This window comes from Lacerta agilis, chromosome 18, assembly GCF_009819535.1.
Source record: "Lacerta agilis isolate rLacAgi1 chromosome 18, rLacAgi1.pri, whole genome shotgun sequence".
Lineage (NCBI taxonomy): Eukaryota > Metazoa > Chordata > Lepidosauria > Squamata > Lacertidae > Lacerta > Lacerta agilis.
The window spans coordinates 11,356,460-11,489,325 of NC_046329.1; the positions used below are offsets into that span (position 1 = coordinate 11,356,460).

General features: G+C 52.5%; 3 protein-coding genes across 3 annotated transcripts; 1 reads left to right on the forward strand and 2 right to left on the reverse strand.

Moving 5' to 3' along the window:
* The first annotated feature begins 9,678 nt into the window (after positions 1-9,678).
* On the forward strand, positions 9,679-15,364 carry PEX11G (peroxisomal biogenesis factor 11 gamma). The gene is made up of 5 exons (XM_033136851.1): positions 9,679-9,772; positions 12,094-12,285; positions 14,468-14,646; positions 14,845-14,895; positions 15,143-15,364. The coding sequence occupies exons 1-5, from the start codon at positions 9,698-9,700 to the stop codon at positions 15,348-15,350; spliced, it is 705 nt and encodes a 234-aa protein (XP_032992742.1). The 5' UTR covers positions 9,679-9,697; the 3' UTR covers positions 15,351-15,364.
* Positions 15,365-18,243: 2,879 nt separating this feature from the next.
* ARHGEF18 (Rho/Rac guanine nucleotide exchange factor 18) lies at positions 18,244-69,965 on the reverse strand. The gene is made up of 31 exons (XM_033136518.1): positions 69,862-69,965; positions 61,762-61,901; positions 60,963-61,456; positions 57,565-57,763; positions 57,092-57,209; positions 55,942-55,999; positions 55,404-55,448; positions 55,084-55,164; positions 54,848-54,953; positions 54,152-54,299; positions 42,574-42,641; positions 41,716-41,779; positions 37,671-37,812; positions 35,390-35,502; positions 34,610-34,750; positions 33,683-33,933; positions 33,151-33,276; positions 32,464-32,581; positions 31,316-31,564; positions 29,432-29,508; positions 28,140-28,318; positions 25,442-25,533; positions 24,945-25,133; positions 24,639-24,785; positions 23,855-23,970; positions 23,641-23,694; positions 22,773-22,820; positions 21,305-21,772; positions 20,014-20,341; positions 18,753-18,872; positions 18,244-18,658 (listed from the first exon to the last, which is right to left on the reverse strand). Exons 1-31 carry the CDS (start codon positions 69,935-69,937, stop codon positions 18,528-18,530), a joined length of 4,686 nt encoding a protein of 1,561 aa, XP_032992409.1. The 5' UTR covers positions 69,938-69,965; the 3' UTR covers positions 18,244-18,527.
* An 8,078-nt stretch (positions 69,966-78,043) lies between these two features.
* On the reverse strand, positions 78,044-126,180 carry INSR (insulin receptor). Its single transcript, XM_033136501.1, has 21 exons — positions 126,131-126,180; positions 111,268-111,816; positions 95,170-95,485; positions 92,849-92,997; positions 91,726-91,870; positions 90,557-90,771; positions 89,109-89,235; positions 88,077-88,315; positions 87,812-87,979; positions 86,850-87,054; positions 85,359-85,633; positions 84,930-85,069; positions 84,231-84,390; positions 83,397-83,496; positions 82,634-82,701; positions 81,998-82,227; positions 81,620-81,730; positions 81,369-81,528; positions 80,460-80,589; positions 79,460-79,594; positions 78,044-78,592 (listed from the first exon to the last, which is right to left on the reverse strand). The coding sequence occupies exons 2-21, from the start codon at positions 111,803-111,805 to the stop codon at positions 78,238-78,240; spliced, it is 3,966 nt and encodes a 1,321-aa protein (XP_032992392.1). The 5' UTR covers positions 111,806-111,816; positions 126,131-126,180; the 3' UTR covers positions 78,044-78,237.
* Positions 126,181-132,866: the final 6,686 nt, after the last annotated feature.

The following is a 132,866-nucleotide window of genomic DNA, read 5'->3' on the forward strand; positions in this document are numbered from 1 at the left end:
AGGTCCGGCGGCATGTTTGGCCTTTGGACGGTGCGGCAGGCAAGGCTTGCCAAAAGGGGATCTGGGAACCGGAGAAGAGGAAAACAGGAAGGCGGTTGTGCTGTCGATGTCATTTTATTGGAAGAAATAACAGCAGGCTGGGTAGAATTCCAGGGGCCAAGGCACTTCTGGTGACATATATAAGCACATTATTAAACATCCTATTCCATCCCCTCCAACGTTTCTCCCCTGAAAAGAGGGACGTCCTATTCCATCCCCTGCAACGTTTCTCCCCTGAAAAGAGGGACGTCTTATTCCATCCCCTCCAACATTTCTCCCCTTAAAATAGGGACGTCCTATTCAATTCCCTCCAACATTTCTCCCGTGAAAATAGGGACGTCCTATTCCATCCCCTCCAACGTCACCCCCCCGTCTCTTGCTGTCACATGGCTAGTCACACAAACAGTGCCACAAACATGTTCAAATTTGCCCTCTCCTTCCAAGAACAGGATTAGTCCCGGCAGCTGGGAATTTGCTGGTCAGGAAATGGAACCGCAGCCTGTTTTCGGTGGGCAGGTGGGGCGACGGTCATCTTTTGTCATTCCCCAACATCCCCCTCTCTGCAGAGGGGGATTCCTCGCTTCCCCCAACAGAAGTTGGAATTTGTCAGAAAGGGACCCTCAGAGGTCCTCTAGCCCAACCCGCAGCCATACAGGAATGACAGCTAATCATCGTAACACTACCAACAAGAAAGATTTTATTATTTGGACCTTGCCCATCGGACTGGGTTGCCTTAGCCATTCTGGGTGGGTTCCGGAATATATAAAAACAGAATAAAACGCCCCACCCTAAAAACCTTCCCCATACAAACTTGGAGAAGGCTTGCTAAAATGTATAAGTCTGAATCAAATACGTGCTGGAGATGCAATGAGGTGGAGGGAACATTTTTTCCTTTGTGGTGGAGCTGTAAAAGGTTAAAATGTTATCAGGAAATAATTTATAATGGGTTGAAAAATATGTTTTCAAGCACATTTCCAGAAAAATAACAGAGTCCTTTGTGTTGGGGATAATTCAGACAGAAATTTCCAGGTGTCAAAAAAGGTTAATTTCTGTCTGCCACTACTGCGGCCCGTGTTTCGCTAGCCCCAAAATGGAAAACGAGCAAATGAACAATGGCAACTTACATTGATGGAATTATGCACAGTTTGCAGACTTATAGAATAAGAGAACAAGAAGAACATATGTTTATAGAGGAGACTGGAAAACGTCAATTTTCCACAATTATGGGAAATAATTGTGCGCAGCTGAAAACGCAGGGAGCATTAAGATAAATTCAACAGTGTAAATAAGTTTTGATGGATGCAATAAAGGAATACGGAATGGTTTAGGGTTTTTTTTGCAAAATATGCAGGGATTTGTGAGATGCAAAATGAACCATGGAAAGAGAAGAAGGGAAGTCATTGGCATTTGAAGGTTGTTTAAATGAACCCTCTAAATTGTAAAACAGAAAATTACACACACACACACACACACAAACTTCCCTATACAGGCTGCTTTCAGGTGTCTTAAAAAAATAATGAAAGCTACAGAATCATTATATGGTCAGTTGCCACAGCTGGTCAGTAATGCAGTCTCACCAGACTCTCGGACGCCAGCACCCATCTCTCCAAAAGGCACCCACGGGTGCCTTGCCTTCCCCAACTGCTTTCTACAAGCGCCCCCTGGTGGCAATGAGATCAACAAAAGGTTTCTTTTTTAAAAAAAAAATCATATTATTTTTAAAATCAATTTTCATATAACATTTACATTCAGACCTAAAGCATAACCATAAACATATAGGATTCTCTGAATCCTTGGACTTCCCCTGTCCATAGCTTCCATTGTTAATCTCTTCCCAACTGCATCCTATAATGTTCTCCGTTTATCCTAAAAAAAAAAACCCGGTACAGCACATTGATTATTGCTTTCATCTTATGGATCAACGGTCTCATTAGATCAGGCATAGGCAAACTTGGCCCTCCAGATGTTTAGGGACTACAACTCCCATCATAACAGGACCAGTGGTCAGGGATGATGGGAGTTGTCGTCCCAAAACATCTGGAGGGTCGAATTTGCTTATGACTGCGTTAGATAGTCAAAACAAAATAAAAAATAAAAAAGTTTGTTCTTGGTATGAGCTTTCGTGTGCATGCACACTTCTTCTGAGAACAAACATAGTGGGTCTCTAAGAGATTTCACTTTCTTGGGCTCCATGATCACTGCAGACGGTGACAGCAGTCACGAAATTAGAAGACGCCTGCTTCTTGGGAGAAAAGCAATGACAAACCTAGACAGCATCTTAAAAAGCAGAGACATCACCTTGCCGACAAAGGTCCATATAGTTAAAGCTATGGTTTTCCTAGTAGTAATGTACGGAAGTGAGAGCTGGACCATCAAGAAGGCTGATCGTCGAAGAATGGATGCTTTTGAATTGTGGTGCTGGAGGAGACTCTTGAGAGTCCCATGGACTGCAAGGAGATCAAACCTATCCATTCTGAAGGAAATCAGCCCTGAGTGCTCACTGGAAGGACCTGAAGTTGAGGCTCCAGTACTTTGGCCACCTCATGAGAAGAGAAGACTCCCTGGAAAAGACCCTTATGTTGGGAAAGATGGAGGGCACAAGGAGAAGGGGACGACAGAGGATGAGATGGTTGGACAGTGTTCTCGAAGCGACTAGCATGAGTTTGGCCAAACTGCGGGAGGCAGTGGAGGATAGGGGTGCCTGGCGTGCTCTGGTCCATGGGGTCACAAAGAGTCGGACACGACTGAACGACTGAACAACAACAACAACAAAGGTGCTACTGGAAGGAATTTTTTTATTTTTTATTTTGTTTTGACTATGGCAGACCAACACGGCTACCTACCTGTAACTGCGTTAGACAGTAAAATTCATATTAAATTGCTGTTTTAGGGGTTGTTTTTAAAAGCCCGGAACGGATTAATCTGTTTCGCATTCCTTTCTATGGGAAAGCGTGCCCCGGTTTCAGAGTGCTTTGGTTTTGGAATGGGATTTCCGGAACGGATTAAGTTTGGGAACCAAGGGGCCAATGTATGCCGAAATGGCAAAATTAACTGGGAAGCTCAGAAACCAATAAATTCAAAAAAAAAAGCGAAATGTTTATTATGTATATGCAAAATCATTGTAAGCACGTTAAAGCATTAGCAGTTATACCCCACGGGCGGCTTAATATTTGCAAGAGAAACACGCTCCATTGTTCTGCAAGCCTGCGTCAAACCTGCCCACGCCGCCTGACTCCTAACCCAAAGATGATATCGGGAACGGCGGCTAAATTTAGCTACTTTTGACCGGCACCGTTTTAGAAAAAAAACAACAAGGCATGCAGGCAAGAACTTTGTCTCCAAATGTTTGCACACAAAAGCAGACTGGGGAAATGTCAAGCTCAGCGCACTCTCAAAAGCCAAGGAACTACGTCTTCCCATAACTAGGCAGGGTCAAATCAGCCCATTTCATTTATTATTATTATTATTATTATTATTATTAATTGAATTTATTAGCCCTTTACCCAGGGGTCTCAGTTTATCCCCTTCCCCCCAGCCTTAACGTCGATTCTCCAGCACGTCGGTTCGCGATTTATATATTTATAGTTATCGTGAAAATTCGCTAGCATTTCCAGGAAGCAGTGGAAGTTGACATTGATTAGAAAGAACATTGGAAATAAAACTATATATATATATATATATATATATATATATATATATATATGAATGAGAAAATTCGCCAGCAGTGGAAGTTGACGTTGATTAGAAAGAACGTTGGAAATTAAATGTGTGCGCTTGAAAATTCACAATAAAACTATATATATATATGAATGAGAAAATTCGCCAGCAGGGGAAATTCACGTTGATCAGAAAGAACGGTGGGAATGAAATGTGTTTGAAAATTCTCAACGAAACATTATTTTAAAAAAAGGGAAAATGCGCCAGTGTTTTATTTGTATTCAGTTGTGCAATTCATCTCATTTATTTGTCTGCCACATGGTCCTCTCTGTTATCCTCAGGGGACTTTTGCCCCTGTGACATAAATGCTGCCCCCCCCTTCTCTCCAATTTAACCGAACGAGTGGAAAACAGGTTTGGAGTGCAAACTCCTGGAAATGGTTCCGGCCGAGTTTGGACCGGCAAACATGCCGTCCTTGGGGCAGGTGAGGCCAGAGGCAGCCTTGGGAATCCCAAAAGTGGAAAAAACAGGCGTGCAAAGTCCTCGCCCCCCCCCCCGTGTGAAAAACGAAAGCCGAGGGGCATCGGGGGGACTGCAGGCTTCCCCAAGCCGGTGCCCCCGAGATGCTTTCGGACGGCGATGCGGTGCGACAAAAGACCGAGCAAAACCCCAGTCCTCGTGGGTCTGGATAAAGGACTGATTTGATCGGAGCGGAGGGTGCCAGATGGGTGGAGTATAAACGATATATTAATTAATTAATTAATTAATTAATTAATAATTTATTATTTATTATTTATACTGAGAAGAAAGTGAGAGTTTCCAAGGCATGGAAACACGACGAAGGCGACTTAACGGATAAATAAATAGAAGGCGGGGTTATGATTATGAATGTATTGCAGAAAATGGCCATGAAATAGTAAAGGGTAAACGGACTCCTGGCGGTTAGGTCCAGTCGCGGACGACTCTGGGGTTGCGGCGCTCATCTCGCTTTACTGGCCGAGGGAGCCGGCGTCCAGCTTCCGGGTCATGTGGCCAGCAGGACTAAGCCACTTCTGGCAATCCAGAGCAGTGCATGGAAACACCGTTTACCTTCCTGCCGGAGCGGTACCTATTTATCTACTTGCACTTTGACGTGCTTTCAAACTGCTAGGTGGGCAGGAGCAGGGACCGAGCAACGGGAGCTCACCCCGTCATTGCGGGGATTCGAACCGCCGACCTTCTGATCAGCAAGCCCTAGGCTCAGTGGTTTAACCCACAGCGCCACCCGCGCCCCCCATGAAATTGTAGAAAGAGAAATTTTCCAAAAGAAAAAAAAAGGGAAGCATAAGAAATTGAGCAGAGCCCTGCGGCAGCGGAATCAGACCCACCCAGCCTGGCCCGGTCCTACAGCGGATCGGGCCCCGGTGTTGCCACCACAAACCTTGGCTGGCAGAGATGCCACGTGCCGAGAAGGGATGCCCTCCTGGCGCCGGGTTTCCCACTCCCTGTGCTGCAGCCGCACGGGCTCGTAAAACGCTCGGGACGGTGCGAGGAGCCGGGCCGGGCTGGCTTGGCGTGCGCCCATAAAACCCGTCTCCCTGGGCAGCCCCAAAATCCTGTAAAATAACAGGCCGCTGGGGCTTGGCCCAGTTCCCAGGGAAGGGCAGGTGCTGCTGGGCTTGCAGAAGGGCTCAAGTCTCCAGGCAGGGCTGGAGTTTCCTGGCCGAGGAGGGATTTGAACCCGGGTCCTGCTCTGCCGCTCTAACCACTAGGCCGCCACTGCCTCTCCCCTCCACGGCCCTTATCACTTATTTCTTGGTGTTTGGGGTGTCGGGGGAGCAGATTTGGGTAGCACCTTGGACGCCTGCCTCCGGCAACACCTGCAGGTGCCAGACTTTATAGAATCAGGAAATTGCAGATTTGGGACCCCAGCGGTCATCTAGTCCAACCCATATCGTCTGGGCAGCCCAGGACCCCCTGGCACCCTGCCCAGGCTTGCACCCCAGGGAGCTCACTTCGGTTTGGCTTCACCCCCTGAAGCGCACTCCATTGTCTGCCCGCAAGGGATCCTGACGGCTTAATTGCCCCTTTCCCTTTCCCCCTCTCTTGGGGTCCCAGCAAACGAGTGTCTTGGGGGTGGGGCAAGGAAATGTGCTCTTTGCACCCGCAGCCAAAGCCTGAAAGCTGGCCAGGTCAGGGAATCGCTTCTTGTCTCCATGCCGTGACTGGTCTGGTCTGGCGCCTGCGAGATCCCATAAATGCCCAGCCCCGAAGGAGCCGGCCAGACCAAACTGCTTCCCAAACTCGCCGGACCTGATCCTGTCTCCTCCATCAAACAAACAAAGAAACCCCTTTATTTGCATATCCACAAATAGCTTTTGACCGTATGATTGCCGCTAAGATTATAAGAGCTAAAAATTCCGCACATCGCCTACGACTGAGAAAAATTGGCTCCTGGGAACTGTGATGAAGCTAACTTAGGACCAAAGAATGCATAATAATATTTTAATATTCTGTTGGGAGCCGCCCAGAGTGGCTGGGGAAACCCAGCCAGATGGGCAGGGGATAAATTATTATTAATATTATTAATATTATTATTATTCAGAGCAGCCAAACTGGGTGTGAAAATGTAATTATTATTATTTTTTGGGTAATGTTTCGGAGTGACAATGGTAATGCCCAGCCTTATGCCACTTCCGGCTTGCTGTGACAGCGTTTCTTTATCTCCTAGGTATCTCAAAGAATCGTCGAGTTGAAAGGGACCCCGTGGGGTCATCCAGTCCAACCCACTGCAAAGCAGCTGTCTCGTGCAGGAATCGAACCCACAACCTTCGTGTTACGGAGCTGTCCAGCCACGTCCGGCTTTCCCCGTCTATTCCTAAACTGAATTTTTAATGTCTGATGCTGTACATGCTGGGGCAAACCAGTCCAACGGAAAGGGATGCAAATAATAAAATTATTGCTGTTGTAACTAGGAAAGCAAACTTGTGCACAGCGATGGGTTGTGTCAGAGTAGACCCATTGAAACAGATGGAGCCATTGAAGCTGCCTGGAGCATCTCCTTCCATTTACCGGGAAATGATATGTAATGAATCATAAAGGATGTTTAAAAGAACATTTGTTAGGGGAAAAACCCCCAGAAGCTTTCCTTTTTGGGAATTATAGGGATAGAACTACCCAAACTGTACAGAAATTTATTCATGTATGTGACTACAGGGGCAAAAATGTTACTTGCCCAAAAATGCAAAGAAGTCGTCCCAGCGAATGAAGAATGGATATTAAAAACTTACGGAATATGCAGAAATGGCGAAACTTACCGGAAGAATAAGAATAAATCAACTTTTATATATTTATATATATAAAAGAATGGGAATGGTTTGTGGAATGTTCTCAGATAAATTGCAAACAGATAAAAGCCCTGGCAGGATTATTGTGTGACAACCTGCAGTTTCATAAGAGTAACTATTTAAAAAAGACGAATAAATGAGCAAATTTAAGTTAATTTGGATGAGCAGAAGATATTGAAAATGAATTTTAAGGAACTGCCGAAAGAGAGGGAAGGAAGTGGAGCTTTGTAATGCTAAAACGATTGTAGGATCAGTGAAATGTATGAACCTGGGGGGGGGGGGAATTAATGAAGCTGCCTGGAGAACATAATACCCCTCAGTGGGTCTACTCTGAGCACAATGAGACTCGGAACCGTTTCATTGCCGAGTTATTTTTATTTCGCAAAGGAGATGGTGACGCGTTCAGAGAGCGAGTTTTCCACCTCCGTGAACCGAGAAAAGGTTTGGGGCGAGGAATGCGGCTTGGAGATAACCTGCGCCGGAAAATACCTGCCTTTGAAACCCATTCCTTTGGCCTCCTTCCAGATCCATCCTGCTTGGTATCTCTGCCAAGATGCAAAGCGACCCAGGAGGTGTTTTTTTCTCTCCTCTCTGCCTTTCCTGCCTTCCTGGTTGCAGCTATTCACTATTATTATTTATTGGAAATTTATTTACCTCCACCCTGGTCTCCGCAGAACAAAATCAAAACGCAAAACCGCAAAATATGTGTCATGGAAAGCAGTTAAAAGTCTTTTCTTTTTCTTTTTAAACAAGGGTTCATCGCAATGTCGGAGCAGCAAGCCTCGTCCCTGCAGGTGCTGTGAGGTACACTGGACCTGTCCATGGAGGCTCCATCTGGGAACTAGAGCCTGGCTCTTCCAGGCAGCGCTGGCAAAGGAAGACCCCTTGACTGGAACCCCGGAAGAAATAATAATAATAATAATAATAATAATAATAATAATAATAAGGGCTGCCTTCAGACGTCTCCTAAAAGTCAGATAGTTGTTTATTTCCTTGGGATCTGAAGGGCGGGCGGGCGCCACCACCGAGAAGGCCTGGTCTTCCGTTCCTGATATTCCTAATCAGAAGGCTTCTGGTCTTTCCCTTAAAGTCTTCCCCACACTTTCATTTCATTATATATCATCTCCTGGAAACTCTCTGCTGATTTAAACAATGTATTATGGTTCCTAAGCGGAGCCTCCATGGACAGAAGCAGCCTACCTTAGAACGGTGGAGAGCAAAGGGGGGGCGGGGAAGCCGCTACTCTTGGGTCTTCCCTTTGGAGTGCCTGGCAGGCAATGTGGGGACAGGAGGCTGGACATATATTTTCTGATAGAACTTCCAAGTCCAGGGGCAGTCTACCTCTATTTCTAGGTTCTCCTGGGTATTTGGTCGGCCACAAGGACAGGAAGGTTGCACTCCACGGGCTTCTATTAGGTTCTAATTGTTTTAAAAAATATCGCCTGGCTGCAGGCCCATCTGCTTCAGATAGGATTCTTGGCTTGTCCGGGGTTGGGCTAGATGACCACTGGGGTCCCTTCCCGTTGTAAAACTCTTTGGTTCCATGAATCCTTGATGGCCCCTTGTCGTCTGAGCATTCCGGGGATGCCAGACAGTCTTTCTGAAAAGGATCCTGGGAAAGGTGGTTCCGCGATGGATAGACTATGGTTCCCAGAATTCTTTTTTGGGGAGGGAACAATCCTGGGAATTGTAGTTTGTTCAGGGCGCCGGGAGCTGTACAGCCGTATAAGCGTCCCCATAGTGTTCAAATCGTCGCAATGAGAAGGCCGCCCGGAACCCGTAGCCTTTAGCTTTCAAACAGAAAGACACCGCAGACTAGAATAGGAAAAGCCAGGAGGGACCCCCGAGGGTCATCCAGACCAACCCCCTGAAATGCAGGGATGTTAAGAAACGCAGCGGCTGTTTAAAACTTGCGAGTGCGGAGATGGACCCCCCGCCAAAGAAAAGGGATGCCGTGCCCAGCCTCTGCTCCATTTTATCTCCCTCCTTTGCGGAGGCCGAACTTGAAAGCCTCGTTATCACCTCATTCCGCGATCTCTCCAATTCCTCTGGCTGTTTTGGAGCTCTGTTCTGGGCCCACAATGTTGTTTGGTGGCTCTCTGCCCTCCCTGTTTGCTTTCTCTCTCTCCGTCCACGCATCCTGCCAACTTTCCCCTCTCCGTGCTGCCCTCGTGGCGCTCGTCAACTGAGGACAATGCTGGAAGGAATGGACTCTGATCCCCGGAAGATTGCGCCATGCGTCTCGCTCTGACATTTGCCAAAAGAGCAAAAGAACCGGACCTGGAATCACAGAACTGAGGAGCTGGGAGGGAGGGAACCCCAGTGGTCATCTAGTCCAACCCCTTGCAAAGCAGCAATCTCGGCTCAAGCACTCCCCTCTTTTCCCTCGTTATACCTATTCTTTCTCCCTCTAATCATCCATCCATCTATCCATCCTTCCTTCCTTCCTTCCTTCCTTCCTTCCTTCCTTCCTTCCTTCCTTCCTTTCCTTTCCTTTCTTCCACCCACGCACGCACCCACCTTTCTCTCCGCCCTGCACTCTTTTGGCCCCTCCGGCTGCCCGTCCACTGCCGCGCAATGCTACCTGGGGCTTGTAGTTCCCCCTCCTCCTCCTCCCGGGCGGCGCGGATTGGACGGCTTCAGGGGGCGTGGCGGGCGAACCCGGAAGCGTTGCCATGGCGGCGGCAGCGGAGGGCCTGCTGGGCGCGCTGGTGGCGCTGCTGGAGACTCACCGGGGCAGAGACCGCGCGGTGAGCGGGGGGAGGAGGGAGGGGCCTGGCAGGGGGAGGGGCTTCGGGGGCGAGGGGCTTCGTACGGGGGGGGGGAGCCTGTCTGTTAAGAGAGGCGGGGCGGAGCTTAACGGAGGCAGGAGCCTGGTAAGGGGGCGCGGCTTAATGGCAGTGGGCGTGGCCTTGAAAGCAGACTGCCTGTCTGACAAGATGTGGGAGGGAGCTGGTGTGGGCGTGGTTTAATGGGTAGTGGGCGGGGCCTGGAGCCTGTTAATAGCAGTGGGCGGGGCTTAATGGAGATGGGAGGGGTCTGACGCAGGCATGGCTTAATAGGTAGTGGGCGGGGCTTGATAAAGGGTAAGGCTGTCTGTTAAGAAGGGGCTCAATGGAGGTGGGAGATGTCTGGTAAGGGCGTGGCTTAATGGGTGGTGGGTGTGGCCTGAGCAAGCTGTGTGAGGACCTAAAGGAGGGTGGGCGTGGCTGGAGGGAGAGGGGGCGTGGCCCCGCCAAGGAGGTAGAAGCTGCCTCAGAATAGACCCACTGAAAACAAGGGAAATCAGTTTATTTAAAGCATATTATTATTATTATTATTATTATTATTATTAGACCATTTTCTGTTTTTAAGGGAAATATCTCAACACGGTTTACAACATACTAATACATTAAACGCAGAATAAAACATTTTGCTGAACAGAGTCAAATATGAAGTATCGTTTCAGAGCAACAGGAAACTAAAATGTTATCTTAAAGTTTCCCAAAAAAAATCCTTGCAAATGAGTTCAGAAGGAGCACTCAACAGCAACAAAATTTCAAAAGGAAACATTACTGAAGGAAGTCCAATATAAAATGGACATTTAAAACAGCAAATATGTATACTGTATCTATACATACTCATATACATGTCTATATATAAAATCCTCAGTCCCCAGCCCCCTAGAAAAGGTATTATAAATTATCAAAGAGTATGCACACTCAGGATTGCAATCTACGGAGCATAGAGATAACCTGAAATTGCCGTAATGTCCGAAAGCGGGCAGAGGCATTAAAAAAAACAAACCAAACCATTTCCTCGCCCGACTTTAAATTTTGACCTCGTGCCTCGCGTGCTAAATATAAATGAATGCCATGGTTGTTAATAAATAAATGCAATTGTTCCTTTCTTATCTCGCAGCGGCCTTAAAAAAAGGAAACGCAACCGACACATTTTGTTCTATTTAAAACCGAAACAAACTGGATGGAGGAGGGGGGAACTCAAATTTCTGGCGCTCCCATGGCTTCCTCCTCCAGATTTGCAAAAGACGTTGGCTAAACATTAAGTTAGCCTTCCAGGAATGTGCGGGGCCACGAAAGGATCTCTGCAAGCTGCCTGGATCGGTAGATTTATGAAGACCAGGGTTTTCACGCAAATTTGGGTTTGTTTGAGAAGTGTTTGGAAACGAGCAGCAAAGAATGGACCTATGCGGAGTTTGTGCATTGCAGGGGGTTGGGCTGGATGACCCCCGGGTCCCTTTCGGCACCGTAGTTAAGCGATGCCAGCATTTGAAAGGTCTGGACAGGTTCATCCAGATGGGCAGGTTCTTTGGCAGGCGGCAGAAGCAGCGGAGCAAATGCTCCTTGCCTGGCACCATCAATCGGCAGGGAGTTCCAGCGGGCCACAAAGAAAAAGGTCGATTTCTTACAAAGTGCAGAACGGGACTCCAGATCGAAGCTGGTTTCTGGGAGGAAAACGGTAAAATAATTGCATCGGAGGTGATTTTGTGATAGATGAGAGGTTGATATAGGAGGCAACAGGAAAAGGGTTTGGATAAGTCCATTCAGGAAACCAAGATGTTACGTAAATATTTGCTCTGTGACATTTTGGAAATCTAATAAAAATTAATTTTATTATTATTTTTTTTAAAGGAGGAGCTGGGTTCATTCAGTGTTGGCCACACTCCGTCGCAGAAGGGGACCTCAAAGTCACCCACTCCAACCCCACCCCACCCCTTGCAATGCAGGAAACGCAGAGCACAAAAAAAACATTAGTCTCGCTTCCTTTTCCATAAGTGTAGTGGCCATTAATGGACAGCTGAATCCGAGATGGGTTTTGATCTTTTCCTCGGAGGTTCTGAAGCAGAGCTTGGACGGCCCTCTGTCCTGGATTCTTGAGTCGAGATTCCCGCATTGCAGGGGGTCAGACTGGATGACCCCCGGGGGACCCTTTCCAAATCTAGGATCGTTTAAATGTGTATTTTATTCCCAATTGTGATGCTTTCTGAAGAACAAGCCCCCGGCAACCATCGAAACAGCGTATCCGTGTTCCAAAACGCAGAGGTAACTGCGATCTCGTCTCCCCCCGCCAGGTCCGCACCCTTGGTTATGGCTGCCAGCTCACAGGGGGGGCTTTGGCTGCCAGGAGCCACCCCACGGAGTCCCCCCTCGGCCAGAGCCTCCTGGCAATATCGGCTCAGCTCAGCCACTGCCGGACGGTCCTGCGGCTCTTCGACGACCTCTCCATGCTCGCCTACAGCCGCCAGTACGGCCTGGGGCCAAAGGTGGGTGACCCTGGGGCTTGGGGGGGAGGCAGTGGGGAGGTGTTAGAGGGCCTGAATTTGAGGAAGGATGACCAGCACCTTTAGGAAAGCCCCGTCTGAAACCCAGGAGAGCTGCCAGCCAGTGCGGGCGACACTGAGCTAGCCGTGGTTTCCCTCCCCGGCAGCGGGTTGGGATGGATGACCAGTGGGGGGCCCTCCCAACTCGACACAAGCACTGCACTCGGAAGCACGGGCACCAGGAACTCACTTCGGTGTTGTGGGGAAGGAGCACAACTCAGGGGTCCAAAAAGAAAGAAAGAAAAAGATTCCCGCATTGCTGGGGGTTGGGATGGATGACCTTTGGGGTCCCTCCCAGCTCTATGATTCTGCAAGGTCAGGACCCCCTTTGGCCCTATTCAGCTGCTGATGCAGGGCTAGGATGGATAGTAAGATGATTTTCTTTAGATCCGCTTTCCAAAAATCTTATTACCGGTAGTTTCCATTATGTTCCAATCAAGGTATTAATCCCATATACGACAGCTGCAATAACACCTGTGTTAATAACTTCTATTTGAACAGCTGGCCTGTTAATAATAATGATTTTGATTATTTGTACCCCCGCCCACCTGGCTGGGTTTCAGAGGGATATTTTCGGACGGCAAAAACACGCCCGCCCTCTGCCCCCGTTGAGATCCTGCCCACGCCGGTTCCCCCCTGCTTCCTAGAAGGAGCAAAGTGACTTTCCCCATGTGATTTCAGAGCAAACACTCCTCTTTTTTTCGGTTGCGCAAACACAGGAGGTGCACGGGACTGAAGTGTGCGTCACACAAAACAGTGGCGTGGCCGAGGGGTTTGCAGCCGCGGGAAAAGGCGTGGGGTGCCCAGCGCCCTTTGATCGCCTGCGGTGCGAGGGGGCAGCTGGAGGGCCAACATTCGCCTCCCCGCCCACCCAGGAAGAGCGGCACGGGGTGGCCGGCACCCAAGGGCGAGGAACCCACAGCGGCTGTCCCATCTGGGCGATGCCACCAAAGGGAATCGCAGAAATTCCTGGAAGTGGAGAAGACTCACAGGGGCTGCTGGCCGCATGGGCTGGGCGCTCTGCCCGTGCTCAAAGGCACCAAATGCCTCTGAACTGCTGGGAGTTGCAAGAGGGGAGAGGTTGAATCCTGACAAGACAGAAGTACCGATTTGGGGGGGGGGGCAGGGGGCGAGATGGGCAGGGTATAAGTAATAAATATTATTAGATAGCCCCCCTTTTCTTACGTTTTAATGGAACCTCCCGGTCCAGAGGCAGTCTATCTGGATCCCTAGGTTCTTTGGGGTATTTGGTCACTTCAAGAGCAGAATGGGGTGTTTGGGGTGCCAGGGGAGGCCCTGCTTTTTCTGGGGCAGTTTGCCCACCTTTGGACCCCCCCTCCCTGCACTCAGCTCTCGCTTGCGGCTCCTCAAAGCTGCCGGCCCGTGACAGCAGCTCCGATCCTAGGAACGGCTTCGACTGGCCGGCTGAACCGGACCCAAAGGGAGTAGGGGCTCCCCCTGCAGGCGAAGACGAGGCCAAGAGGGGCATCCGACAGGCAAGAAGGCGGAGAGGTCAGCCTGGGAAGGGGGCCCATCGGGGAGAAAGGAAACTCTGGCCCTAAATTTCGGGAGAAGAAAAGGCTTAGGAGGACAGGCCTAGTCAAACTCTGGCCCTCCAGATGTTCGGGACTACAATTCCCATCATCCCTGACCACTGGTCCTGTTAGCTAGGGATGATGTGAATTGTAGTCCCAAACATCTGGAGGGCCAGGGTTTGCCTATGCCTTGCTTAGGAGGAGGAAACTACAGAAATCCAGACAGGAGTCCCTAAGGCAGTTGGATGTCTTCTTGTCTGCCTCCTTCCGGCAACTCCTGCAGCCAAGCGTCTTGCTCTCATAGAATCAAGAAATGGCCGAGTTGGGACCCTGGCGGTCATCTAGCCCCACCCCACCCCGCGATGCAGGAATCTCTGCTTTCCTTTGACCCCTATCAGCGAGGCCGAGAGGGGGGGTCTTGTCATCCGGAGGCGCACTCCATTGTTTCCCACAATGGGGACTAGCACCTTGCGTCGTGCAGGAGGCCCCGGTGGCATCTCCAAAGTCTGCTGCCGGCCCGTGCGGGCAGCCCTGGCCAAGGTGGACCCCGGTCTTCCTCGTGAGGACCCCAACCTCTCCCCCTTTCCCAGGAGGAGGACCCTGCCGTCCGCTGGCTCTCGGTGGCCAACAACGTGGCCGACCAGCTCTACTACCCCTGCGAACACCTGGCGTGGGCAGCAGACGCCAAGGTCATTCGGGGCGACTCGGGGAAGTGGTGGGTGCTGAGCACCCTGCTGTGGGCGACCTCCCTGCTGCTGGGAATTGCACGGTAAGGAACGCCAGGGGGGCAGGGGGGGGAAGAAGGGACCCCGGGGAGCAACAGCTCCTTGCCTCCAGCCGGATGGTGGAGCCGGAGACTCTTAACCTTGCAAGTTGTGGGTTTGAGGGGCCCCCCCATTTGGGGTTGGGCTAGATGACCCTTGGGTCCCTTCTGTAAAAGGCTCATTTCCGACCCTCCCAATTCCAGATCCCTGAGGATTTTGTGCCGGCTGAGAAGACAGCAGCAGAAGCAGACCAGGTAGCAAATATTTCGGGACCGGCCACCTATTTCTGTGGCAGGGCGAGAGGCCCCCGCCCTCCCTCCGTCCTTATTATGGGATACCACCCCCCCCAAACCCCCCACATGCTGTGTCTTCTGCTCAGACCAGGCTAACCTTAAGCCTCTGAAGTCCAGCTCTACAATTCCATGCTTTGGAGGGGCTGGTCTGGATGGCCTTTGGGGGGCCCCTTCCCAACTGACCCTCCTTCCTTCCATCTCCCTGCAGCAAGGACTCCCTTCGGAGGGCGAGGGTGCGGGCCCAGGCCGAAGCCCTGACCATCGCCGGCAACCTGGCGGACCTCTGCAATGCTGTCCACTGGCTCCCCCCGGGGGTGCTGTGGGCCGGGAGGTTCCCCCCGTGGCTTGTGGGGCTGCTGGGGACAACGTCGTCCCTCATCGGGGTGTACCAGACCTACGTGGGGGGAGCCGCGTGAGAGGAAGCGTCCTGCCAGGGCTTCAGAGACCAGACGGCACCCTCGAAATTCTTGCCAGCGCCACAGAACGGGGAGCCGGTTTCCTTGGTGGCGCTTTCTGTGTTCGGAAACCCTTTTCCCATGGGGCAGAGCCATGGGTCAAGAATACCCCCTCGCGGGCACGAAATGAGAACCCGTCTGATGCACGCCATGTAAACCGGTCGCGGGCAACCTAATAAAACGCGGAGAGGCAGAATTTTGTAAACCGAGGTTGGGGGGAGCCTCCTTTATTGCTTGCGACCCCCGCAAACGCCTCCTCCCCTTGACCCACGGATCCTGCATGGGTTGGGGGGCTGGCTTTGCAAGCCAGGCACGGGTTCTGACTCCGGATGCAGCAAAGAGGTCCTTCAGTCCTCATTCCGTCCCCCACAAAAGACCCCCACTCCCGCACCCTTAAGCTCTCTTGTTCCTGCACTCTTAATCCCTAGAACCGGGACAGGATTACGGGTTTGGGGGTCCCCCCTTCAGCCAGTGGGGATACCCTGGTATCAATAGGCAGAGAGTCCCAGAGGGTCGGCAGCCTCTTCCCAGCCCCAGACGTGGGCAAAGGCTCCTCCACCAGATTCGTGGAAATCTCGCCGTTTGGCAAATCTCTCGTTTGCGAACAAACCTCAGTCGGGTCCACGGTTTGCCTCTAGTCCCTGGGATTGTGTTGCCAAGGCCAGTTGGGCTTGGGGGGGGCACACAGGACGTCCCCAAACAGCCCCATTTATCGGGGAGCCAAAGGGGGTCGGCGTATCCTCCGAGGAGTCAGTTCGGCTGCTCCTTTTTGTTTCTTTGTGGGGCTGGGGGGGGCAGTGAGGTGGTGTTGCAGGGCCTGAATTTGAGGAAGGATGACCAGCACCTTTAGGAATGCCCCGCCTGAAACCCAGGAGAGCTGCCAGCCAGTGCGGGTGACACTGAGCTAGCCGTGGTTTTCCTCCCCGGCAGTGGGTTGGGATGGATGACCCCTGGGGGTCCCTCCCGACTCGGCACAAGAGCTGTGATCGGAAGCACGGGCACCAGGAACTTGCTTCAGTTGACTTGGGGGTCATGGCACGCGGGGGGGGGGAAGGGACAGGGCAGGATAGGTGCAAGGGCACTCGTGGGGAAATTGCAGAATAAAATTGGTATGAGGTTTCAAGCACCAAGGAAGAACTCCCCCGCCAGTCGGAGCTGTTGGGGTTGAAGGTGGTGGACTCTGTCCTGGATGCTTTCGCTGAGATTCCTGCATTGCAACGGGGCTGGTCTGGATGACCCCCTGGGGTCCCTTCCGACTCCACGATTCTAACTTTGAGCAAGTCCTGGGGGGCACAGCTTGCCGCAGGCGAAGCGGAAAGAGGGTCTCTGCAGAAACGCCGCTTGTATGCTAAAGGGCTTCTTCCCACCACGCTCTTCCTGCTGCACGATTGGTCAGCGCAGGATGCGGCCCCCGGAGAAAGCAAAGGCAGGAGCAGGGGAACGGTAAGAAGCAAGGCTGTTGAGAGGCAGGTCTCTCTGGGGACTTGGCCCCAGGGAAGGGGGGAGCTTGGTGTTCAGCTCCTTCTACTTGCGAGGCTGCCGGATCAGGCCGAAAGGGGGCTCCCCATCTGCCCCCCCCCAGCAGGACGTGAGAGCAGCAGGCTTCTCTGCCATGCTAAGGTAGACCGGCCCTTTCCAGGGAGGCTCTGCTTGGGAGTCGAAAGAACCCCAGCAGGATGGGTCTCCCTTGGAAGCTGCTGGGCTCTTTCTCCTTGGGGGGGTTTTAAACGGAGCTTTGGGGAAGGGGGGGTGGGAATTCCTCGGCAGCGATTCCTTCCTGCTCAACGTGCAAGTGGTAGCAACAAGGCAAAAGGCAATATATATCTATATTTATTCATTTATTTATGCACGGGCCACCTCTCGCACCCAAGAGTGTCTCGAGGAGGCTTACACATAGTAAACAAATAAATATCCAAAACACAGAGCAATTTTTCCCCTCCGGGGGGGGGCGGGGGAGTCAGCGGCGTCAGAGGGAAATGTTTGCATTTTGGGGACCTTTCTCCCCCTGCACCCCAGTTGGGGAGTCGCCTGTCCTCGGCCACACGTGGACTGTGCCTGCCCCCACCGCACCCCCGTGAAAGGCAGCGGGGGGGGGGGCCCTTTAAATTGCCACTGGTCCCGCCCCGAAGGGAGCTCCCCCAGGAGAGAAATCTAATAGGTAAGCAGAGCATGGACTGTTCAGCATTTGTGTGCAGTAAGAGGGCTTCCCTTTCAAGAAACGTGGTTGGAAATGCACAGTTATTATGAGAAACGGCCCTGCCGCGGTGGAAGGGAGGTCGGGAGCCTCTTGCGACGGGGGGGGGGGGGCTCGCCCTTCCGATGGCCTCCCCCCCCAGGACCGAGCGCAGAAGCCGCAATTTTTGGGAGAGCGCAGGTGTTTGGGGAGGAGCAAAGAGCCGATCACACATCGCTGCGAGGCTGCAGTCCAAAACACCCCCCCCCAAAAAAATGTTAAGATAAGCGACCATTCAGGAGGCGAGCATTTGCGGGAAGCCGGGGAAGAGTGTTGCAAAGATCCCCTTGGTGGCAGAGAGGTTCTAAGCCGGGGCAAATAAAAAAATCAAATTGGGGGGGTGGGTGGGAGAGATTCCTGCCAAGGAAGCGGATGAGCGTTTGGCGGTGAGGGGAGCGAGGGGTGCTCTCCGTTGGGTTGGACGCAGAACACGCCAGCATGCGAGAAGCCAGATTTTTTTGGGGGGGGGAAACAAGAGTCGTTTGCCACCAAGCTGGACGCCCCTGCGTGGCGCCTGGCAGATTAAGGAAGGCACCCCTTTTGCCCAAGACGATCCTGTTCCGTATCGCCGCAAAGTTTCTCCCGCCGAGGCCTGTCTTCGGAGGAAGCGGGGCCCCCCCTCCGACCCGGCACCTCTGTTGGCAAACTCTGCTCTCTGTCTCTCTCTCCGCTGGAGAAGGTGCTTAAAAAACGACCGCAATGCCACGACCACAGCAGCTTCTGCCCCAGAGAAAGCGAGGCGTGTGAAGTCGGGGTGCCCGTGTGCGGCTGAACGACTGTCCGGAGAAAGACCCCTTCTCCCCCCCCAAAAAAACAACACAATGTCCTCGCTGCTGTTTTCCGGCCTCTGTCCTGGCGAGCGAAAGGGGGCACGGTCCCTTGGAGGCCGAGCGTCCTGGTGCGCGTCAGAAAAAAATGACGTCCTCCTTGGCGAGATCGTCCGGGGTTGGCGGGAGGGCGTGGACGCTGTTGGGCTTGAAGAGGTTGGCGGCGGCGGGGGGCAGGGCTTCGGGCAGGGCGCCCTCGGCAGGCGGCTCTGCGGGGAGAAGAGGGTGAGGGAGGGTGGGCCATGGGGCGCATGGCGGGCTGGGCTGGGCGGGGCTCCCTCTCTTGCCCGCTGCCCGACTTACCTGGCAGGAAGGCCACGTTCTGGCTGTGTGGAAAGACGGGGCTCATGGAGCTGCGGCTGCGGGAGAGAGGGTCATCCTTGCCAGCCGACCGGGGAAGGAGCTGCCTCAGGTCGACCGACGCTGGAAGGAGAAAGGAGACCCTCAGAGACTCGTGGGGGCGGATCCCTGGAGCTTCCTTGGGTTCCTGCATTGCAGGGGGTTGGGGCAGGAGGGGACCCCCGGGGTCCCTGCCAACTGTGACTCCGTTAACGGAAGCCAGGCCAAATGGCTGCATTCAGGGACTGCAGAACATCGACAGGTTTTGTGGGGCTCCAGTTGGGTTCTATAACAACGGTGTCTCCATGAGACCCAGGCAGCAAAAAACCATGCAGTGGTACCTTGGTCCTCAAACGCCAAAAACCCAGAAGTAAGTGCAAACTCTTTTCGGAAGCCGAACCTGCTCCGTTTTGAGTGTTACACTGAGGTCTGTTTTTGCTATTTATTTTGCGTTTTTGCGGTTCTTTTAGTTTTGTTTTTGTGACTGTGTGGAACCCAGTCTAGCTACTGATGGATGGATGGATGGTGTGACTGCAGTACATTGTTTATCGCTTTCATTTTATGGATCGGTGGATCGTTAGATAGTAAAATCCATGTTAAATGGCTGCTTTAGGGGTTGTTTTTAAAAGCCTGGAACGGATTAATCAATTTTGCATGACTTACTATGCGGAAGCGCACCTTGGTTTTGGAACGCTTTGCTTTTGGAATGGACTTCCGGAACGGATTAAGTTTGAGAACCAAGGTAAAGGGACCCCTGACCATTAGGTCCAGTCGCGGACGACTCTGGGGTTGCGGCGCTCATCTCGCTTTACTGGCCGAGGGAGCCGGCGTCCAGCTTCCGGGTCATGTGGCCAGCAGGACTAAGCCGCTTCTGGCGAACCAGAGCAGCACACAGAAACGCCGTTTCCCTTCCCGCCGGAGTGGTACCTATTTATCTACTTGCACTTTGACGTGGTTTTGAACTGCTAGGTGGGCAGGAGCAGGAACTGAGCAACGGGAGCTCACCCTGTTGCAGGGATTCGAACCGCCGACCTTCTGATCGGCAAGCCCTAGGCTCAGTGGTTTAGATCACAGCGCCACCCGCATCCCACTGTATTATTATTCTTTCCTCATTTTGCATCTTCATTTACGCTGCGTGCTTACAATGATGCCTGTTTCTCCTGGGGCGGCAACCTCCGCCCCCAGTGGCCCCCGTGCCCCCTTCTGCGGCCCCCGCACCACTCACCCGAGCTCTCCGTCCGGTGGGAGGCCTTGGCAGAGCCCTTCCCCGCCTTCTCCTTGCTGCCCTTTGTGAAGGCCGCCAGCTTGGTGGGGATCTGCTGCTGAACGGCTGCCTGCTTCTGGATCTGGTTGGTGGCGCTCAGGAGATGCAGGGGCACCTCCGTCTTGAGGGGCAGCACCGGGCGGACCCCCTCCAGCGCGGGAGAGGCAGCGCTGTCTCGGCGGACCAACTCCGCCCGCTCCAGGTAGTCCATTGCGGAGACGCTGCCTCGCCCGCCCGGCTTGCCCTCCAGGCCTTCTCCGTTGAAGCTGGCAGAGTGGCTCAAGGGTCCCTGCGGAGAGGAGAATGAAAGGATTGGGCCGGAGGCTCCCGAACATATTTCGCCTCTCGCCGCCTTTCCAGAAAACCACTTGTCGGTGTTAAAGGTCCCCGCCTCCCCGCAGCCGTCAAAGCCCTCTCCTCTCCGGGGCTTTCTCGCCAAGCTGTCGGAGACGGCGCACAGCCAACCTCTCCTCTGCCCTTTTCATGCCTCTCCTGATTCTGGGAGGTTCAGTCCCCACGGGTGTCGGGAGCCAGCTGGCAATACATCCCACCGTTCAACTCCTTATGAGCAAGAACATCTGCACAGACCTGGCGCTCTCCGTGGGGCTCCCTTTGAAGGTGGCCTGGAAACTGCAACTAATCCAGAATGCGGCAGCTAGACTAGGGACTGGGAGAGGCTGCCGAGACCACATAACACTGGTCCTGAAAGACTTACACTGGTTCCCAGGATGTTCCTGGGCACAATTCAAAGGGTTGGTGCTGACCTTTAAAGCCCTAAACGGCCTCAGCCCAGTAGATCTGAAGGAGCATCTCCACCCCCATCGCTCAGCCCGGACACCAGGGTCCAGCTCCGAGGGCCTTCTGGCAATTCCCTCCCTGCAAGAATTGAGGTTACAGGGAACCAGGCAGAGGGCCTTCTCGGTGGTGGCGCCCGCCCTGTGGAACGCCCTCCCACCAGATGTCAAGGAAATAAACAACTATCTGACTTTTAGAAGACATATCGAAGGCAGCCCTGTTTGGGGAAGCTTTTAACGTGTGATGTTTTAAATCCTGTTTTTAACATTTTGTTGGGAGCTGCCCAGAGCGGCTGGGGAAACCCAGCCAGATGGGCGGGGTGTAAATAATAAATTATAATATATTATTATTCCCCCCCTCCCCTGCACCCAATTCCTCTGCATCCAACCGGTCTGCCGCACTTTGTGCCCCTGGCATCTCACCCGCCCGCCCGCCCGCCCAGGAGCCCGGCGCTCACCTGCCCTGCCTCTGGTGGCGAAAAGGCGGCAGCGCTGTGCTTCTTGAGCCGGCGCTGCTGCTGCTCCAAGCGCTCCCTCTCCCTCTCGACGGCCCGCTGGGCCTCGCGGAGGCGCTCCAGGTCGTGCTGGTAGGCCTCTCTCTGGCGCTCCAGCTCCTCGCGCTCCTGGCCCAGCCGCTCCCTCAGCTGGCGGGCCTCGTCCTCTCGCCCGCGCAGCCGGGCCTCGGCCGCCTCCGCCTCCTTCCTCTGCCGCTCCCGCTCCCTCTCCCAGCGCCGCTGCTCCGCCTTGAGCTGGCCCTGCAGCTTCTGGACGTGGGCCAGCTCCTCGCGCTGCTTCTCAAAGTTGCGCTGACGCTCCTGCTCCAGAAGCAGGTTGCCCCGCGTCGACTGCAGGCGGAACTGGCGCTCCCGGTCGAGCAGGGCGCTCCGCTGGACCTCCAGGTAGCTGTCTTGCTGGGCCATGACGGCCTGCAAGGGGGGAGAAAGGGGTGAGTGAGGAAGGAAGGGAGGGAGGGAGGGAGGGAAAGGGACTCGCCAAAGCAGAGCGCAAAAAAGACGGAGAGGAAAGCCAGGGACCTTGATGTCAGGGATGATGATGATGATGATGATGATGTGGGAAACCCAGCCAGACGGGCAGGTTATAAATAATACCACCCGAGTATAAGCCGACCTGAATATAAACCGAGGCACCTAATTTTCCTACAAAAACCTGGGAAAGCTTATTGACTCAAATATAAGCCGGTTCACCTTTGCCGCTGTGGAGGAGGAGGAGGAACGAGCAGCCTGAAATCAGCCCTTTGCTCCTTCCTGTTCCTCCTTTGCCAAGTTTGCATTTATGTGAGCAGTTCAGGAATGGAACAAGCTGCCTGGGGAGAGTAAAGAACCGCCGTTCTTGTACGCTTCTTAAGGAATGGTTAACTGGGGAGAGCGGGTGGTGGCACAAGCGGAGAGAAAGGGCTTCTTTCTCGCTGCCCCCACCGCCTGCCTCACTCAAGTATAAACTGAGGGCAGCTTTTTCAGCACAAAAAATGTGCTGAAAAACTAAGCTTATACTCAAGTATATACAGTAATTATTATTTCAGCTGTCTTGCTGGGCCATGACGGCCTGTCGGGGGGAGAAAGGGGTGAGTGAGGAAGGAAGGAAGGAAGGAAAGAGGGAGGGAGGGAGGGAGGGCCTTCTCGGTGGTGGCACCCGCCCTGTGGAACACCCTCCCACCAGATGTCAAAGAGAACAACAACTACCAGACTTTCAGAAGACACCTGAAGGCAGCCCTGCTTAGGGAAGCTTTTAATGTGTACCCTTCTCTGTGGGCTTCTATGCTAATGCTTGTAAAAAAAAGCCGCTGGCCGAAATCAGCTGCGGGGCCTTGTTTCTCTCCGCTAAGAGTGCTCCCTGTCGGCTGCCCCGTGACCCCGCCTGCTGCCCTAAATCTGGGGGGTGCAGAAGGAGAAGTGGGGGTCACCTTACCTGGAGGCTAAGAAGCAACTGGGAGAGAGTCTGTATCCTTTGGACGAGCTGAGGGAAGGAACAAAAGGCTGTCGATCAGCACTGGGCAATCCCCGAATTTTAACATCGCGATATATCGCCAGCTAAAGATTGCAATACACAGTGGGACCTTGGTACTCGGAGCAGCTTGACTCCTGAACAAATCGGCTCCTGAATGCCGCAAACTGGAAGTGAGTGTTGCGGTTTGCGAATGTTTTTCCACGGCTTCCGAATAAGTGAGGGAAGCTCCTCTAGCCAACCGGAAGCTGCGCCTTGGTTTTCGAATCGTTTCGGAAGTTGAACATACTCCCGGAATGGATTAAGTTTGAGAACCAAGGCACCACTGTATGATATAAGATCACGATGTCTGAAACTAGGATGGAGCTATGGGGAGGCATTGGGTGCGGCATGGTTATTCCTGTATGTATTGAGATTTTTGCCGTCACCTGCTCTCGAGATTCACTGCCCCCTGCAAGAGCTGAGCCAGCGGAGCTAACAGGGGCTGCAGGAATCGAGAGACACCTTGGCTGGCTTCACGGTTTCCCCCGCATTGTGATTTTTGCACAGCACACAAACACCTTGATCCGCGATATATTGCCAGGTCACAAATTACGAAACCGATACCACGATATGGACTGGTTTGAGGCGATCTATCTTTCAAGGGAAAAATCTCGTTGTTGGTTCAGGCCCGCCAGAGTTTCCCTCTCCTGTTTGAACACCTGCCTGCCCTCCGCCCAGACCCCAATCCGCTTTGCACATGCCCGTGCGCTTCTGCCAGAAGCGGCTAGGAAGCCCCAAGGCTGCCCCAAGGGCAGGAGGGCAGCACCCAGGATCCGGCCCACACGTTTACCTCCGACTCCGTTTCCAGGAAACCGCCGGGGCGCTCCTGCCTTATACTGTCACCCTGCGGAAACGCAGAAGGAGAAGAGGCATTTTAAAAACAAAACAAAACAGAAACCCAGCTTGTTCTATGCTCTGTTCCCAAACGCCGACCTCTTCCGGCCTCTGGTCCTCCCTACTTGTGACTTGCCAAGAGTGCCTGCCCCCCGCCTCCGCCCCCTTACCAATCGCAGCCCTTCCTCTCCTCCGGACGAGGGGGGGTCCTCCAGGTTGGCAGGGGGGGCTCGGCGGTCCCGTAGGCGCTGCTCCCCGCCGCAGACCTTCCTCTTGAAACTGCCCACTGGGGAAGAGAAGGCAGGGAGTGGGGTGAGAGGGGCCACCCCGCTTCGAATGGCGAGGCAAGGGTGCTGTCAAAGGAGCGTGCTGGTCGGTAGCTGCAGCGTTCAAAAACGGGTGGTTACTCTTCGCCGGCAAAAACACAATCTGCCCAGGAGCGCCACAGCAACTCATCTCTGGCAGCTCTCGAAATCAGTGGCCGAGTCTGGAAATCCTTGCCTTCCCACAGCTGCCTAAGTCCCCTTCTCTCTCTCCAGGACTTTCCCCCCAAGCAATCGTAGAGTATGCCTGTAGGCAGCCAACCTCTCCTCCACCCTTTTCATGCCTCTCCTGGTACCGGGAGACGAGGAGGAAGGGGAGCTTCTCGCAGCAGGAGGGGGAGACCCCTGGGACTTCATCTCTGCCTCTTGGCTTCCCTCCTCTCCTTCAGCTTCTGCCTCCAATTCTGGACTGCTCTCTGCCACCGAATCTCCCTGCTCACGAAGCTTCCACTTCTGCCACCTCCTCTCCCAGGCTTCTCCCTCCCACCACCACTTCCTGGGCTCCTTCCCCTGGGGGTTTCCCTAGCTGGTTCCTCCCACCACCCCTCTGCCTCCAACTGCTCCATAGCAATTAAGCCTTTCTCTTTCTTTCTCTCTCTCCCCCACCCCCCATTTTAACGGGGCCACTTACTTTTGGCCAGGCCGGCCGCGGCGCTGTCATACCCCCCAAAGGTCTCCGCGCGCCTCAGCAGGCTCGACCCACCGGTGGTGTCCTCGGGGCGGGCGGGGGCCGCGGACCCCCCTAGCTGGGTGAAGATCAGGCTCTGCAGACCTTCCACTGCAAACGCAAGAACTGGTTTCGGCGGGGAGGAGGAGGAGGAGGGGCGGCCTGCGCCCGGCACGGGGCCCAGCCTAGCCTTTGCCTGCCTGGCGCTCCCCAGGCGCTTGGGAGTTGCAGTCCCGAGCACCTGGGGTGTCTCGTGAGCGCGGCACCCACCTTCGGCCACCGCCCTCTTGAGGATCGCCTCCCCCTGAAGGCTCTCCGGGGAGTCTGCCCTGCCGATGAGCCGGGGCCGGGAGCCGGGAGCCGGGTCCTCGAACCCGTTCATCTCTGCCATCTCTAGGTAGATCTGCTGCTTGTCGCTCAGGCTCTGCAAGATCTGCTCGTCCTTTTGGCTCAGGCGGTCTAGAGGCGGGAGGCAGGGAGGAGGAGCTCAGGGCACTGCAGCACCCAGGGGTGGCGTGGGTGCTGGGAGATTCTGCAAGGGTCCTACTTGTGTGTAGGCCGTTTCCTGACAGTGGGGGCAGCCAACCCAAGAACAACAGGAAAACAAGAGAGCGTGGGCCAGCCTCCCCTTCCTGGTGAGACAGATTTGCAAATTCGCCCTTCTGGGTGACCTTCCTTGCAACCCTTAAGAGCTCGGACCGCAGGAATCAGGCCAGGCCTCCCCCCCACCCACCGCCGAAGGGTCATCTAGTCCAAACCCTTCCTACCTTGGAATTCCTTCAGCTTCATTGCCCTCGCCTCAGCCTGCCTCCGCTCCTCTTCGGGGTCAGCAAGAATCTCCTCCTCCTCGTCGGGACAGCTGAGTGGACAAGACAGAAGTGCCCCCAAAACCTCTTTAGGACGCCTTTGTTTCCTAAGATTCCTACATTGGCTCCCAGGACGTTTGCAAGCACAATTCAAAAGGTTGGTGGTGACCCTGGATTATATTAAGGCTGGTCTTCCATCCACTCTAGACCCGTTCCAGTTCGCATACAGAAGTAATAGATCTACTGATGATGCTATCTCTATTGCTATTCATACTGTACTGAGTCATCTAGAACAACAGGGAACCTACGCAAGGCTGTTGTTCGTGGATTATAGTTCTGCTTTTAATACAATTTTACCAGACAGGTTATTTTTTAAAATGACCAATCTGGGTATACTGTATTTTTTGCTCCATAAGACGCACTTTTTTCCTCCTAAAAAGTAAGGGGAAATACCTGTGCGTCTTATGGAGCGAATGGTGGTCCCTGGAGCTGAATTGCCCAGGAGCCAAAAGCAGATTGTGCTTTTTATTTTACAAAGAGAAAAGGGAGTGTTGAAAGGACCCGCTCAGCAGCTGATCAGAAATAGATCGGGAGAGAGATAAGAGTCCAAGCTCCCTTTCAGCCCCGCCCTCCTTTGTTGAATGTGCTGCAGAGGGAGGTTGTTTGTTTCCCCAGGACATGTGACTGGCTGATTAGATTATCTGTCTGGAAACAGTAGAAATGGCTCCTTTTCCTTAAGATTTTTCAGAAATGTGAGTTAAACCCCATAAAAATGGGGCTTTTCCTCTTTGTTTTTCCCCCTTTGCAAAAGGAGCTTTGCTTTTCCCCCTTTGCAAAAAAAGCTGCAAAACCTTTAGCTGATCCTCAAAAAAAAAACCCAAAAAACAAACAAACCAGGGCTTTTCCCTTTGCAAAAAAGCTGCAAAGCCTTTAGCTGATCCTCAAAAAAGGCCTTTTGCCTTTGCAAAAACAGCTGCAAAACTTTCAGCTGATCCTCAAAAAAGCCAGGGCTTTTCCCTTTGCAAAAAAGCTGCAAAACTTTTAGCTGATCCTCAAAAAAACAACAACAAACAAACAGGGCTTTTAGAGGATGAAAACCAGAAAAATGTTTTTTCCCTGGGTTTCCTCCTCTAAAAATGAGGTGCGCCCTATGGTCCAGTGCGTCCTTTGGAGCGAAAAATACGGTACATCAGAAGATCTGTTTGTGGGTCAGGAATTTCCTGACTGATAGGCCGCAGACAGTGAGAATGGGATCTTACTATTCTTCTACCCTAGTATTAAGCACAGGAGCTCCTCAGGGATGTGTGTTAAGCCCTTTTCTTTATTCCCTGTACACATGTGATTGCACCCCACTGTATAATTCCAACACAATCATCAAATTTGCGGATGATACAACAGTGGTGGGGCTCATTAGTGAGAATGATGAGTCTGCTTATAGGAAAGAAGTACAGGGGTTAATTCAATGGTGTAAAGAAAATAATCTCATGCTTAACACCAAAAAAACCAAAGAACTTATAATTGACTTTAGGAGAAAGAAAAGTGTATTTTTACCATTGCACATAAATGGCGAGGAGGTGGAGAGGGTTGGCAGTTTTAAATACCTGGGCACTTACATCTCCGAGGACCTCTCATGGACTGTAAATATTAATATGGCTGTGAGGAAGGTGCAGGGGAGGTTGTATTTCCTGAGAATGCTCAGGGGATTGAATCTATCTCAGCACCTACTCCTGTCCTATTATCACAGTACCATTGAGAGTGTCTTAACCTATAGTATACTATCGTGGTATGGGAGCATCTCTGTAACGGATAAAAAAGCTTTACAGAGAATAATTAAAATTGCCCAGAATGTTATTGGGCTCCAACTACCAACCCTGGACGAGATCTTCACGTCTCGCTGTTTGAAGAAGTCACACAACATCCTGAGAGATCCCACCCATCCTGCTCACAACCTTTTTGAACTGTTGCCTTCGGGCAGAAGATACAGGATAATGAAAACTCGAACCACACGCCTTCTGAATAGTTTCTATCCAAGAGCTTTGATTGCACTTAATAATGATCTCAGGGTCAGTAGTAAGTAATAGTAAGCAGTGAGTAGTAAGGAATGAGACAGGCTTTTAGGTTATGCTATGCTTTTAATAGGTTATGTTATACTCTGGATTATGTTATGTTTTAATAGATTATGTTTTAATAAGGATGAGAGTGTTGGAGAGATGTGCAAATGTGTATGGTAAATCCGGTCTTTGGGTGTTTGATTTTCGTTGTTGTGTATACTGTGTATATACGGACAATGACAATAAATAAATCTGAAAGCCCTAAACAGCCTCAAAGGCCCAGTGTACCTGAAGGAGCGTCTCCACCCCGGACACCGGGGTCCCTCTCCCGAAGGTCTTCCCTCCCTGCGAGAAGGGCCTTCTCGGTGGTGGCTCCCATCAGATGTCAAGGAAATAAACAACTATCTGACTTTTAGAAGACATCTGAGGGCAGCCCTGTTTAAGGAAGTTTTTAATGTTTGATGTTTTATTCTGTTTTTAGTCCTCTGTTGGGAGTCGTCCAGAGTGGCTGGGGAAACCCAGTCAGATGTGCGGGGTACAAATGATAAATTACTAATATTAATATTACATTCCCAGCAGGAGTCAGGGGCAGGGAGCCCCCTGCTCACCTCTCCACCGCCCGGCGGATTTGTGCCATCCAGAAATTCCTCTCCTCCTTGGAGGCGGTGTGAATCTCGTACATCTCCGGCCCCTTAAGGGAGGCGCTGATGAGAAACATGGCCTTCTCTTCGTTGGCCACTTCCCGGACGATCAGCTTCTGCAGAGAGATCACCGGCGGCTTCGCGTCCTGCGGAGCAACAACAGCAACAACGATAATTTTATTACTTCTATCCTGCCCATCTGGCAAGAGCTGCGTCACCATCCTAACACCACAAGGCAGCAAAGGCCTCTGGGAAAAGCATGCAGTGACCCCGTAAGAATATTTTGCAGGCAACCTCCGCAAACCTCCAAACGCCCTTTTACACACCTGCTGAAAATCCCTCTTTCCAAATTTTCAATGTCTAATGTTTTACAATTTTGTGTGTGTTGTATGCTGCCCAGAGTGGCTGGGGAAACCCAGCCAGATGGGAGGTGTATCAATATTATTATTATTATTATTATTATTATCATTATCATTATTATTTCTGAAGCGTCCATACAAGAGGATGCCCAGGGAGACTCCCGTGCCTCTTATGGCACTTAGAAGATTATTTCATGTCACTCTTCTAAGGAATACGTCAGACAGAAGAATACAAGAGAAGATGCAAGAAATTAGAAATCAACGTACTACAACACTGACAAAATAGGATTTGTATTTTGTACATACTGGACTTGATCATGAACCAAATAAGCTACATTTTAATATATTATGTCACGTTGTTGATTTTGACACTATTGGAAACGGTATCTAATCATTGAGAAGTAGTTTCTGGTAAATAACTTTGCAATTGTTATCATACAGCCTATTACGTTTACGTGTTTTTGCAATTAAAGGTAAAGGTAAAGAGACCCCTGACTGTTAGGTCCAGTCGCGGACGACTCTGGGGTTGCGGCGCTCATCTCGCTTTACTGGCCAAGGGAGCTGGCATCCAGCTTCCGGGTCATGTGGCCAGCATGACTAAGCCGCTTCTGGCGAACCAGAGCAGCGCATGGAAACGCCGTTGACCTTCCCGCCGGAGTGGTATCTATTTATCTACTTGCACTTTTGACGTGCTTTCGAACTGCTAGGTTGGCAGGAGCAGGGACCGAGCAACGGGAGCTCACCCCGTCATTGCGGGGATTCGAACCGCCAACCTTCCGATCGGCAAGCCCTAGGCTCCGTGGTTTAGACCACAGCGCCACCCGCGTCCCATCGAGAGGTATATATATCGGGAAGCAGGTACCATCGCCCAGCCCTGATGCCGAGCGGTGGGCCACGTACCACAGAGGCGAACGTGTACTTCTGGTCTTTCTCCTGCAGCAGCAACAGCACGTCGGTCAGCAGCACGGCCAGGATCTCTGCCAAAAGTCGACAGAAACGGGAGTGAGACCAAGACGCTTTATCAGAGATTGGGAGGAAAATCTGTGGATTGTTTGAAAAACCATCGCTCCCATATAAGTTCATTAAGCAGGGTCGACTTAAAACCAAACCGTCAAACTAATTAATAATGGCAATAAGGAAGAATATGCGGCGTTAGAAAGAATGTATGAAACAGCCAAAGGGGTGGGGGGTGGGTGGGAGTCAAAATGTTCGTGTGTGGTTTTTTTTCTAACACTGGATTTACATCATTGTTAAAACGCGTTTCAAAAAATTATTTTAAAAAGAAAGAAATGGGGGTGTGAATTGCGTCTTTAAAGAAAAAAGGGTATTTTATTCGCTCTCTGAATCCTAGCTGATGGAAACGGCAGGAGGGGAGAGAGTTGGGTTCGAATCCTGCTTTGGGGCACCCGGTGGGCTGCCATGAGGACGTGGGGGGGGGTGGGCCTGATCCGGCAGGGCTCTTCTGTTTCTGGAGGGGTTTAGCCCTGCCAGGTTTAAGGGGAGGGGGAGGAGAATTGGAGGGGGGGGGGGTAAACCACCGAAACATCTTGTGCCAGGAGGTTAACGTGACCCCCCTTGTCAAGAAGTGTGACGCAGACCAGAGAGATTAAACAGAGCAATGAACCACTTTGCTTTCTCCCCCTGTAGGAGCCTAGCCAGGGATGATTCAGAGGAGGAAGGTATTTCTTCTTTGGGGGGGGGGCAGGTTATTTGGCTCCGCTATTCCGCCTTGACTGGGCAGGCCGGCGACATAGAGAGAGCCTTTCCCACATGTGAAAGCCCAAGGGGCAAGCCCCTCCTGGCTCTACACTAGCTACTCTGGCCGGCAGCAGCAACGGCGGTGGCTCCCTGAGGTTTGGGGCTTGCGGGGGTCTTTCTTGGCGCTGCTGAGGGGATTAAGCCGGGGGGAGGGATCCTGCGGGCAGCTACGCTGCTCTGCCCCTGAGCTTCGGCCCTTCCTCCAAAGGCAAAACAAGATGCTAGTCCTCATGGCACCAAACTGGTTTAAAGACTCCTTACGCAAAGTCGGACCGTTGGACTGTCTAGGGCAGGGTGATTCCGAATCCCACATGTGGCCCCCGAAGGCCTTTTTTGTTGGATCCCAGAACCAGGAGAGGCATGAAGAGGGCGGAGGGGAGGTTGGCTGCAGGCAGGCAAAGTCTCTGATTGCTTGGGAGAAGCCCCAGAGAGAAGGGGACTTAGGCAGCTGTTGGGAGGTAGGAACCTCAGTCTCTGCAAAGTGCTCAGTTGGCCTGACACTAACCCACGTCTGTTGAGAGACTCCATAGCTCATAATGCCTAGTCTGCGGGTTCGGTCAGCGTTGCAGGGGGTCAGACTAGAGGACCCTTGGGGTCCCTTCTGACTTGAAAAAGGCCTGAGCAGCCTTGCCGGAAAAGATCGCGCTATTGCGAATAAAACAGCGTGATTTCTCACCGGCCGGCTCCCGGCACCCGGGGAGGCTGCACTGCTTGCTCGGTCGGCCTGTCACTAACCCAAGTCTATGGAGAAACTCCATAGCTCAGCTGGTGCTCCTAATGCCTAGTCTGCGGGTTTGATCAGCGTTGCAGGGGGTCAGGCTAGAGGACCCTCGGGGTCCCTTCCGACTCTAAGCAGGCCTGAGCAGCCTTGCCGGAAAAGATCACGCTCTTGCGAATAAAAGAGCATGATTTGATACCGGCTGGCTCCCGGCACCCGGGGAGGCTGCACTGCCTGCCTGCAAATCCCGTCCTCTGTCCATGAACACCCAGCAAACTTAGGGTGGGGGGGAAGTCGAAGGGACCCACCTTTGAGGCGCCCGGAGGCCGCCTTCCAGCACAGAACGCCGTCCACCAGGAGCCGCCTTTGGAGCATGTCCTCCTTGCGGAAGACCAGGCCGTTCTTGAACTTTCCCGAAGACTTCATCTCCATCTTGGTCACCATCTCGCGCAGGCGCTGCCCCTTCTCGTTCTCGTTGACCTTGGCGTCGACGGCCGTGATGACCTCCTTGATCAGCGCCAGCGCCCGCGTCAGGTCCTCGTACTCCTGGGTGCTGGCTGCGGGGAAGAAACCGGGGGAAGTTGGAGGAAGGGGTTCGCGGGCTCTGTCTATTCAGGGACTGCAAGAAGCTAAGGAGAGCCTGGCTGCGGGATCGCACCATCGGGGGCCCTTCTGGAGCGACATTCTTTTCTCAAGGTGGGCAAACAGAGGACCCCCCCCCACCGGGAAGCCCCCAAGTGGGACCTAAATGCAAGACGGGATAGAGAGGGGAATCTGTGCTTGGAAACCAGGGTGGATAAAGATAAATTATTTTTTTAAAAAATCGGATTAAAAAAAATATAAATCGGTTTTTTTTTAATTTAAATCAGATTTTTAAAATAAAATGCTTTTGGAGGAAAAATCTTTCTAAAGATTTTCTGTTTTAAGTTACGTTATAGTCCAAAGGCTATTCATCAGGAAATAAGGATTTGTTTTAAGTTTTTCATGCGTGCTAAAACTCAGTCTAAGTTTTTTTTTTTTTGTTTAACCACATAAGTTAACAAACATGGATACATATGCTATAATGTTATTGCTTTAGTTAAACAGTTTAAACTGTTATTAAGAAAATGGTTGTTTTTCTCCTTCCAACAAAATATAGCAGAAAAGTTGTCCAAATATAAACGGTTAACTTATCAAACCTCACAATAATTTCATAATTATCTGTCTTATGTAGTTCTAACAGCAGAACCAAATCAGTAATTCTTGATACAGCTGTAAAAACTACTCTGAAAATTTATTATTCCAAAAACGAAACCTTCATCTGGTTGTAAATATTAAGATTATACCAGCAAGAAATGAGTCATTCTGTAAAAAAAGTGATTTAAATCAAGTTCAGTTGAGAGGGGGAAAGGGATAAGAGCCATTGAGCCGGGAGGGTTCTCTAGAGGTCCTCTATCCCACCCCCCACGAGACGAACCTTCCGTGTTCTGAATGATGCGCTCCACCAGGACGGGGTATTTCATGATGCGCTGCGTCACCAACAGGTTGCACTCCTGGACCCCGAGCCGCCGCACGATGGAAGAGTTGCTAATTCTCTAGAGGGCAACGGAGACGAGAGATGTGGGCGGGAGGGCTCTGCCTCGCGGGAAAGCCTTTGCGGCCCCCAACCCTGCCAAATCGGACCCCCAAATCTCGCTCTCCCGAGATAGACTGCCACTGAACGCAGAGGCTTGGTTATATACACACACGGAGTGGAACCTTGGTTCTCGAACTTAATCCGTTCCGGGAGTCTGTTTGACTTCCGAAACCGTTCGAAAACCAAGGCACAGCTGCGCTGGAAGTTTGGCTTCCGAAAAACATTCGCAAACTTCCGGGTTTGCAGCATTTGGGAGCTGATTTGTTCGGGAACCAAGGTACCCCTGCAATTTCCTTTTATTCTTCTATTTATATGCTGCAGTTTTTCTTCTAAGGTTCTCCTCCTCTCCCTCCTCCCTTTTCCATCCTCACAATGACCCTGCCGAGTGGGGATTCGAACCCAGGACTCCCAAGGTCATAATCTGTTCCTCACTGTTACGCCCCACTGGCTGGCTGGGCTGGAGTCCAGGGCCACCTGGAAGGGTCCCCCACTCCCCACCCCCCCACTCTCTTTCCCTGGCCCCCTTACCTTGATCAGGTTCTGGAACTTTTTGCTCTGTTGCAGGAGCTCTTTGTAGTGGGCGACGGCCTCTCCGTGGCTGCTGCAGAAGACGCCGTACTTCTCCTTCACGAGCTCGCCCGTCTCCCCTGAGAACTGGAAACCGGGGAGGCAGAGGGGAAAGGGGGGGGGCGGTTGCATCTCAGGACCGCAATACCTCAAGGGCCGCATTTTCCCATATGAACCCACCCGGACACCCCAATCGCCTTCTCAATCCGGCCCACAGACGGTCCGGGAATCAGCGTGTTTTTACATGAGTAGAATGTGTGCTTTTATTAAAAATGCATCTCTGGGTTACTTGTGGGGCACAGGAATTCGTTTATTCCCCCCCCCTCAAAATATTGTCTGGCAACCCACAAGGTCTGAGGGACAGTGGACCGGCCCCCTGCTGAAAAAGGTTGCTGGACTAGGCCCCCTGCTCTGGCCTAGAGCAAAGCCCGGCCATCGTTTCCGGCAGCCTCTGCAGGCTGGGGTGAGGGGAGAGCCCCCCCCCCAGACCCACCTGCTGCACCAGGAGGGCCCCGATCCGCTGGACGACGTAGTTCCTCTCGCTGCCTTCCTCCAGCGCCTCCTGCCGCAGCTCCTTCAGCTGCGAGAGGAAGGCTCCGTGCAGCTCCAGCAGCTCGTCCGCGCAGGGGAAGAGGCGGAGGATGGTGGCCTGGCCAAACTGGAGCTCCTCCCGCATGGCTCGCGAGTAGACCTTCAGCATGATCTTCAGCGTCCGGACGTGGTGCATCTCGGTCTGCATCAGCTCTGGAGGGGGGGGAGCACATCGTCCTCATTTAATTTCCGACTTTGCATCCCTCCCGACACTGCCGTGGGTTAGTCCCGTACGATTCCCTTTCCCTCAAATGCAAAGGCTCCCCAGCTTCTCGGTGACCAAAGAGCCTGCAGGATCAGGCCAGTGGAAGCACCCTGTCCTCGCAGGGGCCAACCAGATGCCTCAAAGGGAAAGCTGCGAGTTCAGGAGCCTGTTCCCCTCCTGCGGTTACCAGGATTTGTAAGTCATCAACAGCCCTCTCCTCCTCTGTGAATTTGTCTGGTCTTGTTTACCAGCACCGCTCCCAGTGGCAGGGAGTTCCACGGCCCCACGAGTTTGGAGGGTCACTGCCGCCCATCCCAAACTGGGCTGGCACGTACAGGCCCGGCTTAGATGGCTCCATTTGTGTGAATGGGGCCCTGCCCTCCCAGCTGCCTTAGGTGTCCGGAGTAGGGGGTCCTGCCTGCCAGCTTTCTCCCTGTGTCTCTTACCCTTGCAGAAGGCCACACAGGCAGGCAGAGAGTGGAGACAAAGCTGGGACCGCAGGGCCTCCCTGCCTCCGGCGCCACCTGCTGTCGGGCTGCATGCTTTCCTCCCAACCGAGAGGAAGGGGCCCCGGCCAGAGCCGCCGCAGAGAAGGCCCTGCGGAAGCGATTCCGGGTTCCTCACCGTAGATGACGTCTTGCCTCTTGGCGACCTCCCTCTCCTGCTGCTTGGCGTAGGCTGGCTCCACAGCAAGGCTCCAGGACGGGGCCTCAAACTCCCGGGCGTCCGTCTCCAGCTCGTTCCGCAAGGAGGCATACTGAGCATCTGGGGGGGGGGGGAGGAGAGGATGCAGGGGAAAGGCTGCTGCAGACAAAGTGCTCGGCGGAGGGTCTCTTCCCGCCGCCCCGACGCATAGCTCTGGCCTTTTCGTGGCTGGAAAGCGAAACCGTGCCAGGGCCTAGAGGTGTGTGCTAATTCTGCTGCTCGGTTGTCTCTAGCTGTGGCTCCTGCATTGTAGGGGGTTATTTCTAAAGCATGGGTAGGCAACCTAAGGCCCGGGGCCTGGATGCGGCCCAATTGCCTTCTAAATCCGGACCGCGGACGGTCTGGGAATCAGTGTGGTTTTTACATGAGTAGAATGTGTCCTTTTATTTAAAATGCATCTCTGGGTTATTTGTGGGGCATAGAAATTCATTCATTTGTGTTTTTTTTTCAAAATATAGTCCGGCCCGTCACAGGGTCTGAGGGACGGTGGCCTGGCCCACGGCCGAAAAAGCTTGCTGACCCCTGGCCTAGATGACACTTGGGGGCCTCTTTCTGACCACAATTCTGATTCTCCACACACACACACACACACACACACACCCTCTCTCTCTCTTGAACACAAACATCCTTTGTCCCAGCGCACTGTGAGTGTCGCCACAATCCCCACCCCTACGGCACAGGATTCGCCCCCCCCCTTACCTTCCACAAAGACAGATTCTGCTGTGGAGGGGGCCACGGAGACGACGTCCTCGGAGGCCGCTTTTGGCTTCAGGAACCCCGAATCCCCCTCGTCCATCTCTCCCCCCGTGAGCCTGAACAGGGGAAAACACAGAATTGGTTTCTGGCACTTCCACCCACTGTCAGACCGTCTAGCCGGGTGTTACACGGTGGGGGGGGGCTCACACCTTTGGGAACGGGACTGTGGAGGTCACGAAACAGGAAGAAGCATTGTAGGATTGTAGGAAATCTTTCTGGCCTAGGGGGCTCGAACCCACAACCCCGAAATGAAGAGTCACATGCTCTACTAACTATAAGAACTGGGGTAGGCAGGGGGCTGCTTCAGTTTAAGAGCGGGGGGCAAAAGTAGCATCGAGGAAGGGATCTAAAAATGCCAAGTCTGCGGAGACCATTCAGTGCTGCAAAAAAAGAAACACGATGACAATTCTGAAAGGTGGTAAAACCACAAGTCTCCCTCCGTCGCTGGAGGCCTGAAGCAGGTCCAGAGCTCAATGAATTAAGACGAGTTTGCTGGATCAGGCCAGATCCTGTTCTCACAGTGGCCAGCCAGATGCCTCAGTCGGAAACCGGCAAGCAGGATTCGAACCCAAGAGCCCTCTTGTGGTTTCCAGCAAGCAGAATTCAGAAGCATCGCTGCCTCCGACCAGAGCCAGAGCTGTCCTGGGCTAGGAGCCCTCAAAAGCCCTCTCCTCTATCAAAGGCATGCAAATTGGTGTCCTGTCCCCCCTGCCTCTTGCGGAAGGGAGTTTTCTGCAGCTTAACTCCACGCCGAAAGAAGGAGGGCTTTCTTTTATCTGTTGCAGGGGAGAGGAAAAAAACTTTCCCTCTGCCCAGCTCGCCTTTTCTCTAAACTAAAAAAAAAAAAAAAAGCTCTCTGGGTCTGCAAGGGGGTGGGGGGACTCCGCAAGCCCATCCCGGCCCAGCAGGAAGATTTATAAAAACAGGACGGAGGAAGCCATCAGTTCAAGACCTGCATGCCGAGATTTGCTTGCATGCCGAGAACGGATTTTGCAGGGACCTGTGTGCCAATGTGTTTCGAATAGCTGGCGTTTCGGTTATATAATAAACCTCCTTTCTCTGCCTCGCTCCCCCCAGCGGCAATACTTCTCCCCACCCTCCTTGTCCATCCCCGACAGCAAGCTCGGGCTGATCTCTGCCCTCGCCCCCCCTCTCCCTTGCACAGTTAGCCCCCCGATCTTGCAAATCCCAGCCCCCCGGAAATCTCGCTCCCCACACTCGAGGGCTTGCCTTCATCCTGCCGGCTCCAAAGGGAGAGCTGTCCCTTCGCTAGGAAACCTGAGCAGAGGGGACCCACCGCCTCCCTGAGAAACAGACCCGCATCAGCTCAATGGGAAGCAGCCCTGAATCGGATGAGGGGCGCTTGGTCCCCCCCTCTCCGGAACAGAGAAAAGGATGCACAATTTGAGATTCTGACAAAGACTAGGACCTCCAAGCGCTTTCTATACGATTCGAAGTTCCTCTCTTGCGCATGCATTTTCAACGCAACTCTCATCCCGAGCCGAGCAAATATTGAACTAGACTCAGCGACCAGATACGGCTGATCTCCTTCAACCAGGGCTCTGCAGTTTTAACCCCCGTGCAACTGGACTCAGCCTACATGCCTGTCGGATAGCTTTGCTTCCCATCCGATTTCCACCTGTTGCTCTAAACGTTCTCCGTTTTACCTACAGCGTAGAACCGCAGAGTTGGAAGGAAGCCCCCCCCCCGCCCCCACGCCCAACCCCCTGCAACGCAGGAATCAAGAGCTAAAGAATCATACAGTTGCTCGGTTGGAAGGGACCCCCGAGGGTCATCCAGCCCAGCCCGCGGCAATGCAAGAATCTTTCTGCCCTAAGTGGGGCTCGAACCCACTGCCCTGAGATTAAGAGTCGCGTGCTGAGCTAAGAAATAAAACGATGGAAGGAAAGAAGGAGGCAAGGAAGGAAGGAATTCATATTGACAGCAGCCTCTTGCTACAAAATACCAGACTGCAATATCCTGGTGCTGCCCCCCTCCAAATGAACCAGAAATATTCCAATTTTAAATCATGCTGAATGTATCTGTCACAGGTCCGGGGTGGGGGGAGAATCTCCCCTCTTTCGGGGGTCCTTTATGGCCCATGTTTTTTCTGCAAAAGGGAGGCAGGAGGAGAGCTGTGCCCAAGGAGGGGACGCTCTTTCCCGCTGCAGAAAGGGGTGCCTCCCCCCCCCTCGGAGCCCCCAGGGCAAGCTTGCCTACTCACCCGGGCTTAGCGGCAGCCCTGACGGAAGCTGCGTCGGCCAGCGGCGTGGGCGAGCTCCCCCTCTGCGCGATCGTCATCCCGAGGGCGCCGCCATCCGGGCCCAGGAGGGATCCGTGCGGATGGTGCTCCCGGAGGGCGGAGGCTACGGAGGCAAAGGCAGAGTTGGTGCTCAGGAAGCGGGCGGCGAAGGGCGGACCGGCCGCCCGCAGGAGCCCCCGCCCGTCCGAGTGCGGCCGGAGGACGGAGAGGATCCGGGAGGTCAGGAGCTCGTTCTCCAGGAAGACGTTCTCGTTCCAGCGGTTGGAGAAGGAGCCGCAGAAGAGCAGCTCGGAGGGCGCCGCGGCGCCGCTGCCACCCTTGGACGTGGCGTTGCCCATGCCTGCGAAGCGGCAGTGTGGCCCGGGGGGCACGACACGCTTTTATGGCGCCCGCCCTGCCCTTCTAGAAATGTCCAGAGAGGCAAGCGCTGCCGCTCAGCTGCAGGGGGCGTATTGGCGGAATCAGCAGGCAAGTCTGGAGGGGAGGAAATTGGGCCCCCACTGCGTGCTCTGGAAATTGCTAAGTCCCTCGTTTAGCGGCCGGAGCCTGCAATTATTTACACCTCTGCTCCCAAAGGGAGAACATGCTCCCATGTGTCAAAGCAGAGAATTATCTTACAACCCCGAGGGAGGGGGGGGGGGAATGGTGAGCGGCTCACGGCCGCCGCACCAAACTGGGAATCTGAGGAGCTGGAAGACGAGCCAAGTCGGCCAATGGACAAGGGGCATTCGCCTTCCGTGGCGTTCGATGCACAAAAGTGAAAACGGCTCCGGTGTAAAATAAATATAATTAGGGGGAGAGCGTGTTTCGTCGGCTAGAGACATTAGCAATTAATTAAGGGGGAGGAGGAATCAAATTAAGAATCGCACACTGCTGCAGCCAAGAAAAGGAGGCGAGAAGACACACAAACACAGCTACACACACCCAGGAGGGGAAGGGCCAGCGGTAGGCAGCGTTAGAAACTCACAATATTTTAAGTTGGCTCCCTTAGACCAAGGTGGCAGTTGCCAAAACGGAATGTCCAGATGCCATTTTTGGGCAAGACGGCTCTAAAGTCTTATTTTCCAAAGGATGGATTCTCAGTTAAACACCCGGCTAGTTCAGAGGACTACCTTGAGCCGGGTTGAGAGCTTTGAGAACTAAAAGAGGGAAAGTCCCTCGATCCAGGGACAGTCCACCAGTATATTGGTCTATTCCAGGCTTCCTCAACCTTGGCCCTCCAGATGTTCTGAGACTATAATTCCCATCATCCCTGACCACTGCTCCTGCTAGCTAAGGATCATGGGAGTTGTAGGCCAAAAACATCTGGAGGGCCGAGGTTGAGGAAGCCTGGTCTATTCCGACCTCTTTTTAATGGCGACATGGAGCACTCGTAACGCAGGGATATCCTTCCCAACCGGGAGCAGCGGGGAAGCCAACACAAGCAGCAACGTCGTTTGCTTGGGCTGTCCAGAAAAGGCATTTTGGTTTCCTGAAATTCATTCCTGTTGCGCAGATGAATTGCCACGGACAGAATTCAACAGGATGGGGTCTGAGCGTGCAGAAACAGGAATGATCCAAGGATTCCCAGATGGCGGAGACGTCACCGGGTCACAAGCGGTTGAAAGCCAGGGTGGAGGTAGAGTTGGCTGCAAAACCTTGGGGAGCTGCTGCCAAGCCCGTGCAGGCAATTCCAACAGACCAAGGGCCTAACTTGGAATCGCAGGGACTTTGGGGGGTGGGTTTGCTTCATTCGTAAGGCAGGCACCGCAGCTGAGCAGAGAAGCGCCGCCTTTGCCTGCAGACAGCCAGGGAAAGGCCGGGAATGTCCCCCGGCTGAAGCCCCGAGAACCGCTGCTGCCGGACAGTGCTGAGGATATTGGGCTTCCGGGAATATTGGGCTGGAAGAAGACAGCAAGGCTCTCCGCACGGGGGTCTGTTGACTCCTGACATGCCTGCTTTGCTGGAACGGAGCTCTAGGAAAAGCGCGGGAGCGGGAAAATCACTCCCCGGATCCAAGCTCGCTTCAGTCGCCCAGCGCGGAAGAACAGGCCATTCTCGTCCGCACAGCAGCCCCGAAACAGATTTCCAAGGTGCTCCAGGGAAAGCAGCAGCCAGAATGCGGTGTGGATGAGGCCAGGGAAGAAGCTCCGCCAATCTCTTCTCCCAAACCAGACTCTGGGAAGATCAACGCAGGTTTTATCCGCACATGTGGAGCTTACGCTTTTGCTCTTCTGGGCGAAAAAACGAAAGGAGGAAAGCAGCTTTAAGCAGCGAAAGTGAAAGCTCTTAAAAAGGAAGGGCTTGCTCATGTAGTGCAGGATCTGAACTGCGGAACTCACTGATGCAGGAGGCCACGGCGGATGCTGACCTTAGGTGGCTTTCATAGAGACAAATCCATGGAGGAGGAGAGGCCTGTCGAAGGCTGCTGGCTGCAGCACCTCGGCTCGAGGCAGCCATGCTTCTGAATCCCGGTTGCTGGGAACCACAGGAGGGCAGAGGGTTCTCGCACTCGGATCCGGCTTATGGTTTCCCATTGAGTCCTCTGGTTGGCCACTGTGAGGAGGCTGAGCTAGCCCGATGCTGTGGCAGCCAGACGTCTTGCGTTCTCATGGAGCCTCCAGCTCCAGAGCCAGTCTATCTTGCCACGTCTGCCACGGAAACGATTCTCGCCGCACAGGCCCATGACCATGCAGAGGGGGCCGGCAAAACGAAGTCCCCCCCCCCGGCGCTTCCACCCCCCATTCTAAGCTGAAAGCCATGGAGTGCAGAGCAAAGGCCTGTCCAACGGATGCCCCCTCCATCTCATTTTCTGGCTTGGGGGGGGGCCGCGAGGCGAGTGGGAGAACCGCCAGCCCCCAAACGGTTTCTCGTTTGGCCGGCTCTCCCCCCTCCAAGTCGCCCTCCCGCCCCCCACAAGCCAGGCTCCCCGAAAAGCAAGCCATTTTCTGAGTTCAATTAGCACGGCCTGCAGGCCGCCGAGGAGCGCCATTGATTCCCTGGCTGCTTCTACCGACAGACCAGACTGCGCGCTGCAGAGATGCTTCAACCGCCAGGCAGAGCGGGAAAAGATCTGCTCTCCCCCCACCCCAACCCGCCTCCAATCCCTTACCCAGCTTCTTCTTCTTCTTCTTCTTCTTTAGCCCCACTTAGTGCCAGGAGCCAAGAAAGCCGGCACAATTTAACACACATGCACAAACAGTCAACCCGGTGATAGATATAGATAGATATCTATTTTTCCCCATTTCACAGCTGCCAAGCAAGCAATCGATGGGGGGAAAACAGCTTATCGATTTTCTCAGGGCTCTGTGATATTTTTTGTTCCCTTTTTTTTTGAGGTTTCACAATGAGGTGAGATGTGGGGGGGGAGAGAAGCATTAAAAGGCACACACAGGGCAACTGGCCGCACAGGAGCGTTCTAGAGCTTTCCCAAGCAGAGAAAAAGGGGGAGCCACTTTTGGGGCTGTCGAGCACCCCCCCCCCACTTTTGTAGTGTTCGATCAGGCCAATGGCCTATCTAGTAGCGTTCCTGATCTCACAGCGGCCAACCAGTTGCCCATTATGGGAAAGCACAAGAGCCCTCTCTCTCCCGGCTGCTGCGAAACTGGGATTCGGAAGCGTTCCTGGGCGTATGCACAGCCATCGTGGCTACTGGTAGCCCAATTCTCCTCCACCAAGTTGTCCAGTCCCTTGTTAAAAAGTTGGTGGCCGTCACTGCCTCCTGTGGCCGGGAGTTCCATAGTCAAACCATGTGCTGCAGGCAGTATTTCCTCCTGTCGGTTCTGGGTCTTCCAACACCTGGGTGCCCGCGAGCTCCTGCGTCGTGGTAGAGGGTGGCAAAACTTCGCTGCACCCGCTTGCTGTGCGCCAGGCGTGATTTTACTTCAAGCAGGCCGCCTCTTCCTTGCCTCCCCTATGAACTGAGAAGGCCCAAACGCTTCTGCCTTTCCTCGTAGGGGGAAAAGCCAGAGCTCTGCACTGCAAGCAAAGTCAGAGCCGCAGAAACAGATTATTTCGGGGTACGAACCTGGGCTGTAGCTCCGGAGCGAACTGGGCGGGGAACTTGGAGGGCGAAGGAACGAATCTCTTTGCTGCAAGATAGAAAAGGGTTGGGGCGGGGAGGAAGAAGAGACGCAACACAATGAGAACAGCAGGCAGGACTCGAAGGGCTTCGCCGTGGCAAGATATCGTGAATCGTGACGTTTGTGCGCTATGCCAAAATCACAATACAGTCGTACCTTGGATCCCGAACGCTTGCGAGTCGAACGTTTCGCCTCCCGAACGCCGCAAACCTGGAAGTGAGTGTTCCGGTTTGCGGACGCTCTTTGGGAGACGAACGTCCGACGCGGCTTCTGGTTGGCTGCAGGGGCTTCCTGCAGCCAATCGGAAGCCGCGTTTTGGTTCCCGGATGTTTTGGAAGTTGAATGGACTTCCGGAACGGGTTCCGTTCGACTTCCGAGGTACCACTGTATGGGGAAAAGCATGAAGTCGGCCAAGGCTTCTCTCGATTCCTGCAGCGCCTGTTAACTGCCGGCTCATCTCTCTCACCGAATTGCAACAATAACAATAATTATTATTATTATTATTTATACCCCACCCATCTGGCTGGGTTTCCCCCGCCACTCCAGGCAGCTCCCAACAGAATATTAATAATAATGATGATAAAAAAGCGATAAAACATCAAACGTTAAAAACTTCCCTAAGCAAGAGCAGGCAAGTCAAAATTCAGGGTGCGGGGAAAACCGTAAAGCCAGCTGAGCCCCGTCCTTATTTCTGACGCTATGATCCATCGCTATATCGCAATGTTTAGCTGGCGATGAAGAGCTCCTTCTGTGTCTCCCCGCCTTCCCCCTGCCCGAAATGTAAAAGGAGGAAGGTGGCTTACCTTGGGTCGGGTCCCGCTGCATTCAGACAAGAGAGTCTTGCAGTTTTTGTGGACGTTTACTGCACAATCTGAGGAGGGGAAGAAGAAAAAGAAGCCTGGGTGTTCCTTCTCGCCGGGCCGTTCCCACAAGTCACAAGCCGACGCCAAGTGCCACAGAGATGACTTTGAGCACATGCAGAGCTCAGCCCGGCCTGCAGAGAAGCCCTTCTAAGCGCAGGGCATGGCTCAGCTGTGGAACTCCCTGCCACAGGAGGCAACAGCAACTGCCAAACTGTCCCAGGAGAAAAGGACTTTTCTTTTAAGTGCTCAAAGCTCTTAACACAGCTCAAGGTCCTCTCAACCAGCCAGATCTTCAAGGCAAGTCCGTCCTTTGAAAAATAAGACTTGAGAGCCGCCTGGTCCCCAAACGGCAACTAGACGTTCCATTTTGGGAACTGCAAGCTTGGTTTAAGGAGCCATATGGTGCCTGGCTTATACAGGGTGAGTCCTTTAAAAGAGGCCCCATGGATACAGATTACACAGGTTCCACGGGGCCTCTTTTAAAAGACTCACCCTGTATATCTGAATTTCTGATTGCTGGGATAGCTCAGTGGAGCATGTGACTCTTCCTCCCGGGGTTGTGGGTTCGAGCACATGGTGAGCAAAATATTTCTGCGTTGCCGTGGGTTGGACTAGATGACCCTCAGGATCCCTTCCCACTCCAGAAAGCTACAATTCTAATAATAATTGTTTGTAAAAAGGGAGAGGGGTGGCGCTGTGGTCTAAGCCACTGAGCCTCTTCGGCTTGCCGATCGGAAGGTCGGTGGTTCGAATCCGCACAATGGGGCGAGCTCCCTTTGCTCTGTCCCAGCTCCTGCCAACCTAGCAGTTCGAAAGCACACCAGGGCAAGTAGATAAATAGGTACCGCTGCGGCGGGAAGGTAAACGGTGTTTCCGTGAGTTCTGGCTTCCATCACGGTGTCCCATTGCGCCAGAAGCGGTTTAGTCCTGCCGGCCGCATGACCCAGAAAAGCTGTCTGTGGACAAACGCCGGCTCCCTCGGCCTGAAAGCGAGATGAGCGCTGCAACCCCATAGTCGCCTTGGACTGGACTTAACTGTCCAGCGGTCCTCGGCCTTGACTTTTTAAATTATTATTTATACCCCGCTGGGTTTCCCTGGTCACTCCGGGCAGCCCCAACAGTATATTAAAAACACGATAAAACATCAAATGTTGAAAAACTTTAAAAGCTAGGCCACGGGTCCATCATCCAGGCCTGTGCTCAGTCTGGCTCTCAGGCCAAGATGCCAAATCCTTAGGTCTGCAGGTGGCAGAAGATGGCCCTGGGAACCTCCAGAGACAGTTTGGCTGCTCCGACAAGCTTCCTCAGATAAGGAGGCTCTTTGCTGAAAACACACCCACCCACCCATCCCAGAAGGGGGTGGGGAATATGGCAGCACACAGAGCTGCATTCACAGCGAATGCCCCCCCCCCAATGCCTCTCCTCTCTCTCTCTGGCTTTGCCAGCTCTTGCTCAAAGCCGGCAACCGCCAGTTTTGTTGCTGCCTTCATCCTGCCACTGCCGGAAGCACAGAAGACATCAGGATTCGGAGGCTGCCGTCCCCAAGACAAGCTGAACCGGCTTATGCAATTCACGCAAGATAGAGTCCGATGGGAAGGGGGTGGGGAGCCCACAGCTGGATGTTCCCAGTCTGACCCTGCTGCAGACTGGGTGGGGCAAATGCCCCACATGCGAACGAGGGCAATGAACGTTCGGAGCTGCTTAGAAAGCGGGGGGGGGGGGGGAAGAGGGGTTGCTGTCTGCTCAAAAGCCCCTAAAAACAACCCCCCAATTCCAGAGGTGCATAGTCAAGGGGTGACCGGCTTTGCAAACCCACGGGCACCGGGGAAATTAAGCCTCCTTGCGAGATAAAAACAGAACTTCCATGTATGCCTGGGCACTCGGGGCCCGAGAAAGAGAAACGGGAGGCTTCTGTTCATCCCCAAACCTGTTCGCCTGGAGGAGATCTCCACTCGCCACAGGGGAGCGGCTGTTTATGAGCCCGGCGGCAGCGCCCGTAACCCTAAGAGCAGTTTAGTCCAATCCCCTGCAATGCAGGAAACCTTTGCCCAACAGGGGGGCTCAAACCCGCAACCCAGAGAATTAAAGAGTCTTGTGCTCTACCGAACGAGCAGGCCAGATGTTTTTCACCTTTTAATTTTCATCCGTTATAACTGCTCTGTTTTATATGCATTGCTAAAAGGGGGGGTGGGATGTGGTCTAGAAAGTGCGAGGGGGAGGCAGGTGAGAGCCACCAAGTTAATCTCTAAACGGCCCCACCGTCCAAAGCCCCCACTCCACAAAAAGGCATCTCTTTCTACCTGCACTTTCCTCGGCTCCTTCGCCTCCTTCCAAGGCCAACAGTCCCAAAGGTGAAACACGTTGCAGCCCCCAAACCAGCTGCATCGGAACGGGTTGTTTTTTTAAAAAAAAAAAGTAGCAAGGAAAGGGTGAAGGAAACCAGGAACTCCCATGCCCAGCATGACCTCACCCCGAAAGGTATTCCAAGCATCTAGGAAGTGGGAAAGGGCAAAAATAAACAGAAACTGAACAGGCAGGGCTCAAGAGTTCCCCTCCTGCCTGTCTTGTTTAAAAACACAAACTCCTGCAGGGGCTTTTGGGGGTGAAATCTGGGGAGGATTAGTGGCTTGGGGTGGGGAGGGGACTGGCCCCAGCACACGTGTCCGAACGGACAGGTGTGGCGAAGGAAGCGATGCCCAGCTGAGGCCTGCATGTGCAGAACGGCAGAGCTGGAAGGGACCCTCTGGGTCATCTAGCCCAACCCCCCCAAGGCAGAAGTCACAGCTGAGGAATCCTTGGCAGGTGAACCCCCAGTATCTGTTTGAAAACCTCCAACGGGGAAGAGTTCGCCTTCCAGGGGAGCCCAGCCCCCTGTCGAAACCCCTCTTAACACTCAGAAACACCTTCCTGCTACAGTGGGACCTCGGTTTTCGAACGTAATCCGTTCCGGAAGACCGTTTGACTTCCAAAACATTCGAAAACTGAAAGCGGAAGCCTCAACACAATAGGGAAACTCAAAACGGAAGCCGAGCGGCACGTTCGGCTTCCGAAAACCGTTCGGAAACCTGAATCATTTACTTCCCGGTTTCACTGTATTTGGTTGCAATCTCCTTTCTTGTCACCGGAACCCGCTGGTGCAAATTCTCCCCTCTGGAGCGGCAAAAATAAAAAATATATATAAATGTGAATAGCCCATCCGATATTTGAAGATGTTGCATCTGTCCTCTTCTCCAGGCTAAGCACGCTCGGCTCCTTCAACTGCTGCTCATAAGGTTTGGTTTCTACTAAGGCAATATCTGGTTTTCAACATTGCAATGCATCATCAGCTAAGCATCGCGATATACCGATCTATTTCCCCCGGACTTTAAACTGGTTTTGGATGATTTATCGATAAATGGCCCTGCCTAGTTCCCTTTGATCTGGACGCTAGACTTCCGTGGATGCAGCCAGGAACTGCATCGGCCTTGCTTGCTGCTGCATCACACGGCTGAGCTTGGAGTTCAAGAGCGTCTGGAGGGAACGACATGGGCTGCCGATGAAGGCACCTCTGGCCATGCACTGCTTGCGAAAGAAAACTCCAAGAGCAGGAAAAATGGGCAGCCAGAGATACACAGCAGGAAGGTCTTTCCTCGAGCGTGGCGCTGGTAACGCCAAGGTTTTGGGTTTGATCCACACGGAGTCCCTTCCTCCTCTTCCACATGCCACGGTCTTCGTACGACCCCTGGGGTCAGGGACCTAATCTTCATGCTGCTTAATAAAGCACCGTGCATTTTAATGGAGCCATGAAAATGAGACGGTATTAAGAATTTAAATTTTAACAGAGAAGGGTGACCAAGATGATCAAGGGTCTGGAAGCCAAGCCTTATGGGGAACAGTTGAAGGAGCTGGGTATGTTTAGCCTGGAGGCTGAGAGGAGAGGCTTCTCTTCAACAGCAGTCCTGCCAAGGCCTTCCTGGGACTCATCCAACCCCTGTGCATATAAACAGCGAGGCAGGGTGCGTTTAGGACAAGGGATTAACAGACCACCAAACTTCCCTGCCAGAGGGAGGTGGGTAAGGGAGGGCGGCCGTGGACAGGAATTGAACTATTTGCTGGTGCTCTGAGAGTTAATTTTATTGTGTACTATTATATTATAACAGAACAAAATAAAATAAAAAATTCCTTCCAGTAGCACCTTAGAGACCAACTAAGTTTGTTCTTGGTATGAGCTTTCGTGTGCATGCACACTTCTTCAGATACTTCAGGTGCTACTGGAAGGAATTTTTTAATTTTATTTTGTTTTGACTATGGCAGACCAACACGGCTACCTACCTGTAACTGGAAATATTATTGAATATTACTTTATTTGATACAAACTGCTCTGTTTTGAAGATCTGCTTCCTTATGACTTTTAGTATTGGAACAGATTATTTATTACAAGGTGCAGCCAATCGGAAGCCGCATCTTGGTTTTCGAACGTTTTCAGAAGTCGAACAGACTTCCGGAAAAAGATTCCGTTCGACAACCAAGGTACGACTGTATGCAAAGGCGGTGTACAAATTGAAAGTGTAATGAAATTAAATACCACTGAGCTACGGACCCTCCCTGCAAAATAAGAGGATTCTAGTCCTCCTGGCTGTTGTTGTTGTTGTAGTTGTTGTTGTTATCCCCCTTTAAGGTCCATTTTAAAACGCAGTTTTAAAAAGTGTTCTTATAGGGTGGCTCCTAATGTGTCAAAAGTCCAAGTCTAAAGAGGTGTGCCTTAAACATACAAAGGAAACTATATAATTAAGGCGTTGGGTGAGCCTGCAGGGAACAGTAATGTCGTGACAACTGCAACTAGTTTCGGGCCTAACTCTAAAACTGATAAATTTTTGCTTTCCTTTAACCCATTACAATTGTTATAGTATAGTACTGTCATACTGATAACGTACCACGTTGTCTCCAAAATTAAAGCTGTAGAAATAATCTAAATCTGATGCCTAGAGAGCTCAGCTGGTTAGAGCTTGGTGGTGATAACGCCGAGGTTGCAGGTTCGATCCCCGTATGGGCTGTTACTACGCAGCGGATTATACAACCCAGCCAAATGGGCAGGGTATTAATAATAATAATAATAATAATGAGTCAGAAGGGGAGGATGGAGAGCAAACCAAAAAGGCAAGCTATACAACTTTTAGAATACATTTCTAATATCTGATTTTTCATTATGCTTTTTTATTTGTTGGAAGCTGCCCAGAGTGGCTGGGGCAACCCAGGCTGTGGGAATATACTTTTCAGGTGCGCTCGCACCTGTGGTTATTTGTGTTTATTTGTGCTTAATTTTACTGTATCCTTCCACCTGGAAGGAAAGGTAACAGCAGGATCCGGCAGGCGATTCTCTGCTGGGATCCCTCCACGGGGCAATTAGTGGCTCCAAACTTTGAATTAGGCAACGGTCAGTTAGTCTGCTTCCCGCCCAATTTAGGGCAGCAACAGAGTTGTGATTGGTTTATGTATCGATTATGACGTTGGTTATTCACTCAATAAATAGCTGTCGCTATTGTGGTGTGGAGAACGCGCGGAAAAGCCCAGCGAGAAGAACGTTGCGTGACAAGCCTAGGCAAAGCGAAACCATCCACGCAGGGCAGCCAAAGCCGTTTCCCTCCAGACTGCAGTCTCAGTAGTTTTATTTTCATTTTTGCTTTTAAAGTCTTTTATTTGGCAGTTCAGTTTTGGCCACCTTTAGCTTTACTTTCCTCTTCGGAGTTTTTGGACCAGACAGACGCTTGCAATTATCTACCAGGCAAAATCATCACGGACTCACAGAACTCCAACCCTCAGATTGCAGCCAGCGGATCTCTTCGTCCACGGCACGGTGGGAGCGGGCTCCAGGATTACCGTCCGTCCCGTCCGCAGGCTGCCTATCCCTACAACTGGCGTCCCGTGTGAGGTCAACTTCACCCTACACACGGGAGGCGTCAGCAAGAATCCCCACAACTGGTGCCCTGTGTGAGGCTACACACGTGAGGCGTTGGTTATTCCTACACCAGGCAGATAGGCGAGGTGCAAATAATAAAATAATAATAATAATAATTATGGCAGGTGGTTTGGTGTGGTATTTGCAGAAGCCTCTGGGTGACACGGCCCTCGGCCACAAACACAACCGTCCCAGCAAGGACTTTAGACTTTGGAGCAGAACTGCAAATCATCCGCTGCGTTTGTCCTTCGCAAGGTCGGCGTTCGCTCCCTTCTTCCCCTTCGCCCAAAACACTCTTGGACAAAACACCCGTTGAAAGGAAGCGGCCAGAGGGAATCGATCAGAGGCAGGATGCCAAATCGCACCCACGGAAGCTGCTGTAGGGAGAGGCAGGGCTTTGCCCGTCCCAGTTAAAAGAGGCAGCCGTCTCAGGCAACTCAGCCAGCGGTCAAAGACAGTGGGAGAGTCCTTCACACAGCATGTTCTTAAGAAGTGGAACTCCCTCCCACTGGAGGCAATGGCGGCTACCCAGCTAGGTGGCTTGCGAAGAGGATCGGACAAATTCACAGAACAGGGCTACAAATGGCTGCAAGTCACTGGAGTTGCTGCAAACTTCAGGAGGGGAGTTGCTCTTGTGTTCGAATCCTGCTCTAGGGCATCTGGTCGGTTACTGTGAGAACAGGATGCTGGACTAGATGGGCCCTGTTGGGCCGGATCTGGCAGGTTCCTCGGATATTCTGTTCCCACAGGGACCAAAAAGATGCCCCAAAGGGAAGAAGCCCCCAAACAGGATCCAAGCGACAGGGTAGCGACTCTCCCCACTCGTGACTCCCAAGCAACTGGGGCTGGACGCCACTAGGACCCAGCGCCCTCTTGCCATGTTCTGCTGGCGCAAGTCCTAAGGACTGTGACGGGGAGGGGCAGGCCTCTCCTAGCATCACAGGAGCCCCCTCCTCCCTTTCCGGGGTGGGGCTTGCACTCTGGATTTGAAACAGGGACCAACATCCGGAATTCCACCGGATCTTCCTACAGCATCCCCACCCCGATCCCGGCATACATGCTCTGGGGTCCGGAGGCCCCATGGTGATGGAGTGGGAAGTTTCTTCTTGCTACCCTCGTTTTAGATGCAAGAGGACTAGGAACATGACTTTTCCCATCTGGGAGGGCAACAGGCTCCCCCTCCTCATTTTAGATGCATGGGGACTAGGAACTTGACTTTCTACATCTCGGACGGCCATAGGCTCCCCCCTCCTCATTTTAGACGCATGAGAACTAGGAACTTGACTTTCCACATCTCGGACGGCCATAGGCTCCCCCCTCCCCGTTTTAGACCCATGAGGACTAGAAACTTGATTTTCTGCAAGAGGACTAGGAACTTGACTTTCTGCATCTGGGAGAGCCATAGGTTTTCCAATCCTCATTTTAGACGCATGAGGACTAGGAACTCGATTTTCCCCATCTCAGAGGGCCATAGGCTCCCCAGCCTCATTTTAGACCCTTGAGGACTAGAAACTTGATTTTCTGCAAGAGGACTAGGAACTTGACTTTTTGCATCTGGGAGAGCCATAGGCTTTCCAATCCTCATTTTAGACGCATGAGGACTAGGAACTTGATTTTCCCCATCTGAGAGGGCCATAGGCTCCCCATTCTCATTTTGGATACAAGAGGACTAGGATCTTGACTTTCCACCTCTGCGAGAGCCAGTCTCCCCTATCCTTGTTTTAGATACAAGAGGACTAGGAACTTGACTTTCCCCATCTGGGAGAGCCACAGGCTTTCCAATCCTCATTTTCGATGCATGAGGACTAGCAACTTGATTTTCTGCAAGAGGACTAGGATCTTGACTTTCAAGACACACAGCTCCACGCAGCTCCACACCACAGTCAGACACACACAGACAGTCACGGCGGGGGAATAACCCCCCCCCCACTTGTTTTGGGGGCGCACATCGCTTGGCATAAGAAGTTGACTACCACTGACCTCTGACGTCATCAGAAGGGGCCCGGTGCCAGACGTCATCGGGAGGGGCCCGGCAGTTCAGGCCCGTGTCGCCTACCCGGCTCTCTCTCAGCGGCAGGCGCTCCTTCTGCCGCCCCGAGGAAGCCCGACCGGTGCAGCCTCTTCTTCTTCTTCCTCCTCCTCCTCCTCCTCGCTAAGCCACTTCCCCCTCGGCCCTCCATCTCGCGAGACTTCCCCGACCATTCCCGCAGGGTCTCGCGAGGCGCGTCTCCCCTCCGGCAACGGAGAGCAGGTATAGGTCGGTCACGCCCCCCCACACCCGAGATCTCGCGAGATCCCAGGGCGAGAGACCCGGCTGCCCTTTCGAAAGCTCCCGGGCTTTGGCAGAGAAAGGAGCAGAGGCGGCGCTCAAGGTATCGCGAGACCTCGCCTCTCCTCCTCCCGCGGCGGATGGTCGCCATGGCAACCGCGTCGGGCTTTCGAGACCTCGGTCCTTATTTTTTTTTGGCGGGCAAATGTGTGGAAAATAATAAATCACGTAATAATAATAATAATAATATCGTGATAAAACAACACGCGCTCCTTTCTCTCACTATAGGGTTTTATACCCGCCCTTCATTTTATTTTATTTTTTAAAAAGTTTAATTGCATTAATTTTTTCCCTCAGTGCAAAATAAAGGGGGGGGGGGAGAATACGCTTCATTAACTTATTTATTAGTGTTTCGATTTTATTTCATTTATTTGTATTTTAATCTGATTTTCTAGTTTCCGCCGACTATTTATTTATTTATTTATTGAAGTATACCCTTTAATTTTTATTTATTATTTCCGCACACCGCCTCTTTGTAAAGCCGCTTTAGAGTCACTTTAGAGATGAAGCGGTACATAAAACAGCTCGAACTGAGTGAAAATCCACGGGTGAACTAATTCGTGGGGCGTGATAATTTAATTCACAATTAAATTTAAAGTTTAAAGGCGGTTTGACAGGCTGCCTTTGAGACACTAAAGAAAGCTGAGGTAATTTTAAAGCAGGGTTGCGAATTTTCCTCAGTGTCCTCGTTTTATCTTCTCACAAATTGCTTTAATCGATTTATTATTGTTATTAACAATCAGGCCGTGTAAAAACACATAGAATTCTACTCTGAAATTAATAATAGTCATGATCTTTCATCGTAAGGGGTTTTTGCTCCGAGTATAAATCCTATTTCCCCTCTGATTTAAATTAAATTCTACGATGCTTGGTGTTTTGTGTTTGAACTGTCCAGTTCCCAAAGTCTGATCAAATGTTTAAAAAACCGCTCGATTTAAAAATAAATAAATGTCTGGCTTGGCTAACAAACCTTTGATTTTTCTATTAATTTTTTAATCAACATTAATAATTGTATTATAAATTGGTATGTTATAATGAGGATATTATTGGATGGTAATTGAAAACTAATAATGTTTTTTTTTAATTTTGCTATTTTTATTTTTAATAATTTTTATTAGATTTTACAATTTAATATTCAACACGTATAAAAGAAAATAAAACACAACTCCCGCCCATTCCATGACTTCCCTCAATTTCCCCTTTTGATTTTTTAACTATTTGCTACTTCTGCTTAATTTTTGTCTTTTTTTCATCTTTAAACTTAATGCTCTTACCTTCTTATCATTCTTATACCCAATTTTCTTCAAATTACATCTGATGTTTAATTAATTTACATATTGTTATTTCTTAACCTTTACTCTTCTTTTCTTAGTTGTAAGTGTTTACAAAAATAATATTATTTTAAATTTTATTTAAATCACTTTTAATTCGCATTCAATGTATCCGACCTACATTTACAGCCATTGGTTTCATTGAGCTGTTTCAAATTGTTTCCAGTGCTGTGGCCTTTGGGCAAACAAACAAATAATATTATTTACATGTCACAATGTTTGGGGGTTGGACTAGATGACCCACGGGTGTCCCTTTCTCCCCACCCTATTCCAATTCCACAATAGAATTCTCAATTTATTTGCCCTTCTTTGTCTCCCTAGGTGCCATTCCCACGCCCGGATGAAGAAGTCGCCCGGATGAAGGACAGATAACAACAGAAAGGCTTTAAGATGTGGATTCGTGGTGGAAGGTAAACAGGGTGAATAAAAATCAATGGTTTTTTAAAATAATAATAAAAAAACCAGTTTTTTCCTGGTTTAAATCGGATTTTTTTAAAATAAAAATTAAATCGGATTTTTAAAATAAAATGCTTTTGGAGGAAAAATCTTTCTAAAGATTTTCTGTTTAAGTTACACTAGCTGACCCGGCCAAGCGTTGCTGTGGCTTATTTGGTGAAATGGGAAAGGAGAATATAAAACAGAAAGCACATGTGTTACATTATAGTCCAAAGGCTATTCATCAGGAAACGAGGATTTGTTTTAAGTTTTTCATGTGTGCTAAAACTCAGTCTAAGTTTTTTTTTTAAACCCGTCTAACCACATCAGTTAACAAACATGGATAAATATGCTATAATATTATTGTTTTAGTTAAATAAATTGTTTGGATTGTTATTAAGGAAATGATTATTTTTCTCCTTCCGATAAAGTACAGCAGAAAAGTTGTCCAGATATAAACAGTTAACTTAATGAAACCACACCGTAATTTCATAAATATCTGTCAATGTATTTCTAATAGTATAACCAAATCAGTAATTTTTGATATAACTGTAAAAAAACTGCTCTGAAAATTTATTATTCCAAAAATGAAACCTGCATCTGGTTGTAAATATTAAGATTATACCAGCAAGGCTGAGTCTCCGTTAATGGGCAACCCCGAAATTCTGGGCGCCCTGCAAACCGACGCCAGAATTTGGCGCCTATTTTGTGCTGAAAACCTTGCATTTTGTGTGCCTCCCCTCCAAACTGAGAAATTGGCGCAGCAAATCGGGGTCTCAAGTTAATGCTGGGGGGAAATCCAATCTCCTCCGACCGACTCTGAGCAGGTGCTAAAGTTTTGTGCCGTTTTGTACTTCCAATGTTTTGCGGATTCGTGGTGGATGGTAAGGCAATATTTCGACAGCTGCCGGCTTATTAACATGCAACCCCGAAATTTCAGACGCCCTGCAAACGGACGCCAAAGTTCAGCACCCGTTTTGGGGTGAAAAACTTGCATTTCGTGTGCCTCCGCTCCAAATGGTGTAATTGGCGCGGCAAATTGGGGTCACAAGTTAATGCCGGTCCTCCGACCGACTCGAAACAGGCGCCAAATTTTTGTGCTGATTTTGTACTGCCAACCCCACATTTTGTGCTGCCTCCCCTCCAAAACTAAGCAATCGACAGTTGGCCCCAAAACCCAACCTGGCTCCAAACCGGTGCCAGGGTTTTGTGTGCTGGGTTTGGCGCTGTTTTGTGCCGCTTTCCGTGCCACCCCCCCAAAACAGAGTAATTGATACCCAAACTAAATCTATTTCCAATTGGCTACAAAATTCGCAGCTTTGTCTGAAAGCAGTTATGCCCGTGGGAATCGCATGCGAAGAGGGAGAGGAGTTTGCAGGGAGCAGGCGCCAAGCCAGAGTGCAACGGTGCCCGGGACCCACCTGCCCCACCAAGCAGGCGTGTGTGGGCCAGGGGAGCCCCCGGTGACCTCGGGGGGCCGCTACTCACTCAAGCACTGCAGCCCAGCTTTGTTCAGCAGGCTCTTGCCGCAGAGGGAGCAGCAGGCGGCAGCTGAAAAGGCGCCCGGCGTCAGCTCATGCCCATGCAGTGCCCGCGGCCGCTCCTTCACCTCCGCCACCTCCTTCTTGCTCTTACCCTGAAAAGAAGAGCGGAAAATTCAGACCATGGGAACCACCCGGGCCAAACAAAGGCAAGCTCAGGTCCAGGGGCTGGAGGTGGCCCTCCGCACCTCTCAGCCTGCCCCCCACCTGCCCGCCTTCTTGCTTACAATTGGTCAAGGGGGTGACCCTCCTCCTCCGGCTCATTGCTGCTCCTGAGGGCAAAGCTAGAACTAGTTGGCTCCGCCTCTCCCTGCCTCTGGCTCCGTCTCCTTCCCAGGCTCCAATGGGCACCAGCCACCACTGCTCTTTGGGGAAGCCTTAGCTCCACCTCTCGTTGTTCCTAGCTCCGCATCCCTTCAGGGCTCCCTGCTTTCCCAGTGGGCACCTGACACCGCTGCCCTTTGGGGAAGCCTCTCCTTGCCTCTGGCTCCGCCTCCTTTCCGGGCTCCCTGCTTCCCACCCCGCAAATCTCCCGTGGGTACCCACCTCCACTGGCCGGGGGTGAAGGAGGAGCAGGAGAGAGCTCTCGCTCCCAAGCTAACCAGCAAAGGCCACCCAAACCTCACTCGGCTCTGCCTCTCACCTTCTCCTTCTGCCACGATCCGGTGACCCGGTTGCGGAGGTTGCTCAAGCGGCGCCTCACCTTGGTCCCTCTCTCGGCCTTGTCGCTCTTCCCGCTGTCTTCAGTCCTGGGTTGGGAAAGAAAGAGCGGAGAGTGGTTCAGGGGGCAGGGGGCTCATGTGCACTTTATTCAATTCATTTCTTACACCTTCGGAGCACACTGCCCTCCCCCCCCCCCCGCAAGAGTGGCTCACTCACTCGTTAGACAGGAACTCAAACCAGGTCAAGTTCTGCGGGGCTTCGCCGTTGCCTTCAGGGGCGCACAGCCCGTGCTTCGCCCTGGAATGGGAGCCAGGAGTGCAAATATGTCAGAAGGAAGGTGGGTGTGTGGCTTCATTGAGCTGAGCGTCAAAATAGTGGGTACAAAACAGAGACGCTTCAGGGAACAGGCTCAGCCCAGGAGCTCAGAAGCTGGGGCCTTCTGCATTCAAAGCAGATGGTCTGCCGCAACCATTTTTCAGCCACCACCCTGTCCCACTCTGAGATGATGATTCATTCCCACAACCACCAAGACTCACCCGTGGTACTGAGTCAGCTCCTTCAGCACCTGTTGCACCATCAGCCTGTTGTTGATAGAAGAGATGACGTCAGAGACGAAGGCGGGGCGGTTTGAGGCAAGAATTGATGCCCGTGTCATGTCCATCTGCCCCCCTCCCTGCCTTCATTAGGGGTGCAGCTATGTCCCACGGGGAACCCCTAACCCTGGATCCTGGGACCCATGGGGCAGCTCAGTTGATAGAGCACAAGACTCTTTGTCTCAGGGTCGTGGGTTCAAGTGCAAAAAAGATTCATGCATTGCAGGGGGTTGTACTAAATGACCCCCATGATCCCTTTCAACTCTGCAATTCTACGATGTAAAAATAATATATCAGGCCAATTTTCCCAGCGGGAGATTCCTCAGCTCTGTTTCCAACGGACCTGGATCCTTGTGGGAGGGGGGCTCTCCAGTTCTGCACTACGCAGCGCTTAAGAGCAGGCAGTGGTGGAAGTGTTGGGGGGGCATGCTCAGAGTCTGTGGGGTGTGTGAATTGGGGGCAAAGGGCAGAAGCCACTTACACTTGCTCCGGGGCTACCTGGTCCTTTTCAATCAGCTCCAGCACAGGTGGCGCGATCCCTGAAACGCAACACCAGAAACACCAACATTTATTTACCGTACTTTTCCTTGTAGAAGATGCCCCCTATTTGGGGGGACTCAAATTTAAGAAAATGGGGGGAGATGGCACAGAGTTGTTGAGCTTTTTGGGGGGATTGCCGAAAATCACTCACCTGCACGTGTCTGTCCCCTCGCCAGCAGAAGCTGTCGATTGCCCGCCCAATCGCCGTAGCGTCAGCCAATTGACACCAGCCATTGACGCAGCAACCAATGACAGGCCCAATAGCTGCTGACAGCTGTGGCAGCAACCGATCAATCTTCCACCCTGTGCACTATCCATGTATAAGACGACCCCCACTTTTTAGCTTAATTTTTAAAGAAAAAAAACTAGTCTTATACACAGAAAAGTACAGCACTTGTTATTTAAAAAGATGGATAAATTGGTCACATTGTAAAACGATCAGCCTTTGTGTTGTTGTTTTTTTAACTACAACAGCCCCACATACTGATTTGTCTTTATAAAAGTTTGTGGCGGTGGGAGGCATGTGGATTAGACGTCGTCTCGCGCTTCTTGAGCATCCGTTCCGACTTATTTGCACAGGGAGGTTAAAATGACACGGCATCAGAGCAAAGTGCTATCACCCCCACATTTTCCTGTGCATCTTCTTGGCAAAAGAGAGAGGGAGGCTGATATATTTTTGGGGTGGGAATAGGGGGGGTTATTGTGCCAGATGGCCAAAGTAGCTTTGATCAAGCAAGCCAAATTTGCTGCTGTTGTGATTTGCACCCCCATCCACAAACACGGTTTGGTGTTTTCATACTGCAAACCACCCTGTGTTCCTTGGATGGAGGTGCGTTATATAAATAAAATAAATGAAATAAAATAGCAGCAGTCTCCAGAAGGGCCCTTGGATGGTTTCGCTGTAGGGGAAACTCCAGCCACCTGTTCCAAAAACAACATCTAAGGAAATATGGAGAGTTCCCTTCTCTGGGTCTGGACCCATCAGCCTGCATAAATGAGTCCCACCAAACTTGGGACTGGACAAGAAGCCCCACCCCTCCTATCATTGTGCCTGCATGCAATAAAGACTCTATCCTACAAGGACTACTGACCCACGGTGACTGGAAGCGAGACCTCCAGGCTGCGGGACATGCGCAAGGAGGAGGCGCCATCACAGGGGGCCGGGACGGACTTGGACCTCACCCGCTTCCCTCCGCCACTGCTGAAACCCTGGGAAAAGCAAAGGAAGAGGAGAAGGAAGGAAGGAAGGGAGCTTCTGTTAGCATGGAGTGCCCTGTAGGGCCTAGAATCCTATTCCAAGACCTCCCCAAACCACAAATCTGGTTGAATCCCTTTCCATAGAGAACGTTATGCTGCAAAATAGCATCATTATTACTTATTATTATTATTTGTATGTGCATAATTTCAGTTATGCACATGTCTCAGAGTGATTTTTTGCAGATCCATAGGATATATATATATATTAAAAAAGCAACAACAACATTGAAAATTACTGAAAATCCAGAATATTGTCTCATATGCCAGATAAGTCTCTCCGTCATCGCTACCACCTAAGGCGACTCACGGCTTTGCCAGGCTTCTGGATGAGGCCCAGGTCCAGGCACAAGGGCTCGATCTCCACTTTGATCACGGTGCTGCTGCCGCCGCCGCCGCTCCAAGCTGCTAGTCCTGCTAGAGGTGCGTGTGGCTCAAGAGGCGGCTTCTCCTTTTCGTCCTCCTCCTGCTCCATGTCGCTTCCCATTTCGGAGGCATCCAGGCTGAACCTGGTTGTTTTGGGGGAGGAAGGAGAGGTTTGGCGGCTGTGCATCACAACGAGAGAAACTCTGCAGTTAGGAGTCACCGATGTCCTCCTCGGGTTTGTCTCATCATCTGTTTCTGAAGCCATCCTAGTCAGAGGTTCCCTGGAGGAAGTGACAAGTCCCAAAACGAAACAGGCCCTGATTCTCTCCCCGCCCCCAAGCTCCTTGCTCAAGTTTTCCCCTAGAAATTTCAGACTCAACACCCAGGGAGGCAAAAACCCTCTTTGAAATCAATGGGCATTGTCAATTTCGGCCGTTCTCTAATGCTGGAGAGGAAATGCTGGTGAGGGACGGGGAGGAATCCGACCCTGTTCACATTTAAAGCTGGAATGATCAAATCCACTCTTTCCAGAACACCGTGAGGACCGAAATGCATGACTCCCTCCACAGTCCACGCCGTTTTCCAAGCAGAGAAATGAATATATTGTTAGTGAAAATAATATAGAACAGCACATGAGAGGAGGAGGGATTGCTTGCATATAACATGCATCCAAGAAAGTGCTTGTTGGCAGAATTTGCCCTAAAATGAGGACTTAAAAAGAATTTATAAAGAAATGCAGGCAGCTGGACAGAAACTGACAGAAGGAGATGTACAGATACTTCTACCCCTTTGTGCTTGCTGGTGAGGGCTGGTCAGATGTGGGGCAGGGTGGAGTTCCAGCCCCCTTACAAAAAAAAAAACCATCTATGCTCAAGTTTGGCTCAGGTTGCCACCCCTATCACCCTGTCTGCCAGGCCTCAGAGACAAGCAGCACAGCGCCTGCCCCTTTTTGACAAGAGAGCCCTGCCAAGATCGCCAGCGGAGATTGTTCCCCCCACCACCCTGCCCTGGCACCTTATAAGGAGGGGAGAGTTAAAAATAGCCCCTCTCTCTCCTGGCTGATCAATACTGCCCCTTCAGAGCCACTGGGGAGGGGCATCTCCCCGCGCGAGATCTGCTCAGCAGCAGCCTTAAAAAGGTTGGCCGCCCGGCATCAGTTCCGTAGCCCTGCGGAACAAAATGTATTTTTAATTCTCCTTTGCAGGCCCTGCCAACGTTTCCACTCTGCAGAAGTGGCAGAGCAGGTTTTAAAGCCCGAAAGCTGTCTCTGTCGCTGGCGCTTGGCACCCTAAATGAGATGGCTTTTGAGTGGTGTCACTTCGGGAACGAGAAACAGGAGCCAAGCAGGCTTTGCGAGGCCTGGGGTCACCGGAGCAAACTGGGGGCACTTGGCAGAATATGCAGGCCCTCGCCCAAGGCGGCTGAATCAAGGGCACAAGACAGGAGCTGAGTAACGGCATAGGCAGGGGTGGCCAACTGGAGCGTCAGAGAGGCTGCTGGATCAGGCCAGGGGCCCATCTAGCCCAGCAGTCTGTCCTCACAATGGCCGACCAGATGCCCCCAGTCACAGCTAAAGCGCAAGAGCAACTCTCCCCTCCAGCTGGTATTCAGAGCTAGCGGCCATCGATAGCCCTCTCCTCCTCCAGCAATTTGTCCCATCCTTTTTTAAAAGCCATCCAAGTTGCTGGCCTTCCCTGCCTCCTGCAGCAGGGAGTTCTGTGGTTTGGCTCCGTGCTGCATGCATGAAGAAGCCCTTTCTTAAGAGGGAACAAGGGCTGTACCGGAGGTTAAACAGGTTGCCCCACCCCCCGCCAAGCACGCAGGCCCAGAGGTGCAGAACAAAAACCTCTCCTCTCCAAGGACGGATACAAGGAAGTCAGGCAGGTGGACCAACAGTGGGGGAGGAAGAGAGCAAGCCTGACTCCAATGGCTGCGGAGGAAGTCACTGGCGGAGTGCGAGAGGCAGCCAAAAGCAAACTTTTTGAGTTTCCGGTCTCTCTTAGCTTCGGAGGCACCGATACAGCTCCTTGCTTAAGGAGCCCAGGTACACCTCCGAGAGGGAGGAGACATACCTCTCTCCACTTTCTGCATGCCTCGCATAATTTTATAAACTCCTGTCATGTCGCCTTTTCTCAGGTGGCTTTAAGAGGAAGGGACACGTTCGTGGTCATCGCTCTGCCTTCCGCAGTTAATGTTTCTGGATAACAAACTCTGGAAACCATAGAAGGGGAGGTTTCATGGAGGCTCTCCGGTCCTCCTTGTGGGCTTCGTGTCAAGGCATTGGGTTGATTGCTGTGAGAGCAGGACGATGCGTGGGGTGGTTCACTGCCCTTCTTATGCTCACAGATGGGGAATTCAAGAGGGGCTCAGACACCATCAGGGATCCCCATTTCCCAGCTGCAAGCTCAGCACCCGACCGGGATGCAGCAGGTGTGCAGCCTCCCCTCCTCCTTCAAGTCAACTGCCTTAGGTTAAAAGAGTCGAGCCCAGAAAGGGCCAAACCGCCTCCCATTGGTTGTGGGTCCGATCCCCACGTTGGGCAAAAGAGCCCTGCATTGTCCAGGACTAGACGGCCCTCACGGTCCCTTCCAACTCTGCAATTCTGTGATTCCCCATGTTCTTCTGCTTTGAGGTTCTCCACCAGAAGGAAGCCTGGGATGAGGGCTTGCTTGCACCAGCCTGGCTGTGAGGCTACGGAGACGGGGCTGTAGACCCATTGACTCAGAGCAGACCCATTGACTTCCATGGAGAGATAACTTAGGCCTATTAACTTCAGCGGGCCTGTTTCCAAGTAGATGCAAAACCATGGAAAGAGGAGGCCTCTTCACCCCCCCCCCTTCCACTGTTTATTTTTTGTCTGAGTGGAACTATTTTCCCACAAGCGCACAGCGTCCACAAGGCTCTTCAGAGTGATGAGAAGCAGCATCTTGACAGCAGGTCAGAGAGAGTTGGGGGGAGAGAGAAAGAACAGAGACCGTCTTCTTTGTCAAGGCTGCCCCAGAAAATCTCACGGAAAAAAGAAACAGCCGACAGAGCCAAAGGCTCGGCCCAGGCAAGCCTAGTCATCTGAACACACGCAGAGTGTGTCCCTGAGCAAACTGCAGGGCTCCACACGCTGCAGAAGGCTCCAGTAGGGTGGCTTTCCCCCAACTGTTCTGACCCGCTGAATGGCTCCATCAGGCCTCGCTATAGAGGGCAATTTCACACTTGGGTAGCCACTACCAAAAAGGCCCTGTTGCAAGTCAAGGCCAACTGGGCTGCCCTTGGTGGTGCCACCCCCAACAAGGCCTCACCAGCTGGTATGGGGAAGGTGATCTTTTGCATGACCCTAGCCAGACTCACCTGCGCTGGCCGTCCGTTGGAGACATGGGTGCCTCCCAGCTGTGCCTCCGAGAGGTGGACATGGACCGGGCCAAAATGGGGAAGGCTTCTGTGCCCTCTGGGGCAGCTCCTGACTCCTCCCCAGAGAAGACCCCCCGGCCCCCGGCTCCGCATGAGCAGGCACAGTCGGCATCCAGGTAGTGAGGTGTCACGTCCAAGCTGGCCTGCCCCTCGGGGCCACAGGGGCAGGGGGCCTGGGGAAGCACTCCACCATGGCCCCTGGGCCTCTCGGCCAATATGCAACAGCCGGCAGCCCCCTGCGATGTCCGTTCGAGGGACAAGGCTGCTGCGGAAGCCCCACCGCCAGCAACAGCAGCCTCCATGGGCGGCCAGGAGAGTCCCAAGTCTTTGTAATACTCTGAGCCCTGCAGAGCCGAGTCTATCGAGAGGAGGTCCTCCGCACTGCTGTGGATCGTGCCCGGGGAGGCGTCCTGTTCTGGAGAGGAGGTGTCCTCCTGCCGAGAGAGGGAGGGAGGGGTCAGAGTGGCAAAAGGCCTAGCCTACCTCGCAGGGGTGCTGTGAAGGTACTGCCACCCTCAAGCTCCCTGGAGGGATAGAAAGGCAACAGATAAATCAAGTGAGAGACATCATTGTAGCCCAGAGGGACAACAGGCAGAAACTCTCAAGGAGGGCTGGCAAGGGGGAGGCCGAAGGGTCTAGCAGAGGGGGTTTCGAGGGCTGCATTCCGCTCCCAGGCCCAAGGCTCCTCACCCATGCAATGCAGCCCACTGCTGGGATGGATCCCACGGTGCTTCCTTACCCTCTCCTCTGCCATGCTGCCGAAGAAGACCTCATCCTCAACGGTCAAGGACGGGGACAAGGTGTCTGGGCTGCTGCAACCCGAGGCCGGGATGGTCCGGCTGCCGGGGAAATCCTGCGCTGCCGGCTTGCATTCAGACCCTGAAGAGGAAAGAGGGAGTTAACTGTGGCGCCCCATGAAAAAGAATTCCGAAGTCCAACCAGGCGAGGAGTTTGTGTCCTCCATCCGGGCCAGAAAGAGACGTTCTCAATGTTCAAGAGCACTTTCCTGGAGAAACACTCCAGGAAGATGGAAAAAGGGTATCTGGCCTCAGGAAGGTTCTGTGGGCCAGAAAGAGGAGCCTGGGGGCTGCATTCAGCCCCTGCAACTGAGGTTTTCCATCCCTGGATTAAGAAAAGCGCAGCAGTCCATACATCCCACGAAGTGTGATCACAAGCTCCACGTCACAAAGATTAAGACTCCAGAACCTTTGTTCCAGACCATCTCTCTCTCTACATATTTTCTTCTTTCTGGGCTTCAACTGTACTCCATTGCCATGCCAAGCAGGCATGACTGGAGGCAGGGCCGAGGGCCACGTTTTCCACTGCAGAGGGGCCGTTTCCCAGTGCCAGTCTCTTCTCTACACCCCCTCCTCTCTGTCCGGCTTCCTCCCCACGTAGCGAGCCTCCAAGGGAGAGAGATGGGCTCCATCGCTCTCCCACTTACAGGGGACCTTCCGGCTGCCCTCTTCCCCTCTGCCCACCCAATCAGCTCTTGTCTGAACTGAGACCTTTGGAGAGACGCAGTGCAGCACTAACTGTAAGCAGGACTTGAGCCCTCTCCCCTACTGTCTGTGGCCAGCAGCCATTGACAGCCCTGTCCCCCGTGACTCGCAGGAGAGAGGAAACAGAAGCGGGGGCAAGATGAAACACCCTGGAACTCTTGCAGCGTGGAAAGTTGCAGGGTTTCAGCAGGAAAGTACGGAGCATGAGATCCACCGTGGATTTGCCCTCTCCTCTTTAGGAGCCATTCAAGTCGGTGGCCATCCGTGCCTCCTGTGTGAGGGAGTTCCGCAGCTCAGCTCTGTTCACAGAAGTGCAATTGCTGCTATTTCAAGTGAGACTGACCCCCTTGCTAGGTGGGGAGAAGAGAAACACCCAGATGTTTTGCAACCGCAGATGTGCTATCCTAGGTTCACCCAGGCCCTCTCTAACATTGATCCATAAACCTGATCCTCCCCACCCCACCCCACCGCCGCGAGATGGGAGATGCTCCAGCCTCAACACACGATAAATCAGGCCCTGTGGGCTCTGGGACATGCCGTGCACAGGAGGGGCGGCCACTTCAAGGGGAGAGGAAGCGCCTGAGGCTGCAGGGAGACCATTTTAGGCAATGTGCAGGCTGCCATGGATGAGAACACCAGGCGCTCTAGTTGGCTCGCTCTCACACGCAGCCCCAACAACAGACATAAACCCCTCTCTGCGTCTGGTCTGCTTGGCAATCCCCAGTTAGTACCATGGAGAGAGGCAGTGAAGGAGCATGAGAGGCAGGAGGAGATGGGGAGACCCTTCCCCCATCAAGAAAGGCCACAGTTCACCTCTGGCCTCATCTGTCCCTCCAGACCAGGGGCGGAAGGAGCTGTCAAACTCCAGCTTTTCCTTTTTCCACATTTCTGCAACAAAATCATCCTGAAGATGCATTAGCATTTTAGTGCTAAATTCTCCCAATAAGCACCCCCCTTTTTTGGTAAACTGTTTTGTAGAATCACAGGACTTGTAGAGTTGAAAAGGAGCCCCCAAGGGTCATCTGGTCCAACCCACGGCAAGGCAGGATTCACAGCTAAAGCATCCCTTGACAGGTGGCCACCCCAACCTCTGTTTAAAACCCTCCAAGAAGCAGAGCCCACTACCTTCCGAGGGAGTCCGTTCCACTTTCAAATGGCTCTGGGAGACACTGTCACCGAGAAGGCCCTGTGCCTGGTTCCCTGTAGCTTCACTTTTTGCAATGAGAGAACCGCCAGAAGGCCCTTGGAGATGGACCCCGGTGTCCGGGATGGAGGCGCTCCTCCAGGGATACAGGGCCGAGGCCGTTTAGGGCTTTCAAGGTCAGCACCAACACTTTGAATTGTGCTCGGAAAAGCACTGGGAGCCAGTGAAGATCCTTTAGGACCGGTGTTGTATGGTCCCAGCAGCCGCTCCCAGTCACCAGTCTGGCAGCCACGTTCTGGATTAGCTGTCGTTTCCGAGTCACCTTCAAGGATAGCACCATGTAGAGCACATGGCAGTAGTCCAAGCGGGAGATAACCAGAATAAGTACCACTCTGGCCAGACAGGGAGCAGGCAGGTAGGATCTCAAATGGAGCTGGTAGACAGCTGCCCTGGATGCAGAATTTGACCTGCGCCTCCATGGACAGCTGTGAGTCCATAATGACCCCCAGGCTGCACACCTTTAGGAGCACAGTTACCCTATTCAGGACCAGGGAGTCCCGTCCCCCCGCTCCCCTGTTTTCCATAAGCAGTACTTCTGTCTTGTCAGGATTCAACCTCAATCCATTAAGTTGCCATCCGTCCTTCCATCACCCTCTCCCATATTTGGAAGAACTATACAGTTCCTGCTGCCTTAAAAAAGTAAACAATATTTTACAGGATCCACCTCATCCGGGATACAGTCTTTTTGCACCACTGCCTTCGGGCGAGAGATATAGAACAATTAAAGCAAGAACAAATAGATAAAAAAATAGTTTCCACCCCAGAGCTATAACCATCTTAAATGCTGTAACCAGATAATATGCCCTTGGAGAGTGGTGATGGGTATGTACGTATGTGCATGTGTGGCTGAAAATGTGTTTTTTGTTTTTTTGTCTTGTTTTTATGGGATGGCATTCAATTTCATTGCACTTGTACAACATTGTACTTGTACAATGACAATAAAGAAATCTTATCATCAATCGCCTCCTGATACTCACACTGGACCTTCACCGCCTTCACTGGTTCTGATTTAAAAGAGATGTAGAGCTGGGTATCATCCGCATACTGATGAACACCCAGCCCAAACCCCCTGGTGATCTCTCCCAGTGGCTTCATGTAGATGTTAAAAAGCATGGGGGAGAGGATGGAGCCCTGAAGCACCCCACAAGTGAGAGCCCAGGGGTCTGAACACTCATCCCCCACCACCACTTTCTGGACACGGCCCAGGAGGAAGGAGCGGAGCCAATGCACCACAGTGCCCACCCTGGTTCCTGCTCCAGACTGCCGTCGTTTCTCAGGAGGGAGTCAGGCAGAAACCAGAACCTCGGGGCTGCACATTTCCGGCGGATTGTCGCAGCAGATCCGCTCTGTTTAAGAACAGGCGTGCACAAAGAGAAACAAAGCCTTTGCAGCTGAGAAAGCAACAGGGAAGTAAACGCATCGAAAAGCGTCCAGTGGATTCAGGACCGACAAGAAGAGCTCTAAGCAGCCTGCAAGGCAATCAGGATGAAATGCTCCTGCCTGGTGACCTCCTGCAAGCCAGCCACAGCCTGCAGGGCATTAGGGTGGAGGGCAGGTAATAAATGGCAATGTTGGTAAAAATAAGGACAGCAACAAATGCTGGATCAGGACCAGACACGGGAGGACGCCCTTATTGTATCTTTCGCTTCACAGGCCAGCAGCGAGCTCGGGTTGTGCAATTGGGGGTGACGTGGGGACGCCTTGTGCAGCAAAAACCCACTTCCTCCAAAGAGGTCCTTCCGAGGGTGGGGGTTGCGATAAGGAGGGCGGCCGGGAAGTTGCTCCGGCGGCATTGCTTGCTTTGCAGCAGCCACCGCCCTGTCATCTCGCCTCTCCGTTGCGTCCTCTAAGTTCCCCATAAACAAATGGGAGATGGGGAACGTTCCTTAAATAAGTGGACATCGCCCTGCAAACAAATCCTGCTCAGCAGCCTACTCAACAGAAGTGTGCACCCCCCCAATAAGTCATGGGGTCCTCTAGGCAACCCTTCCCACCCAACTTTCAGTACTGTGTAGTCCAGGGCCGGATTTAGGTTTGATGAGGCCCTAAGCTACTGAAGGTAACGGGGCCCTTTCTATGTCCAGCTGTCCTTTGTCAACAACAAATTGTCGCTGTTTTTGTGTGTGTTGAATATACGCTATATGGCAAGCATGGCCAAACTTGGCCCTCCAGCTGGTTTGGGACTACAGCTCCCATCATCCCTAGCTAACTGGACCAGTGGTCAGGGATGATGGGAATTGTAGTCCCAAAACAGCTGGAGAGCCAAGTTTGGCCATGCCTGCTGTATGGTCATTTATGGACCTAATAGGTATCTAAAGCCATTTGCACCTGCAGAATGTAGGCACCCTATATCTAGAAATGAGCAAATCAGTGATATTTTAGGGAGCAGGCTAGCAGGCGGGGCCCACGACTTGCATCCTAGGAGCCTATACAACGCAAAACACTGTTGCTGTATGTAGGTTTTATTTCATTTCTTTTTTCTCTTATATTTTCTTTTTCCTTTAATTTTTTTTGGGGGGCCGCAAGAGAGTGGGGCCCTAAGCTATAGCTTGTTTAGCTTAGACATAAATCCGGCACTGCTGTTGTCTCCTGCCAATGTTTTGGGGCAAATGCGCTACTGCACTTGGCTCTGTCCTGCCTCTGTGTTTTGAGGTTTGTGAAGGCCACTTTGCTGGAGACTTCAGAAGGGGAAGAGATGCTCTCACGCTTGGGTCCTGCTTCTGGGCTTCATCCCTTTGGGGCCTCTGGGCAGCCACTGTGAGGATGGATGGGGGGGGCATTTGGCCTGATCCAGCAGACTTTCATTCCCCATCGTTGCTGACTTCCTGAAATTTAATTTTGTGCCCCACTTCCTTTGCCGTGTAGCACAAGAGTTGACCCCTCCCCGGATAGCAATAGAGTGGCAACCTTGGGGAAGCAATTCACAAAGCGGAACAGCTGTGTGGACAGCCCACAGTTATTGCACCAGACATTGCAGAATGCGGATGAGGATCTGGAGGGGAGAGAAGAAGGGGGGTGCCCACCTCCCTTCTCAATGGGGAGTTTTCCCTCTTTCCCAGATTCCTGCCACCTTGTCCCCGGGCTGCCAAGAGGGTCTCCCTCCTGGCCGAGACATGAGCACAGTGGAAAGCTCTCCCAGCACAGAGGCCTTCGCCTCCCGAGATGCGGACTGCATACCCAGGAAAACAACACACTCCCAGGCCCGCTTGTTGGTTTACTTCGGTTTATGAGTCACTTCCCATAAAAGACATCCCAAAGCAATTAGCAATAAAAAACCTTAACAACAGATGCATCTATATCAACAGTATAAAACTGGGCATAAAAACAACCTGAACCAGACAGAAACCATGACGAGAGCCTCAGCTTTTGAAGCCTTGTTGGAAAAAGGACAGTCTCAAAGGGCAGGAGGGGATCCTCAACACACACCCTGAGGCAGAATGTGGCCCTCCAAGGCTCTCTGCGGCCCCCAGAAAAGGAATGCAGCCCACAGACTGGAAAAGGGCCCACTCTCCTCCCATCCACAATCCAATTCAGCAATGGCTGCAGATGGGTGTCCGTGCTCAGGTCAGCATTTGAATTCAGCCAGGAGCCCCAGTGAACAACGTTCAGCCCCTCTCCTCAGTCTATTGTGAGAATAAAACTAACGGGGAGAGAGGCCCCTTTGGAGGAAAGTGTGGGGTGTGAATCTATCAGGGCAACTTGAGCCTCTCCAGAGAAGCAGGGTGCGTGAATTGAGAAGGCGAAAGGGTCAGGCCAGATGGCTTCTCCCTGAAGGAACTGCGGTCCTCTGACCACCAGCCCCACCCAGCTGTGTACTGTCCATGAGACGCATGCAGCTGAGACATGGTCCTCCCCTTTACAATTAAGCAAGTTCTCATGACTTCGAGCAAAAGTCTGCTTTAAATGCAGGAACTCAGCAAACGCCTCTGAATAATACCAGTTGCAAGGAACCTCAAGAGGAGAGAGTCCCTGCTGTTGTATTCAGGCCCTGCTCGTGGGCTGCTTCCCATTGGGACTCCTGGTCGGCCACTGTGAGAACAGGGTGCTGAACCAAGGCCCCCCCCCCCCCCGGCCTGACCCAGCTGCTGAAGGACTCTTCCTAGTTTCTTCTAGGAAGACCATTTCTGGGCGCCACAATTTAAGCAGGACTTTGACAAGCTGGAAGGTGTGCAGAGGGCGGCAACCAAGAGGATCAAGGGTCTGGAAACCTGATGAAGAACAGTTGAAGGAGCTGGGTATGTTTAGCATGGAAAAGAGGAGACTGAGAAGAGATACGAGAGCCATCTTCAAATATCTGAAGGGCTGTGTCACATGGAAGAGGGAGCCAGCTTGTTTTCCCTTGATACAGAGGGTAGGACTCGAACCCATGGCTTCAAGTGACAAGGAAGGAGATTCCAACTAAACATCAGGAAGGACTTTCTGACAGTCAGAGCTGTTGGACGGGGGAATGGTCTCCCTTGAGAGGTTGTGGGTTGGATAGTCATCTGTCATGGATGCATTAACTGAGATTCCTGCATTGCAGAGGGTCTCTACAGTTCTGTGTAGAGCCTCCATGGGCAGAGCCAGCCTACCTTAGAACAGTGGAGAACCAGAGTGGGAAGAGGCTGTTGCTCTCAGGCCCTGGCTTATGGGGGCTTCCCTTTGGGGGCATGTGAGGACAGGGTGCTGGAATAGACAGGGCCCCCGTGGCCTGATCTGGCCGCAGGGCTGTTCGGAACCATGGCCTTAAAATGGTATTAGAGAAATTTGCAGAGGATAAGACGGTCGGAATCGCAAGCAGTGAGAGTTGCTGCTGCTGTGCTCAGTCCTCTTTGGGGACCTTCTTCCCCTGGGGACTCATGTCCAGCCACCACGAGGACAGCAGGCCGGACCCCATGGGCCCCCTTTGGCATGACAAACATCCTGCTTCAGGGCGCTTCTGATGTTCTTAATAAGCTCTTGGGGACACGAAGCAGATCCTGCAAATTGCCCATCTCCAACGGTGAACCATAAAAGGCTATGGCTGCAGCACGGAAGCAGAACAGCCTCTGCCCCAGGGCCCAGGCGCCGGGAAGCCAAGTCCAAATTGTGGGGCACGGGGGCGGGGGAGAGAGGTAGGCAGAAGGGAGACTTCCTACCCTTGGCACCGAGTCAGGATATAGAGCCTGGCTAGCTGGTAACAGCTCTCCAGGATTTTGGGCAGGGGACACTTGTGAAAAAGGTGCTGGTTTAAATAGAGCCGTGGGGAGCTGCCTCCTGTGGAGTCAGAGCCTTGGTCTACACGGACTGGCAGCAGAGGCTCTCCCAGAGGGTTAGGCAGGGGGTGGAGATGCCACCATCAGAGACTGAGCCTGGGACCTTCCTGAGAAACAGAGCCTCTTGCCAGCAAGTGATGGGCTTTTCCTTGGAGGTTTCAGCCCCTGCGGCTGCAACAAAAGGATCGCTTCACTCAGGAACAGAGGAAGCTGCCCTGAACCGGTGCCAGAGCGCAGGGCCGCCAACACTGACTGGCAGCACCGACTCTCCAGGGAGAGCGTCTTGAGCTACGACACCTCCCTTTGCAAAAGACAATCAAGATTTGGGGGCGTCGAGGGTAGGCTAAAATGGGGTCCAGAAAAAGGAGTTGAGGGTTCCTGGCTACCTGGAGAGGTTGGCCCCTGCCTCAGAAGCAGCTGGTCCTTTGAACAGGGCAGGTGGAGGTTCAACAGGCACAGCCCAATCCTGGCAGCTACATCCAACCACATTTTATGCACCGGCTATTTATTCCTGCAATTTCCAGCCTCAAATACCAAACCTGCTACCCCTGCATAACTGTAGAACCCCGAGCACAATGTAAAAACCACGCGGCATGTCGAACCAACCTCGCCCCTAATTAAAACCGTGCAGGCAGAAATAGCAGAGCAGGTCAATGGATTAATGGGGTTGGATCAATTCATTGAACGGAACCCACTTTAAAGCGAAGTCTCCGGAGGACCCTCGCTGCACCGCCCCTTCCTCCTCCCTGGAAGCAGAAAGCCCCGGGTGCTGGCGGGGGTCAAAGCAAATCCTAGCACCATATATCTGAGGGGTCCAAACCCCCCCCCCCGCCGCCCTTTGCAAAGGCAGCCTCCCCCCCCCCCGCCCCCCGCTTGGCGTTGCCCTTTGGCCAGGTTACCTCGCTTGAAGGACCACCTTTTCATCCATCGCCTAGAGAAAGACGGCCAGGAGTGGTTGAGGAGCGAGTCGGCCATGGGGAGGGGGGGGGGCTTTGCAGGGGAGGCAGGCGGAGAAGAAGCTGTGAAAAAGAAAGAAAGAAAGAAAGAAAGAAAGAGGGAGGGAGGCAGCTTCTTCCCGGGGAAGCCAGCGAGGAGGACTGGGAGAGAGGAGACAGGCAAGGACTTTGTCAAACGCATCAGCTGATGATGGAGGAGGAGGAGGAGGAGCACAGGAGCAGAGGCAAGCCGGGCGCCTTGGCACCTGCTCGGGCGCGCCCACCGGAGCGCGCAGGCAGCTCTGGAGAGGCAAACCGGGACGCTCGCTGCCTTGGCATTTTGTTTAACGCCCTCCAGTGAAATCCTGCTGCGTCTTTCTCGCCCCCGTGCACGGCCGTCGCATTGTGAGGATGGGATTTCCAGCCTTAATTCGGAACCCCGTTTCCCTCCTGGCATGAAAGTGGCTCAGAGCGACTTGGCGGAGCCTCGAGGATCAGCGCGCAGCCGAGAAATACCTGAAAACACACACACACACAGGGGACGCACACCTCGAGCCCGAATAAAAGGCAGGCTTTGTAGCGGCTTCCCCACTTAAAGGGGGCACTTCGAAAGCCAGGCGGTGTCGCTGTCACTTTGGAAGCGGGGCCGGAGGGGTCAGGAGACGACTCTGTGGCACAGAAGGGGAAGGTCTCTCTTCACCCATTTAATCCATTTGTTAAATTCGTGCCCCGCCGTCTTCCTTCCCAGGAGCTCGAGGCGGCCCACGCAATTCCCCTCCTTCCCATTTTATCCCCCCCCCCCCACAACCCTGCGAGGTAGGTGAGGCTGAGACTGAGCGCCTGCCCCCCAACCCGGCCAGGCTACCACCCAGTGGGGATGTTGTTCTGTCTCGTGGAATAGAGCCTCTCTCCCTCTTTCAAAACTTGGGTTTGGGGTTTTGTGGACTTTCTTTGAGACCGAGGCACTTGGTGAACCTGGAGAAGGGCGCTGAGAGGTCTGCTGCGGCGAAAGAGGGCTCTGCCCCTGCCCCACCCGACCTCCTTCTGCCCCCAGCCGGTTCCCTGCATCGCCTTCTTCCTCCCTCCTGACCTTCCTCCCTTTAAGACCCTGGCAAAACTTGCAGGAGGACCAGAAGCATCTTCGCTCTCTCAACCCCGCTTCCCTCTGCGTTTTAACGTCCAGGCTGGAGAAGCGTTCTGCTGAGCTCGGAAGCTTGCTCTCTCTACTAGCGGAGACTTACCCAGATTTTGTTTCTCTTGCTCCAGCAGCCTCTTCTCTCGCTGGACACTCGGAGCAGCCAAAATAAAAATAAAGGCAGTTGGCTCGCTAGGGTAACCAGTTCGAAACCAGCCGCTTCCTCTTTTCTCAAGAAACCTCCTCCCATCCTCCGGAAGACGAGACTTTCTCGCCCCTTCTTCACGCCGCTCGCTTTCTGCTAATGGCCCCCCTCCTTTTGTGGGGACCACAATATACAGACAGCACCGTGTACGGAGTCTTTGGCGCCCACCTTGCTCAGTATTGCCTGCACGAACTGCTCTCCAGGCTTTCCGAGAGAGTTTGTTTCCAGGTTTGTTAACCAGGAGAGCCGCTGCCGGCCTGTGCTGACAATCCTGAGCTCGATGGAGGGGGGGGGGTCTGCCATGGTTTAAGGCGGATTCCAATATGGAATGCTGTTTGGTTTCAGTTAACAAAGTCTACATACCGCTCAATTGCAATGGAACTGCTAGGTGGTTTTTCAGGGAATATTAAAACCATCAATAAAAACCAGCCAGCAGCACTTAAAGATACTCAATTAACATTAACAGGCACTTATGGGGTACTAATAGCAACATCTTGAGTAGCTCAGTCAGGGGAGCATGAGGCTATTGATCTCAGGGTTGTGGGTTCGAGTCTTACTGTTCTACAATTTTATGAACTTGGCCCGGCAGCAAATGTGCAGATCTCTGAGCACAGGGGTTACAGGCCAGCAAGACCTCACTCCTGCTAGCAGCAGCACTGCATCTAGCTACTGTTTGTGGGAAACATAGCACAGGGCCACTTTGACTCGTCAAGGCGCCTGGCAGCCGCCAAACGTATCTGGGCACACAGAGCAACTAACTGCTAGTGTGCCTCCTCTTCCCCCTTGTGCTAAAACAGCCTTTCTTCAACCAGACACCCTCCAGAGCTTGGGAGCTCCAACATTACACAGGCTGCGGGGGCCAATGGGAGTTGTAGTCCCAAGGCGCCCGGTTGGGGGAGAGTCGCTGAGGAGGATTGGACTGAGGTGGCCAAAAAGGAGGGGGGTTGTATGTGTCACATTTCCGAAGGGTGTCCAGAAACACACTCCTGAAACAAAACAATGGCAGGGCTGGGAGTTCCTCCGGCTCATCTCAGTCACCCGGTACTTGCGAAGGAAGTTGGGCAACCTGCCTCTGCTCCCAGCGAGACAAGCAGCCGCTTCCCAGCCTCAAAGTCACAGGCTGATTCAGCCCAAGGGACGCATGCAGGGCAGGTTCCTGAAAACCAGTGCGGACAGTCCTTAGCGAGATGGACCAACAAGCTTCTATCACATCATCCTTGAAGAATCACAGAGTGGGAAGGGACCCCAAGGGCCATCTAGTTCAACCCGCAGCAGTGCAGGAATCCAGAAGGCTGCTTCGGGGAGGAGGCTGCGCACACCTCCCTGGCAGAGCACCTGCTTGGTGTGCAGAAAGAACCCCGCTTCCAAATGCAGGTGGGGCTGGCAGAGACCCCAAGGTGTTCGCCTCTGCCGCGGTGCACCTGCATGGACAATACTGGCCTAGGTGGAGCAAGGGTCGGACTCTGGACAAAGAAGGCAGGTCCTGCACCCCTAACTCTTGGCAGCATGGGCAACAGGAGCTGGGAGTCCCAAACTGATCGCCAGCTGAAAGCAAGACAGACAGGTGCCCATTGCCAGGCTTTTAAAGAAGAGGCTTTTAAACTAAGGCGTGACCCAGCTGTTTATGGGAACATTAACTGCATCTGTGCGATTGGTTTGCTTTTCAGAGTTTGCAGGAGCAGCTTTTAGAAATCATGGGCTTCACAGAATCCTAGAAACGTAGTTGGAAGGGAACCCTCGTGTCATCTAGCCCAACCCTCTGTAACTAAAGCGCCCATGACAGGTGGCCATCCAACTTCTGCTTGAAACCTCCCCAAGGAAGGAGCGCCCGCCACATTCTGACCTGTCAAACTGTCAGGAAACTCTTCCTATGGGGTCAGAATCTCCTGTCCTGCCATCTAAATCCACTGAGTTGGCAGTGGGTTGCCTCCAGCGAAGTCCTACTCAAAGTAGACTCACCCAAATTAAGGGCTTAAATGACTCTTTAGTAGGACAGTGGCTCTGGACACAAGCCTGCATTTTTGTATTACAGTATTGTTGTTATTATTATTAGTAATCCATTTGTATCTTGGTCTAATGCAACACCCCCTGGTATCTTCAGGCTGGGAAGAGGTTTTGTGAGCCTGCAAAGGAGCCCAGAAACAGTGGAGGAGGAGGCAGCAGGCTGGGATTTGCAAGGCTGGAGAACAAAGCAGCGTTTAGCAGTGCAGACCAGGAATCTCTGGAGTCGGAGGCATTCTTGGATAATTTATTCAGAATTTTGTTTTTTTGTTTTTTTAATATAAACAGTTAATTGTTCAATATTTTACACACAGCAAAGAAAAAGAAAAATCCGTTTGATATTCAAAGATACTCTCTGTACACATCACTGCCTGGGCTCCGATATGAAAAGCACTGGCAAAAGAAATAAAAATCAAGTGGGCCTATTCTTTTTCTATTAATTATTCTCAAAACCATGGCACATATTGATATTGATCCTTTTATTTTAAAAACAAGAGGTATTTTCTTTTCGCGCTCTCTTTCCCCAACGCCGCCCCTTCTCAGTGTTCAGGGACCATTTTCTGCACGGGTAGAGAAAGTGGGGCAGTGGGGTTTTTTGGGGGGGCTGGCTTCTCAGGCACTCCACGGCGGGCTTGGGGAACCCGGCGAGGCCTTTGCTTCGACCTCGGTGGGACCCAGGAGGCGGCCCCACCCTGCCTGCCTGCCTCCGCCTCGCAAGGGGGAAGCCAGCCCAGCTTTCTCCGTGCAAAGATCCATTAACCTTTCCAACGTTCCAGCAATGGGGCAATTTGAAACGTCCCTAGAAAATGCTTGCATTGCAATTCTTTTTTTTTTTTTTTTTTAATAAAAAAACAAAACACATTTTAAGACAGCTGGACCAGTCCTGAACAGCAGCAGCAGCAACAAAAATCAACAAAAAGCAGCGTGTGTTGGTGGTGAGGTGATTTTACCAATGGGCAAGGCAGTGGAAAAATCCTTCTGCTTCCGGGACAGGGCTGAGAAGCGCTTGATGGATTTCCACAGAAATAAACCGGGGCGAAGTAGCACACACAAGAGAGATGGCTGCGTCCAGCAAAAGTCCTAGAGAACACGCAGAGCTGACAGAATCGTAAGGGACCCCTGAGGGCCATCCAGCCCAAACCCCTGCAACGCGGGCAAGAGAACTCTGGCTGACTCTGTGGGTTTCGCTTGGCAAAACGGAGAGGGATGCTTCTTCCACCCTGCAGGATCCTCCACGGGGTTCGGACAGAACAAAAGGCTGGCGAGTCAGAGTTCTCAAGGCAGGCCGGAACTCAAAAAACAGAGCTTGTGACCTTAATGGAAAACAACCTAAACAAAACCCCACGTGTGACTTTTAGAAAAGTCTTGCCGGTTGCTTGCAACTATTCCGAACAGAGGCAAGGCACAACGGAAACTACCCCCCGTCCTGGCCGGAGGAACCGCACTGGAGGGCAGCTACTTGATGGTGGCTGCGGGCAGAAGGGGCAATTGGGAAGGCGAGGGAGGGAGAGCAGGCTGAGGACACACAAGCCGAGCAGCTGGCCTGGTTCACTTCCAGCTCACAGCGCCTCATCCACAATCCCAGCACAAAGAGGTCCAAGGCTGTGCTACAGTGGCTGTGCAAGAGGGGGGCCCTGACCGCCTAGCACCCCAATGCCCCCACTGGGCCAGCCTCCACCCTCACCCCTCGGCCAACGTCTAGGGAGCTGCTTCCCTACCCCACGAGACTCGCCTATGCAGCTCTGCACCCAACGCAGAGCAGACCCACTGAAATGGTGTCCGTTGATATCATCGAGGAGCTGGACTCCGTTGGAGATGACCCGGTTTGCCCGGGGCACAAAGAGAGCTTTTTAAAAGGCCCGCTGCCAAGGAGAGGTTGCTGGGGATTGCAGTAGGACAAGCCCCTCTCTCCCCACACGAAGCAAGTGCTCAACCACTGAGCTGAGGAGGTTCTCAGGAGGGGAATCTTTTTGAAAAGGGTTTTTTTTCCTGTGCGCCTTTCTGCTCTCCCTTCCAGCACTAGCCCCCCCCCCCCCCCGCCGGCTCCCCTCAAACGGACAGGCACTCTGTGCCCTTCTCCCAGAAGTGCAACAGGCTCCGCAATATGGATAGCACCAAAAACTTTTGAACAGTAACGTGGCACGGCACATCTCTACCCAGGCTGGCAGATGTGAGGCCTCCTCTCTCTCTCTCTCTGTGGAAACCGGAGCCAGAGGAGTCAGGAGGGACTGGAAAGATCTTTGAAATGGGTGCAAAACAAAATTGCAGACTGGCAGGAGGGACTAAGGACCCCCCCCCCGCCCAGGCATCTTTACACGATGGCCTTAGGGGTGGGTTGACGCCACCCTGCAAAGGTTTCTGGGCAGACAGAGAAAGCTGCTTCGTTCCCAAACATCACACTTCTTCCCGCTCTGTCCCACCAAGAGATGCCCCTGCATTGAGGAAGTGTCGCAGGAACGCTGTGTGGAAGGCCCAGGAGGAGCCCACCATGAATGTGCTATTAATTGTGACCACCACGGCACCCATGAACAACCTCGCTGCTCTGGGAGCGGGGCCCTTGAGGCAGCTCCAAACAACGGCCCTGCGGTGAAGGGCTGCCCTCTGCTTTCCTGGGAGAGGCACACAACCCCAAACAATCTCCCTCTCCCCAGCACACCCCCCCCACTCATCAAATTCAAACCTCCATCCTCCTTGTGCTCGGCATAAAAAAAGAAGATAAATCAAGGTGCATTTTCAACAAAGGCAAGCAGAATGGATTTTTTTTGGGGGGGCACAGAACCAAATATGTGCAATTAGTCTGTTCAGTACCCACAAGGCCTACAGATCCACTTATTCTGTCGACTCGACAAGATCCACATCGGTTTCTTTTTCTCAGAACGATTCACATTATATGGAAATACGGGTTTTTTTTCTTCCTTTTTTCTTTTTTAGAAAAAGCTTATTTGAAATGACACTGAGGTAAGAGAGAGGTTTTGGCGATGCAAATTTCAGCAGGCGAACAATCGCCTGGGACTGAAGAGGAAATCTGAACTGGGGGGGGGGAGGAGCAGAATTTGTGGGGTCCACTGACTGGAGCAGAAAAGCTCTAAAGTGCAACACTGGGGAGGTTAGCCGGGGGGGGGGAAGAAACCCTAAAAAAAGAAAACCCCCAAGGGCTGAAGAGGGTGAAGTTCTTGCCCCCACCTCGCAGGCAGGAGACACACAGGCAGATTGCACAACTGACCGGGTTTAGCAGGAAAGAAACATTTCCCCAGCTGCCTTCTCCTCCTCCTCCTAGGCAAATAATCACAGCGTTTGGGCTTACTTCCCCCCCCCCCCCAAAAAAGGGGGGGCTGAGGCAAAGGCACAGGGGGCACAAGGCCAGAGCAAGGCAGTGTGCCTACCTAGGCTAGTGTTGTCTGCACAGACCAGCAGCATGCTCTCCAGGCGGGGAGCCCTTTTGCCAGTCCTGCCTGGAGACGCTGCCAGCAGGGCGCGCGCCCGAGACCTTCTGCATGCCAAGCAGGAGCTCTGACGGCAGGGCTGTGGCCCTTCTGGCAAGATGCCGGGCCTCATGGTTCTCGGCAGAAGAACTACAGCCCTCCACCCGCTGGCAGGCGACCCCTCAAGAAGGGGGTGTCTCCACCCCCCGGTCTATCTGGACATCCTGCCTGCAGGCCAGCGGCTTGGCCAAGGGGCTGCAGGACCCTAGGAGGCCACAATGGATCCTGTGGGAACTTTCTACCAAAATTTCCTAGCGCCATCTGCCAACTTTGCCAAAACAGAAACACAAACACTTAGCGAGTCTCCCTGTCAGATCCACCACCAAGCAAGGCCCCCCCCCCTAGAAGGTTTTGGGGTGGGGTGGGGGAATCAACAAAGGCAACAATAATTTATAGGGAGGTTGGCTACCTCGGACTTAAATATGTCACAACAAACATATATATATATTTATGTACACACAAACACACACGGGACGCTAACCAGACAGGGCCCAAAGGAAGGTGGCTCACTCTGTGCTATTTTTAAGCCACCAAAAAGCACTCCGGGGGGGGGGGAGGGTAATGCTAAAGGGGGTGTTGGCTACTGCTTTGGCTACCTCGCTTTGCTGGGGGGCAACGACGGCGGGGTGGGGAATCCCTCACCCCAAAAGTTCTTCAGTATAAAAATAATCTCTTGAGAATTCATTCACTCCGGGGCGGGCGGGGGCTGGCTCTCACGAGGCCCCTCCGTGGCTGGAGAAAACGGTTCCGTACAAAAAGACTCGCTCGCTCCCCCCCATATAGCTCCGCGCACACATACGCACCGATTAACCCATTGAGAAAAGCAGCAGCGGTTGGTCAAATCGGGACAGAAAGACAGATCTGTGTGGGACACGCCTTAAGAGATCCTTCAGATCCTATTTTTTTTAAATAAAAAAAGGAAAGAAAAAAAATGGCCAAGGAATCCCCTCCAAAAGAGGCGGACAGGCAAGAAGAGAGAGAACAAGTTTCCGGGTTCTGCTTGGGAAGGTGGTTCTGGGCTGTGGGCGCACTAAAGAGCCCCATCACCACCACCCCCACCGTGGGTCTGGAGGCAGGCGGAGGGGTCTCCCCTCTCCCTCCTACTTGCGAGAAGCCCCTTCCCGTCTCAAAGCCACAGCGTTGTGCAAGGGGATCCGGGCCGGGTGGAAATGCAGCAAAACAGCCGCTTGCGTCTTTCACAGATGAAGGCTGCTGACGGCGAGTCAACATTTGCGCGCCCCTAAACCCCCCTAAAAAAAAAAACCACCCCGACCCAGAAATACGCAACAACATGATTTGCCCTCCCGCCCCCCCACCCTCGGGGGGAAAGTTGCTGTCCTAGTAGTAGTAGTAGTAATAAGAATAATCTTCCACAACGATTAAAAAGTCCGTCTTTTCGGTAGAAAGCAAGTCCGCGGTGTGTCTGCAAAAATACTGCCAGTCCTGAGATTTGTGCCGGGGCAGGGGGGGGTGGGAATAAAAGGAGATAAAAGCAGAGGGCGCCCCACCCCCCGCCATTAGGAGGGGCTGGAGCGGGGCATGGAGAGGATGCGCCCGTTCTTCTTGCCACCGTTCATGTGCGTGTAGGGGACGTGCTCCTCGTAGCTGCCCTTGAGCGCCACCGAGAGGCCGTTGTCCCTGCCCAGGACGTCGTCCCGCTGGGAGTAGGAGGCCGGGTCCAGGGGGATGCTCTCCATGTTCTCAAAGTCCATCTCAAAGTCCTCCGTCTCGGGGGGCTTGTTCTCCTCGCTGTAGAAGAAGGAGACGTCCTGGAAGGAGGGGTGCAGCTCGTCCTTCAGCATCTCAATCACCTCCGTGAAGGTCGGCCGCATCTTGGGGTTGTACTGCCAGCACAGCTGCATGAGGTCGTGGCTGCAGAGGGATAAGGGGGGCATGGGCGTCAGTTGGGCAGCTCCCCTGGGGCAAAGAAGGCTGAGACCTCCCCCCTCCCCCGTTAAAAAAAGGACCAGTGTCCCCCTGCCACTCCTTTGCGCCAAGGGGGCAGGACCCCTGGACGGTTAAGTGCACTCAAAGGCAACTTATGGGGCTGCGGCGCTCATCTTGCTTTCAGGGTGAGGGAGCTGGCGTTTGTCCACAGACAGCTTCCCAGGCCATGTGGCCAGCAGGACTAAATCGCTTCTGGCGCAACGGGACACCGTGATGGAAACCAGAGCAGCGCACGGAAATGCCATTTACCTTCCCGCCACAGTGGTACCTATTTATCTACTTGCACTTTGACGTGCTTTCGAACTGCTAGGTGGGCAGGAGCAGGGACCGAGCAACGGGAGCTCACCCTGTCATGGGGATTCGAACCACTGACCTTCTGATCGGCAAGCCCAAGAGGCTCAATGGTTTAGACCACAGCGCCACCCGCGTCCCTGGGCAGGAGAGACCTTGCCTCGGCACCACATGGCTGCATGGCATTAATTTGCCACCAATTCCCGAGACCAGTGGGCAGCAGGCAAGAAGCCTGCCAGCAGGTGGCGCCAAAGCCTGCTTCTTCTCCCCATTGCGCCCTCCTTCTTTCTCTCCCCCCCCCCCCCCCCCGTTTGAGTAAGGGAGAAGCCTGAGAAACCGGCTGGCAGGGCAGAGGGAGCCTGTTCACCCTAATGGAGCGGACCCTGGGCTGTCCACACCTGGGAGTGGAGAAGGGAGAAGGGGTAAAGGAGTCACCCGGTGCCCCCCACCCACCCGGAGGGGCACCCAGAGGGTGGCACCCGCCTCCCCTCCCCGACTCACAGCCTCTCAGTGCAGTTCTCCGGCTGCTCCAGGCACCCGCCGTCCATGACGAACTTGAGGACCTGCTCGTTGGAGAGGCCTTGGTAAGGCTGCTCGGCCAGGCTGCTGATCTCCCAGAGGACGACGCCAAAGGACCTGTGGGGGGACAGGGGGGGTGAGGGCCAGGAAACAGAGGGGACTCCCCAGGCAGAGGCTGTCCCCTATGCAGCCGCTCCAGGGTGTGTGTCCCCCCCGCAAGGCTGGGGTCCTAGGCTCCCCGAGGGCACTGCAGGAGGAAAGGGTGCAGAAAGACCCCCGGCCTTAAAGCTTGCAGAGCTGCTGCCTGTCAGTGCAGACCACACTGTTGTGACTCGGGAGAAGGCAGCTCCCCACACTTCCATTCGAACTGGTGCTTTGTTCAGAGCCCTGGAGATTGGAAGGAGCTGGGCAGTGGCGGCACAGTGCCCGCTTCGCATGCAGAAGGTCCGGGTTCAGTCCCCAATGGGGGCACCTGTCCGTCCCGAGAGGCAATGGAGCGCACCTCTGGGAGTGAAGCCAAACTGCTGTGTTAGCAGCACTGAAGTAACTTCTCTGGGCTGCTCAGATGGCAAGACCCCCCCCCCCCCGGCCTCGCCGATGGGGGGGGGGGCAAAGGGAAGCAGAGTGAGATGTTTGGCACCCGCTTGGCTGCAGGAGTTGCCGGAAGGAGCCGCCCAACTGCCTTAGGGATATGGGTGGGGTTTACTCCTGAGCCTTTCCTTCTCCCAAAATATCCCACAAGGCAGCAGAGGTTTGGTATGAGTGTTTCCCTTCTCCCCGATGGGCTCCCTTCCCTGCCTAAAACTCTGCAGAGCTGCTGCTGCTGGCAGCCAGAGTTGGCAATATTGAGCCAGATGGCCTGACTCGGGACAAGAGCTGCTTCCTATGGCCTCTTAGGCTCGCGAGGAGAGCCAGCGCCCCTCTGGCCCAGCGTCCTCATGCATGCGGCCAGGGAGGGGGGTTGGGGGTGCTCCCCACTCACCAGACGTCAGAGCAGGCGGTGAAGACGCCGTCCTTCAGCGACTCGGGGGCCATCCATCGCACGGGGAGGAGCCCCTTCCCTCCTTTGCGGTAGTAATCCGTCTCATAGATGTCCCTGGTCATGCCAAAGTCTGGGGGTTGCAGGGAGAGAGAAAGAGTGGGCAGAGCTCAGAGCCGTGGCTGGGGGGATCCATCCTGGGGGGGGCCACATATGGACCCCGACCCAGAGGCCCCCACCACCCCGAAACAGATACACAGGGCCTTCTTAACGGTCGCCTGCTGTCGGGAGACCTCCGTTATTCGGTGATCTGGGAAAAGGCCTTCGGATACGATGCGATACTGAATGGTTTAGTTTATGTAAAATATGCAGGGATTTATGCTACGCAAAATGAACCATGGAAAGAGAAGGGAAGTCGTTGATATTTTAAGGTTGTCGAAATGACTATTCTAAATTGTAAAATTGTGTGTTTATTTGTGGGGGGGGGGGCTTGCTATTGGGTGGTTGTTTTTATTTTCATTAGGTATTTTGTGGTTTTATATCTTGATTTTATTCTGTGAACTGCCCTGAGACCACCGGGTATAGGGTGGTATATAAATTTAATAAAGTATAATAAATCATTTATATACGTAAAAGGTCTTCACAGTGGGGGCGCCCCGACTGTGGAATTCCCCCCCCCCCCCCGGTGCTGCGTTTGGCCTGGACCCCTCAACCCCAATGCATTTCTTGCAGGATATTGTGAGTTCAGTGAGTTTTACTCGCTCTTTCAGCGAGGACACGCATCTTTCTGACTCTTCCTTTGGCCGTTTCATCCGCGCTCTTTATAAGCGGGGCTCGTGCTGCACTCCAAGAGAGGCTTGGAATAAATCCCTTTTGGGGTCCCCCCACCCCCCCGGGGGAAAGCCGCCTCACCTCCGATCTTGACGGTGAAGTCCTCGGCCACCATGCAGTTCCTTGCAGCCAAGTCCCGGTGGACGAACTTCTTGGCGTTCAGGTAGGCCATGCCGTCGGCGATCTCGGCAGCCATCTGGATCATCTCCTGGAGGGTCGGCGGGGGGCGGCCTGGGTTGTTCTGGGGGAGCCAAGAGGAGGCGTCGTGAGCAAATGGGGCCCCCAGCTTCTCTGCCTCGCCACCCCCCCAAAAAACCACACCCAGCTGTTACCTCTGCATCCGGGCGCAAGGACCTCAGGTAGCTCTTCAGGTCTCCGTGAGCCATCAGCTCCATGACCACCAGGGTGGGCTGCCCTTTCGACACCACCCCTAAGAGGCGGACCTGGGGGAAAGGAGGGCGAGAGGGAAGGAGGGCCTGTGAGCCAATGAAGAACCCTGCGGCAAGCCTGTCCCCTCGGTGGCCAAAGGACCTTGAGAGCCGAGGAATCTGCCTTCCCCGTCTGCAACTGCCCCGCAAGCGCCTCCCACCGTGGTTCTCCAATGGGTTGGTTGAGCTGCGACCCCCCTGCGGAGCAGTCTTCTCAGCCCTCCGCTCCCACCACCCCCTTATTGCAGGGGGTTGGGCTGGATGACCCTCGGGGCCCCTCACCACGTGGTGGCAGCTGAAGCCTTTCATGACGGACGCCTCGTTGAGGAACTCGATGCGCTCCCGCAGGCTGGCCGACTCGTTCACCGTCTTGACGGCCACCCGCATCTCCGCCTCGCCCTTCACAATGTCCTTGGCGATGCCCTCATAGACCATCCCAAAGGAGCCCTGGCCCAGCTCCTGCAGGAGGGAGATCTTCTCGCGGGGGACCTCCCACTCGTCGGGGATGTACACTGCAAGTCGGGGGGCAGAGAGAAGCGGGTTTGCGAGCATCGCAGGGGGTTGGGCTAGATGACCCTCGGGTCCCTTCCAGCTCCACAACGGCATGGTGAGGCCTGGGTTCTCTAGGGCCGGGTTCAGAAGGGGGACGGGGGGCTCAGGAGGGTAGAGGCCAGCCCAGAGGGGGAATGGCACGGAGCTCAGCTCTGCGTCCCAGAGGATTCTCTCCAGCTCGGTTCTGATCCGAGTCCGGAATGGCTGCGTCCGCCTCCTTTAACGCTTGCGGCCAGAAGGGCAGCGGAGGCACCTCAAAGCTTCCGAAGGGATGGAGGAGTATCTGTTTCTTGCCAGTGGATCGTGCCCTCCCCGAGCCAAGGAAGAGTAAGAGCAAAAGCCCCGCTGCCTCGGCCTGCCACTCACCATCGTTGGCGCTGAGATACTCCGGGTTGGAGGATGCATAAAGCGGCCCCGTCGGTCCTTCCTTTTGCCTGGGGGGGGGAAGCAAGCACAGGAGAGGAGCCTGTCACCCGTCGGGGATCCCAAAAACCGGAGCGGCGATGGCTGTGTGTGCAGGGGGGCGGGCGTGTGCATGGGCACGGAGGGGCCTGCGTAATCCAAAGGGACTTGAGCAATCGCCTTCGGAAGGAAATACCCAAAGGCGCAGGGAGGTTTCTAGTCCTCAGGATGGCGCATGTGTGTTTTGTGGCTCAAGCAAAACCAGGGGATAGGAAAAGGAAGAAAGAAAGAAAGAAGAAAACCCCAGGACAACAGTTTCATATTTCTTACAGGATTCTTAGCTTCATAATGAAGCCTTGAAAAGAAAAAGAAAAACCCCACACACCCAGCCTATGGAACACTTAAGTTGTTGTTCATTATTATTATTAGTTAATTGATACCTCGCCTTTTCCACTACCAGGGACTCAAGGCATCTAACAGATAAAATAAGAGCAGCTAAAACCTGTTTTTTGGGGGTGGGAAATGTTGTTGCCTGGTCTGTGAGGGGGAAGAAGGCGCTACCCCACCAGCCGCAGTGGGGGAAGCTTTTTGCAGATCGGAAGGGGAAGGCGGTGTCCTTGGTTGCGGCCGCAAGCACCTGCCAGCTCCGCCCCCCCCTCCACCGCTAGAAGTCCGGAGTCTATGGGGAGGGAATCTGCAAACGAGGGGCAGCCCTGAGAGACCCCACCTTTTCTTGATGAAGACGTAGGCGCCTCCGATGACCCCCAGGAAGAAGATGGCGAAGATGATGGGGACGATGATGCTCACCAGGTTGTTGCTGGGGGTGACTGCGGGGGGGGGGGAGAGAGGGGGGACCAGGTCAGGTTGGGTTAAAAAGGACTCACCTCCCCCATCACCCCCTGAAGCATCTTGTGCCCTGCCCCTCTCTCTCACCCCCACAAAAGAGCACACAACCCCCCTCACGTATAGAAGAGGCTCCGCTGACAGCAACAAGCAAGTCCTGCTTTCATGGCATCGGGCCCCATCCTGAGGAACCCTCTGCCACTAGAGATCCCGCAGCAAGCGCCTTCTGCTCAGAGTCCCAAACCCCCGCTGAAAACTCTCCCTTGCCACGTCAGGCCTCCGCGGGCAATTTAGGATTCATCTTTCCACCACAGTCGGTTGGTACCCGATTGCGCCTTTTCTATGTGGCTCTGTCGCTGCAAACCACTTTGATATATTTGATGTATTTATAAATGCTTTATCTATGTAAATAGCTAAAATCAGTATGTACGCACATGCCACAAACAGACACACAAACACACAGTACGAAACACCCACATTGGGGCTTCCCAAACTTGGGTCTCCAGCTGCTTTTGGACTACAACTCCCATCATCCCAGGACTAGTGGTCAGGGATGATGGGAATCGTAGTCCCAAAGCAGCCAAGTCTGGAAAGCCCTGCTCTACAGGCACATGACCACCCGCCCGCCTGCAGAGAGGACCGTGGCCCCTGGGTGGGTGATTATGGGAGCCAAGCTCCTTCTCCGTGCCCCCCTGCCCCCCCCCCCCAGGGATCTTACAATAGTCATAGACGTAGAAGTAGATGGGCTCTGTCCAGGAGCCGTTCCCCGCCAGGGACGTGGCTCGCACCCGGACGCTGTAGTTGCCCGTCTGCAGCCCCGTCAGCTTGCAGCCCTGCTGAGTGGCGAACTTCAGGCGAGAGAGGCAGTAGCGCTGCTCCTGTGGGGAGACGGCATGCTCAGTGGGGGTCTCCCAGCGCGCCCCACCCCACATCCTTCCGAGCAGCAGCTTGGGCTGGGCAGATCTACACTCGCGGAGGGTCACAACGCTGAGGGAGCGCCAGGAAGGGTTTTCATAACCTATCGGGGGAAATGGCGCTTTCCTCATCACGCTGCAGAGCAACCGGCTACCGGCAATTGGGAAAGGTTAAGGAATAGTATATCACATGTGGCTCCATGTAGATCTGGCCCTTCCGAGATGCTCGAAAACCGATGTACCACTCTATTAATTTTATTCTGGTGTATTGCAAAAAAAAAAAGCAACCAACAACCACCACCTTTGCATTGGTTATGAACGTTTGAGCATCTTTGGATCGGCACCAATAAAAATAGGCCAAAAAAGGGTAACACAACGGAATTCAAAACTGGAACTATTAGTTGCTATAATCAGAGAATGTCAGAAGGGGCTGGAAGAGAGTCAGGGCATCCTCTGGGGCGGAAAGCCAGAAAAAGGAGAGAGGGGAAGAAAGGGGTTCTCACCTCCGAATCTCCGAGGCGCCCGTAATTCACCTCGTAAAGGATGATCAGCCCGTTGGGCTCCCTCGGCTCCTGCCAGCGCAGGTGGACCACGTTCTTATCCAGCTCGTGGGTCACGGGCCCCACAATGTCGTCGGCTTTCGCTGGGAACACAAGCAAGAGAAAAGGCTTGCTCGGTGCAAATGTGGACACCCGGCGCAAGAGCCAGCGGTTAGGAGACCCTGGTTCAAAGCTCTACTCCATCACAAAGCCAAGCCTACCTCGCAGGGTTGTTGGGAGGACAGAAATTGGGGGGGGAGAGAATCTCGTGCGCCAGCTTCTCAAGAGGGATAAATAATGGTAATAATACTACTTATAGTTTTACTATTTGCACCCTGCGCTGTGTGACCCGTAAAACTGGCCTGGCCAGGCACCCCCCCCCCCCGCGCTCACCTTCCGGCATGGTCCTGGCGCTGACGTAGGCCTCGCTGCTGCACTCCTGGGGCACCTCGTGGTTGCAGGCCTGGATCTTGATGCGGTAGCCCGTGAAGTGCTGCAGGTTGGAGATGACGATGGACTCCTTGAGGACCACCTTGGAGAAGGGCTTGGGCTCCGGGGGGCTGGCGGGGGCCGCCGTGGAGGCGTTCCCAAAGGCCGGCAGCGTCGGGGACGGGGTGGTGCTGTTGGCTGGGGCGCCCAGGTCCCTCCTGCGCCGCATCACCGACGGCCTGCAGAGAAGGGGAGAGAGAGGCGTCGGTCGGAGCCCCGCTTCCGAAAGCGGTCGGTCAGGCAGCTCAGAAACAAATTGGAGCCACCATGACAGTGTCTCCTCCATTCGGGATTCCCTTTGGGGCAGGAGTGGGCACTGGGGGAGAGGGGCTTTTCTTTGGCCCTTCTGGAGCTCCTGGAGCTCAGACTTTGCCCATTAATCTTGATTGGTTTTCCTTTTTTTAAACATCAAATTTAATACAATTTCCCCCCGAAGTTGAGTTCCCGCTCTTCGTCCCAGATACATCCCCATTCCCACCTCCCTACCATCCCTGCTCAATATTACATTCTTTTTTAGCTTTTTATTTATACTTTTCAAGTGTATAAATTTTCATTCGTTTTACAATCAATTTAACCTTTCAAAACTTGACTTCCTTCCCCTTCTTTCTGCAGTTCCTTAATTTTTTTTAAAAAAAATATTCTTCTGCCATATGCAAATTCCTTTAACTCGCTCGTTTAATTATCTGCTGTAAATACGCCGCTCAATATTACATCTTTATCTCCGATTCACAATCTGCTCCTCGCGTTCGGTCAAGGGATGTGTGACCCCTTTGGTTCTTTAAGGGTGCATGGCCTCGTTTTGCAGACGCACGGGCAGAAATGGATCCATCGGCAGCCTCGGCTCAGGCTCTGGGTTTCAAAACGTTCCCAGGAAGGGGCTCCGAGAAAGGCTCCAGGGCCTGGCTCCCTTTCCGGCGGGATTACTCATTAATCCTGGGGTTGTGAGCCGCACAAGCGCCCGGCTGGACTGTGCCCCCTTCCGCAGCAGGGCAGGGTTCACAGGCTCCGTCACGCACCCCACTTCCCCGGCCCAAAGATCCAAGGGCACAAACACACACACACACGTTTGTTGGCACAGCAGGCCTGCCCACTGTTGGATTCAATACTGCCTGCACAGACTGGCAGCAGTGGCTCTGCAGGGTTTCAGGCTCACGGCTGTCAGGGAGACGGCACTGGGGATTGAACAGGGGCTCTAACTGCTGAGCCGCAGCAGGTTAAGCGCGGTTATCATCGTCTTGAGTCTGACCTGACACAGGCCTACAGATCCATTTAACCCAGCATTTCCTGCACTGGCCGGCAGCAGCAGGCTCTTCTTTCACTTACATTTCCTGCTCCCACACCTGAGCCTGAAAGTGTGTGGGGGGGGGGGTTGAGGAGCCACGCTCGGCCTCTTACTTGGGGACAAAGACGATGTCGTGGAGGTAGTTCTCGAAGACCTTCCGGAAGGCGGACTCCTCCGTCTCCTTCATGATCTGCGACTCGGTCTTGGGGCAGGGGCAGCACTCCAGGCTGGGCTCCTCGCTGTCGCTGTCGTTGGGCTTGTGGGGGGAGTCCTCCGACTCCAGCGGGGGGGACCACGTCCGAGAGGGGAGCTTCAAGCCTGCAGGGAGGGGAGCTTGTGAGGCCAAGGAAAGGCAACGGGAGAGCCATGGAGACAGCAGAGGCCACCCCCACTCCCTCTGTAGCAGAGATGGAGAACCTTTCTCTTTAGAGACATAGATATAATCCTTTTCTAACACATGGCAAGCAGCAGCGACAACGCTCAAGAAGAAACAGATCGGGGGAAGAAAAGAGAAGAGAAGAGGGGGCGGGAGGTTTATCTGGGGGAAATTCCACCACCCAAGGCCCACACTGCCATCCTGGGGGCCTTCTTCCCTTGGGGGTTCCCCGGATGGTGCCCCCCACCATTCCTCTGCCTCCCACCTGTCCACGACAGCCACCTAAGTCCCCTCCTCTCCGGGGCTTTTCCCAAGCAATCTGCGACTGTGCCTATGGTGCAGCCATAATCTCCGCCCTTTTTATGCCTCTCCTGGTTCTGGGAGACCCGAGGGGAGGGGAGCGTCTCGTAGCAGGAGGGGGAAACCCCTGGGACTTCATCTCTGCCTCTGGACCCCCCTCCTCTCCAACTTCAGTTTCTGCCTCTGATTCTGGACTACTCTCTGCCACAGAATCTCCCCGCTCACCAAGCCCTGTTCCCTCTCTGGTTTCCGACACCTCCTCTTCCCCATCTTCTCCCTCATCACCACCCCCTCAAGCTCTGACCCTTCTTCCTTCGGGGGTCCATGACGCTAGGTGGGGCCCACGCGGGTGGAGACCTATACAGGCGGGCAGGCGCTGCCACAGTACCAGCGGCTCACCCTTCAGGCAGTAGTCCAGCTCGTAGAGCTCGCTGTCTTCGGGCTGCTTTTCCCAGGAGACCTTGTAGTGCGTGATGTTCCCGTTGGGGTCGGAGGGCGGCTTCCACTTCAGGATGATCTGTGACGAGGAGTTGGACACCGAAATGGGGTCCAGGGGGACGGTGGGCACTGTGGGGGGCAGAGAAGAGAGACGAAACGTCACCCCAGGGCAGGGCGAGGCGGAAACCCCGCAGCCCCCTCCTTCCAACCACGGACGGCCTCTCACCCGAAGCGTTGGTCTGGATGTAGATGATCTCGCTCTTGGCCCCGTAGGACTTGCGCTCGTCCGAGTGGGTGATCAGGGTCTTCACGAAGATGGCGTACTGCGTCCAGGGCTTGAGGCCGCGCAGGAGGTGGCCCGGCTTGGTGTCGCTGTTGCGGGGAGGCGGCTCGACGTCCATCACCGTCCAGCTGTTGGCGCCGCAGACGTCCTGCCCGTCAAACTCCGTCACGTTCCGGAAGGGGCTGGGCGGGAAGAAAAGGCCAAAAAAGAGGAAACGGCTTTTATTTCAGAAAGGCAATGCACAGACACACCTGCAGTGGGAATTTTGCTTTGGTGGAGAGATTTAAAAACAGCAAAAGGTTGTGTGAAAGAAGCCTGTTGCAGAAATGAATCAAGGTCACGGAAATTTTTAAAAACTGAGCCGGTTGGGCTGCGGCTGCTCTTCCCAAGCTCTTGCTTTTATTTCAAGCGCTGCCTCTACCGATCCTTCCAATCCCAGCTACAGAAATGGCAGAATCTACTTGACAACTTTATTTCAGGGGGCAGCCCTCCAAACTCTGCATCGCCCGAGAGACAAAGGAGGAATAGGAGGGCCTAATCCGAAGTTATTTTGCAGAGAGGCCTTTCGACTTAAATAATGCACGTTCTTAGTGATTCGCCGGGGATCTCGTAGGTTCAAATGAAATCGTTCCGCACCACTCCTTCAAGTAATGCCCAGCCTTTTATAAATCCTTCTTGGGTGTGGATTGGGAAAATACGCAGTCTCTTTCTTCAGTTGACTTTTAGGGTATAGAAGAGAGCGTGTTCACATTTAGTTCGGTGTGCATCCCCTTTTATTCCTAGACTGGACCATCCACCCTTTGGCGCTCTCTGATCAAGCTGGGGGTGTTATAGAATCCTGGAATGGAAGGGTTGGAAGGGACCCCCCAAGGCCCTCTAGTCCAACCCCCGGCAACGCAGGAATCACAGCCAAAGAATCACTCTCTCCCCAAGGCCCAAAGTGCAGAAAGGAGCTCCCCGCCCCACTTTACTCACGCTTCCCTATACAAGAGCATGAAGCCCAGGAGGTCGCGGAAGTCCAGCGGCCAGTAAGGCTCCCACTTGACCATGATCTTGTCGCAGGTGGTTTTGATGTAGGAGAACTTGAGCACTTCACTCTCACCTGCAGGAAGGGCGGAAAAGGCATGTTGGAGACGGGAGAGCCTGGCTAAGGACCCCCCGGGGGGCGGAGGGGGGCTCATTTCATTTATTCATTTTTATCGTGTAACTTTATGTTGTGAACCACCAACCAGGTGGGAGGCAGTTAAGCAGGACCCCAGTCCAAGAGCACGCTCCCCTCCCCTCTATTTCTCCCTCGTCCCTCCTCTCTTTCTCTTTCTCTCCTCCCTCCTTCTCTCTCCCTCTCCTCCTCCTCCCTCTTTCTCTCCTCTTCTTTCTCTTTCTCTCTCTCCCCCTCACATCCACGCACACCCTCCTGGAGGCTGTCGGTGCCAAGGGAGGCCTCTGGGAGGACAAGCTGTCCCGCGTTCTGCCAGCCTGGCAGGCGCTCCAGGAGGGAGGGAGCCGAGACTGAGCAAACATATAGATTGTACACAGAGAGGAGGCGCCGGCCAGGAGGGAAAGAGGGCCGGAAGACAACCCCGGAAACGCTCCTCTGGGAGAGCAGAGGGAGGGTGTCAGGGGTGTGTACAGGGTTCAACCCCACCTCCAAGTGGAATAAGGCAGGCTTCATGGGGTTTTTATTATTAATGTAATAAAGCACAGGCCCAGGAGCTTGAAGAGCAGCCCTTCTGGTCTCAGGAAGCCAGCGGCGCATGGGGGTGCCACCCACCCCTGGGTCCTGCTTGGGGGTCTTCCCTCTGGCCTGATCCCGCCAATGCTGCCACCGGGCTCTTCTACAGAGCTGGACCGTCTACCTCACTGTTGTGCACACTGACTGGCAGCAACAGCAGCTGTCCAGGGCCCAACTTGGAGATGCCCCCCGGGCGGAACCTGGGACCCGCTGCTTGCCCGCTGAGACAGGGCCCTTTCCTGCGAGTTACTCCAAAGAAGAAGGCAAGGCTCCAGTTCTTGTGGCTGCTTCAAACAGGGACGCAGGAAGCCGGCTGCCTTATGCGGAGTCAAACCGCTGGCCCGCCCAGCTCAGAGCTGCCTGCACTAACTGGCAGCAGCTCTCTGGGGTTTAAGCCAGTGGGGGGGGTGCCTTCCCTAGATGCTACGGCCCTAACCCTTAAAATAAGCCAAGACTCCAGTCCTCAAGGTTCTAGATGAAGTGATTCAAACGGGGCAATAGGAAGCTGCCTGCTACCTCTCCCTCTGAAGCATCCACCTCTGTATCTCCTGCTCAGACTGGCAGCAGTCCTCCGGGGTTTCAGGCAGGAGCCGCTGCCTGGCTGCACCCGGGGAAACTGCCGCGATTCGAACCTGGGACCTTGTGAGTGCAAAAGCACCCTCCCCGCCCACCCCTCGGCTGCCCCGCTTACAAGAGGCCTGGTCGCCATTGGTCTTGAGGGCGATGTCGTTCTTCTCCTGGCGCCCCTTGGCCCCCGAGATCTCCTCCATCTTGTCGATCTCGGACAGGCAGAGCTTGGGGTTGTAGTGGAAGAACAGCTTCCCCCGGGCGATGGTGAGGTTGTGCTTGCTCCAGTCCCACAGCTGGCGCAGGTTCTGGTTGTCCAAGGCGTAGAAGGAATAGTTCCTGGCGGGGAGGGGGAAATCACAAGATGAATACGGCCGGGGGGAGAGGGGAGAGAGATGCTCCTTGGCGAGGTGGGCAGAGCAGGCTCAGCAGTAACTCTCAAGCTGCCAGGCAAGGGGACTCTTCCTTCCAAGAAAAAAAGACCCCCCAACTCATCCCCAATGAGGCACCGGGGGACGGGGACGGGGCTGAAGGCCCCTGCCTTCCCACAGCTGCCTCAATCTTGTCCTTCCCAAGCAACCTGAGACTTCTCCTCCTCAACTGCCTTTGCTCTGCCCTCTTCATCCCTCTCCTGGTTCTGGGGAGGAAGAAGCCCTGGCCTCTTACTTCTTTAGAAATTTATTTATTCGGTTTTTCAGATTAAAACTTTACAGTCACATGTCCAACATACAACATGAAAACAAGATTCCAAGGAATCTCTTGCACTTCCCCCCTCCCCTTTGTTGGTCCTATTGTTCATCATTTCCTCCTGCATCTTTTTATGGTAATCCAAATCTTTTACCTCTCCGCTGTGTCCAAAACTCACCATAAGCTACAAGTGATGTTCCAACCCTACTAACAATTTTAACTGTTTACAACGGCCTTTAAGATAAGTTATAAATTTCCCCCATTCCTTATTTAAGTTTTGGTCTTCCTGATTTCTGATTCTTCCGGTCATTTGGGGCCACAAAGCTCTGCCAGCTGAGCTACAGCTTCTCGCCAAGCAAGCTCCCTTCCTTTCAGTGGGTTTACTCTGAGTAGTGATCACTCGGCGACGCCAGCGTTTGTTCCTCATCCATTTTTTGACATGTACAACCCCCCTTTTCCTCCAGGGGGCTCAAGTCGGCGTGCGTTGTCCCCATTTGATACCCACAACGACCCTGCGAGGCAGGCCAGGGTTGAGTCAAGCGGGGATTGGAGCCCTGCTCCTAGCAGTCCCTTCCCAACTCTGCCGCCTTCCGGGGCCCCACTCACCCTGCTTCCAGGGCCTCCCCTCGGATCAGGTGGAGCTTCCGGAAGAACGAGAGGGAGACCAGAGCGTAGGAGCGCCGGATCTTCAAGTATCCCGTGATCTCCTCAATCAAGCCGAGGTTGGCCTCCAGCTCAGCTGCAATGTTGCCTGCAAGGAGGGGGGTGCAGAGGCGTGGGCTCAGCCTGCCTACAAAGAGGCCCTACTGCTTCACAGACTCAGGGAACTGTGGAGTGGGAAGGGACCCCCCCAAAGGTCATCCAGCCCAACCCCCTTGGCAATGCAGGAATCTCGGCTGAAGAATCCTTGGAAGACAGCCCCCCAAGGAAGGAGAGTCCACTACCGACCAAAAGAGCCCATAGAAAGTTCTCCAAGGGTAAGGCAGGAAGTATCAAAATAAGTCTTTTTCCATTTTCAGAATATGGATGGACATCATTTCAAAATGAGAGAGCATCAAGCGATACAGAGGCCGATCCCAGTTTTGTTTTTCTCCCAAAGGGATTTCTTATCGGTAAAAAGCTTGGTGTGGTGCGAACAAATTTTCTGGCTTAACTTTTAGTAATTGTAATTCAAAGCCATTGGTTCAAGTCCTGCCCTCCAGAGCAACAGAAAACCAAGCTTGCTCCCACTTCCATGGGGCAGCCCTCGAGATGTTTGGAGAGGACTCTCATATCTCCTCTTTTCCAGGCTAAACACCCCTAACTCTGTCATTCTAGATGTATGATCTAGTTGGGATTCCTGCATGGCAGTCGCAGGGGGTTGGACTAGATGACTCCCGGGATCCCTTCTGACGCTACAATTCCCTCCTCTGCACACCTTCCAACTTGTCCGTGACGTCCTTAAGCTGTGGCGCCCAGAACTGGACAAAGCCCTTGTCTCCGTTGCTCTGCCGCCTTTTTCCTCTGACCCTCTCCCTCCCCACATTGGCACGTGGCCCCCAGAAGAAGGGAATGCGGCCCTCTGCTGAAAAGGCTCCCCCAGAGATGAAGCCGTGAGGTCCTGGACTTGAGAAGGAAGCCCTTGTGTTCCAGAGAGAAAGACCCGCTTCCCAGGTGACTGGCTTGGCGTGGGGCAGAGAGAGAGGCCCCTCTGGCTCCCCCCACATCCTGCACCCCCCGGGGAACTCACTTCCTCCGCGGATGTTGATGGTCAGGCTCCCGTTGACGACGGTGCATCCTTGGAGCTCCTGGGCTGCCGTCACGGAATCGATGGTCTTCTCCTTGACGGGCAACTCGCAGATTTTGGGGCACAGCCCCTCGCAGGGCGTGCACAGCAGGCTGCAGAAAAGACACGGTGAGGAAAGAGAGATGCTTCTTGCGCTGCAAACGGCTGCGGGGCTTTTCTTGCCGCCGTGAGAACCGATGCGCGCGTTCAGTAAAGCTCTGGGAGTTTGGCTTGTGCACAGAGATGCACCCGCAGCCTCTCGGATGGCCCTGTGGGGCCTGCAGACCCAACAGGGGAGAGGAAAGGAACCTAAGAACAGCTTGCTGGGTGAGACCAGTCACCCGTCCAGCACAGCACCCTGTTCTCACAATGGCAGACCCTTCCAGCGCAATCGGAGAACAAGAGCCCTCTCCCCTCCCGTGGATTCCTGCAACTGGGATTCACGGAGGCAGAGCAGCTGTCGGCAATTTGCCCAGCCAGTCCTCTCTTAAAGCCATTGCCGCCTCTTGTGGCAATGAGTTCCACAGGTTTGCGATGTGTTGCTTGGGACCAAGGAAAGTGCATTGGGGGCTGTGGGGCGGCACAGAACGAAGCCTCGTTTTAATCTCTCTCCCGCCGGCAAGCAAATCCAGCTCAAACAAAACAGGATGGCTGAAAGGGTCCTTAAGCACCCTGCTGGTTGGGGGGGGGCATGTTATGGAGGGATCTGCCTTCAAGGTTCTGCTTCCTGTTTCCTGCCCCCTCCCTTTTGCAACCCCATGATAGCAAGGAGGTTCCCGAAAAGGGCATTCGGAGAAAATTTCATTGGTTTGAGAAAATTCATCCGGTGCAGGAGGAACAAGGTCTGCTGCCGCCAGCCACAATTAGAGGCCAATTAGCTGCCTTTTCCTGAGAATGATCAGAACAGGCCATTTCCTCTCCTCCGCTGGGGGGTCTGGCTGGCTCCTGGCTTTGCCCAAGAGCGTCAGGAAGCTGGTTTGCCAAGAAGAGGGAGGCAGAGACACGCTCCCCCCAAGATCTAGATGGGGTCTAGATGGGGCGACAAGAAGGGGGTGCTGCCCTTGCTTTTGGAGGGGCAACAGCCCCCCACCCAGCCTCTCACCCCATCCCCAAAGTGGGCAAAATTCAGAGACCCCCGAGACCCTAAGCTGCCTCCGATAAATGTACAAGTAACTCTGTTGATATCTTAAATATCAAACATACATTAAGCGTGGATTAAACTCCCTCCCGTGGCGTTATGAGGCAGGGCCCACCTCTGCTGCCTCCTTGGGACCGACTGAAGGTCTGCCTCTTTCAGTAAGCAGCGGTCTGGAATTGTTCTCATTGTTCTCACTGGGCTAAGAGGAGACCCGCTGAAACGAATTGGCCAAAGTCAGCAGCGCCCGTCCGTTTCAACGAGTCTACTCTGGGCAGGGGCGCAACCCGCTGTTTTAAGTCTGCGAATTCACTTTTCGCCGCTTTTTACATTATGAAATTGCTCAGTGGTTGACCCCATTTTTCGTTCACTCCTTCATTAATAAAAAAGATAAACCAAAGATAAAGAACAGAAATATTGTTACAGCAGGTTGACAGCCGCCTAAGACTGGGCATTCTCACTGAACGTGTCCCAAAGCATTACCCAAAATGCCCATTTCCCCATAAACCTGCTAGGCTGCATTGCGTGCGTTCTTTCGTAACAGGTGAGTTTAACCAGAGGTCCTACTGACCAATTATCTCTCCATCCATCAGCTAAGCTCCCCTCACCTCCGTCTTTTAGCCAATTATAAATCTTATCGGCCGTTCTAAGGCTGGACACTATTTCTCGATCGTTTTCCAGAATGGTTTCCGAAACGTCAATCCCTTTGGGGTGTTTCATAGGGAGGCGTTTTTCGGACAAGGACCCCCAGCGGGAGTGGGGGGGGCTCAGACGCCCCTGAAATAAAAGGGGGGATCTCTGAGACTAGGGTGTCCAGCTCCCTCCACACCACAAGAGCCCTCAGGGATCGGCACCTGTCAGAAAAAGGGCTTTAAATCCTCATCGCCTTTCTCCTCAAAGGGTTTGGGGGCTCCCTCTGCGTTGCGCCGACCTCTTTCTCTTCCCCAAATCATCATCACATTATTATTATTATTATTACTCTGTTTCAGGGCGTCTCGACTCCCACAAAGCGGTGAATTGAACATACTCACGCAACCGGGACAGGGGGTCAAAGCAAGACCCCGATATCGGGGGGACGGTTGCCGATGAGAAGAGCCCCCCTTGGTTCCCCCGTCCCCCTCCCCGGGGTGTGTGTGTGTTGCCAACTCACTTGGTGGAGTTCATGGTGTAGCCGGAAGGGCATCCGGGGGCACACTCTCCGTTGTGGATGACGGGGCAGTCCGAGTGGCGGGCGGCCTTGCACTTGTTGTGCAGCTCCTGGCAGAAGTCGAAGGTGACGCAGCGCCACCCGGCATAGCGGTAGGACCCGGCGGGGCACCTCTCCACGCACTTGCCCTCCAGGCTGAAGTGGCGGCAGGCCAGGCACTTCTCTGGGTCGCCGGGCTCCAGGCAGCTGCCCAGGCACTCTGCGTGGCAGCAGACGCCCTCCGGGGTGCAGCCATGGGACTTGCAGGCGGAAGGGCACACTGCGGGGAGCAGAGGAGAAAGAGAGAAACGGAGAGGGGTGAGGACACGCCCCGCAAGGCCTTCTCGGTGGTGGCGCCCTGCCACCTGATGCCTGCACAGCTCTTGGGAGACACCTGAAGGGAAGCTTTTCACGTTTTCTTGTGCTTTTATATGTGTTGGAAGCCGCCCAGAGTGGCTGGGGAAACACAGCCAGGTGGGAAGGGTACAAATAATCAAATTATTATTATAGAGCAATGCCTGTCCATGACTCCGCCCTCCTGCCTCCCTCCCGCTCACAGAGCTGGGCCACCCCATTACCTGCCCTCCAATTGGGGGGGGGGGCGAGCTGCTTCCCACTAGGCTGGCCTGCACACAGAACAGGGCCTCCAGCGGGTGGCTCCCCTACTTAACGTCGCTATGGTCCTTTCTTTTTGGACTGCAGTCTCCACAGTTTTGAATAAAGGGCTCGCTTAATGGGAACCCGGGAAGCTGCCTTGCCCCAAGTCGGACCATCAAATCCAACCGGCTCAGTATCGTCGCCTCTGACCGGCAGCCGCTCTCAGAGTTTCAAACAGCCTTGGAGATGCTGGGGTGCGTCTGTGCTGTACCTGGCTCCCCCCCCAAAAAAACAGGTGCTCTAATCACCGAGCTGCAGCTTTTCGTTCTACTTCTCTCCCCCCCCCCCGTATTCTCAGAAAGATCCAGCCAAGGAAGGGATCACTTGCACAACGGTTGGTTTTTGGGGGGAGGGGGCGATCCCACAAAGCCCTTCTCAAATGCAAAATGTGACCCTGCACTGCCTGTCCTGTCTGGATTCAGTATTCATTTTATATTGCATTTATACCCCACCTCCAAGGAGCTTGAGATGACGCCCCTGGTTCTCCCCCTCCTCATTTAATCCCCACAACAACCCCCCTGCGAGGCAGGTTAGGCTGGGAGGCAGTGACTGGCAACCAAGGTCACCCAGCGAGCTGCACAGCTGAGTGGGGATTCGAACCCTGGTCTCTCCCAGGTCCTAGTCAGAACACTCTAGCCACTACACCACACTGCCTCTCAGTTCAAGGTTATTTTTCAATATTCTTTTTCGATACCTAACTGAGTCAGTCTAGGCCACGGAACATGACCATTACAACTGTGGCAAACTGCAGAGCTGAATCCTGTTATTTCTTTACTGGGAGCTGTTGCAACTAATCTCGATTTCCTTTTCGTTTCTTTGCCTGCCTGCCATTATTTAAAATGATGATGATAATAATAATAATAATATTTGGAGTAAAACAAACCAAAACACCTGGTGTGAGTCCAGACCGCAAGCCACGGGGAGGAGGAGAAGAAAATATATACACATATATCTATAGATACGTAATATGGCTGCAGATCCTGAGAAATGCAGGCTGGGGGGAAACCGTTCCCCAGGAGAACCGCCCTCTCCCTTAACCAATGTGTTGGCTGCTTGGAGCGGCGAAGGGAGGGGGGGCCTCATTCAAGACATTTTTTTCTGCCTCTGCACAAAGCAAACAGATCCTTAACCCCTTCGGCCTCTTCCCCCTGCTGATAAAAAGCCTCCAGCTGAGATCCGGCGCTGAAAAAGTTGCAAGGAGAGCTAAGAAGCCACGTTGCATCGGGACTTGTGATAAATAACATGCGAGGTCCGACAGCAGAAGCAGCGGAGGCCAAAAAAAAGGGGGGGGGGAACTTAGCGAATGGCGTCACCTGGAGACGCATGCAAGGAGGGAGCTGCCTTATAGAGCCAGGCACTGGCTGGCAGTGGCTGGCCAGGGTTTCAGGAAGAGGGTCTCTCCCCAGGCCTTGCTCATTGCTGCTGGCACGGACTGGCAGCAGCAGCCCTCTGGGTTTTCAGATGGGGTTTCCTCTACCAGCGACTGCCCTTCGGCATTTGAATCATGCACCCATCTGCCAAGTCAAAACCCTTCCCTTAGAAATAAAGTTCAGAATGACTGTTATCGGGAAGTTTATTATGTTTTCATTTTTTGCTGGAAGCTGCCCAGAGCGGCAGGGGAAACCCAGCCAGATGGGAAGGGGTATAAATAATAAAATTACTACTACTACTACAGCCCTCGTTGCTCGGAAAAAAAGGCTGGAGTGAATGCAAAATTGAATATCCAGTCATATAGACTCTTGGGGTTGCTGGAAACCGCAGGAGAAGAAGGGGCTCTTGTGTTCGAATCCTGCTTGTGGGAATCCTGCTCTGGGGTGCCTGGTTGGCCGCTGTGGCTGGGACAGATGGGCATGCTACAAATAATAAAATCACCATCGTTCTTCTTTAGGGTGCTGGCAAAGAGTCATCTAGCCCAACCCCCTTTGGAAAAGCCCAGGGCGCAGTCCTGAACAGAAGGTGCCAACAAGCGCACGCCTTCTGCACGGCCAACGCCGACTGGAATATGGGTGTGTCAGATCCACTCCTGAGCCAAAGTCGGGACGCAATCGAGTCCCGGCACACGCAGAGATCTGGGCCTGGGGTGGAGGGGAGAAGAGAGGGCTGCCGCCTCCGCCAGCAGAACCGCTGACGACTCTGCAGGGAGGGCGCGCCTGGCTTTGAGGTTTGTTTGTGTTTGTGCGAGGCGGGAGCTGAACTTACACCTGCCACGAAATAGCCCCACCATATAAAACAGACCCCGTTTCAGCTGCAGGGTGGTTCCGTGCCGTGTCAGAATCGGGCCTTTGCAGCACCTTCCCACTGCGCGTAAGGCAGGTGCTGTCACTCTGGCCGTCTCGGTGCCTATGAAGAGCAGGCAGAGGGAGGGCCCGTTTGACCCAGCATCCTGTTCTCAGGATGCCCCAAAGGAAACTCGCAAGCAGAGCCCTCTCGCCTCCTCTGGGTCCCAGCAAGCCGCAGGGCGGCCTCGAAACGTGGAAGGAGAGGACGGCTTTCGGTGCTAGTGGCTGTCGGCCGGCCTCTCCTCCTCCACCAATTCACCCAGTCCTCCTTCAGAGCTGCCCAGGTTGGTGGCCTCCCCCAACTCCTGCGGGAGGGAGTACCAAAGGTTAACACAGCTCCTTCCCGAACCTTGCGCCATTCAGCTTCACCAGATGCTTTCCCCCAACGCGCCTTTCCAGCGGACATCTCCATCTTAGTCTGCGTCCTGAACTGGCAGGACAATGGGGAGCAGGAAGAGGATCCTGTTGAGGGGGGGAAGCCAGGGCTTGGACACCCCGGGGCAAGCCAGGGACTGGGGCGCAGAACGCCTAGGCTGCTGACTGGAGCTGGCTATCGGCAGCATGTGACAAGCTTGTTGAGGAATCCGCCCCGGCTGCCAAGATGCTACTGGGCCAAATTTAAAGTGTTGCTGTGGGCGGGCAAAGCCCCGAATCCGAGACGACGTTGCCTTTCGCTGCCTGTTCCTGCCGATCCTTGGGTGTCTGTTGAGGAAACACTGCGAGCTGCTCCTTACACGCCGACGTGGCCCCCTTAACGGAGTTCCCTGCCTCTGCACATGACTTGTTTCAATCTATTAGACTTGCATGCCGCCCTTCGATAAAAATATACAGGCTAAAAAGCACAAATGAATAGTTAGATGAACAAAAACAACCACCTCCCCTCCCACAAACATGCTTAGAAGGCTGTAGTACTTCTTAATTATTAGACTTTATTTAGGAGACAAGGCCTTTTGCATTTAAGACAACAGCTTAAAGCCTTTCTTGGAATTTAATTAAATATTGCCCCGCCATGTTTTCATTCTCACGCTTCCCCTTTGTCTCCGATCCTGGTGGTTTCACGTTACACCGCTTTGATAAATCTTAAAATTCTTCTCGGTTGGGTGGTGTAGAAATTTAGGTATGTTTGAGTAAAGACGCAGGACCCAAGCATGAGAGCAACTGTCTCCCCACTTGCCACTCCCCAGTATGCTGTATCCAACTCGTAGCCAGTAGACGTTGGCAGTCTTCTCAACCGATATATATATATATATATATATATATACACCTTTTAATGCCGGGTGTCAGAAGAGCCGCGGAGCAACCCAATGTCCCTCTCCCAGCTCCTTCCTCCTCAAATTGTGCATCCAACTAAGTCTTCCTTGGAGCAGACCCAACCTTCAACTTCTGTATTTATGCACGGGCTGGGGGAATAAAATTGAACTTGCCAGCCACTTCCTTTTCAACAAGGGGGACCCCGAAAATATGATGCCGGCCTCCTCGCCTCAAAAAGAGCCGAGAACGGTTCGGGGAAGGCGAGCAAAACGATTGAGGGGGGTGGAGCGCCAGCATGGTGTAGTGGTTAAGAGCGGTAGACTCGTAATCTGGGGAACCGGGTTCGTGTCTCCGCTCCTCCACATGCAGCTGCTGGGTGACCTTGGGCTAGTCACACTTCTCTGAAGTCTCTCAGCCCCACTCACCTCACAGAGGGTTTGTTGTGGGGGAGGAAGGGGAAGGAGAATGTGAGCCGCTTTGAGACTCCTTTGGGTAGTGATAAAGCGGGATATCAAATCCAAACTCTTCTTCTTCTTCTTCTTCTTCTTCTTCTTCTTCTTCTTCTTCTTCTTCCTCGCGAGGGGACGTGCCACGCAGGGCTGGATTTAGGTTTGATGAGGCCCTAAGCTCCTGAAGGTAATGGGGCCCTTTAGATGTCAAGCTGTCTTTTGTCAACAACAAATTGTCGCTGTTTTTTGTGTTATTGAGATTTGTGGAACTAATAGGTAGCCAAAGCCATTTGCACATAACAAAATATGTATTTTATCCAAGTAATTGTTGATTTTTTTTCCTTTTAATTTTTTGGGGGGCCCCAAGAGAGTGGCACCCTAAGCTATAGCTTGTTTTAGCTTATACGTAAATCCGGCACTGATGCCACGGCAGAGAAAAGCCTCTCTCTCCTGCACAGCCGGCGAAGCAGAAATGTTGGCGATTCTGGAGAGATAATAGAAAGCCCTTCTTCACGCAGAGCGGAGTTGAACCATGGAACTCCCCCCCACAAGAGGCAGCCACCAGTTTGGACGGCTTTAAAAAGAGGATTAGTGAAATCCTAGCACTGCTAGCCCCAATGGTTATGTTCTCTCTCTCCGAGGCTTGAAGCAATTATGTTTCTGAAGTCCAGTCGCCGGAAGCCGCAGCTCAGGTCCTGCTTGCAAGACCACGGTGAGAACGGGAAGCCTGACTAGATGGGCAGGGAAATATGTTCTTCTGCGACAGCCAGTGGGGTGGATCCTGCGCTTGCTTCCTTCTCGGAACCTGAGGATCCATCATTGATTGGAACTTGTTTTTGTTTTGTTTCTACAACTCAAAGGAAGAGTCTTGCGATTCAGTTTCAGGCTGATGCAAAAAACCGCACCCCACTCAGTGAAATTTATCTGCAAAGGAAGCAGCTTAAAACAATAAATAAATAATGCACGCTTTAAAACAAGCACAAAAGCCAGCTTTCTTCTCCTTGAACTCATTCATCTTTTTTTATCTGATAGCAGGGAAGCAACAGGCCCTCCGGCCATCTGAAGAGTGAAACTTGAGTGGGTGTGTTTGTATATGTGCATGAGAGAGAGAGAGAGATTTCCCTCGAGAAACTACGCAGCCCTGATTCTTCCTTACACAGGGACACAGAATGAAAGCTGCCTTGTCCAGAGCCAGTTTTGTCCACTGGGCTCAAGGCAGTCTACACGGGCCGGCAGCAGCAGCAGCAGCAGCAGCAGCCACGTTTCAGGGCGGGGAGGGAGCCAAGAGAAAAGAGGGGGAAGTAACAGATCCTGCTCCAGCCTTGGCGCTCTCCATCTCTGCTCCAAGAAGCGGAAGGGACCCCGAGACACATCTAGTCCTACTCCCTGCAATGCCTCTATTCAGAAAGGGATGCAGTCACTGCCCACCTGACGCCTCTGTTCTGAGATGTATTGGTTTTTTTTAAATCTGCTAGAGGTCAAAGAGAAGAAGAAGCAAGTTTCTTTTCAGTCCCCAATTTCCCCTGAGCTCCTTTCTCCACCCTGCTGGTTCCCCTGTGGCATGCGGCAGCCGACAAACCCTTCTCCTCCTGCAAGTGTCAGCCTCCCTGCCTGCAAACCTGGGACGGTTATTATGCAAGCCCAAAAGCCGCGGAGAGGAAAAACAACAGCCCTGTACTCCTCGCCTTTGCCTTAAACGCAGCAGCGCTGAATTGAGGCAAATTGCACAAAGGGGTTTGGGTGGGGAGGGAACACCTGTGGCGGAGCGAGTGAAAGGTAATAATGAAGGGAGTTGCAAAATCATCTCCCCAAGGTGCTGCTGGCGAAGAGCTCCGTGAAAATGCCAGGGGGGTCGCATTGAGGAAAGAAGATTCAGGGGCAGCAGATTGGCTTTCCTCTCAGGAGGAAAGCCCACCACGACCAGAAGCAGCAAGAACAGAGGGCGTGCAGGCTTTCAAGTCAAGGAAGCCCCCTCCGTGCAGGAATCTAGCGCCAAAGCAGGAAACATCTGCCCAATCTTTGCCACAACCTAATTAAGCCGTGCCCCAGCCTCTAGCGCTTGCCTGCTAAAAATAATTTTAAAAAGAAGGGACGCAGAAAGGCGGCATCCAGCTGACAGGGGGTCCCAGCTCTGCTTGGCGTCTGCTGCCCTCTGCACGCCCGGGTCGAGAGCCAGGATGCAGCCGCTTCCCGGGGCAGGAAGGAAGGTGGCGTCTGGGCAGCCACGCTCTCCTGACGTGACCGAGAGCCAGAGCCATCGCTCTGCACTGTTTTGACCGGGACTCTGGTGATGTCAGCTCCGGAGAGGCGGTGGTTGCCGGCTGGCCGGCCTATTCCTCGTGAGTCCCGCCGTGGCCGCTTGTGCGCGTGACGCCGTTGGGGTGGGTTCTGCGTGGTCCTGCTCCCGAATACAAAAGGTTCCGGGAGGGACCTTGGTTTCCAGTCCTAGAACTTCCTGCAGAATCCTCTGCAGCCGTAAGAGGAAGACGAGGAGGCCTAAGGGAGATTTTGTTCCAGAACAACGGAAGAAAGAGCCTGCTGGGTCAGCCCAAAGGGAGCCCATCTCGTCCACAGTCCTGCACTTCTCACTGTGGCCAGGGAGACGCCCCAAAGGGAAGCCTGCAAGCAGGACCTGAGTTCAAGAGCAGCAAACCTCCCCCCTGCAGTTTCTAGGAATTGGCATTAAGAAAGATACTGAGTAGGCCATTGTGGCGCGTAGCCCTCCAGAGCCCTCTTCTTCTCCATAAATCTCCTCCAGCCCTCTTCTAAAGCCATTCAAGTTGGGGGCCCGTCACTGCTTCCACAGTTTTGACTATGCGCTGTGTGGAGAAGCCCGTTCTTTTCTTTCCTGAATCTTCCAACACTCGGCTTTGCTGGATGTCAGCAAGAGGGGTGGGGTGGGGGACTTCTTCCTGTTCGCTTTCTTCACATCAGGCATAATCACACAATCCTAGAATTGTAGAGTAGGAAGGGACCCCCAGGGGTCATCCAGTCCAACCCCCTGCAATGCGGGGATCTCAGCTGAAGCATCCAGGACAGAGGGCCATCCAAGTTCTGCTTAAAGACCTCCAAGGAAGGAGAGTTCTTCTCCTGTCAAACGCGGAACTGGCAGGCAACTTTAGCTGACAATTCACAGGGGTGGCTCATCGCTAATCCACCTGCTTGCTGAACCAGAACCAACAAAATGAGCTGGATTTGCACGGGGAAAAGCTTTGGTAAAAAGAGAACAGTAGCCCCGGAAATCTGCGAGGAGGAACCTTTTGGTAGGAGCCCCCAAAATGCCCCGAGAGAACTCTGCCAGGCTAGCTGATGCTGCCATGTATTTCAAGGTCAGAACTGCAATAAATCAGGTCTGAAAGCGAGGCAGAAGGTCGACCCAGATTATTGCCGTGACCAGAGGGTGGCAATTTGGAGCGATGGTGTGGAAGCCACAAGGAACAAGATGGAGTAAAACCCAGACAAGCAACTTCAGCATGGTTGCAGTTGTGGGAAGAGTCCATTTTGGGACAGGCTTTGTTTCAGAAAGGCAGGAAGGCACAGGTGCCCATCGCCTTGCCGAAAGCGAGAGGGCTAGGCTGATCTCAGCTGCACCTGGGTAGTGACTCCCCAAGGCGTGACTCGGTTTCCAGGGGACGAAGACCCGCTGTAAGTGGCTTGGTTTTGAAACGGCGAAATCAACAGCAAACCCTGCCCCCTGCGACGTTTCTGCAGCCGTTCATTAATTCTCAACAAGACTATCAGATAAGCTGTTTATTCCGCAGCTGCATGTGGAATCTTAAGGCTTAAAAAAAACACCATATATTTATATTTTTCCAAGTTTCAAAACTTTGGAAGGCTTTATTTCGCTTGTGGATTAAGACCAGGGGGCAAAGAGGCCCACACCAGATCGCACGCTCCCAGGGCCGCGTCTGCAAAAGGGGTTGGGGCAAAGAGCCTCAGGGAGCTCCGGATCCGACAGGCAACTTGCCGCGTAACATACAAGGGCAGCTCCACATCTGTGGGAAGAGAAAGAGTGCGCCCCCGTCTTACGCAACGCGGTTGCAACACCGCAGCAGCAGCAGCAGCACGTGAAAGACTTTGCAACCGCGGGTGTCCCAGAGCTCTTGGCATTTCAGCAGTTCATTAATTCGTCCTGTTCTGGCTCCTGAGAACGGAGATTTTTATCTCCTCCCCACCCCCACCCCAGCTCCGCAGTTCAAATTTCCGACAAGGGAAAGTTCCCAAATCCCTTTTGCAGAATCTTGAGGGGCAGGTAGAGGGAAGAGGAGAAAAGGGAATCCCCTTCCTTTCCTTCCTCTGGTTCGTAGTGAAACACGGACAACCTTAATCAGGGTGGCGGAGGAAGGACAGAAATCCGAGGAGCAGGATTTTACCCCTGCGAGGGCCTGCGCTTGTTATTCTTTGGATTCTGGGGAACGCCAGAGAGAGGGAATTCCAGGAAAACATCTGGAGCGAGTCGTGCCCGGACGAGACGTGGGGAACATTTGCCGGAAGAGCTCCGATTACCTAAAGAACGGCAATACAAGCAGAAGAGAAAGAGCAGCAGGAGGCCCACAAGCTCCAGGAGCCAAGAGACCCTCAGCGCCGCTGCCACATGGGCCAACCCCTCAGGGCTGTTGTTAACTCTAGGGAGCGAGAGCATATGAACCCACCCAGACCCTGAGATCATCTTCTGAAGCCCTTCTTCATGTGCCTCCATCTTGAGAGGTCGAGGGTGGCAACAAGAGAACGGGGCCTTCCCTGCAGTGGCTCCCCGTCTGCAGAATGCTCTCCCCAGGGAGAGTTCACCTGGCACCTTCATTACACACCTTTAGGCGCCAGGCAAAAACGTTCCTTTTCAACCAGGCCTTTGGGTGATCTGATTGACATCCAAACTCAGCCCTCCAGGTGTTTTGGGACTACAACTCCCATCATCCATAGCTAACAGGACCAGTGGCCAGGCATGATGGGAGTTGTAGTCCAAAAACATCTAGAGTTTGCCTATGCCTGTCCTATACCCTTTTAAAATGTGGCTCTCTTTTTTTGGAGGGGTGTGTGTTATTGGGTTGTTGTTTTTATTTTGATTTTACATACACACACACACACACACAGTGCGGTTTTTATGTTGATCTTTTATGTGAACCGCGGTATATAAATTCAATAAATAAATAATAAATAAATAGAGAGACCCGAGGCCAAGCAGCTATAAAACACTGCTTTCTTCTTTTGAGAACGGGGGCGCCTGTGAATCACTCCCTGGTGAGCTTACGGCTTCTGCAGTCAACATCCATGGAGGAAGCGAAGGTCCCGGAAGCCCCTCTGCCCCTTGCGGCTGGGCCCGGCCAAAGGCGGCTCACTCTGCTTTGCATTGGACCCCCTCAGCAAGGCCAAGGGGGTGTGTCTTGTCATCTGGACAGCCCAGAACCCCCAGATGCACTGCCCAGGCTTGCACCCCAGGGAGGTCACTTCAGTGTTGCTAACGCAGTGGTTTGGCTTCACCCCTGGAGACGCACTCCATTGCCTCCTGAGACAGATTGCCTCTCCGGTGCCAAGCCGTAATCATGAGGACTAGAACCTTCATGTTTATTTTGAGGGAAAGGGCCATCGCTCGGCGGCAGAGCGCCTGCTCGGTGTCCAAAAGGCCCAGTTCCCCAGCGGCCCCTCCGCAAACGGCTGGGAAAGACCCTCTTGCCTGAAACCCTCGACAGCGGCTGCCAGTCCGTGGAGACAACACAGCTCTAGATGGGCTCATGAGAAGGCACAAACAATCCCTGCCTTTTGCTCTGGGCTGCTTGTTGTCCCGCCTGCTTGCTCTCAAATTTGTTTGGCAAGCTCCGTTCCACACAGATTTCTTTTTAAAGAAGGAGAGGCCTTCGCCATCGTCGTCATCCTCCCCCCCCCCCAGCTGACAGTCAGGGATCCGCCTGGTGATCCGGGCCCAGCGATTCCAGTGTAGCCACATAGCCAGCATTCCACAGGAATTCCAGAGCGACGGGCCTCCCGTGGAAGCTCAGAGGGACAAATGTGTGCGCTCCGCTAAGTGGGAAAGCATGCAGTGGGGAGGCTGCGCCGAGGGAGGGCCGCTCTTGCACCCCTGGCCGTCACCCGGGGGCCTCCCATCTTTTCGCGCCTCTGCACCAGGAACTGTGCAGAAAGTCAGGGCCTAAGGTGAGCCAAGCTGCTACTAGAAAAGGTGGCCAGTCTCCTGTCCATGCAACGTCCAACTATCTCTGGCCTCCTCTGCCGGAGGCGGCCAATGCCTTTCGCCACCAGTTGCTGGTGTGCGTCTGGGGGCGTCCCTTACGGGGTCACCTGTGGCTGGCCACCGTGAACACAGGGAGCTGGACAGGACCCCTTTGGCCTGACTGAGGCTGCCATGTTCAAAATTAGAATTTTGCATCCGGCGCTGCACGTCCAAGGAGAGCTATATGAAAATGAAGTGCCGTTGGTATTTAACACCTACAAAATTAGCAAAGATGAATAGAACTGCTTCAAATGTATGTTGGAAGTGTAAGGAGAAGGAAGGGGCTTTTGACCGTGGCGGACGTGCAAGGTAACAAAAAGCCTTCTGGGAAATGAGATATAATGAGCTGAAAAAAATGTTCAAAATAACGTCTGTGAAAAAACCAGAGGCTTTTCTTCTACTAGGAATTTTAGGTGGAGATACCAAAGGAGCAGAAACGATTATTTATGTATGCGATGACAGCAGCGTGGATACTACTGGCCCAGAGATGGAAAGAAGATAAAGTCCCGGCCAGAGACGAAAGGCTGAGAAAGACGATGGACTAGGCTGAAAGGGCGAAAATGAGAGGGGGGGGGGAATCAAAAACCAGGAAGATAGAAGCTTTAATAAGGAATGGGGGGTTACAATGTACTTAAGAGAACACTGTAAACAGCTAAAAACTTTGGCAGGATTTGAGTAACGCTTGCAGTGTATTAAAATTAAGGTAAAAATTGGACTAATTAAGAAAAATAGAGAAAATACGTGAGGCAGTTGAAAAAGCCTGAAAATGGTAATCATGGAAGGGGGGGGGTGTCTAAGGATTCAGGGAATTCTAAATGCTGCTGCTGGTGTTTAATGTTTGGGTTTAAATGTGCAGTGTAAAACTCAATAAAAAGTGATTATACGGAAAGAATTTTGCACCCGGCTATCGGCCACTTGCGACCGAGTGAAGATGTCCGGGCGCCATCAGGAGGTCATTGGATCTGGACCGTTTTCGCACACCTAAGACCCCATCCCGTAGAATTCTATCTGTTGTTACGTTTTCTCCGCACAATCGGAACAAATTTGAGGGACCAAGAGGCATTTCCTGTGCAGCCTGAGAAGGAGCAGCTCACAGCTGTGAAGAATACTCCTAGGTTACGAATGGTCCCTGTCACCATTAAGAATAATATGATCTCTTAACTACAAAACTGGGGAGGGGACCACAACCAAGGGAAAAAAGAAAGAGAGGTCGGAAGAGGCCAATATAGATGCGGACTGTCCCTGGATCGAGGGACTTGGTTTTAAAGTTCTCAGTTCTCAAACTTGCTCAAGGTTGTTACTTGGATACCAAACACAGCCAGTCCATCGTTTGCAAAATACAACTTTTGAACTGCCCGGCCCAAAAATGGCATCTAATTTCTAGACGTTCCGTTTTGGCGAGTGCAGCCTTGGTTTAAAGAGCCATTCCGCGCCCGGGTTATATATCTGAGTTTCGAACCCCGCCAGCCTGCAGGGCGCTCTGCGTGTTCTCAGAAGCCCCACCTTGCCTGTGTGGGCGAGGGAAACATTATCACTTGCTAGGGTGGGGAAAAAGCACGCGCTGCAACGGCCGGTTGCCAACTTCCACCAATAATAATAATAGATGCACCAACATCTGAAATAAATAAAGAAATAGCCTCCTTCCTTTTCTCACACCAGCAACAGGAAATATATTCCTTTCCTTTGCTTTCCTTGGAGCTTTAAAGAAATATCACACCCTTGAGAACGGGGCTGATTTAATCCAGAGCTATCTATAGGCCCAGTTTCCCGTGTCAAGAGGGGACGGGGTTATAGGGTGGGAGGGGGGAAGCAGATTGCAGTGAAGACCAGCTTATGATTTACAGGAATTCCCAGGATTTTTATTTTTATTTTTAAGTCGCAGGAAACTGTTGCTAAGGAACGTTCCCACCTAAGCAAACATTACAAGACGCTGTTTTTCCCACACACACCTCTGAACTTTGCCACCCTCTGAGAAGGCAAAGTCTCGGCAGCAAGGAAAGGAGTTCAAAATAAAAATAAAAAATTGAGGAAACGAGGCTGTTCCTGTAGGCAAAGAGCTTTCCTTGGGCTCCCCAATGCATTTCAAGCGTGCTTCGAGTTGCTTGGAGACCTTCGGGGAACGAGGGACCCACAACCCTAAGAAATGAATTCTAATTCTAATTATTATTATTAATAAGGATGATCAGGACAGTGGAGAGGACTTCAGGGCTCAGCCGTCTACGGTTCCCATTTCCTCCCCCCAAAACAACCCGCAATTCCTCGCTCGCTCCCTACAGCAGTTGCAAATCAGCAGCAGAGGAAAACTCAGGAAGAAATTGGGGGAAACCTGGGCCAGCCAGCGAGCCAAAACCGGGGCTGGAGTGGCCAGTTTTGGGAGCAGTAGTGGAAAGATGGGAGGCTGGAGGAAGAGATACAACTGCGAGGGAGCAGAAATGGAAAATACAGACGTGTTTGAGGGGGGGGGAACCCTCGTCTTGCCAGGATTCACGGCTGAGGCCTCAGCACCCGCCCACTCACGCCTGCCTTGTTTTGACTGCTGGATCAGAGAGAGGAGGAGAGATTAGCCGGGGCAGGAGATGGCAAACGGTTCTCTGCAGGGGGTTTGAGGCCCTGGAAGGAGGAGCACCCCTCAACTTTGGCATAAACAACCGTCTCGGCCTGCACCGCGAAGTCGCTGGATGCAAGCCAGGGGCCCAAAAGGAACACGCATAGAAAGAGCCGCCTGGATCAGGCCCGCAAGCAGGACCTGGGTGCAAGAGCACCTCCCTCCTCACCTATTGACCCATGAGAGTATTTGCATACTGCGGTGTCAAAGCAGGTTTTCGGCAATAAAAGCATAAAACCCTGCAACGAAAGCCATTAAGAGGTTAAAGACAGGCACCAATTCACTGTTGTGGAAGGAGATTCCTGCACGCAGGGGGTTGGGGGGTCCCTTCCGACTCTACAACCCTGTGGTTCTACAGCAGGCTGCATAGGCCTGGTGGAATGGAAAAGTTCTCAGCTGGCACAGAAGACTCCTGCTGAGCCTCTAGTGGCAGGGAGTTCCACAGGGTCGGCGGTGCTAAAGGCTTGGTTTCTTGCGATCCCCGGCAACTGGCATTCGGAGACGGCGGAGGGAGAACACAGCCACCGGGGCCACGGAGAGCTTTATTCCCTATCTTAATTTGCCCAACCGCCCCCTTTAAAGTCATTCATAAGAACATGAGAAGAGCTCTGTAGCACCCCCCCCCCCGGTTCAGCCTCCTGTCCTTCCAGGGAGCCACAAGATGCCCCCAGGGGAAGCCTTTGCAAGCAGGACCCGGCGCAACGGCAGCAACTTTCCCCCACTTGCAAGGATTCCCAGCAGAACCGGCACCTGCATTTTCTGCGGGGGGCGGGGACGGGACCTAGCCATGGGGTCTAATAGCCCCCCAGCAGCCTTATCCCCCTCCATGAATTTGTCTCATCCGTGCAAACATACAACAGCCGCTGTCTACGTAGCAAGCTCCTTCGAAATTTGGCAGTCAAAATATACACAAAGGAAGTTCGGCCGTGGCAGCAGTTTGTGGCGTTCAAAAAGCTTTTTCCTTACTCTCTCTCTCTGTGTGTTTGTGTGTGTATATATATATATCTCTCTCTCTCACCGGCTGCAAACGCTACCAGTCCAAATGTTTTGGGCTTGTAAAACAATTAAAGAAAAATAAAAAAGCGCAAGAACGCAGAACCTACAAGGAAGCTTTGGGCAGGTTAAGTAAACCGGAGAAGGAGCTTGGCCATCACAAAGCTTTTGTTGTCCCTTCTCTCCTAGCAAGCGAGACCCAAACATTGACAGGAGAGATTCCAAACAATGACAATTGGAAAGCAAACTACCAAAAAAAAAAAAAAAAAAAAAAAACCCTTTCCAGGCAGAATGCAGAAGTTAAGCAGCTACTGGAATTAAATCAAACACAAAGCCCCGGGGTTTGCTTCAGAAACTGAAGCACGCCAAAGTGGGGAAGGAAACCGGTTTTGGACTTTGGTTAGTCCACCTGCTGCCGTTTGGTACCCACGGATATTTCTGAGCGGGCTTCTGCGCTGCAGCGATGCTCAAAACAGAAACCCAAAACCAGCGCAGCCTCACAAAACGAGTTGCGACTTTCCAACAACGCCTGCCGCTGGAAGAGCAAACCTGCCCAGGGGTCTCACTGAAATGGGAGTCTTAAAAATCCCCACCACCACCGCTGGGTTTTGGCTAAACCACTGGGTTTTCATTTTGCAGTCATGCGAGGATGGCACTATGTCTATCGCTCTGTGAACTGCCAATTTCGGATTCATAACGTGCATTATTTGCACTGTTAATTCGAAAGCAAATAGGAGAGGGCGGGTCCCGCGGTACAGGCTGGGAGTCAGAGGTGGGGTCTTTGTGTCTGGGCCAGTTAAGGACCGCTGCCCTCGGCAAACACCGCGGACTCTGCCAAGCAGCAGAACTAAGAATTCCCAAACTTGGGCCTTCCAAGGAGCCCAAGGGGGTGAGGCTCACACGGCCCTTCCTCCTCCCCATTTCATCCACACAACAACCCTGTGAGGTAGGATAGGCTGAGCCCGTGGTTCCCAACGTGGAGCAATTTGATTTTTAAGGGGGCCAATTTGAGAATGAGTTACAGTCGTACCTTGGTTCTCGAACAGAGTGCGTTCCGGGAGTCCGTTAGACTTCCAGAACTGTTCGAAAGCCAAGGCGCGGCTTCCGGTTGGCTGCAGGAGCGCCGTGCAGCCAATCGGAAGCCGCAGCGGACATCTGGCTCCCGAAAATTTTTCAAAAACCGGAACACTCACGTCCACTTTTCGATCGTTCGGGAGCCGAAACGTACGAGTTCCAAGGCGTTCGGCAACCGAGGTACGTCTGTATCAACAAATGAATGGCCTTTTAGGCTTCCTCCATGTGAATAAGAAGAATTATATGTCACGGGAGGGGGGTGCCACCAGAATTTTAGAGATGCTTAAGTGGGGCATGGCCAAAAAAAGGGTTGGGAACCACTGGGCTAAATGGCGTTTCTCAAACTAGGGTTCCCAGTGGTTGGGCTACAAGACCCACCATCCCTGATGATGGGAGCTGTAGTCCAAAGACAGCTGGAGTCCCAAGTTTGGGAAACCCTGGATTACAGCAGAGGCCCACCCAGTGCAGAATCCTGTTCTCCCCAGCGCAAGAGCCCTCTCCCCCTCCTGCAGTTGCGGAGGCGTCCCTTACCTCTCTGGCAATGTTCGTGGCTCCAGCAGCGCTCGATGAAGATGCCGTTGATGACCGTCGGGGAGCAGACGCTCTTCCCCTTTGCCTTTCCGGGGCAGATGTCCCCGCACTCCTCGTCCCGCTTGTTGGCAACGATGTAGTTGTCCTCGACGGAGTCCACGATCCGGGACCAGTCAATGGTGGACAGGTAGCACAGCTCGGCGTTCTTCTCGATGCGCACGGCCCCCCGGGTGATGTTCATGAGGCTCGGGAGGCCCACCTCCTTCAGGTGGACCATCTCGAAGATGACCAAGGCGTAGTTGAAGAACAGCCGCGTCCCCCGGATGACCGTCAGGTTGGGGAAGAGCGTCTTGAGGCTCTCCAGGCCGTAGACCCGGAAGAGCAGCAGGTATTCGGTGACCATCGTGAGCTTGGGGAAGCTGAGGCCCCGGAAGTTCTCTGTTTTGGCCCCGAACATGAGCAGGATCTGCAGGTGGCCCTCGATCACGGTGCAGTTCTCGAGCTGGCGGAAGTTGGAAATGTCGTTCCGGATGTTCATACTCGGGCAAACTGGAAAGAGAACCGGGGGGGAGGGGGGAGAGCAACAAAAACGGTTAAAATAATATGCTGGGAGAGCTTTCCAGCTGCCAAACAGACACCTCTCCTCCCAACAGGCAGCGGCAACAGCTTGTAACTCAGTTTGTAACCACCTGGAGGTGTATGCCAGGGGACCTTGCCTGTTTTCACACACTAAGACAGGCATAGGCAAACCCGGCCCTCCAGATGTTTTTGGGACTACAATTCCCATCATCCCTGAACACTGGTCCTGTTAGCTAGGGATCATGGGAGTTGTAGTCCCAAAACACCTGGTGGGCCGAGTTTGCCTATGGCTGCACTAAGACCCCATCCTGTAGAATTCTATCCATGGCATTTTATTTGCACGATTGGACTGAATCTTAGGAACCAAAATGCTTTTTCCGTGCAGCCTGAGCAGAAGCAGCGAACGACGTTATAGCGAATTGTTGTCACTTGTCTTCGCTCCCCCCCCCCAATTGGGAAGAATATTCCTGCGTTATAAATGGTCTGTGTCCCCACTGAGAAAAAGGAGGTCAGACTAGGCCAATATATATGTGGGCTGTCCCTGGATCAAGTGACTTTCCTTCTTTCTGTTCTCAAAGCTCTCAACCTGGCTCAAGGTCGTCCTCTGAACTATAATAATTTAATAATAATTTATTATTTATATCCCGCCCATCTAGCCAGATGTTCCAACTGAGAATCAGCCAGTCAGCCCATCATTTGATAAACAAGACTTTAGAGCTGTCTTGCCCCCAAAATGGCAACTGGACATTCCGTTTTGGAGACTGTAACTCTGATTTAAGGAGCCGTTTGAAATCCGGTTAGAGTTTCTAACATGGCTGTAACTTCAAGCGCCGCGGGTTTGCAACTGATCCGAGTTCCACTCCAAGCAGAGACACTGAAATCAACAGGCCTACGTCAGTCAGAGGAGGAACGTAAGCTGGATACAACCCACTGCCTGTTTCTCCATCTCTGATACTACTTACAGGGTGTGGTGGCGGTGACAGTTTCTTTTTTGGAGGGGTGGTGTGTGCGAAAATAAGGAAAATCCAAAGGACAATTGCATTAAGAGGGCCTTTGGGTTTTATTTTCCAGCCACTCAGCCTCAAAGGGCAAACCCACAGCGTGTGAAAACCCCAAACCTCTCTTCCCCCACCCTTTGCCCTTTTGGGGGAGGGGGTTGCCCACCCCTTGCCTGGCCTCTATTTCACTTGGGCCAACCCAGAGGGCCACCACTTGAGACAGGAAGGGCCGGTCTTGGGAATCTGAACCCAGCCAGGCCAACTATCTGCCTCTGCCTCCCCCCCCACACCCCGAGCCCTTGGCCACGAAGACGCTCCGGTGTCATAATCTGATTTAGACATGCTAATCGGCATTGGATAACCAGAGGGCCGGGATTAATATCCCCTCCCAGCTGCGCGATTAGCTGCCGGCACATGAAAGTCTTCATCTCCGAAAGCCAATTTGGACGGCTCTGAAAGGGGATTTGAGCTAACACGACGACGGGCCACACTACCAGTGTTGGGAGGGAGCGGGTAGGTTGTATTTTATCCTGTTTATTACTGGATTTATGGCTCGCCTTTCTTCCCAAAGAAGCCCAGGGTAGGATCCTGCTAAACTGCACTCAGAATAGACCTGCTGAAATTAATGGGCCTGATTAGTTAGCCCGTGTCCTCCAATTTCAACGGGTTGGCGTTACTCATACAAAGCAGATAGGATGAAGAGGGCTAGGCGATATATCAATATTGTGATACCAGTTTCAGGATTTTTGGCAATGGTTCAAGGGTCATTTATACGTGTGCGCTGTGCAGAAGTCAAAATGCGGAGGAAACCGTGGAGCCAGCCGGCGCTTCTCCATCGCTCCATCCTCATTTCAGACATCGTGATGTATCAGTACAGTGGTACCTTGGTTCTCAAACTTAATCCGTTCCGGAAGTCTGTTCCAAAACCAAAGCGCGCTTTCCCACAGAAAGTAATGCAAAACGGATTGATCCGTTCCAGACTTTCGAAAACAACCCCTAAAACAGCAACTGAACATGAATTTTTACTATCTAACGAGACCATCAATCTGTAAAATGAAAGCGATAAACAATGTACTGCAGTCACACAATCAATCAATCAATCAATCAGTAGCTGAACTGGGTTCCGCACGGTCACAAAAACAAAAAAAAAGAGAGCCGCAAATACAAAAACGCAAAATAAACAGCAAAAACAGACAGAGCTCAGCGTAACACTCAAATTGGAAGCGTGGCACTCAAAACGGAGCATGTTTGGCTTCTGAAAAAAGTTCAGAAACTGGAACACTTACTTCCGGGTTTGCAGTGTTTGGGTTCCAAGTTAAAACAAAATTTAAAAAATTCCTTCCAGTAGCACCTTAGAGACCTTAGTTGTTCTCTAAGGTGCTACTGGAAGGATTTTTATTTTTTTTTAATTTTTTTTTGACTATGGCAGACCAGCACGGCTACCTACCTGTAACTGGGTTCCAAGTTGTTTTGAGTCCCAAGGCGTTTGAGAACCAAGGGACCACTATATATCACAACTGGGGGCATGTCACGACCTTCAAAACCAGATATCGCCCTGCCCTATCGATAAACGCCAAGCCTGTCTATTCCAAGGGGTCTTTCTTCTCTGAATATTACTATTCTTTGCCTGCGTTCCAATCCTGCCCTTTTGGCTGCACGTGTCCCAGAGGGAAGGAGAGCTAGGCCAGAGGTGGGGCTGGAGGCGGTGGAGGCCAGGCAACCCAATATCTGCAAAGGTCGCCAGTGCTTAACCCCCGACAAATGTCACCGCAAGGCATCCAGCTAGGCCACTTCCCTGCGTGTCATTTTGTAGGCGAGTGGCCGCGGCCTACGGCCATGTATTTGGAAATGCCTCGCCGGAACCCGCCCGCAAGTTCAGGGCGCTGAATGTTGCTGCAACCTGAGCCGGTGCTCATTCAGGAGCTGCTCAGGAAGCAGGGACCCAGAGGGGACGAATCCTGCGTTGGGGGGAGCTGGGGAGCAGAGTACCCTAGCCCTCCTCCTTGCCACTTCAGGCACACAGCTCAGCGGATCGCAAGGCCGCGCCTCCAGAGTTGCCTTCTCCCCGTGTAATTAAAACACGAAAGCTCCTTTTACGAGTAATCGTTTAAAGCCCATTAATCGCAAATAATAATAAAAAAATTAGCTGGCAGCGCTGCTGCGGAATCTGGAACAATATGGCTGCTCGACGGCATTCTTCTGGCAAGAGGTCCAGGCCGTCTTGTAAATCGTCAGTGGAATTTTTCACCTTCCCCTCTTTTTAAAGATGCAGAAAGAAATGTGGCGTCGATCTCGCGTCTTTATAAAGGCAACGCTGGAAAAGGGGCCCCTGGACGACTGTTTCCTCTTAAAAAGCAAAAAAAAAAATCAGCAGAGAGACAAAGGAAGTAAAATGTTTTGCTCCAAATACAGGCTAAAAATATTTATCATTTTAAGGATTCCTTCTGGGGCAAGTTTAACATATTGATTTAAACAGGTGTTTTCCATTTGGCGCAGAATCCGACCGGAAGCTTTCGGGAAGTCCGCAAACAGCTTTGCCTCACTTGTGCCACGGGGACTAACGTTCACAAGTAGACTGCCTCCGAGTCTGGAGGTTCATCTTCACTATCGCGACTAGGAGCCACTGACGGGCCTATCCTGCAGCGGATTAGACTAACTCCCCTTCCACAAGGGAGCTGGAGTTTTCTATGCCCTCTCCGACAGCAGAGCCATTGTGGCAAGCAGCCGTCACCCGCTGCGAACCTCCTCTTTTGATTAAGATATCCGAATCAACGGCCCTTGCAGCTCCCAGGCCCATCTAGCTCCCTGCCGTCTGCACTGACTGGCAGCAATGGCTCTCCAGGGTTTCGGGCATCACCTGGAGACGCTGTCACCTGGGAGCGACCCTGCGGCATTCTGAACGCGAAGCTGAGCTGATTTAAAAAGGAACGGAGTGAGCTGCCTTGTGCTGGTTTGGTCCATCTTGCACTTCACCCCCCAAGCTCCTCTTTGACCGGCTGCAAAAGTGGGTAACGGACCCTCAGGTGAGAACAGCCTTGCTGAGGAAAGGTCAAGGTGGCTCCCCCTGGCTCACCCCACGGCTGCCAACCAGATACCACCAGGGGCCCACAAACCCACCCATTTTGGGCCAGGGTGCAGTCCATGGGTATGTTCTGCCCCGCCAGCTGAAGACCCAGCCAGACTGGCCTTTTCCCGTTAAGAAGAAAAGATAGCTCAGGTGGCAGAGCCTGAAGCTCTCGATCTCAGGGTCGTGGGTTTGAGTCCCAAGCTCTCCTCACTTGTACAACACCCGTCCTCCCATTCTGGCCTTCCCCTCCATGAATTTGAGGCTCCAAAGGGAAGCCCCCCCAAGCGGTGCCTGAGCACAAGCTCCCCACATGTGCCTCCCAGCAACTGGTAGCCGGGGGGGGGGGGGAACATGAGCCACTGCGGCCAGTGGCCACTTTTCGGGACCTCTTGGAATGAGCTGCTCCTCCATCCACTGCTTGCAAATCCTCGAGGCCTTTCTTGCAATGCTCCTTAGTCCAAACAACTCAAAACTTGTTTGTCTTTCCTTTAAAGGGGGGTGGGGGAAGAAAACCAAAGTACTGGGGCTTTTCTTTTTTCCCTGCTGTTCCTGCGCAGAAGGTTAGACTTATTTGTTAACCTTGAAAGCCGCAAGTGCAAACCGTCTTGACAAACAAATCCTTGAGGGAAAATTTGCTTGCTCGAGATATTGCTCCGTTATCTGGCCAGCGAGTTGTTCGGCCAGAGGCACACACAGGTGCCACTCAAGGTCCCTCTCTCCTGGGCGGGCCAGGTGGCCACTCCGGCCTCTGGAAGAACCGGCCGGCCTTGAGTTCCGGTCCTCCACCATCTCCCCATCCCCAGAGAAAAATGTTCGGGGCGATTGCGGGGCAGCAGTGAGATCAAGTCTGCTGGACGGACGCACCTTTGTTGAGCCACGCAACCCAGTTCATTTGCTGAACTGCAGAACTGCAGAGCCGGAAGGGACCCCAAGGGGACATCTAGTCCACCCCCCTGCGAAGCAGGAATCACAGCGGATCACAAGTTTCACTGCACATACTGGGTAAGGCGGGTGTCTGCTAGAGCAGTGTTTTTCAACCTTTTTGGGGCAAAGGCACACTTGTTTCATGAAAAAAATCACGAGGCACACCACCATTAGAAAATGTTAAAAAATTTAACTCTGTGCCTATATTGACTATATATAAAGTAATTTTTCAGTTTTTCTCATGGCACACCAGGCAACATCTCGCGGCACACTAGTGTGCCACGGAACAGTGGTTGAAAAACACTGTGCTAGAGAGGCATTTATATCCTGGAACGGATGGCATAGCTCGGTGCTAGCTTTGCATGCTCAACACCTTCCGGTGGGGCTCCCGCACCCCCAGCCTAAGCAGAATCGGAACCTTCTCGGCACACACACCCAAACCCAAATTTTAAAGCAAAGCCCCCTCTGTGCAACGCACAAGTCCCAGAAACACAATGCAAAAAGAAAGAAAGAAAGAAAGAAAGAAAGAAAGAAAAGTTGCTTTCCAGCAGACGGTTGGGGTGTGTGTGTGAGAGAGCACCTTACATAAGCTCAGAAGGTAGCGTACCCTTGAGGCATTGAAAGAGCGAGGGCAATTCTGGAACGCAGCAAGAGTATGTTTGTAGTAAACAATCTGGATAACAAACCTTTAATGGCTCACGAGGGGCGGCCTCTGCACTTTGCATTTAAAGCAGTGCCGTGCCATTCTGATTTGCCACAGCTTCCCCCCACCCACCCATCGCCGGCGCCAAAAAATCCCAGGGACTGTAGTCTGTGCCATGCGAGTTGTCAAGAGACCCTCTCACAAGAAATGCAATTCTTAGCGCGCCGCAGTTGAACTCTGGAACTCGCTGCTGCAGGAGGCAGTGACGGCCGGCAACCTCTTTAAAAAAAGAGGTGCTACTGGAAAGAAATTTTTATTTTCTTTAAAAGAAGGTTAGGGCAAATTCACGGATGCTTCCAGATAGCACTCGCTGGCAGGTGCAGGAGGGGAGACTGTGCTCTTGGGCTCAAGCTCCGCTTGCAGGTTTCGCACACGCATCTGGCCGACCCCTGTGAAAACAGGAAGAGCCGCCGGCCTGATCCAGCAAGCTCTTCCTAGGTTCTTACGTGTGCCTTAAAGAGCCAACCCCTCTTCCCCACACAGGGAACTCGGGGAACTTTAACTCTGCGACGACGGGAACACGGGCCTCCTAATAACTACCGGCGCCCGCAACAAACTACAGTTCCCGGGATTCTCCCAGGGAAGCTGCAGCTGCCTTAAAGTGGTGTGAAACAGCCACAGCAGGCGCCGCAACTCTCCAGCGGCCTGATTTCGCCCCCAATGGCACTCTCTTGCCTTGCCTCCCGACGCGGGCGGATGCCAAGCAACTAAGGATGGGGCCTGAGCAAGAACGGAAGAGGAGACTAAGGAGACTCGATACTGCTGAAGCCGAGAGGTTCAGCGGCCCCAGGGGCTAGCTAGCCCTCTAAATGAAAGAAACTGGCGCAATCTTTTTGGCAGAAAGACTCTCCTCTGTTTGCCTAGTTATAGTTCGCCAGGAACGGTGCTTGGGCACATTCCCCCACCAGAGCCCCCAATATCTTAGTTATTATCGGGGGGGGGGGTAAGATGGGGAGGAGAGTGAGCCACCCACACCCTTTGGTTCCTTCCCCCATTAAATCGGCTTTTCTCAACCTGGTTACCTGACAGTGGGTTGATGGTAGCTGCAGTCCTATGCAGGTTGGTGAAAGTTGCATTAAATATTTGGGGGAAGCAGGCTGTCTAAAATACTATAAAAGAATGTATTTCTTGACGGTTGAGAAATGCAAGCGCTGCTTGAAATCAAGCTGCGATTTCTCCAAGAATGCTGCAGACAGGACAGATCCGACTAATTCTTCTCTCTCTCTCTTTACAAGAGTTCTCCAAAGGGCCTTAAAAAACAGAAACAAAACAAAACAAACTCAGTGGGAAAGCTTTATTGAATTGTACCCAGGTCTCCGTTTAAAGCCTCCACTTTTATAGTATTGTTAATGAGGCAGCGAAGGGCGTGTGGCTCTTTACACACTGGGTTGGTTTGAACTTGGAGTCCTGAGAGGGGAGTTCAGTGCTTCTTGCAGAGCATTCCTGTGTTTTGGGGCTCTGGGTAGACTTTGCCAGCTTGGTGCCCTCTCCTCCAGAGGTTTTAGACTAAAAAAAACCCCGGGGGGAGGGGGGAGGGCCTGCACTCCAGAGCGTCTGGAGGGCACCAGGTTGCCGAAGCCTGCTTTGGGAGGGGGGGTGAGCACACAGCTGTGGGAAGGACCTGACGTTGCGTAACAAGCCTTTCTTCACAACCATACGAGAAATATGTAAAATAACCAAGCAAGTATTAGAAATCACCCCAGGACTGGCCTTCCTGAACATCTTCCAAGACAATAATGCCCACTTACACCACAAAGAAGTCAGCAGCCAGAAACATCATAACCAGACACTGGAGAGACCTGTCAGGAATAAGCATGGACCAATGCTACCAAGTAGTATGGGAAACAGCCTTACTGGAAAAATTAACCAATGAGCTGAAACTGACATGGGGACAAATAGAAGAAGACGCCTTCATCACCCCGGTATGGCTCCCCTTTATCACACACACAGCCCAACAAGACAATGACAAAAATCCACCAACAGCATACTAATCAATATGGCTAACCTGATCCAAAACACCCACCCACCCCACTCACAGCCAGACCACAGAGGTCCACCGAACCCAGCACTGACTGGCAGCGAGGGTTCCCTGCGGGTTCAGGCAGGGGGTAATCCCAGCCCTATGCAGGGGGGCTGACCCTGGGACCTGCTAGGCATACAAAGCCCTGCTCCTTCCCTTAAATGCAAAGCAGGATTCCAGTCCTCATCGTCTCAATCGAGGGTGGATTTAAATAAAGATGCAAGAAGCTACCAATATTCTAACAAGCTCCATATTGCCCACACTGACGTGGCAGCGGCCCCGTGCGGAGACGCCACAGAGAACAGAACCTGGGGCCTTCTGTGTGCAAGAGGGCCGGCCGGCCTACCCCTGTTCATAGTCACTTTCTATTATTTCCAATTTTGCTCAACATTTCTGGGCAGCACTTTAAAAACAAGGACACACGCCCTGCCGTTTTGCACGGGCTGGCAGCCTGCTGCGCGCTCCTGCAGGTGGGAAGGCCTGAGCGGCAGAAGAGCAGCCTCGAAAACGGTAGCCTCGCGGTCTATTGGTGCAGCCCCAAGCCCCAGAACGCCGCTCCGTGTTTTGCATGAAATAACGCTTGCACAAACCCCTGGCAAGTGAGTGGCCGCTTCGACGCCCGCTTTTATATATAGCCAAAGGACGGATATATAGATGGGAGGAGCACAATTATACCCCTCTGTGTTCCAAATGCCACAGTCCAGAGAAGCCGTTTTGGGGACTGGTGCAGCGGGTGGTTTTGGGGGGGAGGGACAGTAGCGGTTCGGGACCCGTTTCAAAAAATGCTTGTGGGGAGGCCTGGAAGGTGGCGTGACCCAAACAGCCTCCGCTTAAACGTGGAGAAAACAGCAGCGTTCCTAGTTATCCCCCGGTTAAGCATTGCAATGCGCGATGTAAAAATTTAACTTGGATGCACGTAAACACGGCCGGCAGCTGGGTCAGAAGTCACTTGCTCCTGAGTAACCTCACTGTGTATGCACTCGCAGCTAATGGAGGAAACTCAAGGAACCGTCCCCCCCCCCATCTCTCATGTTCAAAGACCTGTTGTGATGTTGGGGGTGAAGCCCATTGCTCAGCGTCGGGCGGGGGAATGTTCCCCACTGGAAAGCAGCTGCTGCCAGCCAGTGTGTGGATGAAGACAGCTTTCACAAGTCTCCGTGTGTTCTGAGCTCCTTTGCATTCTGGCTATGTAGTCAAAGCTGGGGGAAACCAAAACTTCTTTTTCCTCTCTGCAAAGCCTCCCACTCTCACTTAAGGAACCAACTTTTGGGATCTAGAAACCACGGGGCTTCCCTACCCAAAAACATAAAGCAACAACCCTTATCTGGGGTAGGGGAAAAAACCCACCACCGACAACTAAAACAATCCTTAGTCCCGTCAAGAAGAATGAGAGTTTTGTTTTCCAACGCTTTCAAGGAACGCATTTCAGAAAATGGCTTAAGTCATGTCCGAGGTTGCCAAATGCATTTCTCACATCGACCGCCTCGTTTTTTTCTAACACACACACCGGGGGGGGGGGGGAGGGAACGGACCAAAGAATGTACAACTGGGAAAAAGAGAGAGAAGACTACATCAGGGGAAGAATGAAAACAGTGCAGCGTATAACGGCCACCTCCAGTTGTTATGGGGTGCTTGTTTGGCACTGCAATGCTTAACTGCTTCCAAACTGATTTTATTATTATTATTTTATCCCATCTTTCACCATAAGGTTCCAGGGAGGGGTTACTACAAAACTATGAAAACAGACCGAAATAAGGTTCCAATAAGTGTTTCTTTTCTTTTTTTAAAAAAAAAACCATCCCAAATGGTAGAAGGTTGTATTAAATTCGTCTCTTCCCCCACCCCAAAAATAATTCCGCCCTCCCAGCAGATGAAAGAAGAAGCCATTTCTCTCGGTGGACCAGCCTGCTTCCTGAAAGTGATGCCCGCCTCTGGGTTTCGCACGGCCAGAACCAGCCTGGCCTGAGAAGTTGAACATGCAAAATGGGCAGTGCCAGCCCCAGCAAATTGTGGGAGGGAAGTTGGGCAGGGAGGGCCCATGACCCAGAGTTTTACGGGCTGAGCAAACAGGCTGTTTCAGCTCGGAGCCTGAATGCATGGATGCATGCACAAAACTAGATTAAGAGAGATTTTCAGACTTGGTCACCTCTGGAGGAGAACCCCTTTCTGCCTCCTCCTGCTTCTCTGGAAACAAGAAGCAGAGACGATTGCCTGGCAGAATGTGCTGCCCGCGAAAGTCGGGGAGGAAGGCCGATGAGGAACGGAAGATAAAAGCGTGTTTCGTGGAAACGGGCCCGGGGAGGGGGGCACCGATGGTGGAGAGCAAACAGAGCGGCTGCTTCGTGTTTTGATTCTGGGATAATGGCAGCTGCTTGTATCAAGTGCACAGAGAGAGAGAGAGAGGGGCGGCAAATCATTGCTAATAGGCGAGAGACGGTTCCTATGCTAAGCGAGGAACTTTGGCCCGGAAATGGGAGAGTTCTGATAAGCCAGCTTCCAGGTGATTCATCTTGTCAACAGGTGTCTCTATTCCTGTTATTATTAAGCCAGCGCTCCCGGGGGGGGGGGGATAGGGACCCTCCCTCCAAATAAAAGCACCCACAGCCGGCATCGCTGTTTCTGGCCTGGTTCTAGGAACTCGACATAGCCAGGGTCTCTGCGACCAAAATACATCCCAAAACACATCACAACAAGTGATGAAACTGCCCAGGAGCCGGGAGGCACAGAGGGAGGGAGGGAGAACAGACTGGCCCCACATAGCTCAAACACAGCCCCAAATAACAGCCTACCCAACCTGTAGGTCAGCAGAGGCCCACTCCTGCGCTGCTCTCCACAGACTGTTTCTAATACTCTCTCTCTCTCCTAGACAATGAAACCCTTGCAGACCTGAGTATCTTACAGTTTAACAGGGAGCTCCTTCCCCCGAAATCTGGGAGCTACAGAGGAAACTCCATCTAGCTCAATACTGCCCGCACTGGCTGGCAGCAGCTCTCTCCAGGATTTCTGCCAGATATTTTCTCCTGAAATAATAATGACCATTGCCGGTGCTGAACCAACGTAAGTGCAATCAGCTGCGACATCGGGCCTCGGAGGGGCTCCCCGTGGCAGAAGGGGGGTGCGCCCCGCAGGACACGCCAACTGTTAGCAAAGCAAGGAGCATTGGGCCAGCCCCTCTCCTCCATTCCCTTCTCCCAGCTGCTCTGCCCCAGAGAGGTGGTCCTTTCCTTACAAACAAACACCAAGGTTCAAGTCCTCATGGGTCTGAACGAAGCTGCCTTGCTCTGCCGTGGGGAGCTAGGGAGCAGAATCGCCTCCCTCCTGCAAGCGGCTAGCCGAGTGGGTCCATCTATCTCAGCAATGTCTCCTACGCTGACCGACAGCAGCTGCCCAGGGGTTGGGGGGGGAGCTTTTTAGCCCTGCCCGGAGATGCCATCTGGAACAGAACCATAGCCCTGCCACCATCGCCCTGGCATGCCAACCGGGCCACGGAATCCAGTTTGGCACTTAATTACCGTTATCGATGGTCAGGATGGGTGGAGACGAGGCCTCCGGGAAGATAAGTGCGATCTGTTTATTATATTATCTCATGCTTATGGCTTTACCCCACGCCGGCTTTCATGCTCGCCGCCTCTTCCGCCTTGTTATGGTTTTAGTGCAATACAGCTTTTCCTTGTAATGTTTTCGATTTTATTCATTTGTCTCCACGTCCCGCGTGACGCCTTAAAAAGAGAAACGTGGGAACGGTCTTCCCTCTGACATTCAGAGGTATCGGCCAACGATCTTACACTTCCAATGACTTTTCTTTTTGCACCCAAGCTCTCCTCGCCTCCATCCTTATTCCAGACATCGTGATCTATTGGTCGGTCGCGATGTTAAGCTGGTGACATGTCGCAGATATCGCCCTGCTCTACTAACGGCTTATGAAACCTAAACTATGTTTTGTGCTATTTTATTTCGGCTGAATGCCTTTCCATCATCTCGTACAACTGCTTCAATGCTTTTGGATGCTAAGCGATGTACAGAGGCTTTTGATAACTAACTAAAGGAAGTGTGCATGCACACGAAAGCTCATACCAAGAACAAACTCAGTTGGTCTCTAAGGTGCTACTGGAAAGAATTTTCTATTTTGTTTCGACTAAAGGAAGCTTACTTTGTGAAGCATATACTGTAAAAATCTCTAGGCAAATAACAAGTCTCATGTCCAAATGCAGGAAAGAATAATTCTAGAGGTGTGCTCTCCATTCATCTATTATTATTATTATTTCTACTATTATCAGTTTTGTTAAAGCTTATTAATCAACGCCCTCCAGACAGGTACAAAAGTCATAACTACCACAAAAAGAGGGGGCATAATCCCAAACGGCTCCTTTCCAATCACCTGGAACTATTAGGATTAATTCTAATTCTACTAGTTACTAGCTACCATAACGGGTGTTGCAAACCTACACACGCAGTGACCCAGAAGCAAACCCCACTGAACCAGTGGATTCTGAGCAGACCACACTTTGAGGCTGCTACTACCAATTCTAGTTATGCAGATACTAGAATAACGCCCACCACTAACGTGCCACCGTAATACTGTTTATATCAATAAAATAAACTCTCGACAAGCCAAAAACACGAATCATGGCCACTCCTATTACGGGGAGAGAGAAAAGCATCAGCCCCAGAGGTCTCTCCTCTCCACGTGCCCTCTACTATTATAATTGAGGCTACTCCCAGTAATACTACCATTAGTAAATGCAGAGCAATCACCCCAGCGGCCTCTTCTCTAGGCACACCCTGTCATTAGGATTCAAATCTTCTGCTACTACGTATTGGCGCTACCGAAAAATCACCAGAGGACTTCGGTTGTGATTTAAATCTACTACTCTTATTTGTTAGTTAATTGATTTCTGTACCACGTCTCAGAGGAGCCGAGAACTTAAACAGAGCGTTGCCAGGATACACAGTTAAGTATATATATAAAAAAGTTACATTAATACAAAGTTACGAACAGAATAAATAAAAAGAGGAGTTAGACTTGCCCAAGGTGGGCTGCCCACAGCTGTGCCCTCGTCACTCTCCAAACTCATTTCCAGGGGTCCAAAGGGTGGGGGGGGGAAAATGTCCACAACTGCTCCCCCAAGATCTTGGTTACCGGCCCGCCGAGATGACCCCAGTCTCCTAAACTGGTAGCGCTTCCGTTAATAAATGCATTGCAATCGAGCCTCCTTCTGCCATTCCAATTTACGTGTCGGCTACAACCCTATTGCTGGAGCTGTCCAGAATATTGCAACTGCCCTCGAAATCTCCCCTATGTACATACACACCCTCAACTGGGTCTTCAACCTGGCACCTGAGGCCTCCCTTGAAAGCATCCCCTTCCATTGCAACTCGTGCCAGGATGCAACTCTGACCGTTACGTTAAATTTACCGTAAGTCTTCCACTACCGCCAAACGCATGGCAGCCACACAGATGGGCACCACCCACAACAACACCCCAGTCTTGAACGGTTTACCCCCTTTCCAAGGACGATTTAAGTCTAGTCGAGCCGGTAGAGAGAGGTAGGGCCGCGGGTTCGAGCCCCACGTTGGGCAAAAGCTCGCAAGGGGTTGGGCCAAATGACATTTTGTTCCAACTCTGCAAATTCTAGGATTCGACCAAGCGGGTTGCTAAACGCCTTGAAAACACTCCTGAGCGCAACTCCAAGTGTTGAAATCACTCCGTCCCCCAATGCAACCCCTACCATCACGATTAACCCCAGGGGCCTCCCCACCAGGCAGGACTCCCCACGACTACAGTGGGGGGCACCCCAGAGGCCTCCTCCCCTCCCCACGCGCCCTCCGGCAACTGCGGCCAGATGTTGGGAGCCCCACCCCCAGAGGCCTCCAATCCGCTGCAAGGCACCTGGGCTTGGCTTCTGCAGCCCACTTTGGGCCCCTGGAGGTCCGCTATGGGGCAGAGGTACAAGGCGAGGGGGGGGCCACGTCCAGGAAGCAAGGCGAGGGGTTTTAAGAGCCCCCCAATGGGGAGCTGGGCTGCAAAAAGCCAAGGCCGGGTTTTCTCCTCCTGACACCTGCAATGAAGGGCCCACCCCAGAAAGGGGTCTCCAGGAGCCCCCTTACTGACCCCCCCATTCACCCCCCCTCCCTAACTCTTCTGGCTCCTAATACGCCCCTATTAACTTGCCAGGCTCCCTGCCCTTCCTCGCCCCATTCACCCCCCCTCCCGACCCTTTGTTACCCAACTGGATGTTGCCCCCCATTAACACCCCCCACATACCTACCCACCACAGTAACCCCCTCCCTGTGGCCCCTACCCCTCATTCACCCCCCCATTCACCCCTCGATTCCCTCCTGCCCATTCACCCCCAATTCCTCCCCCCTCTCTCTACCCCGTTCACCCCCCACCCACCTCGGTTTTCTCCCACCCCCTATTCCCCCCCATATCCCCCCACCTGAGGATTCCTTCGATTACCGTTACCCGCCACCCCATACCCCCCGTCATAACCCCCCTCACTTGTATTCCTCCCCCCACCCTTCGCCCCCCCCCCTATATTCTCCCCTCATATTCCCGTCTCCCCACTCACTCTCTGCTTGGGCCCCTCCGGCCAAGGCGAGGAGGGCGAAGGCGGCGAAGGCGAAGGCGAAGGAGGCGAGGAGTCCCGGAGCGAGAGGAGGGGGCCCGGCCTGAGGAGGAGCCCCCCGCCGCCCGGGAAGAGGCATGGTGGCGGGGCCCCGAGAACGAGCGGGCGAGCGAGCGGAGAGGGCGGCGAGGAGGAGGACCGGGCCTCCCTCACGGGCGACGGCGAAGGGCGAGGGGCGAAGGCGACGCGGCGGCGGCGGAGGCGGCAGGCTGCTCCTCCTCCTCCTCCTCCTGAGGTAAAAAAGAGGCCGCGTCCCAGGCCCAGGCAGGCAGGCAGGCAGGCAAGCAGGCCCGCCTCCTCCGCCGCCTCCTCCTCCGCCGCCAGGCCCACGAGACCAGCACTCGGTAAACAAGCCTCCGCCTCCTCCCCGGAGTGTCTCCTCACGAGGAGGAGGAGACCTTCCTCTTCTTCTTGCCAGTATCATTATTATTATAATTATTATTATTATTAGTCAGCTCATAGGCCGACCTCCCCCCCCCCGCCCACACACACAAAAAAGGCCTTTCGTTATTAGTATTATTGCTGCTGCTGCTGTTGTTATTATCACTAACATCCTCCTGGGTGGCTATTATTATTACTGCTAATATTATTTTTATTATTATTACTACTACTACTATTACTATTATTATTACTAACACCCCAGGTGGCAGCTGCTATTATTATTATTATTATTATTATTATTACTACTATTACTATTACTATTACTATTGTTGGAAGGAGAAGAACAACTACAGAACCACAACCATCGGGGTGGGGTGGCTATTTTCTCCAAAGTGGCTTTCATTATTATTACTGCTATTATTATTTGACATCCCAGGTGACTATTATTATTATTATCATGAGCTCATAGGCTGACCTCCCCCCTCCCAAAAAAGGTCTTCAGCAGCTTTTGTTGTTGTTGTTGTTGTTGTTGTTGTTGTTGTTGTTGTTGTTACTACTGTTGTTATTATCACTAACATTCTCCTGGGTGGCTATTATTATTACTGCTGTTATTATTATTATTATTTATTGGAATTATTATTGGAATTATTGCTATTATTGTTACTTAGTTCAGCTCATAGGCCGCCCTTTCCCCCCAAAGGTCTCCAGCGCCTTTCAATATTATTATTGCTGTTATTGTCGCTCCCACCTTCCTGGGTGGCTTCTATCATTATTGAAATTATTACCATTATTCCTGTTAGTTCAGCTCTCCCCCAAAAGGTCTTGGGTGCCTTTTGTCATTACTATGCCTGTCATTATCATCACTAGCAGCCTCCTGGGTGGCTTCCATTATTATGGGAATTAGGGTTGTTATCATCTTTTTGCTGGGTGGCTATTACTATTATTACTATTACAACTACAGAACAAGAACCATCTGGGGGTGGGTGTTATTTTCTCCAAAGGCCTTGGGTTGATAGGAAGTCGGATGGGTTTGGAAGATTTGTTGGTATTGTTTGTTTTTTTAAAATTTTGGGGTGTTTTTTGGGAGGGGTCCCTTCCCCCCCCTTTTCATTTTTTTCTGTACTTCTTTTTTTCTTTTTTTCTTTATTCAAGATTTTCTACTCTTTTATGTTTTTTTCTTTTTCCGTTTAATGATACGTTATTTTTGGTCTGCCTTATTTAAATTGTATAGAACTGTGTATAGTGTAAAGAATTTGCGTTTGGAACATTTGTTGCATAACTGTGGCAAACATTCTATATCTGATAAATAAACGACAATTTTTGTGCAAACAACAACAACAACAACAAAGGCCTTGGGTGGCTTTCATTATTATTGCTGTAACAGGTAGGTAGCCGTGTTGGTCTGCCATAGTCAAAACAAAATAAAATAAAAAATTCCTTCCAGTAGCACCTTAGAGACCAACTAAATTTGTTCTTGGTATGAGCTTTCATGTGCATGCACACTTCTTCACTTCTGTTATTATTATCACCAACGTCCTTGTAGGCTTCTATTAATATTGACATTATTATTATTATTATTATTATTATTATTATTATTATTGTATAAAATGATGCACTTCGGGGACCCAGGCCCCCTGGGGAGTCAGGCAGCAACACCCCACCCCATTATTTTTCTATAACATTATTATTATTATTGGGACCCAGGTGGCGCTGTGGGTTAAACCACAGAGCCTAGGGCTTGCTGATCAGAAGGTCGGTGGTTCGAATCCCTGCCACGGGGTGAGCTCCTGTTGCTCGGTCCCAGCTCCTGCCCACCTAGCAGTTCGAAAGCACATCAAAGTGCAAGTAGATAAATAGGGACCGCTCCAGCGGGAAGGTAAACGGCGTTTCCGTGCGCTGCTCTGGTTCGCCAGAAGCGGCTTTGTCATGCTGGCCACATGACCCGGAAGCTGTCTGCGGACAAACGCCGGCTCCCTTGGCCTATAGAGCGAGATGAGCGCCGCAACCCCAGAGTCGGACACGACTGGACCTGATGGTCAGGGGTCCCTTTACCTTTACCTTTATTATTATTATTGTTATTATTATTATTATTATCATCATCATCATCATCTTTATTAGTTCTGCGCTGGAATCTCATTTCTTGCAGTTTGTCCGGTGCAGCAGAAAACAAGCTTGCTCCCATCTTCCGTGTTCAGCCGGCCCTTCAGACATTTCGAAGTCTCCCAGGCTCAACACCCCCAACTCCCTCGACTGCTCCTCATCAGGCTTGGTTTCCAGACCCTACTGCGGTGTGATTCATCAGGATATTACCCATTATTGATCAGTTTCATTGAGCTGAGATTCCTGCTTTGCAGGGGGTTGGATTGGATGACCCTCGGGGGTCCCTTCCAACTCTACAATTCTATGATTTCCAGGGCAACAGCGAAGGCATGTCATGCTCAGAGCAGGCTCCCTGCAAATCAATGGGTTTACACTGAGTAGGGCTGCTTTCATAAGGGCTTAATATTGCAGACAAGGTTTAATATATTGGCTTTTCCACGGAAAAGGTAAATCTGGATTAAATGTGAGGGGAGGAATTCTGGCTGGCATTTCGATGCGAAATTTGAGGCGTGAAGAGCACTCATCCCATAATAAGCACTGGCCCGACTTGGCTGAATGTCACCCATCCTAATTGGTTTCCTCTTGCTACAAACTGTGGATTTCCTTAAATTATGACTGGTTTTATTATTAGCTCCCTTAATGACCATTACTACAGTTTATCTTAATAATAATTAATGGCTGGCATTAGTAGTCGTATTAACGAACTTGTGCTTGCCACCTCCGGTCCTGTGGCAGGCTTAATAAATGTTAAGAAAATGTAACCATGTAAGAAATTGAAACAAATGGGCTAATTAATCGGGGGCTGAAGGGGCACTGAATGAGTCAATAGGAACTGATCATTAATGAGTGGGGGGGATATTTATTTTTGTGTCAAGGCTGCAATCCTAACCCTACTTACTTCTGAGTAGACATGCTGATGTTGTTTAGTTGTTTAGTCGTGTCCGACTCTTCGTGACCCCATGGATTAGCTATTCCGGCTGGGGGAAAGGAGGAGCCCGATCATTTAGTAACTGATTGATTTTTGAATACGGGCCACTTTCCTCTTATTGTTGAGCAGAGAAATTGGCATCTGATTGCTTGATGAGGACAGCAAAGAGGATTAAAATGTATTAATTGCTGCTAATAATAGGAAGCGAGGAGTTAATTAACCTGCTCACAAGAACAGCAAGCAGAGGCTGACCCGTGTTGTAATAACGGAGGATAGCAGCGGGTTAATTTGCTTGTTAATTACAAAGAAGAATAGATTAATTACAAAGAAGAAGAGATTAATGGCACCTCTGTTTATGGGGTTGAATGGTTATCTGCAGGGAATGAGGGGTCGCGGGTGTTTGATGTTGCTCATGGGAATACAGCAACATATTAGTAACAATATTAATGCGGGGTTAATTTCTTAACTATTCAAAACCACGAGGGATTAAGCTTTTATTCATGAGAATAACGGAGCCTGATCTGAGTAAGAATTCGTTTGCAGTGAGAAAATAGCAGGGGGTGCGGAAAAATATTACTGGATTAATTACACAAGACGCTGTGCATTTACGAATTCAGAGTTGGAAAGGGACCCTGAGAGTTATCTAGTCCAACCCGCTGCAGTGCATGGATCTTTTGCCCAACGTGGTACTCGAACTCAAGACCTGGAGAGTCTCCCGCTCTTCCAACCGAGCTACCCCTCCGGGCATGATTAACAGGGGGCAATTAATGATTCGTCGTGCATTCGTTACCGCATGTTGCATATGCACCCATCCTGCTAATTACCAGTAATTGCCTTCCCTTCCCCCCCTCACAACCACCCAGCGAGGTAGGCTGAGCCAAGATGAGGAAAAAGTGTTGGAGGGGAGAGGGCTCTTGGACCCCACCTGGAATCCTGTGTCCAATTCTGGGCACCACAATTTAAGAAGGATGTTGACAAGCTGGAAGGTGGGCAGAGGAGGGAGACCGAGAGGATCCAGGGTCTGGAAACCTGGTGAGGAACAGTTGAAGGAGCTGAGGATGTTTAGCCTAGGAGAAAAAGGAGACTGAGAGGAGATAGGAGAGTCATCTTCCAATAGCTCAAGGGCTGTCACATGGAAGAGGGAGCATGCTTGCTTTCTCCTGCTCTGGAGGGCAGGACTCGAACCGGTGGCTTCAAATGACAAGAAAGGAGATTCCAACTAAACCTCAGGAACAACTTTCTGGCAGTAAGAGCTGTTCAACCGTGGGGTGGACAGTGATGGATTCTCCTTCCTGGGAGCTTTTGAAGCAGAGGTTGGATGGCCATGTTTAGTTGAGACCCCTGCATTGCAGGGGGTTGGACTAGATGACTCTTGGGGGTCCCCTTCCAAGTCTAAAATGCCATGATTCTATGTTATCATCCAGAGGCGCGCTGCCCCCACAGTGGAGGCAGAACATAACTATTGATCGCCTCCTCTTCCGTGAATTTCGTCTAATCCTCTTTGAAATCCGTCCAAGCTGCCAGCCCCTCATCCAGAGGGCAAATTCCACGGGTTTTAACTCTGCGCCGCCGTGCGAAGCCTTACATTTTGTCTGCCTCAGAGCTTCCAAAACATGAAGCTTCCTCCGATTTCCTTCCCCAAGAGAGCTGGGTTTAAACGCAGGGGCCTAAAGGCTGTCTTGGCCCTTTGCAAACTGATTTCCTGGCAACCAAGGGAGAAACAACAAAAACCTCAGCTGCCCGATTTGTGTTTGTTCTCAGCGCCTGCAGAACTTACGCCATTATTATTGCTACCACAGTGGTACCTTGGTTCTCAAACTTAATCCGTTCCAGAAGTCCGTTCCAAAACCAAAGCGTTCCAAAACCAAGGCGCGCTTTCCCATAGAAAGGAATGCAAAAACGGATTAATCCGTTCCAGACTTTTAAAAACAATCCCTAAAACAGCAACTGAACATGAATTTTACTATCTAACGAGACCATTGATCCATAAAATGAAAGCAATAAACAACGTACTGCAGTCACACAATCAATCAATCAATCAATCAATCAGTAGCTGAACTAGGTTCCACACAAAAACAAAACGAAAACGCAAAATAAATAGCAAAAACAGACAGAGCTCAGCGTAACACTCAAATCGGAAGTGTAACACTCAGAACGGAGCACGTTTGGCTTCTGAAAAAAGTTCGCAAACCGGAAGACTTACTTCCAGGTTTGCAGTGTTTGGGTTCCAAGTTGTTTGAGTCCCAAGGCGTTTGAGAACCAAGGGACCACTGTATTTGTTGAATTTATATACCGCCCTATACCCGGGGGTCTCAGGGCGGTTCACAGAATAAAATCAAGATATAAAACCACAAAACAATAATAATAATCAGCTTTTATTTGTATCCCGCCCTCCCCAGCCGAAACCTGGCTCAGGGTGGCTAACATCCAATATATAACATTAGTATAAAATCAAACAATTATTAAAATACCTAATAAATAAAAACTACAACTCCCATCTGCCTGGCACAGCTGGCTGCTGGGAGTTGTAGTCCAGAACATCTGGAAGGTGCCCGGTTGGGCAAATCCTGACTTTGCCCTCATTGCCAGGCTGCCTGGGAGCAGGTTAATTATATGAAAAGAATGCAAGCTATTAACCATAAACCCAGCTTGTTGCCCAACCTGCCACATGACCATCCAAAACACTGGACGCCATCCCATCAGCCGGGCATGACTCAGAAACTCCCTGCCACCGCGCACCGTGGATCCAGAAGTGGGTTATTTATTAATTTCGCCTTATCGCGTCATTAACCCGCCAAGATACTCCCTCAACGGGGCCGGCTAAACTCAAGTGCCCTCGCTCGTTCCTCTTCGAAACCTTTTCTTTTCTTTTCTTTTTTGCATATAATTTTGGTTAAATTTTCTGTTTCACAGTTTAAAGTACTCCTTTTTACATCCTTAAGATATCAATGGCTTCTTCTCTTTCCATTTCATAAATATCATAAATCCCCGCATATTTTACAAAAACTATACCATTCAGTATTCCATCATTGCATCCTTATTTACCCTGTTGAATTTATCTTAATGCTGCCAGCGTTTTCAGCTGTACGGTTACTTCCCATATATTCAATAAAGTCCAATTTTCTCTATAAACGTATGTTCTTCTGGGTTTCTCTTATTCTATATGTTAAGCCCGCAAGCTGCACATATTCCGTCAGCTTAAGTTGCCGTTCTTCATTTGCTCGTTTTCCATTTTGGGGGCTAACGAAACACGGGCCGCAGTAGTGGCGG

Excerpts from the sequence above, each read along its gene's own strand:
- PEX11G (XM_033136851.1), top strand. The coding sequence starts at position 9,698 with ATGGCGGCGGCAGCGGAGGGCCTGCTGGGCGCGCTGGTGGCGCTGCTG. Across the intron at positions 9,773-12,093 it reads ACCGGGGCAGAGACCGCGCG|GTCCGCACCCTTGGTTATGG; the intron begins GTGAGCGGGGGG and ends TCCCCCCGCCAG. Across the intron at positions 14,647-14,844 it reads CTGCTGCTGGGAATTGCACG|ATCCCTGAGGATTTTGTGCC; the intron begins GTAAGGAACGCC and ends TCCCAATTCCAG.
- ARHGEF18 (XM_033136518.1), bottom strand. The coding sequence starts at position 69,937 with ATGGCCGACTCGCTCCTCAACCACTCCTGGCCGTCTTTCTCTAGGCGA. Across the intron at positions 37,813-41,715 it reads GCTCCGGAGCTACAGCCCAG|CCTCCGCCCTCCGGGAGCAC; the intron begins GTTCGTACCCCG and ends TTGCCTCCGTAG. Across the intron at positions 32,582-33,150 it reads AGTTCCAGAACCTGATCAAG|AGAATTAGCAACTCTTCCAT; the intron begins GTAAGGGGGCCA and ends GTTGCCCTCTAG.
- INSR (XM_033136501.1), bottom strand. The coding sequence starts at position 111,805 with ATGAACATCCGGAACGACATTTCCAACTTCCGCCAGCTCGAGAACTGC. Across the intron at positions 87,055-87,811 it reads GCTGGACTACTGCCTGAAGG|GCTTGAAGCTCCCCTCTCGG; the intron begins GTGAGCCGCTGG and ends CCCTCCCTGCAG. Across the intron at positions 80,590-81,368 it reads CTTCACCGTCAAGATCGGAG|ACTTTGGCATGACCAGGGAC; the intron begins GTGAGGCGGCTT and ends TGCAACCCCCAG.